At 48.8% G+C, this 141,550-nt stretch overlaps 1 protein-coding gene, 1 long non-coding RNA gene, 1 other non-coding gene and 1 pseudogene across 9 annotated transcripts; 3 read left to right on the top strand and 1 right to left on the bottom strand.

Annotated features, from left to right (window-relative positions):
- Positions 1-25,777: 25,777 nt before the first annotated feature.
- LOC128779352 (serine/threonine-protein kinase MARK2 pseudogene) lies at positions 25,778-27,172 on the bottom strand (annotated as a pseudogene).
- Positions 27,173-35,706: 8,534 nt separating this feature from the next.
- Positions 35,707-67,110, top strand: P4HA2 (prolyl 4-hydroxylase subunit alpha 2). 7 transcript variants are annotated; one of them, XM_024557097.4, is made up of 17 exons: positions 42,195-42,378; positions 42,560-42,691; positions 44,186-44,285; positions 44,792-44,888; positions 45,268-45,419; positions 47,973-48,110; positions 51,932-52,171; positions 53,319-53,512; positions 54,291-54,467; positions 57,573-57,643; positions 57,881-57,980; positions 61,825-61,878; positions 62,335-62,394; positions 62,444-62,509; positions 64,332-64,400; positions 64,783-64,879; positions 66,653-67,110. In XM_024557097.4, the coding sequence occupies exons 2-17, from the start codon at positions 42,689-42,691 to the stop codon at positions 66,721-66,723; spliced, it is 1,689 nt and encodes a 562-aa protein (XP_024412865.2). In that variant the 5' UTR covers positions 42,195-42,378; positions 42,560-42,688; the 3' UTR covers positions 66,724-67,110. The 7 variants fall into 7 exon arrangements, with proteins under 7 accessions (XP_053768422.1, XP_071075588.1, XP_053768421.1 ...); XM_053912447.1 differs by lacking the exons at positions 42,195-42,378; positions 42,560-42,691; positions 62,335-62,394 and adding exons at positions 35,707-35,787; positions 36,285-36,456; XM_071219487.1 differs by lacking the exons at positions 42,195-42,378; positions 42,560-42,691; positions 62,444-62,509 and adding exons at positions 35,707-35,787; positions 36,285-36,456.
- A 5,566-nt stretch (positions 67,111-72,676) lies between these two features.
- On the top strand, positions 72,677-72,754 carry TRNAI-GAU (transfer RNA isoleucine (anticodon GAU)). Its single transcript has one exon. It is a non-coding gene; the product is annotated as a tRNA-Ile (tRNA).
- A 4,692-nt stretch (positions 72,755-77,446) lies between these two features.
- On the top strand, positions 77,447-133,680 carry LOC139440315 (uncharacterized). The gene is made up of 3 exons (XR_011650458.1): positions 77,447-77,758; positions 97,822-97,889; positions 133,387-133,680. It is a non-coding gene; the product is annotated as an uncharacterized lncRNA (long non-coding RNA).
- The last annotated feature ends 7,870 nt before the right edge of the window (positions 133,681-141,550 follow it).

The raw sequence follows: 141,550 nt of genomic DNA, 5'->3' as shown, positions 1-141,550 counted from the left end.
GGGGACCGAGGTCTCGGCGGTCACAGTCGCTTCTCGCGGAGTTTAGGCCAGACTTTAGAGAGCGGAAGTTGCCAGGTCCAAGTTTGCCGCCAGGGGGCAGGGTGGGGCAGTTTGAACCAGGGCAAGACTCTTAACTGCCCAGGCAGGGCTCAGGCCTGAGTCCCCCGGCAGAACCCGTCGGTGGGCGTGGGTTCCGCTCGATGGGGCTGGCTCCGCCGGGCGCGAAACCTTGCCGGCCCCCGGCTCCGGCCCCAGGCGCCCCGGTCTTCTCTGGGCACTCTGCCTTGCGGGGGTGGGAGAGCTGCCGGGAAGTGTGTTCCACGGGAAAACTCGCGGTCTTCTGGGTGGCACGGAGGGCTTCCCTTTCCCCGGACAGGACTCCAGGGACCCTGTTAACCGGGCGCGCTTTGCCAAGGGTGGGGCCCGTTGCCCGGAGGGCTGCTTGTGGTTGGGGGCCTTCCTGCGCATGCGCGGCCCCACTGTCTGGGCCTGAAACTAACCAGCCGCGGCTCGGACAAAAGCCATCTCCTGGGGGCCTCCCCCCTGTTCTTCCATCCGTAAAGGGGTCCCCCTTTACGGATGGAAGAACAGGGGGATCTTCGCAGTGGTGGGGACGTGACGGAGGGGTCTCCGTGTTTTCCGCCACGTAGACAGGTTGCTCCCACCCTGGCCCCTTGTGTTTGAGCCGCTTGGAGGCAGAGGGCCGCCTATCCCGGGATGCAGGGGTCCTGCGGGGGTCAAGGGACGACGTGGACACTCTCCGGGCGAGAGAGGGCGCCTGCGCCCCGAGAGAGCCCCCGGCAAAATGCCCAGCCCTGGCCCCCATGGCTCCAGCTGCCTCCCCAGCCTCCTGCCACGCGGCCTGGTCCTGCTCACCCGGGCCCAGGTTCGCCGCAGGTGTTTGCCTTTTGCGGACACCAAGGACCGAGGGCCGCGGATGCCTTCACGGGGAGGGGGGCCGGAGCTCTGGGGGACCGAGGTCTCGGCGGTCACAGTCGCTTCTCGCGGAGTTTAGGCCAGACTTTAGAGAGCGGAAGTTGCCAGGTCCAAGTTTGCCGCCAGGGGGCAGGGTGGGGCAGTTTGAACCAGGGCAAGACTCTTAACTGCCCAGGCAGGGCTCAGGCCTGAGTCCCCCGGCAGAACCCGTCGGTGGGCGTGGGTTCCGCTCGATGGGGCTGGCTCCGCCGGGCGCGAAACCTTGCCGGCCCCCGGCTCCGGCCCCAGGCGCCCCGGTCTTCTCTGGGCACTCTGCCTTGCGGGGGTGGGAGAGCTGCCGGGAAGTGTGTTCCACGGGAAAACTCGCGGTCTTCTGGGTGGCACGGAGGGCTTCCCTTTCCCCGGACAGGACTCCAGGGACCCTGTTAACCGGGCGCGCTTTGCCAAGGGTGGGGCCCGTTGCCCGGAGGGCTGCTTGTGGTTGGGGGCCTTCCTGCGCATGCGCGGCCCCACTGTCTGGGCCTGAAACTAACCAGCCGCGGCTCGGACAAAAGCCATCTCCTGGGGGCCTCCCCCCTGTTCTTCCATCCGTAAAGGGGGACCCCTTTACGGATGGAAGAACAGGGGGATCTTCGCAGTGGTGGGGACGTGACGGAGGGGTCTCCGTGTTTTCCGCCACGTAGACAGGTTGCTCCCACCCTGGCCCCTTGTGTTTGAGCCGCTTGGAGGCAGAGGGCCGCCTATCCCGGGATGCAGGGGTCCTGCGGGGGTCAAGGGACGACGTGGACACTCTCCGGGCGAGAGAGGGCGCCTGCGCCCCGAGAGAGCCCCCGGCAAAATGCCCAGCCCTGGCCCCCATGGCTCCAGCTGCCTCCCCAGCCTCCTGCCACGCGGCCTGGTCCTGCTCACCCGGGCCCAGGTTCGCCGCAGGTGTTTGCCTTTTGCGGACACCAAGGACCGAGGGCCGCGGATGCCTTCACGGGGAGGGGGGCCGGAGCTCTGGGGGACCGAGGTCTCGGCGGTCACAGTCGCTTCTCGCGGAGTTTAGGCCAGACTTTAGAGAGCGGAAGTTGCCAGGTCCAAGTTTGCCGCCAGGGGGCAGGGTGGGGCAGTTTGAACCAGGGCAAGACTCTTAACTGCCCAGGCAGGGCTCAGGCCTGAGTCCCCCGGCAGAACCCGTCGGTGGGCGTGGGTTCCGCTCGATGGGGCTGGCTCCGCCGGGCGCGAAACCTTGCCGGCCCCCGGCTCCGGCCCCAGGCGCCCCGGTCTTCTCTGGGCACTCTGCCTTGCGGGGGTGGGAGAGCTGCCGGGAAGTGTGTTCCACGGGAAAACTCGCGGTCTTCTGGGTGGCACGGAGGGCTTCCCTTTCCCCGGACAGGACTCCAGGGACCCTGTTAACCGGGCGCGCTTTGCCAAGGGTGGGGCCCGTTGCCCGGAGGGCTGCTTGTGGTTGGGGGCCTTCCTGCGCATGCGCGGCCCCACTGTCTGGGCCTGAAACTAACCAGCCGCGGCTCGGACAAAAGCCATCTCCTGGGGGCCTCCCCCCTGTTCTTCCATCCGTAAAGGGGGACCCCTTTACGGATGGAAGAACAGGGGGATCTTCGCAGTGGTGGGGACGTGACGGAGGGGTCTCCGTGTTTTCCGCCACGTAGACAGGTTGCTCCCACCCTGGCCCCTTGTGTTTGAGCCGCTTGGAGGCAGAGGGCCGCCTATCCCGGGATGCAGGGGTCCTGCGGGGGTCAAGGGACGACGTGGACACTCTCCGGGCGAGAGAGGGCGCCTGCGCCCCGAGAGAGCCCCCGGCAAAATGCCCAGCCCTGGCCCCCATGGCTCCAGCTGCCTCCCCAGCCTCCTGCCACGCGGCCTGGTCCTGCTCACCCGGGCCCAGGTTCGCCGCAGGTGTTTGCCTTTTGCGGACACCAAGGACCGAGGGCCGCGGATGCCTTCACGGGGAGGGGGGCCGGAGCTCTGGGGGACCGAGGTCTCGGCGGTCACAGTCGCTTCTCGCGGAGTTTAGGCCAGACTTTAGAGAGCGGAAGTTGCCAGGTCCAAGTTTGCCGCCAGGGGGCAGGGTGGGGCAGTTTGAACCAGGGCAAGACTCTTAACTGCCCAGGCAGGGCTCAGGCCTGAGTCCCCCGGCAGAACCCGTCGGTGGGCGTGGGTTCCGCTCGATGGGGCTGGCTCCGCCGGGCGCGAAACCTTGCCGGCCCCCGGCTCCGGCCCCAGGCGCCCCGGTCTTCTCTGGGCACTCTGCCTTGCGGGGGTGGGAGAGCTGCCGGGAAGTGTGTTCCACGGGAAAACTCGCGGTCTTCTGGGTGGCACGGAGGGCTTCCCTTTCCCCGGACAGGACTCCAGGGACCCTGTTAACCGGGCGCGCTTTGCCAAGGGTGGGGCCCGTTGCCCGGAGGGCTGCTTGTGGTTGGGGGCCTTCCTGCGCATGCGCGGCCCCACTGTCTGGGCCTGAAACTAACCAGCCGCGGCTCGGACAAAAGCCATCTCCTGGGGGCCTCCCCCCTGTTCTTCCATCCGTAAAGGGGGACCCCTTTACGGATGGAAGAACAGGGGGATCTTCGCAGTGGTGGGGACGTGACGGAGGGGTCTCCGTGTTTTCCGCCACGTAGACAGGTTGCTCCCACCCTGGCCCCTTGTGTTTGAGCCGCTTGGAGGCAGAGGGCCGCCTATCCCGGGATGCAGGGGTCCTGCGGGGGTCAAGGGACGACGTGGACACTCTCCGGGCGAGAGAGGGCGCCTGCGCCCCGAGAGAGCCCCCGGCAAAATGCCCAGCCCTGGCCCCCATGGCTCCAGCTGCCTCCCCAGCCTCCTGCCACGCGGCCTGGTCCTGCTCACCCGGGCCCAGGTTCGCCGCAGGTGTTTGCCTTTTGCGGACACCAAGGACCGAGGGCCGCGGATGCCTTCACGGGGAGGGGGGCCGGAGCTCTGGGGGACCGAGGTCTCGGCGGTCACAGTCGCTTCTCGCGGAGTTTAGGCCAGACTTTAGAGAGCGGAAGTTGCCAGGTCCAAGTTTGCCGCCAGGGGGCAGGGTGGGGCAGTTTGAACCAGGGCAAGACTCTTAACTGCCCAGGCAGGGCTCAGGCCTGAGTCCCCCGGCAGAACCCGTCGGTGGGCGTGGGTTCCGCTCGATGGGGCTGGCTCCGCCGGGCGCGAAACCTTGCCGGCCCCCGGCTCCGGCCCCAGGCGCCCCGGTCTTCTCTGGGCACTCTGCCTTGCGGGGGTGGGAGAGCTGCCGGGAAGTGTGTTCCACGGGAAAACTCGCGGTCTTCTGGGTGGCACGGAGGGCTTCCCTTTCCCCGGACAGGACTCCAGGGACCCTGTTAACCGGGCGCGCTTTGCCAAGGGTGGGGCCCGTTGCCCGGAGGGCTGCTTGTGGTTGGGGGCCTTCCTGCGCATGCGCGGCCCCACTGTCTGGGCCTGAAACTAACCAGCCGCGGCTCGGACAAAAGCCATCTCCTGGGGGCCTCCCCCCTGTTCTTCCATCCGTAAAGGGGGACCCCTTTACGGATGGAAGAACAGGGGGATCTTCGCAGTGGTGGGGACGTGACGGAGGGGTCTCCGTGTTTTCCGCCACGTAGACAGGTTGCTCCCACCCTGGCCCCTTGTGTTTGAGCCGCTTGGAGGCAGAGGGCCGCCTATCCCGGGATGCAGGGGTCCTGCGGGGGTCAAGGGACGACGTGGACACTCTCCGGGCGAGAGAGGGCGCCTGCGCCCCGAGAGAGCCCCCGGCAAAATGCCCAGCCCTGGCCCCCATGGCTCCAGCTGCCTCCCCAGCCTCCTGCCACGCGGCCTGGTCCTGCTCACCCGGGCCCAGGTTCGCCGCAGGTGTTTGCCTTTTGCGGACACCAAGGACCGAGGGCCGCGGATGCCTTCACGGGGAGGGGGGCCGGAGCTCTGGGGGACCGAGGTCTCGGCGGTCACAGTCGCTTCTCGCGGAGTTTAGGCCAGACTTTAGAGAGCGGAAGTTGCCAGGTCCAAGTTTGCCGCCAGGGGGCAGGGTGGGGCAGTTTGAACCAGGGCAAGACTCTTAACTGCCCAGGCAGGGCTCAGGCCTGAGTCCCCCGGCAGAACCCGTCGGTGGGCGTGGGTTCCGCTCGATGGGGCTGGCTCCGCCGGGCGCGAAACCTTGCCGGCCCCCGGCTCCGGCCCCAGGCGCCCCGGTCTTCTCTGGGCACTCTGCCTTGCGGGGGTGGGAGAGCTGCCGGGAAGTGTGTTCCACGGGAAAACTCGCGGTCTTCTGGGTGGCACGGAGGGCTTCCCTTTCCCCGGACAGGACTCCAGGGACCCTGTTAACCGGGCGCGCTTTGCCAAGGGTGGGGCCCGTTGCCCGGAGGGCTGCTTGTGGTTGGGGGCCTTCCTGCGCATGCGCGGCCCCACTGTCTGGGCCTGAAACTAACCAGCCGCGGCTCGGACAAAAGCCATCTCCTGGGGGCCTCCCCCCTGTTCTTCCATCCGTAAAGGGGGACCCCTTTACGGATGGAAGAACAGGGGGATCTTCGCAGTGGTGGGGACGTGACGGAGGGGTCTCCGTGTTTTCCGCCACGTAGACAGGTTGCTCCCACCCTGGCCCCTTGTGTTTGAGCCGCTTGGAGGCAGAGGGCCGCCTATCCCGGGATGCAGGGGTCCTGCGGGGGTCAAGGGACGACGTGGACACTCTCCGGGCGAGAGAGGGCGCCTGCGCCCCGAGAGAGCCCCCGGCAAAATGCCCAGCCCTGGCCCCCATGGCTCCAGCTGCCTCCCCAGCCTCCTGCCACGCGGCCTGGTCCTGCTCACCCGGGCCCAGGTTCGCCGCAGGTGTTTGCCTTTTGCGGACACCAAGGACCGAGGGCCGCGGATGCCTTCACGGGGAGGGGGGCCGGAGCTCTGGGGGACCGAGGTCTCGGCGGTCACAGTCGCTTCTCGCGGAGTTTAGGCCAGACTTTAGAGAGCGGAAGTTGCCAGGTCCAAGTTTGCCGCCAGGGGGCAGGGTGGGGCAGTTTGAACCAGGGCAAGACTCTTAACTGCCCAGGCAGGGCTCAGGCCTGAGTCCCCCGGCAGAACCCGTCGGTGGGCGTGGGTTCCGCTCGATGGGGCTGGCTCCGCCGGGCGCGAAACCTTGCCGGCCCCCGGCTCCGGCCCCAGGCGCCCCGGTCTTCTCTGGGCACTCTGCCTTGCGGGGGTGGGAGAGCTGCCGGGAAGTGTGTTCCACGGGAAAACTCGCGGTCTTCTGGGTGGCACGGAGGGCTTCCCTTTCCCCGGACAGGACTCCAGGGACCCTGTTAACCGGGCGCGCTTTGCCAAGGGTGGGGCCCGTTGCCCGGAGGGCTGCTTGTGGTTGGGGGCCTTCCTGCGCATGCGCGGCCCCACTGTCTGGGCCTGAAACTAACCAGCCGCGGCTCGGACAAAAGCCATCTCCTGGGGGCCTCCCCCCTGTTCTTCCATCCGTAAAGGGGCACCCCTTTACGGATGGAAGAACAGGGGGATCTTCGCAGTGGTGGGGACGTGACGGAGGGGTCTCCGTGTTTTCCGCCACGTAGACAGGTTGCTCCCACCCTGGCCCCTTGTGTTTGAGCCGCTTGGAGGCAGAGGGCCGCCTATCCCGGGATGCAGGGGTCCTGCGGGGGTCAAGGGACGACGTGGACACTCTCCGGGCGAGAGAGGGCGCCTGCGCCCCGAGAGAGCCCCCGGCAAAATGCCCAGCCCTGGCCCCCATGGCTCCAGCTGCCTCCCCAGCCTCCTGCCACGCGGCCTGGTCCTGCTCACCCGGGCCCAGGTTCGCCGCAGGTGTTTGCCTTTTGCGGACACCAAGGACCGAGGGCCGCGGATGCCTTCACGGGGAGGGGGGCCGGAGCTCTGGGGGACCGAGGTCTCGGCGGTCACAGTCGCTTCTCGCGGAGTTTAGGCCAGACTTTAGAGAGCGGAAGTTGCCAGGTCCAAGTTTGCCGCCAGGGGGCAGGGTGGGGCAGTTTGAACCAGGGCAAGACTCTTAACTGCCCAGGCAGGGCTCAGGCCTGAGTCCCCCGGCAGAACCCGTCGGTGGGCGTGGGTTCCGCTCGATGGGGCTGGCTCCGCCGGGCGCGAAACCTTGCCGGCCCCCGGCTCCGGCCCCAGGCGCCCCGGTCTTCTCTGGGCACTCTGCCTTGCGGGGGTGGGAGAGCTGCCGGGAAGTGTGTTCCACGGGAAAACTCGCGGTCTTCTGGGTGGCACGGAGGGCTTCCCTTTCCCCGGACAGGACTCCAGGGACCCTGTTAACCGGGCGCGCTTTGCCAAGGGTGGGGCCCGTTGCCCGGAGGGCTGCTTGTGGTTGGGGGCCTTCCTGCGCATGCGCGGCCCCACTGTCTGGGCCTGAAACTAACCAGCCGCGGCTCGGACAAAAGCCATCTCCTGGGGGCCTCCCCCCTGTTCTTCCATCCGTAAAGGGGGACCCCTTTACGGATGGAAGAACAGGGGGATCTTCGCAGTGGTGGGGACGTGACGGAGGGGTCTCCGTGTTTTCCGCCACGTAGACAGGTTGCTCCCACCCTGGCCCCTTGTGTTTGAGCCGCTTGGAGGCAGAGGGCCGCCTATCCCGGGATGCAGGGGTCCTGCGGGGGTCAAGGGACGACGTGGACACTCTCCGGGCGAGAGAGGGCGCCTGCGCCCCGAGAGAGCCCCCGGCAAAATGCCCAGCCCTGGCCCCCATGGCTCCAGCTGCCTCCCCAGCCTCCTGCCACGCGGCCTGGTCCTGCTCACCCGGGCCCAGGTTCGCCGCAGGTGTTTGCCTTTTGCGGACACCAAGGACCGAGGGCCGCGGATGCCTTCACGGGGAGGGGGGCCGGAGCTCTGGGGGACCGAGGTCTCGGCGGTCACAGTCGCTTCTCGCGGAGTTTAGGCCAGACTTTAGAGAGCGGAAGTTGCCAGGTCCAAGTTTGCCGCCAGGGGGCAGGGTGGGGCAGTTTGAACCAGGGCAAGACTCTTAACTGCCCAGGCAGGGCTCAGGCCTGAGTCCCCCGGCAGAACCCGTCGGTGGGCGTGGGTTCCGCTCGATGGGGCTGGCTCCGCCGGGCGCGAAACCTTGCCGGCCCCCGGCTCCGGCCCCAGGCGCCCCGGTCTTCTCTGGGCACTCTGCCTTGCGGGGGTGGGAGAGCTGCCGGGAAGTGTGTTCCACGGGAAAACTCGCGGTCTTCTGGGTGGCACGGAGGGCTTCCCTTTCCCCGGACAGGACTCCAGGGACCCTGTTAACCGGGCGCGCTTTGCCAAGGGTGGGGCCCGTTGCCCGGAGGGCTGCTTGTGGTTGGGGGCCTTCCTGCGCATGCGCGGCCCCACTGTCTGGGCCTGAAACTAACCAGCCGCGGCTCGGACAAAAGCCATCTCCTGGGGGCCTCCCCCCTGTTCTTCCATCCGTAAAGGGGCACCCCTTTACGGATGGAAGAACAGGGGGATCTTCGCAGTGGTGGGGACGTGACGGAGGGGTCTCCGTGTTTTCCGCCACGTAGACAGGTTGCTCCCACCCTGGCCCCTTGTGTTTGAGCCGCTTGGAGGCAGAGGGCCGCCTATCCCGGGATGCAGGGGTCCTGCGGGGGTCAAGGGACGACGTGGACACTCTCCGGGCGAGAGAGGGCGCCTGCGCCCCGAGAGAGCCCCCGGCAAAATGCCCAGCCCTGGCCCCCATGGCTCCAGCTGCCTCCCCAGCCTCCTGCCACGCGGCCTGGTCCTGCTCACCCGGGCCCAGGTTCGCCGCAGGTGTTTGCCTTTTGCGGACACCAAGGACCGAGGGCCGCGGATGCCTTCACGGGGAGGGGGGCCGGAGCTCTGGGGGACCGAGGTCTCGGCGGTCACAGTCGCTTCTCGCGGAGTTTAGGCCAGACTTTAGAGAGCGGAAGTTGCCAGGTCCAAGTTTGCCGCCAGGGGGCAGGGTGGGGCAGTTTGAACCAGGGCAAGACTCTTAACTGCCCAGGCAGGGCTCAGGCCTGAGTCCCCCGGCAGAACCCGTCGGTGGGCGTGGGTTCCGCTCGATGGGGCTGGCTCCACCGGGCGCGAAACCTTGCCGGCCCCCGGCTCCGGCCCCAGGCGCCCCGGTCTTCTCTGGGCACTCTGCCTTGCGGGGGTGGGAGAGCTGCCGGGAAGTGTGTTCCACGGGAAAACTCGCGGTCTTCTGGGTGGCACGGAGGTCTTCCCTTTCCCCGGACAGGACTCCAGGGACCCTGTTAACCGGGCGCGCTTTGCCAAGGGTGGGGCCCGTTGCCCGGAGGGCTGCTTGTGGTTGGGGGCCTTCCTGCGCATGCGCGGCCCCACTGTCTGGGCCTGAAACTAACCAGCCGCGGCTCGGACAAAAGCCATCTCCTGGGGGCCTCCCCCCTGTTCTTCCATCCGTAAAGGGGGACCCCTTTACGGATGGAAGAACAGGGGGATCTTCGCAGTGGTGGGGACGTGACGGAGGGGTCTCCGTGTTTTCCGCCACGTAGACAGGTTGCTCCCACCCTGGCCCCTTGTGTTTGAGCCGCTTGGAGGCAGAGGGCCGCCTATCCCGGGATGCAGGGGTCCTGCGGGGGTCAAGGGACGACGTGGACACTCTCCGGGCGAGAGAGGGCGCCTGCGCCCCGAGAGAGCCCCCGGCAAAATGCCCAGCCCTGGCCCCCATGGCTCCAGCTGCCTCCCCAGCCTCCTGCCACGCGGCCTGGTCCTGCTCACCCGGGCCCAGGTTCGCCGCAGGTGTTTGCCTTTTGCGGACACCAAGGACCGAGGGCCGCGGATGCCTTCACGGGGAGTGGGGCTGGAGCTCTGGGGGACCGAGGTCTCGGCGGTCACAGTCGCTTCTCGCGGAGTTTAGGCCAGACTTTAGAGAGCGGAAGTTGCCAGGTCCAAGTTTGCCGCCAGGGGGCAGGGTGGGGCAGTTTGAACCAGGGCAGGACTCTTAACTGCCCAGGCAGGGCTCAGGCCTGAGTCCCCCGGCAGAACCCGTCGGTGGGCGTGGGTTCCGCTCGATGGGGCTGGCTCCGCCGGGCGCGAAACCTTGCCGGCCCCCGGCTCCGGCCCCAGGCGCCCCGGTCTTCTCTGGGCACTCTGCCTTGCGGGGGTGGGAGAGCTGCCGGGAAGTGTGTTCCACGGGAAAACTCGCGGTCTTCTGGGTGGCACGGAGGGCTTCCCTTTCCCCGGACAGGACTCCAGGGACCCTGTTAACCGGGCGCGCTTTGCCAAGGGTGGGGCCCGTTGCCCGGAGGGCTGCTTGTGGTTGGGGGCCTTCCTGCGCATGCGCGGCCCCACTGTCTGGGCCTGAAACTAACCAGCCGCGGCTCGGACAAAAGCCATCTCCTGGGGGCCTCCCCCCTGTTCTTCCATCCGTAAAGGGGCACCCCTTTACGGATGGAAGAACAGGGGGATCTTCGCAGTGGTGGGGACGTGACGGAGGGGTCTCCGTGTTTTCCGCCACGTAGACAGGTTGCTCCCACCCTGGCCCCTTGTGTTTGAGCCGCTTGGAGGCAGAGGGCCGCCTATCCCGGGATGCAGGGGTCCTGCGGGGGTCAAGGGACGACGTGGACACTCTCCGGGCGAGAGAGGGCGCCTGCGCCCCGAGAGAGCCCCCGGCAAAATGCCCAGCCCTGGCCCCCATGGCTCCAGCTGCCTCCCCAGCCTCCTGCCACGCGGCCTGGTCCTGCTCACCCGGGCCCAGGTTCGCCGCAGGTGTTTGCCTTTTGCGGACACCAAGGACCGAGGGCCGCGGATGCCTTCACGGGGAGGGGGGCTGGAGCTCTGGGGGACCGAGGTCTCGGCGGTCACAGTCGCTTCTCGCGGAGTTTAGGCCAGACTTTAGAGAGCGGAAGTTGCCAGGTCCAAGTTTGCCGCCAGGGGGCAGGGTGGGGCAGTTTGAACCAGGGCAGGACTCTTAACTGCCCAGGCAGGGCTCAGGCCTGAGTCCCCCGGCAGAACCCGTCGGTGGGCGTGGGTTCCGCTCGATGGGGCTGGCTCCACCGGGCGCGAAACCTTGCCGGCCCCCGGCTCCGGCCCCAGGCGCCCCGGTCTTCTCTGGGCACTCTGCCTTGCGGGGGTGGGAGAGCTGCCGGGAAGTGTGTTCCACGGGAAAACTCGCGGTCTTCTGGGTGGCACGGAGGGCTTCCCTTTCCCCGGACAGGACTCCAGGGACCCTGTTAACCGGGCGCGCTTTGCCAAGGGTGGGGCCCGTTGCCCGGAGGGCTGCTTGTGGTTGGGGGCCTTCCTGCGCATGCGCGGCCCCACTGTCTGGGCCTGAAACTAACCAGCCGCGGCTCGGACAAAAGCCATCTCCTGGGGGCCTCCCCCCTGTTCTTCCATCCGTAAAGGGGGACCCCTTTACGGATGGAAGAACAGGGGGATCTTCGCAGTGGTGGGGACGTGACGGAGGGGTCTCCGTGTTTTCCGCCACGTAGACAGGTTGCTCCCACCCTGGCCCCTTGTGTTTGAGCCGCTTGGAGGCAGAGGGCCGCCTATCCCGGGATGCAGGGGTCCTGCGGGGGTCAAGGGACGACGTGGACACTCTCCGGGCGAGAGAGGGCGCCTGCGCCCCGAGAGAGCCCCCGGCAAAATGCCCAGCCCTGGCCCCCATGGCTCCAGCTGCCTCCCCAGCCTCCTGCCACGCGGCCTGGTCCTGCTCACCCGGGCCCAGGTTCGCCGCAGGTGTTTGCCTTTTGCGGACACCAAGGACCGAGGGCCGCGGATGCCTTCACGGGGAGGGGGGCCGGAGCTCTGGGGGACCGAGGTCTCGGCGGTCACAGTCGCTTCTCGCGGAGTTTAGGCCAGACTTTAGAGAGCGGAAGTTGCCAGGTCCAAGTTTGCCGCCAGGGGGCAGGGTGGGGCAGTTTGAACCAGGGCAGGACTCTTAACTGCCCAGGCAGGGCTCAGGCCTGAGTCCCCCGGCAGAACCCGTCGGTGGGCGTGGGTTCCGCTCGATGGGGCTGGCTCCACCGGGCGCGAAACCTTGCCGGCCCCCGGCTCCGGCCCCAGGCGCCCCGGTCTTCTCTGGGCACTCTGCCTTGCGGGGGTGGGAGAGCTGCCGGGAAGTGTGTTCCACGGGAAAACTCGCGGTCTTCTGGGTGGCACGGAGGGCTTCCCTTTCCCCGGACAGGACTCCAGGGACCCTGTTAACCGGGCGCGCTTTGCCAAGGGTGGGGCCCGTTGCCCGGAGGGCTGCTTGTGGTTGGGGGCCTTCCTGCGCATGCGCGGCCCCACTGTCTGGGCCTGAAACTAACCAGCCGCGGCTCGGACAAAAGCCATCTCCTGGGGGCCTCCCCCCTGTTCTTCCATCCGTAAAGGGGGACCCCTTTACGGATGGAAGAACAGGGGGATCTTCGCAGTGGTGGGGACGTGACGGAGGGGTCTCCGTGTTTTCCGCCACGTAGACAGGTTGCTCCCACCCTGGCCCCTTGTGTTTGAGCCGCTTGGAGGCAGAGGGCCGCCTATCCCGGGATGCAGGGGTCCTGCGGGGGTCAAGGGACGACGTGGACACTCTCCGGGCGAGAGAGGGCGCCTGCGCCCCGAGAGAGCCCCCGGCAAAATGCCCAGCCCTGGCCCCCATGGCTCCAGCTGCCTCCCCAGCCTCCTGCCACGCGGCCTGGTCCTGCTCACCCGGGCCCAGGTTCGCCGCAGGTGTTTGCCTTTTGCGGACACCAAGGACCGAGGGCCGCGGATGCCTTCACGGGGAGGGGGGCTGGAGCTCTGGGGGACCGAGGTCTCGGCGGTCACAGTCGCTTCTCGCGGAGTTTAGGCCAGACTTTAGAGAGCGGAAGTTGCCAGGTCCAAGTTTGCCGCCAGGGGGCAGGGTGGGGCAGTTTGAACCAGGGCAGGACTCTTAACTGCCCAGGCAGGGCTCAGGCCTGAGTCCCCCGGCAGAACCCGTCGGTGGGCGTGGGTTCCGCTCGATGGGGCTGGCTCCACCGGGCGCGAAACCTTGCCGGCCCCCGGCTCCGGCCCCAGGCGCCCCGGTCTTCTCTGGGCACTCTGCCTTGCGGGGGTGGGAGAGCTGCCGGGAAGTGTGTTCCACGGGAAAACTCGCGGTCTTCTGGGTGGCACGGAGGGCTTCCCTTTCCCCGGACAGGACTCCAGGGACCCTGTTAACCGGGCGCGCTTTGCCAAGGGTGGGGCCCGTTGCCCGGAGGGCTGCTTGTGGTTGGGGGCCTTCCTGCGCATGCGCGGCCCCACTGTCTGGGCCTGAAACTAACCAGCCGCGGCTCGACAAAAGCCATCTCCTGGGGGCCTCCCCCCTGTTCTTCCATCCGTAAAGGGGGACCCCTTTACGGATGGAAGAACAGGGGGATCTTCGCAGTGGTGGGGACGTGACGGAGGGGTCTCCGTGTTTTCCGCCACGTAGACAGGTTGCTCCCTCCCTGGCCCCTTGTGTTTGAACCCCTTGGTGGCAGAGGGCCGCCTATCCCTGGATGCCAGGGTCCTGCGGGGGTCAAGGGACGACGTGGACACTCTCCGGGCGAGAGAGGGCGCCTGGGCCCCGAGAGAGCCCCGGGGAAAATGCCCAGCCCTGGCCCAGTGGCTCCAGCGGCCTCCCCAGCTTCCTTCCATGGGGCCTGGTCCTGCTCACCGGGACCCAGGTTCGCCGCAGGTGTATGCCTTTTGCGGATTGCAAGGACTTAGGGCCGCGGATGCCTTCACAGGGATGGGGGTTCGAGCTTTGGGAGACTAAGTTCGTAGCGATCACAGTCCTTTCTCTCATAGTGTAGGCCCGCCTTTAGACAGTGGAAGCTGTTGTTTGCAAGTTTGCTGCCTCGTTCCAGGTTGATGCAGTTGCATCCAAACAAGACTCTTAGCCGAGCAGGCGGGTCGCAGGTCTGAGTCCCCTCGGGAGCACCCTTCCGTGGGGGTGCGTCCCGCCCACCCGGGCCCTCTCCACCTGGTGAGGGATGGTGGCCGGCCCCCGCCGGAGCCCCAGGTTCCCAGGTCTTCCCTGGGCACTCTGCCTCTGGCGGGGTGGGAGAGCTGCTGGGCAGTGTGGTCCTGGGGAAAAAGCATGGTCCTCTGGGTGGCAGGGAGGGCTTCTGTTTCCCCAGACACGAGCCCAGGGACCCTGTGAACCTGCCTGATATCTCAAGGGTGGGGCACGTTGCCCTGAAGGAGGCTTCTGGTAGGGGGGGCCTACGGTGGGCCTGCCCGGCCCCGCGTCTTTGCTGGAAACAAGCCATCCGTGGCTCGGACAAAAGCCGTCTCCTGGGGGCCTCTCCCAGGAGAGATCCCCTTTACGGATGGAAGAAAAGGGGGATCGTCGCAGTGTGGGCTCAGGACAGAGGGGTCTGTGGGTTTGCCGCAACTTAGGCAGTTGCTCACACCCAGGTCCCAGGGGTCAGAGCCTCATGGAGGCATAGGTCTGCTTATCGTGGGATGCAGGTGTCCTGTGGGGGTCAAGGGAGGCACGGGCACTCTCTGGGTGAGAGGCGGGGCCTGTACCCCAGGAGAGCCCCCCAGAGAGCCCCAGCCCTGGCTGCAGAGACTCCTGTTGCCTCCCTGGTCTCTTACCTTGGGGCTTGGTCCTGCTCTGTTTCATTTTTCCTTGCAAGGTGTCTTGTTCCTTCTCTAACCTTAGCTCTGTCTAGTCTTACAGCTACTCTCTGATTCTTTTAATGACATTAAATGTGTGTGCGGACCTTGAAAATTTGTGAGTGTTTCTCTGAGAGCTACTGGTCATTAGATTCCAGTAGCCGCAGATGATAGTGCCACCAAAGGTTCTCACTGAAGGATGTGAAGAGGCATCGCTGCAGCTTCGGATGCCTCTCTGTCCCTTTCCACCTCTTGTCTGCTAAGCCAATGTCATGCAGTGGTGGAATTTCAAGACACCACGTCTGGGTTAGGCAGGGCAGGTAGGCTACACTGTTGCAATAAATACCCCGCAGACTGTCAGTTATTTACTGTAAAGGAATAAAGTTCTTCCTCATGGAACGTCTGAGGAAGGGCCGATGTGTCTGGGGGCGGCTCTTTCCCAAGCAGTAACCTGGGGCTTCAAGCTCTTTGTCCTCGTAGCTCTGCGACACCATAAAAGGGAAGTGAGGAAAAGTGAGCCAGAAATCTTGTGGGAGAGTTCAAGAGTCAGGCTTGGAAGTGGTCTCTGTGATTTTGGCCCCAGTTTAAATTCAAGGCGGCCAGGGAAAGGCAGCCACCGTGTGTGCTCGGGAAGAGAAAACAAAACTGGTGTGTAGTTAACCAGCCGCCGCATTGCCCAACTCTCATTGCCTTCCATTTGTCTGCTTTTACACTTACTCTCATCCTTTCTGAGTCCTTGTATGTGAGGTATTTCTCTTGTAAACATTACGTAATTGAATGTGCTGTTTACACTGACCCGACAATCTCTGTCATTTAAATGGAGGGTTTAGGCTGTTTACATTTAATGTGATTGTTTCTAAATATTTTTTCTATTTTCCTGAGGTTCTGTCCCCGTATATTCTTTGTTTTATTTTTCTTGTCTTGTTTTCAACTTTCTCTTTTTTATATTGCTCTACTGAGTTAAGCAATACATGTGTTAGTAATATCTCTAAGAAATGATCTCTTAGTGCCCTCATCAAGAAATATCTGTTAAATTTGTTACTGTTCAGTGTTTTAGTTGTCTCTTATTTTTAAAATCGCATATTAATGATGACTATTATTTCTATTTTACCATAAAATCAGTGCTTGCTTAGATTTGTATATATATTTATCTGTTTTCTCTTTTTTCCTCTTTGGTTTCTTGCTCAGCATTCTTTTTTGCAACTTAATTTTTCCTTCTACTATCAATATTATTCTGCCTGATAGATTTTTTAGAGATTCCTTCTTTGTTGGCCTATTAATGATATATCTCAGTTTTTGCTTATCTAAATACATCTCCTATTTTATTCTATTTACTGGTATAAATAATAAAATATATAAAGAATAAATGGATTAAATAATGGTTATTGCCAGAAAGCCTAGGTAAGCTTTGAAGTATTACTTTTCTTACATACACCTTTAAAACATAAACTATTTCAGGGTCCATATGACTGAAATAATGGTATTATTATTGAATTTTCCTTTGATAAATACAATGTATCTAAAACGTGGATGAAGGGTTGTAATCAATTACATGTCTTTCTTTCTTAGGCTATTTGAAAAATTGTATCCATTACAAATAAATCTCAACCATAATTGGCATTTTTTATCTAGCCATCAGATTCTTAATAAAGCTACTCTATTAATTTTCTCTTCACATGTCTTTCAGGCATGAAATTGTCATGCAACACAAAAATGATTGGCACCACATTAAAAGAGAAACCTCAGACTTTCAAGAATGTGATTTAGAATTAAGGGCTTGAGTGTTCTCTTTAGAATATAGCTCTGATCATTGCACTGTCTTTAGTACGTTAGTTTTGCAAGGTCCTTATACATTGTAACAGAGTGTATTACTTCTTTACCCCTGAAACTGCATTTCCCTCATTTATAGAGCTTCCTTGTTTAGGAAGCTAAAGGACTAGTCTAGCAGGCAAGAAAGCTGACAAAGCCAACTTACCAATGTCAGAAGAATTATTCCTCTCCCAAGATGATCAGAGATGCCTAGCCTTAAAGAAAAGAACTTGAGTCAGAACTATGCTAAACTGAAATGATCTGAATTTCATGTTGAATTGTGTTTCCTGAATTCAGAAATATTTTCAGGAGGTCATCCATCTTACAGAAAAATGCCACGTCAAGATGAATTATTATTTTGGCCTGGCTGGTGTAGCTCAGTGAATTGAGTGCAGGACTGTGAACCAGAGAGTCGCCAGTTTGATTCCCAGTCAGGGCACATGCCTGGGTTGCAGACCAGATCCCCAGTAGGGAGGCACACGAGAGGCAACCACACATTGATGTTTCTCTCCCTCTCTTTCTCCCCACTTCCCATCTCTCTAAAAATAAATAAGTAACATCTTTTTAAAAAAGATGATTTATTATATCACTTCAGACTTTATTATTTATTATTTATTATAAGACTTCAGAGTTACAGAACATAAATTGATTGTGAGCAGACCAACAACCTACTGAGTCACAAAAGATCTCCAAGTTGATCTCTATCTACAATGTGTACGGAGTAAGAAAATGAGGAAAACCTAAGGCCAAAGAGAATGGAAAGGTTTTATACACACTGTGTTTTTCTACTACCAGCCATATCAGAACGACACTATATGTAATATTAGTTTACAACTTAGCTTATACAAATACACGTTTAACATGACCGGCGTACCCCGGTAGATGCTGAGAGCATCGGTCTATTGATGATCAAAAATATGACTCGCAGGGGTGTCCAACCCATGGCCCTCAGGCCACATGTGGCCCAGGATGGCTGTGACTGTGCCCTAACACAAAGTAGTAAGTTTACTTAAAACATTATGAGTTTTTTGTGTGATTATGTGTCACAGTGTATTTAATGTGTGGCCCAAGACAACTCTTCTTCCAGTGTGGCCCAGAGACACGAAAAGTTTGGACACCCCTGCTAGAGGAATATGTATTGATTTTAAACCTTTTCTGTTTTGGAAGACGGAAATATGTGAAACACATTTATTTCTTTAAAAAATGCTATAAATTAATGATATTTGCTGCCAGTTTTTAAGGGTTAAACCTAAGCTTTCTGGAAATTAACTTACATGAAATTCCTCTCCCTTGATGCCCCATGATAAGTGAGGAACGACACTACCAGTTTTTCTTCTTTCTTCTCAATTATATTTGACCAATGAACAAATTTTAATTTAAAAATTTTCTACCATCATAATAGTTTTGTAGTTTCAAGGAAAAAAGCAAAGTAAGCAATCTGAGGTCAAAGTGGACACCGAAGACAGAGAGAGAGAACTGGCTCCTGCTACTGAACGAGGGACACTGGTTATCTTTGGGCGGGGAGAGGGTGTGACAGGAAGGAGCAAGAGGCATGCTGGTAATGATTTGTTCCTTGGTTAAATCTTTTTAAGATTTTATTTGTTTAGTTTTGGAGATAGGGGAATGGAGGGAGAAAGAGTGTAGGGGGCCTCTCGTACGCCCCCTACTGGGGACCTGGCCCAAAACCCAGGCATGTGCCCTGACTGGGAATCAAACCAGTGACCCTTTAGTTTGCAGGCCAGCACTCAATCCACTGAGCCATACTAGCCAGGGCTGTTCCTTGGTAGAATCTTACTTAGGTTTATTTGGTTTGTAAAAATTTATCTATCTATACATTTATCATATGTGTACTTGACCTTTTTCATATTGTGCTTCAATGAATAGATTTTAAAAATCCCAAAGTCAACATTAGAGGCATCTCATAGCCGGCTGGGCTGTAGACACACACACAGGAGTACGATGCTGAGTGAGCCCATTTCTCTGAGATATCGGAAATGGGAGTCCCTAGCGAACTGTCACGAAAGCCAAGGCATGAGTATAAAAAGCCTTTCCATCCTGACGTTGCAGGATTAATAAAGCAATGTCAAATATTATTTTCATCAGTCATGGAAGGCACAGGTAGAAATAAAATGGCGTTAAAGCTCAATGCCAATGAGCTAAAAAAAAATGGCTTTGTTCAAAATTCTTCTAGTATTTGAATTAAAGAACAGTGTTCTTGGTCCGTAGTTATAAAATAGCATTTTAATGAATGATACTAAACCAAACAAGATCACAGGCAAAGAAAGAACTCACAGGATTCTAGGTCAAACTGGATCCTAGAGTCCTTTCCTCCCTCGTTCATTGTCCTAATCTGTTGTGTTTCCGGGCAGAATCAACACATTTTCAGGTACAGTTCTTTACGTCACATTCTCTGCCATCCGTGGCCTGGTGGTAAGAGACGCCTTGTCCCTATGCCTCCTAACAGAGAGAAAAGAAGAACATTACTGCCCAGCGACTGAGGGGATTCAGCATGAAGGGTGCCCCCCCCCACCGCCCCTCTCATCAGTTCTGAAGAATAACCCACTATATGGCGACGTGAGTTTGGAGGAAGCTATGGAAGACAGGAAAAAGAATCCTTCGTGGACCACCGAGGAGTATGACAAGCGTTCCCAGCCTGTCTGGGCATCTGAAGGAACCCAAGGTGAAAACTCACTCCTTCAGGGGTGAGGGGGACTGGTGAGGCTCTCCTGAAAGGTATGGGTATTGGGGTGACGGGCATTCCTCACCAAGCACAGAATCTCCAGGTTTCAGGTCATTTCAGCCTCTGGCTTCCCTTGTTCTCTCCTCGTCATTGTGTTACAGAATGGACCTGGGGGCTACAGGGTCCCTCGGCCACTGTGGATTCTTTGCCCACAGCCAGGGAATTGGGATCATAGCTCTCAATGCCAGAGTTTGGTGAAAAGGAAAGGAACCATTTATTCAAACATTGTACAGATTTAGAGTGATGGCAGAATGCCACCACTAAATACTCAAAGTCCTTTAAAACACCCACAAACACACATAGTCCTTCAACCCCCCTTAGGCCAGTCAGGGGTACCGTATCTCAGGAAACAAAGAGTCCGTGGGTGGGCTAGCTCCCGATTCTTCCCAGTGATCTGTGCTCAGCTGGCAGGCCTCCCTCGGTTCCCAGCCACGATCTCCAGGTCTTAATCCAAACCCACATGACACCTTCTCATGGCCCACCAGGGAGAGTTCTTTCACCCCTTTCCTTCCTTGCAAGGTCTCTCATTGTCCCTGTCCCTAGTCCTGCATTGTCTCTCCTGCTTCCTAAGCCGCATGCCAGAAGGAGCCCCAAAGCTGTGTGGTTCCCCCGCAATGGCTCCCGTGCCTGGGTTTTATATCCTAGCAGGAATCTTCCTCTGCGACCCCATTTCTGACTCCTCCCCCAATTGGCTACACGTGCCAGCACTCCGGTATTTTCCAGCCTGCCAGTGGCCCTGTGATGTGGGGAGAAGCATCTCCAAGCTCTCACGCAGGAGCTGTACCCAGGAGGAGTTGCCTCCCAGTTACGTCAGGGGCCCAAGTCACTCCCATCTCCCTGGCTCGAAGCATGGCCACAGCTACTTAACATATCTGTGAAGCTAGCCAGCAGTTACAGATACGCAAAATAACCATTTTTGCATATCAGGTATGAAGCTGGCCAACTGTTGATATGCAAAATAACTGTCCAGGGCCCTGCTCCAACTGTCCCATCCCCCACTCCAGACTTGTGGGGGTGAGGATATCCCGTATTTATGTATTTCCTGGACAGCCCGAATTGTGGACCCCATTACAACTCCCTCTTTAGGGGGGCCTTGGCTGAACCATTAGAATTATTTGTGTTTTATTTATTCGTTTTGAGTTTTACAACAAGTCTGATGTGGTACAGAAACAAGGTTTACCTAGAAGGTAAAGTGTGTTTGAAAATTCATTTGCCAGATCACGTACGTTTTCCCCCAGTCGTGTGGCCGCTTGTGTTCATGGATACTTACAACTCCCTCGTTGGACATTTATTTAAAAGTATTTGTTAAATGCCTGCCTTTGGCCCTGTGCAGGGCACTTGTCATCAAAGACCGTTTCACGTCAAGCCCGCTCAGTGGTTTAGTTACAGACTTACATTCTAGACTCTTCCCTGGGCCTCAGTAACGAAACAAAACGAAAGCATTTCAACACAGGGAAGGTATGCAGGGAACTCCTTCACCAGCTCAAGCCCAGCTGAAGTCTGGTTCCTTTTTCCCTCTTTCCTTCCCCCACCCAGAGTCACCCATCACATAGAAGATCTAGAAATACCCAACATGCCAGGAGAGGGCCCCTCTGCTTTCTGATTGGACTGGACTCCTCCCCAGCCCCAGCCGGCCATGGCTGCCCCAGGGCCAGGAAGCTCGGGCATGTTCCAAGTAGCCCTTATGTGTTCATACCTGAAGCATCTAAAGACTTTTTCCTTTGCAGGGAACAGCCTTATGCCCTGTTAAAATCTTACACTTTTGAAAATCTCAGATGTGCATGCCTTGAAGTATCTGCTTGTCTGGAGTCTTTGAAGTTTCTTAACCTCCTAGCAGATTTCATGCATCTCCTCCTGAATGTGGTCTCTTTCTGGGAAGTTTCCACAGCAGGCGCTGCCCCGTAGCAACGATGATCGTGTGTTTTTCTTCCCCAGTCTGAAGGTCAGGGCCTCTAAGAAGTCACCCCCTACATGTAGGAAACTATGTGCCGACTTATTTCACAAACGTGTCTTGACCGTACGGGAGAGCCCCTTCTCTTTGTCGTTTACGTGAGTGACCAGGGGACTGTAAAGATAAATATTACCGTCCCTGCCCGCAGGAAGGTCATTTCACCGAGCAAACTAACAAACAGTCACCGTAGAAGATGCTGGAGTGACGAGATCGAGGAACGGGGTCATGCTGGTCAAGGTGGTACAAGGTGAAGTGCAGACTCAGAAGAGAGCAAAATCACATTAGATTATTTTTTAAAAGGGCTTTATAAAAATGGTAATTTACGCTGGGCTTGAAGGATGTATAGACTTCAAAAGATGGAGATAGTTTGCATGGAGTGTGGGGTGGGGTGGGCTCTTCTGTGAGGTGCAGCAAGAGAAAAGGCACAAATGCAAGAAAGTGAGCGAGTTTGTCAGCACAGTGAGCGGTCTAGTTTTGCTGGAGCCACAGCTGAAGTAGTAGAATAATGGGAAATAAAGCTAAAAAAGCAGACTAAAAGAAAATGTGTGGATGTAAGGTAAGGAAATGGGACATTATTGGCAATGAGGTGTATTTTTTATTGGACCATTTCACTGAGTTATGTTTAAGATCAAACATGAGGATGACGGCTATGCTGCTTTACTAAAGCCAGTGCTCTCCCACCTCTGCATGCAAACCACTCACCTCAAAGGTGTGGCCCCCTCAGGGCCACAGGGCCCTGTTTACAGACTTCATGGTGGTATTCTTCAGCACTATCTATTTTTAAGATTTTATTTTTTAAGGTAGAGGACAAGGGAGGGAGAAAGACAGGGAGAGAAACATCAATGTGTGGTTGCTTCTCAAGCGCCCTCTACAGAGGACCTGGCCAGCAACCCAGGCATGTGCCCTGACTGGGAATCGAACCAGTGACCCATTGGTTCACAGGCTGGTGCTCAATCCATTGAACCACACCAACCAGGGCAGCACTAACTATTCTTGAGGGATGCTTCTGGAAGTCATGACTTTTGTTTTTATTACCATTTCTTCCCATACTTCATTAATTCAACTTCTTTCATCACCTTCCCTGTCCATGTCTCTTAACTAGCTGACAGAGCTCCTAACTTACTCTCTGAAAACTTTTCACTGCTATGGTCTGTAATAGTTCTTCTGGAGCCCCTATGATTTGGATGTTGGCACGTTTGGCGATATCCCAGAATCTTTATTCTCTCCTCATTTTTCTTTTCTTTTTTTTTTTTTTTTGAATTCTTGTTTCTTCATTCTGTACTGGTTGACTGTTCATTTCTTCCTTATGTTCCAAATCACTGACTTGAACCCCAGCTTCCTTCCCTTCACTGTTGCTTCCCAGTGGATTTTTCTTTATTTCACTTAGGGTAGCCTTCATTTCTTCCCGTATGCATTTGCCGTAATGAGATCTCTAAGCATCCTTATCACCAGTGTTTTGAACTCTGCATCTGATAGACTGTCTATCTCTGTTTTGCTTAGTTCTTTTTCTGGAGTTTTAATGTGTTCTTCCACGTGGGCCATATTTCTTTGTCTTCTCAATTTGGCAGCCTCCCTGTGTTTGCCTCTGTGTATTGGGTAGAGATGCTTCGACTCCATCTTGGTGCTCCTGTTATATTTTGAGGGGCAGAGCCGTAGGTATTCACTAGGGTGGGGGAACCTGCTTTGCTACTTTGTGGCACTGTATGTGGGGCAGGGGTCTGAGAGGAACCAATGCCTCTTGCCCCATTTCCGGTATCTTCCCCCACTTCCTGTATTCGACTGGCACTTTTCTAGCTGCTGCCCTGGTGTTGAATCACAGACTGCGTAGGTTTGGTTCATTCTAGGTTGGTGCAGGTTTTTTAAACAGACTCTTCTGAGAGACTGGCATTTTCTTCCACTGCCCCAACCCCTACTTATTATTACAACCAGAACTCACGAGGCTTTATTTATTTGGTGCTAGAACTCTGGGCTGCTCGGTATGGCCTGGGGCTGGGATGCCTAGCTCGACAGGTGCCCTCCTGGCTTTCATCTGCCCCAGGGAAATGTGAGACAGTCCGTTCTGTTTGCCACTCCCGCCACTGCCTCACCACCACCGCTTCACCACGTCCTGTCTGCCCTGGCTCCCCATCTGCGCCTGGATGAATATTTCTTCTTCACATAGAGTTTGTATGTAAAGAAGACTTCCATACAGTTTGCTTTTCTGGCAGTTCTGGTTGCATTTTGTTTTGAGATTAGTTGTGATCCTTTTTATGATAGTGCGAGGGGGAAAGCGTGTCCACCTAGGCCTCCATCTTGACTGGAAGTCTATCATGTATATTTTAAATCTCATCTTTTCCTTCATAGGATTAATTGAAAGTGAAATTTTACATCACAATTCCACCTCAAAAATGGTCAAAACTTTCAAGGAGAAAGCATAGAATAAATATAATTAACATAATAATATGAAATTCCAGCCAAATATTGCTTATTCAAAGGTTCTGATGCTGAAATCTGTCTAATTTTTGTTTTAAAAGGCAGACTAGCCAGAGTTTGAGGGGGTTAAAGACAACCTAGCACCCAACTGAGAGTTTCTTTTTGTAGTAATTAAAAACGCTGAGGTAGAATTGGGAAGAGAATTACATGATGACAGTGTGAATCTATGTCAGTGTTGACGCCCTTGCTGCTCACAAACACTTCCTGTGCTAATACGTCTCCCAGGCTGTGGGGACCTTTGGTCTAAGCCAGTGCGGGCACGTGAGTGAGTGCGAGCACTTCTAAAGACTCCAGAGCCGCAGAGCTCACCATTCTGTTCACGGTGCTTCACAGGGATCACCGAGGTGACCGTACACCCCAGTCCCTCCCATCCAATGTCACACTCTTGTCCCAGCATGATCCTTATTCTCACATTCCCTTTTCCATTCCACCGTGTCCTGACTTGGGACACTCTGCTGTAGAGTCAGAGGGTTGATGGTTCACCTGTCCATCCTTTTCTGAGCCCCTGCTCTGCACCTGGCTCTGGGGAAATGGCCAGAATACAAAGGTGAGTAAGACAGTTCCCAGCCCCCACACACTCAGGAATGGAAGATCAGGGCAAGGAGGGGCAGGGGCCACTTAATGAGGACACCAAGTGATGTGCTGTTTGGATCACAGGGCAGGAGGACAGATGAATCTAAGGAACAGGGCAGGTTCCTCAGTGCAAAGGGCAAGCAGATCAGCTACTCGGTGATGTAAGAACAATGAATCAGCTCCCCAGAGGCAGGTAGGTCTTTCCCGTTTCAAACACTGTATTGACTTGCATGTCTGCCTGTTTGGGGAACTGGGGGGAAAGGATGAAAGTGAAACATCACATACACTTTCTAATTCACATTTCTTCAGTGGTTCCAAGATAACCTGCCCTGCCTGGTGAATCCTGTAACATGTAGAGACAGATAAAAGTGGTTGCAGAGGAACAGTACTCTCCACAATTGAGTAGTTTCAAACTTAAATCGGATCATATCACTTCCTTGCTTGAAACCCTTTGTGGGTTGACCATTGTTCTCAGAGTCAAACCCACACCCCTTTGGTGGCCCAGGAGCTCTGCCCTTGGTCTGCAGCCCCATCTGCTGCTGATCTCACTCCAGCTCACTAAGCTCGGGCAGACTCGGGTTTGGCTGTTCCCTCTGCCTGGAGCGCCCTTCCTCCAGAGCTTTACAAGTCTGACTTGTATGGAGGGACAGCCCCCCTGAGACTGACAGCAGCCCAGAGGGAGGCAGCAAAGCCAAGAGGTCAGGAGAGGGGTACCTGCTGATGTCACAGAGCAGCCAGCCTATGGGCTGTGTGACAAGAGAAACTCTGCCTGCTTCACCCCCGCTGTGCCCTGGTGTCTGGAACAGGCCCAGCATGCTGGGTGCAGGCCTTTTCCCTGCAAAACCACATCTGTTACTGCTGGGAGTAACCCTAATAAAGCCCAAGTCCTGCACCACTACAGGCTTCTCAGACTACAGGATGCCCCGCCCCAATTCTGTGCAGAAAGAATTGAAACAGTGTCCAGTACATCGTTTTGGATCGTCTAGTCTATTACAAAATGTAGCAAAACCAAGACCTTTAATAAGAACCACCCCAAACAAGGGAGCAAAGGAGAGCAGGGGAGGGGAGAAGGTCCGGGGAAAAGATTCCAGTCTCTGAGGTTTGATTAGATGGGGGCTGAGGGGTGGGCCCGCAGTGAGGGTTGGCCTCTCTTCCTGACCTCCAGGGGCTCCAGGCCGTCCTCCTTAAGATTCTTCTGAAGGCCACAAGAAGGCTATGAATCCCGTGCGGGAACGCTGCAGTGGTTTGCTCAAGTCCATGGTCCTCAGGACCAAGTTCTCTCACGTGCACACACAGCGTGTGTGTGTGTGTCTGGCAGCGCTCTTACCCGCAGCTGTCTTGCTGCCTCTGGCTCCTCTCCCACACCAGTGACCGGCCTCCTTGGAGCTGAGTAACTTCAGGTTCAGCTTTTGAAATGTAGGGAGTGTGGTAGGGAGTGTGGCCCCGCTGGTGTGGCTCAGTCTATGGGATGTCGTCTTGCAAGCCACCGCGTCCCTGGTGGATTCCTGGTCCCTGGTTGGGCCCAGAGTCCTCAGGTCCTTTTTAAAATGTATCTGCTGTAGGCGGTCCACAATTTTTAAACGTTACACCGGAGTAACTCTTTTCTTAGTGGACGGCCTACAGCAAATACATTTTAAAAAGAACTTGAGGACCCTGCGAGCAATGCCCTGCCGGCGATGGCGGTGGCCAGAGGGAGAGCCTGGGGTCCCACCACCCAGCTCTGAAACTTGGAAGGACCTGCTGGTGCTGCTGCTGGTGGGGGAGCCCTCAGGACCACACTGGAGGGCTGGGCTGGGAGTGGCAGTTCCAGACTATGGGCCGGGTAGGGGGGTGGAGGTCCTTGCTTCCAGGGCTGGAGAGTAAGACAAGGAACTGGATTGCAGGCTGGGTGGGGGAGCAGGCACCGTCTCTCCTGGGATGGAGGTGGACGTGGAGGAGCTGGATTGCAGGCTGGGTGGGGGAGCAGGCACCGTCTCTCCTGGGATGGAGGTGGACGTGGAGGAGCTGGAGTCCAGGCTGGGTGGGGGGGCGGACTTCCTCACTTCCACTCTGGGTGGGGGATCTCTCTTGCTGGCTTCCTTGCCACCTAGGGAAGTGCTAGAGCTTGAGTCCAGGCTGGATGCAGGGCTGGAGGAGGGAATGGAGGGCTCCACCTCTTGGCTGCAGGAAGTGCTGGTGCTGGGCTCAGAGGAGGGGCAGGGCCTTACCTTTATGGTGGAGCCCTGCATCTTGGTGGTCTTTGTCTTGAGGATCAGGTAGGTTCCCATGATCCTATCATATTTATTGTGCGTTAAAGAGTCCTGTATTTCCTGCTTTTTGAAACCCATGTCCCTCATAATTTGGGCTACCTGGGGGTCAATGTCCCCCCAGGGAGGCTCACTGTAGGGCCTCATCTCCTCGTCCTCACCCATATTCACCCACGAGTCTTTCATGAGGGCATCTAGGGTGGGTCTCTGGCTGGGGTCAACAGTAAGCATTCTGTGCAAGAGTTCCTGAATTTCCACTGAGGTGAAGTCTGGTAGATGCAGCTCTTTATTGTGGATTTGTTTTATCACTTCCCCAGCAGTGTCCCCCACAAACAGGTGCTCCCCCGTCACCATGCAGTAGAGGATGACCCCCAGACTCCAGACGTCCGCCTTGGGGCCATCGTACACTCGGCGCTCTAGAATCTCCGGGGCCATGTAGGGGAGGGTGCCACAAAATGTTGTCAGCTTGTAATTGGAAAAGTCCCTGCTGAACCCGAAGTCCGCCACTTTGATATTCAGGTGCTCATCTAGAAGGATGTTCTCAGGCTTGAGGTCACGGTGTACGATGCCTTTGTGATGGCAATAGTGGAGGGCGGAGATCATTTGTCTGAACATGGGTCGGGCTTGGGGTTCAGTTATCCGGCCGCACTCCTGCAGGTGATCGCACAGGTCGCCTCTGCCCGCGTGTTCCATGAAAAGAATATGTTTGTCTGGGGTGGTGATCACTTCAAACAATGCTATAATATTCGGATGGTGTAAGGTCTTGAGCGATTTCATCTCCTCAAACTCTGCAGTCAAGCCCCGCCGGCTAATAGTTTTGAAGGCCACCTTGGTCCCAGTGAGCCAGTGCCGGGCCAGTTTGACCTCGGCAAAGGACCCCCTGCCAATCGATTTCAGGAATATGTAATCACCGGTATGGTCCTTCTTCTTGCCAAAGGCGGCCAAAAACTCCTTAGACATGGTGACCTCAAAATAAAGACCAAATAATATAGAAAATAAAATGAAATAAAAAAATAAACAAAAATTTGAAAAAATAAAATACCAAGAAAATAAAAATAACAAAAGGATCAAAAGAATTAAAAAAATAAAAATAAAAACAGAAAGGACAAATTAAAAACTTTAAAAATAAAAAAGTGTATGAAGAAATTATAAAATAAATTATAAAAATATACAAATATATGATATATCAATATATATGATATATAAAATATATAAGTAGTATAAAATATATGAGTATTTACCTGTATATAAAAGGTATAAATAATATATAATATATAAATATATAAAAATATACCAATGAGGTATAATATACAAATGTGTATAAAAATATACAAATGATATATAATATATAAATGTATATAAAAATATACAAATGATATATAATATATAAATGTATATAAAAATATACAAATGATATATCACAAAATATAGAACTAAAAATGTAAAAAAATAAATGAAATAAAATGAGAAAAGAGAACTCAAAAAATGAGAAAAAGAGGCAAAAAAAGAAGAAGAACGAAGAGAAAAGAAAAGAATGAAAACCAAAAATGGAAACAAAGAAGAAAATAAAAGAAATGAAAGAAACAAAAAGCAAGAAAGGGAGGAAGTTCGTCCACGTCCAACAGGTCACCTGAGTCAGCTTCCTGGGCTCCAACGGACAAAGAGCTGCGCCAGCCAGGGGCTTGTTTATATAGGAGCAGTGGGTGGGGGACCCATCACAGGGGGCCTTATGAGGTCAGAGCAGGAAGTGGACCAAGGGCCGCTGGGGATAAACTACAGTGGTCTTCTCACTTTTGGTCTCATGACTGTTCTACTCTGGAAAAAAAATAAAAGGGTCCCCAAAGAGCTGTTTTTAACAATGTGGGATATCAAAGATTGGTATTTCCTTTATTAGAAATGACAATCTGTAAGATGAAAACACAAAGGAAAAAAATTCTGACTTATTCTCAGGTCTCAGTTCAAATCCCACCTGCTTGGACAGGGCTTCCCTGACCCACAGCTCCTACTGCCTCACCCAGCCCATCACGTTTGTCATCCTCACAGCCCTGACCTCAGGGCACCTGATTCCTGTCACTGTGCGTCCTTCCCGTGAAGGGAGAGGCATGACCCCAGTGGTCCCTGTGTCCAGCACAGTGAGTGGCATTGAAGTAAATGTTTAATAAGTATTTGGTCACTGGATTAATAGGAGAGTTTGGGGGAACAAACGAAAATATGGCCAACTCTTTCTTTAATCAAAGTGACTCATAGACTATCTTTAAGAATTCATGCCTGTCCTCCCTCAGCTTCTGGGGCAGATAAGACAGGAAGGAGCAAGGCTGAGACTGGGTTTCCAGGTGTGTGGGCGCTTGGTGAGCCTGAGGAAAGCCATGTGGTGGGGACCTTGCTGCAAAGATTAAAGAAGATGATTCATCTCTCCAGAGGGACTTGCCAAAGGAGACAGTGAGTTGGATCTGCAGTGAGGCTGCAAGGTACTTTTACACTTGGAACACCCGTTTGCACATTGCACACGGACCTCTCAGGGACCTGGAGTGGCCGTGTAGGTAAATGTCTGTGCATCTGGAAGGAACCATCTCTGGGGAGAGAAGTGATGATGAGGCTGGTTCATTTACATGTGTGAAAACACTGGGAAGCCTCTGGGTGAAAGGACTTCTGCAGAGGTACAGAGGGTGAGGTGACACGTTGGGTCCAAGTGTGGCCTTCTACGGCAGCACAGAGGGAGCAGGCAGGGGGAGCCTCTGGAACAATATATTCAGACTTGTCCTCAAAGAAAGCTCCCGACTTCAGAACACTGAGTGTTTTAATCACATGCATAAGTTATTATTCTAGTCATTGTTCCCCTTCCATATTGCTCTCCTAAAGTCTCAACTTTGCATACAGGGTGTCGTTAGAGGAACTTGCCTGTGAGGTTTTCCCTGTACAACACTTCAGTTATTTCCCTTTTACCTTACATCTGTGACACTCAGTCCCTGAGCATGACGGTCTCTGTGGCTGAGCTGGTTGGGACCACATGGGGTCATTTCATCCATTCTAGACACATGGTTACAAGTTACAGTCGGACATTAGAATAAGCTCAGGAAGGAGCTTTTAGCATCTATGTTCATCAGGGACATGGGCCTAAACTTTTCTTTCTTTGTAGTCCCCATCTGGTTTTGGAATTAGGATAATGCTGGCCTTGTAAAATGAATGTGGGAGCCTTCCCTCAGCCTGAATTGTATGACAAAATTTGAGGAGAGGTGTTAGTTCCTCTCGAAATGTTTGGGACCCAAATGGGGTGTTTCATCAGTTCTAGACAGATGGCACAAGTTACAGCCGGAGATTCCAATAAGCTCAGGAAGAAGGGAGAACCGAACTAAAGCTCCCAGTGTTTGAGTTTTGTATATCCATTGGTAAAAATAGTATTGATAGTTACTTCAGAAATAATATCAAGAGAACAGCACATTTTCTCAGGATAATGATCTTCGTCAGCAATGTCAGTAGAGACTCAGTGATTAGGTTTTTCACATAAAACTGTCAAGGCAAAAGCCAAGCTTAAGAAAAGAAAGAAACGGGCAATGGTCTTTTCAATGTGCTGGGTCAATTACGTACTTTTATACACCCACTGATATGCCCACGGGCATGTAGCGTGTTTATGTTTTTCTCGACCTTGTAATTTTCTCACTTTGGGAGGGAGGTGGGCAGTGAAGAATTTTATTACTTGTTCTCGGAGGAGGAAAGGCTTGTTTGCTTTGCTGAGCCTGGCCCTTCCTGAGGGGGAACAGAGCGCCCGGACCCCTTCCGTGGATGCAGATGTGTCCTGGGAATGGCTCCTTCAGATCTGACACCCTTTCTCTGTTCCTCACGTCTCTTTGGGATTTTCTTCAACTGCTTCACCTCTGAAGCCTCTTCTTCCTCAGGGGATAGCAGGGCCTGCTCGAGACTCAGTGGCCATTCCCAGATCCAGGCCTGCACGCTGTCCACAGCAGACACCTGCTCGTTCCGGGGGCGTCCCAGACCATCACCAAGGTTCTGGTTGGATGGACGCTGCACACGGAGCCCCAGGAGAGGGCGCCCACGCCGGCCTGGGGCTTAGGACTTCTGGTCTCTTCACACACGAGCTGTGTGAGCCCAGCGGGCCAGGCCCACTCACTGCCCACTGAGTGCCCTCGCTCACAGTTCCCCTTCCTGTGCCAAAGGTATCTTAAAGAGGTGCCTGTCACTTCACACTGGCTGGAAAGATAAAATGCAAAGTCCCTAGCAACCTATTTGTAAACCCCTGTCCCTTCCATGTATCACCTTGACAACACAGTATTGAACATTGTAACATAATAGAAGACAGTTGAACTGTTACTGGACGGGGGCCTGGCCCTGAGTGGGTCTGCCGAGGGCCAGTGGTGTGCGTGAGCTCTTGACTTTGTGTAGGAAAGATTTCACCACATAAGTCCAGGTGAGTCTGAGGATACATTTCTTAAAGTTGTGGACAGTGAAACAAGGAAGGGCTTAGCACAGAAGAACAACAGAGAGCCCAGGCTGGTGTGGAGAGCAGGACCAATGAAATGGCATTGGTCTGGTCAAGACAGCTTAAAGTACAGAGAACAAAGTGGAGTCACTCATGTCAACCGAGATGGCTACCAGTCAGCCATGGCACTTTGGTTCGAGAGTGAAGCCACCTAAGTCAGAGCAGACACATGTGGCAAGGAGCCGTACCTGAGATATCTGCATGTGTGATCAGAACAGCCCCGTCTGGAGAGTGGGAGCAGCCACACATAGGCTGCTGCCCAAATTCGTCACTTGCCAGCAGGGGCGCCAGGACACTGATCAAGAGACCGAGAAGGGCGGAGTCCACCACTGTCAAGGGGTAAGGGAGGCAGGCCTCAGACCACTGCTGACACAGCTGAGCTCCACAGGCCAGAGTGCTGCTCCACGCCACACTGCTGTCCCCTGGCACGGGCCGCTGGAGGCTCTGCCCTGCCCTGCCCTGCTGGACCGAGGACGTCGTCTGCTCTGCTGCCCACCTGGCTCCCGAGATCCTTCCTTGCAAGACGCGGACAACTCCCTCGCCCACCGTGCTGACTCCCAGGACCTGGGAGGGACCTGGATAGGAGGGTTGGTCCCATAGTCCAGTGAACAGCCATGCACTGAGTGTGCTGCTGATGGGTGTAGAGAGTGTCAACAAACACAGCTCCCTCTGAGCGGCATTGGTTAATCCTGGGACTCTGCCCTGCGGAGCTCCATGGAGGTGCCCGGTACTCATGTAGCCTGGCCAGGCCTCTGGCTTCTGTGATGGTGGCCAGGGCCCAAGAAGCATTCCCCATCTGGCCAGGCTCAGTGCCGAGCAGTAGAGTTTGCCCACTCGTCCTCCTGCCCCAGGGAGGGGTCCCAGGTGAGTGGGGAGGACAGAAGCAGGGCAGGCTGAGGGGTCTCTGTGCAGAGGGAAGGCCTGCAGCCCACCGGCCCTCCCATTCCCTCAGTGACCTGTCTGCCCAGCACAGATATTTCTTTACCATCCCCTCTGAAGAGACACCTGGCCCTTCTCTGCCCGTACAAAGGTGCTGCAGGGCCTCTGTTCTCCTGCTAGTGTCCCCACTACATGGAACTTCTCTGACATTCCTGGCCCCTGAACCCCCAGCAGGGCCTCAGCTGCCCCCAACAAATGCTTGCAGAGCGCGTGCAGAATGGACACAGTGGTGTCGTGACCAGAAGGGAGGTGTGGCTTTGCTTCCACGATGGATTTAGGGAAAGGACTGTGACCTGGCTGTTCAAGGTGGCTGTTTGTCCATGAAGTGACACACAGCGCAGTGTGCTTGGTGAGGTGTGCTGGGGGCCACAGTGGTGCCGGGTGTGCGCCCCCCCCCCCCCCCGCCTCCCTGCCTCCCTCCCTGCCTCCCCGCAGTTTTGTTTCCAACCCCCTGTCCGGTCCTGGGTGCCAGGCCCAGTGCTAGAGCTGGAAGCACAGTGAGCAACAGGACCGAGGCAGCTCCCCTCTGTGAGCAGGCAGCACGGGGGAGGGAGCAGACATGGACGAGGTCAGGCTGCACACCTGAAGTTCACCCGCGAGGAGTGAGGAGCAGTGGGGTCTGTGTGGGAACCTGGCTCAGGCTGGACCCCGGGCTTCTGGAGGAGCCCTTTTTGGGAGAGGAGGGTTGTAGACAGGAAGAATGACACAGTCAAAGGCCAGGGGACTGCAAGATGCCTGGGGTGCTGGAGCCTCGAGTGTGAGGTTGCACATGGTGAGCGAGGCCTTCTGGGCTGGGTGAGGGGACTGGTAGCTTCCGGAGACCTGTGTCTATCCTGGGGGCAGGGACACCTTTGAGGGGCCCCTAAATGGGAACGACAGGGACAGAATCACACTGTTAAAATGCCACTGTGCCTGTGGAGTGCAGAACGGGCAGAGGGAGCTGAGTAGGAGCTGGGGACCAGGATGGGTGGTCTGCATGAGCCACAGTGGTGCCCTGGACTGAGATCCTCCAGGTGAGGCCTTCCGTAGGGTCACCTTGGGGGGGGAACATGAGCCTGCCTGGGAGGGGCTGGATTCACTTCCTGAGGGGCAGGACATGCCGGAGGGAAGCAGTGCGGGTGGTGTAGGGTAGGGTGCGGGCAGATACTGAGCTCACCTATGGAGCGGCTGCAAAGAAAAGGCTATGAATGTCTGCAGTGGGCTGGGCCGGGCCGGCCGGCCGTTCAGAACCAGGAGTCATAGATTTATGGGGACCCAGTAGCCCATGCAGGGCATGAAGGAATGTCAAGTGTGATGTGTTGAATGACACCCCTGAAAAGCTATGTCCATGTCCTAATTCCTGGGCCCTGTGAATGTGACCTTATTTGAAAAAAGGGACTTCACCTATACATCAAAGTTAAGGATCATGAAATGACATTATTCTCATTACCCCCGTGGGCCTAAATCAGATGAAAAATACCTTTATAAGAGAAGAGAAGATGCAGACACAGGAGTGAGTGGGGTCCCGGACCCGGAGGCCCCGTGGGGGGCATAGTCGGGCCTTTGACAACCTCTGTGTGGAATGAGGCATGAAGGAGACAACCATCCTTTCATGGGGGGCAGCAAGCACCTGTTTGTGGCAGGGGTGAGGAGCTGATGACGGACAAAACTGCATATAACTTACATACTCTGGGACTCCCAGGCCAGTGGGGGGGGGGGGGCGGGGGGTAGCTATTAATCAAACATTCAACGACATCAACTGTGGCAAATCTTACAAAGCATACCGGGCCTAAGAGACTGTTCTAGGAGGTTCTGACTTGGGCAGGGAAGTGAGGAAAATCCCTCTGAGGGGATCAGAAGGATTTAATTGGGGATTAAAATCCTCCCTCTAGAAGGATTTTTCTAGACAGGAGAACGGCATGGGGAGGCCTGGGAGTAGTGTTGCTGCAGTGTGGCAGGGAGGTGGGAGGAAGCAAGAGTGGAGGGAACAGCCAGCTAGGAAACCCTTGCAGTCATTCAGGGAAAGAGGAGGGGCGGGAATGGATGGATTTGAGAGAGAGTCAGGAGGTAGGGTTCACTGGCTGTGGGGTATGGAAGGACAGGGTCTGGGGGTGAGGCAGAACGCATGACTCCTAGACTTCTAGTCAGGGAACCTTGGGGGAGGGGGAGTGGCTCCTTCAGGGTAGCAGGGAAAACGAGAGGTGTGGAGGAGGGGAGGGGAGAGAGCATGAACTCCGGGCCTGCGGACACTCAGGTGGAGACGCAGACTCTGCAGTCCGTTCTCTGAGTCTGCATCTCAGGAGTCAGGGCGAGCACAGAGAGAAATGTGTGAGTCATCTGTGCAGAGGAAGAAATGATAGAGGAGGAAAAGAGAACCCCTAGGTCTGAGCTTTGAGGAGCCCCCACCTTCACTGACTAATGGGGAGAAGGGGAGAGGAGAATGTGCTTGGGGGCAGGGTGGGGAGAAGCCTGGGCAGAGGTGGCCAGAGGGGATGGTGGAAACCAAGGGACTTGAGTGTTCCAGGGAGGCAGTGGCCGGACGCTGCTGACCTGTCAGACACCACTGGCAGCTTCCGCAGATGAGGACTGAAGCGTGACTTGAATTTAGGAACTTGGAGGTTACAGAAAATTTATTGAGACCTGGTTTGCCGTAGAGAGGGGGCTGAGGAATGGGAGGGAAGTGAGGACGAGGAGACAGAGGGCTCTTTCAGGGGAATTTGCTGTGATAGGGAAGGAGAGTGACGCTGCGGTAGCTGGTGGGGTTGAATGAGGGTTTTTTCTATAGCTACTGGCTTGGACATGTTTGCAGGTCAAGGGAAGGACCCAGTTGAGAGGGGCAGGGTGACCGTTCAGGAGACCACAAGGCAAGCTCCCGGGAAGGAAGAGAGGATGGGAGGGTTTGGGCCGACAGAGGGTGGCATAACAGGATGTCTTGGATGCAGGAAGGTTTCTGTGCGGTGTGAGCTCTGACTAGTGGCTGATGCAGGCCAGAACTGCAGCTCTTTCTGTATTTTACGTGTTGTGTGTACTTCTGTGTGTGTGCTCGTGCCTTCCCAGCTCTGGGCTGCCAGCTTGGACAGTGTGTTGTGGGGAACGTCCTGGGCAGTGCCTGGGCAGAGGCTGGGAACCTCCCACTCCGGGCATGCTCCCTGATGAGATTCTCAGATGAATTTCTCCTCATTCATGTCCAGGAAGGTTCATAGAACAGGCGTGGGAACCTGCTTGGCCACCAGGGCCTTGTCCGGCTCAGGCTGAGGTTTGCTGCATCGGTGCCTTCATGCCCGTCCAGACTGGAGCAGCTGAAGGAGGCATCCACTGTTTTGGGCCCGTATAGTATGGAAGGGTCTGGGCAAACCAAGGGTTGGTCCTAGTGTGCCAACACCCTCTTCCCTCCCCCACTAGCCTGTCGCTTACACTTCCATGTGGAGCAGTGCGTGGCCCAGGAGCTGGGGACAGTTTGAATCCCTTTGGGCGCTTGGCCCTGGGGGTGGCCACCAGGTCTCTAGTCCTCTGAAGGGCCTTCTCCACTGCCCTGTACTCTCCTCTGACAGCTGGGCTCCTGCCCCAGGTGATATTCCCCTCCCCACCTCAACCCCTACACACACCCCACCCGCTGGTGGTGGTGATGTGGAGGGGGCAGTAGTTGAGCTCGTCCCCAACAAGACCACCAAGGAAACGGGCGCGAGCTGAGGCCAGGGGAGTCAGCAAGCACCCAAGGCCGCTCCCCGCACAGCACGAGGGCCGGGGTCAGGTCGGGGGCCGGTCCGGAGCCTTTCTGCAGCCGCCGCGGGGCTGGGACGGAGGGCGGGAGGCATCCCACAAGTGGGAGCCCGGCGGAGGGTGGCGGGCGCGGCGTACGTGCGGCCGGCGGCGGGCGGCATGAAGGGCGCGCGGCGGGCTCCCTCCCGGCCCGGGGCCCGCGCCCCGTTCCCGCGCGAGCCTGCCCGCGGGGCCGCGGGCGGCGGCGACCCCGGGCTGAGGCTCTCCCGGCGCGGAGCGAGGGCCGGGCCGGCTTGGGGGCGGGAGGTGGGGACGTGGCGGCGGCTCAAGCGGGCGGGGCCGGGCCGCGCGGGAGGCGGAGCCGCGGGCGGAGGAGGCGCCGGGCGGGCCGGGCGCCGCCGCGGGAGGTTCTGGAAACGCCGGGAGCGGCGTGTGTGTCCGGGTGAGCGCCGTGCCTGCTCGGCCGCCGGGTCCGCTGCGGGGCTCGGGCGCGGGCCGGGGGCGCCGGGCCGTGCGTCCTGCCCCTGCGGGGCCGGGGGTCCCGTCGCCGCAGCCCCGCGCCCTCCGCCCTGGTCGTACACCCGCCTGGGTTCCTGTCCCGCCGTCCGCGTCCCCTCCCCGGGCTCAGGGTGGTGAGGTCAGCGGCGCCCTTCCTGCCGGTGTCCTCGGCGGCCGCGCCAGGCGGGGAACTTGGCCGCCCGGCCCTGTCAGGCTCCGGGAGGGGGCGGCCTTGCCCCGAGGCTGCCCAAAGTTGGGGACGGGTGGGGCGGGGGCGTCTGCGGACCTTGGGGGTCCGCTTCTTGTCTGTGAGGTCCACCTTCCTCCCTCCAAAGGGCGAAGGACTGGCAGTCTGTGTCGTGACCCACCGAGGTCCACCTGGGTGCTCATTAAAAGACTGGCTTTTTTATTAGAAAGTTTTTTTTTTTCTCCCCTCTTCAGACATCTCTTTGGAATCTTCGTTGCTTTTCCTCAACGTCTGTGAGGACTGTGACAACTAGTTAACTAATTCAACAAACGGACCCTTCTGTTCGCCAGAAACGAAGGAGTTGCTAGCCGGTGGGGCAGACCCACTGCACTGGAAGACGGGAAAGTCCAGGCCCAGAGTGGTGTGGTGAGTGCTGTGCTGGGAGGGAGCCCCAGGCTGCGGGTAGTTGGTAGAGGACAGGATGCTTCAGGCCAGAGGGCTCCCTGGAGGAGGTGACTCATTGGCTGGAGCGGTCAGATGAAGTCTGAATAAAGGCTCACCTGGACAGAGGAACAGCCTGTGTGAGAAGGAGCAGACCTGGGCACTCCAGTGGAAGCATGGTGATGGGGAAGGGACACTTTATGGGGTAGCTGCCCATGGACCCTGTCCACAAGAGCTTCAGGTGAGAGGACAGTGCCTCGTCCTGCACCCTGCATGGAGATGGTGCTCAGCGAGCCCTTGCAGCTTGAGAGTAATCAGCACTGCAGAGGTTGGCCCCTGGCCTCTACATTGACACCTTTAAGATGGCGCAGAAGAACGTGAGAGTCCCTTTCAAGACTGACTCGTGTCCTCTGCTGTGTAGTGACCCCCAACGCTTGTGCTCCCTGATGGAAACCTGGCAGCAGCCGCCGTCCTGCAGGAGGTCCGGGCCCCGAGCACAAGGGATGAATGTCGCTTTGTAGCATAGGGCATACTCAGATGTTTCAGGTTTTGCAGAGATCCACTCTCCACCTAAAAGTTATAGAACGTTTTTGCAAGCTGCTGCTGCTGCTTCTCAGCACATGTCCCATCTGGGGCAATACATTCTACGGTTTAGTTCTCTGTGAAATGAACTAAGATTTCCTTTGGCTCGTGCTTAAACTACTCCTGAAGTGTCTAGGGTGCAGTTCTCTCACTGGGTGGTTCTGGGCCTCAGGGCTCAGCCTCTTTGTTCACTTCTACTCACGAGATCTTTGGGCTGTGAATCCTTTGCTTCTAGTGCCTTCTTATTTGCAGATGGCCAAGTGTGTCCAGTGTGCGTCCCTGCCAAGGAAGCCACGTAGCAAGGATGGAGAGAGTTGGCTGGGGGCCTCACCCCAGAGATGCTGTCATACTGGGCTACTGTAGTTCTCTGAGAGCTCAGCAGGCAGCCGTGGTGACGGCTAGTCTGGAGCGCGAGATAGGCCCTTCTGCCCTGCTGCATGCTCTGAAACGGGCTGCCCAGGAGAGTACTTACTTTGCTGGTTTCCTCTGGTCACAGCTGATCTCTGTTTATTCCTTGAGTACCCCCTGTGTGCCTGGATTCTGCAAAGAATAACAAGCCTGAGGTCGGAATGAGGAAGGAGGAGGAGGTATCAGCACTGTTCTTGCCTCTGGGTAGCTCATAATCTCTCTGTGATTGCTGCTTCATGCTGGCAGCTGGCTGTGTTCTGGGGGAGGAGCCCAGAATGTGAGTGTTTATCAGGAGGAGAGACTGAGCGTGCAGCCCTGCGGAATGAGTGGGGTGAGGGAATCTGGGATCCACTCGTTTCCTGAGAGAGCCTCACTTTTTGCCTGCCCGATTTGTGGCCATGCTGGCTGATAGTGTGCACTGGGCTGGTGGCCGTGTCCCTGACTGCTGGTATCTGTCAGAGTTTAATTTTATGCAGATGGCGTTGGCAGGAAGTGCTGTGATGCAGGCACGTGCAGGCCCAGTGTGCTGGAGCAAGACTTACCCTGAACATGTTGCTCAAATCTAGTAATTTAGGCTTTTGAAGTATCTCGGTGCGTCAACCTGTCCTAGAGCAGAGAGGTCTGGTGGCTCCTGGAGCTTGGATTGTGCTGGGGATGTGGAATGGGGGATAGAGTTTTTATCTCAGAAAGAGCAGAGGGGAATGAAAAGTATGGACTGGACCTCGTGAAGTGTTGGGGCAGTGAGTATTCCCGCTGAGATAGGATCTGTCTGAGCCTGTTCACAGACCAGCGTCTGCTCTCCACCTTTCACGATGTACCTACTACCATATAGCCTGTGTTGGACCTGGAGCTCCTGAGGGCCAGGGTGTGGCCAGGATCCTGAGGCCTTGTACTTGTAGGAGGCAGAGAAATAGCTGAGCTTGTGGAGGACTGGCCTAGTGCCTCGCCTTTTACCAGAGATGTCCCTCGTTTGGTGAGAGTTCGAGCCAGTGACCGACCACTTCCAGGTCTGTTCCTGAATGGCCGGTGTGCTGCCGCACCCCTGATGCTGCTCTCTCATGAATTAACGTTGCATCCCTTCGAGCGCTCCTGAGACTGGAGATGGCCCATTTCCTGCCTTGTTTTCATCTTCACTGTCCCCTGGACTGGACCTTCTTCCTCTCCAGGGGTCAGCTGGGCAGCCAGCCACCTCGGGTCTACTGATGTGCCTGCAGCACCCTTGGTGCAGCTGACTGGTATCAGTTGTGCCTGGTGCTGCTGGGCTGCCCACTGACATCTGTCGTCTCATTCAGTCCTCACAGCAGCCCCGTGGGATGCAGGTCCTAATGTTAGCAGCGTTGGGCAGATGGGAAAACTGAGGTGCAGGAGACCTGTAACTTTGCTAAGGTCACAAGGCCAGGCAATGATGGTGGAGCTGAGATTTAACTCTGGGGCTGTCTGACGCCAGGGTGGGCGTGCCCTGCCGACTGGACTGTTCTGCCCTGAGCTGGGCTGCTTGGTCATTTGTGAGGGCTGTGATGGATGTCTGGGCAGGGGCATCTGTCACCTGAACTCGGGGCACCATGTACCCATCTTTTGGCTTCATGTTGCTGACTGCCTTCTGGTAGGATCCAGCCAGTCGTGCAGTTGCTTTGTGAACCACAGTAAAGTCCTTGACCCAGGCAGGCCTGCTGTGCCAGGGCAAAGTGGGGCTCCCCCTTGTTGGGAGGCCCTGGTACTGTAAGCCAGCAGATGTTGCTGAGAAGGATTGAACGACAGAAGTATCTGGTGGAAAGTAAGTTTGGGGTTTGAATCTCAGCTCTGCCAGTGATTTGCTGGAGCATGTCAGGTGTGCAGGGAAACTCCCTCAGCCTCAGTTATGTGTCTGTAGCTGAAATGGACATGATAATCTATCTCATTTACAAGATTGGGGTGAGGATTAGAAGGTAGAAATGAAAGATTTTTGGAATCATAAATAGTGGTTATCTCAGCTGAGTTCCCAGAAAACAGAGCCTGAGGCGGAGCTTAAGTGCCGATTGCTTCATGGGAAGGTACACTTGCAGGGCTGGTGAGTGAGGGAAGGGGTGGTGAGGTGGAGGAGGATGGAAAGCAAATGCAGGGTGCTGCTTAGAAAGCTGGCTGGTCTGCACACAGCAGCGCCCGTTGTTCAGCCATGTGGGCCACCTCTGGGCAAGCTCAACAGAAAGTCCATGTCACAGGAGTTTCTCCGTGGACCTCCTCTTGTCCTCTGCCCTTCACTGGTCAGAGCTGCCTTGTGGGGTGTTAACTCCCCCTGCTCCTGCGGTGCACTACCAGGGCCCTCCAGCAGCCCCTGGGGAGGTGGCTGAGGCATGTCCTTGGAACCCCCAAGAAGTGGGAGGATCCAGAGGTTTGGGGCCTGACAGGCTCCTCCACTGGGTCTGAGGTGGGCCAGCTGCCCAGGAGACAGGCGAGGCCAAGAGACGTCGAGGCGGTGAGTCCGATGCATCGGAAACAACGGGCATGTGGATTTTGTCCTCGTGTGGATTTTGTCCTCGTGTAGGTTTCCTTCTTGTGAGTTACTCTAGCCTAGACTGCTAAGTCTCTGTCAAGACAGTGACTGAATACCCAACTGGGCTTTTGCAGGTCGATTTTCACGGCCTTCTCTGCTGCTTCATTGCTTATTTACTAGAGCAGGAAACTGTGGTTTTGATGGTGTCCAAGTGGGAAGTAAAAATCTAAATGTTTGTGGCCCAGAGAGAGAAAGCTTAAGGATAGCTAGTGGTGAACACCTCGGCTTCCTTAGGTTCTCAGTGCAGAATATCTTTCCTGTGAGGTGGTAGTTGAAGGTAGGAAACCTGGAGTCATAAGATGGGGCCGGAGAGGGCAGCAGGGCCAAGTCACAAGATTCCACAAGCCCCTGAGGGCTAGGGAGTTTGGACTTGATCCTGAGGGCAGTGGAGAGCCTTTGGAAGATTCTTAGGGAGAGAGAGACCAAGGGAGGGGCTGTAGCAAGCCTCGCTGGCTTCTTGGCAGAGTGGAGGTGGGTGGGAGGCCAGGCAAGATGAGAGAGCTGTGTGGGCGGCCAGCGTGGCTGCCGCAGGGGTGGGGGACTCAGACCAGTGTGATGATGCAGTGTGACATCGGGTGAGGGGAGCAGGGTGTCTCCCCTCCTTCCATGGGGTGCCAGTGACAGCGGGTCATGGGCCTCAGGGGACATCCACATGCTCAGGTGGTGGTGCCTGCGGGAGCCTCCGCACAGCTCCTAGGTTTGAGCATGCCTGTCCTCTTGGCTTTGCCGTCCCAGAGTGGGCCACGCCGCTGGGAGGCAGGGGCACTGCGGGGAGCCCTGTTCAGGCAGGTTCGGCCCCTACACAGAAGGCAGGCAGCCTCTTGTTCAGTGCCAAGCAAGACCTGCGCTCAGCAAACCCATGTTCTGTCTCTAGGCTGTTAAATACATTGTTAAAAGGCAAGCTGTTGCATTTGGGTTGCAGCTGGGAGCTTGGCAGAGGTTCCTGCTTGATGGATGAGGTAAGGGGAGAAGCTAAGGACGCTGCTGGTTTGCAGCTGGAAACATCTTTTCATGCCTAGTTGGCCAGGTTGTAAATGTCCTTTCCAAAGAGAAGGCTTGTTGGGGACTCTGATTATATGTCTTGGAATTGCCCTGTGCTTAGAAACAGTGCCAGTTGCCTGGTGGGTGAATCACTGTCACTGGGGTGTTGGCAGGGTTTGGAGGGCCTGCCTGGGGTGGGGGGGGGGTCCCAACTCAGACTGCCGGCTCTGCTTTGGAGTCCATTTGAGAGGTCTACTTGGTTTTTTTTCACTTTAAGTATATTAGAAAATCTATTTCCAATTCCCCATGGAGCCCTTGTGGAAAGTTTAGGAAATACAAATAAACATGAAGAGGAAAATAAACTTATCTCCCCGAGATACAGCCTAGATTTATGATTCTCTTCGTGCATCGTGTGTGTGTATGTATATATAAATTTGTGTATATGCACGGACATCTATATATACGCTTTTTCTTGTAAAAATGAAATCATAGGGTGCATATTGTTTGGGAGCCTGCTCTTGTCACTGGCCAGTATGCTTGGACCTTCACTCCATGGTGTCTGCACGTGGCATCCATTCTCACCCAGTCCACAGCAATCCTTTGTAGGGAAGAAATGTGCAGTCTTCCGTTGTGGTGGTTCCCTAACTCGAACAGGTCTGTGGTGAAGTGTTCTTTGTTGGGCGCGCCCTGTGGGCCGGGCGCGGCTGTCCACTCAGGAGCAGCTCACACAAAGCTCATGCTGGTTTTCTGCCTGGGCTCTGGGCCACGTCGTTTTCCATAAAAAGAGGTTTGACATTGCCCATTTCCAGGACCATTTAGCATGGATTTCTGAGGGTTCCTGAAGGGCGTCAGCAGCCCTAGATGCTTTGTGGGGGCACGGGGCATGCACAGAGACACCCACCTGCCCCGCCCCCAGGAGGCTCTGAGTACAGGTATGAGATGGGATGCTGCCCGCTCCCAACCTGCCCCTTTTTGTATGAAGCCTTTGGTGTTCAGGGGCCCAAGATCAGGAGAAATGGGTGGGGGCTCCAGGGCACCCCTGCCTGTGGTGGAGGTGTTGATGGTAGCAGTCTGGGGCTCCTTGGGGGTGTCTGGCTCTCTGGATCAGCGGAGTCATCCCCTCCTCCATCAGAGCAGGGATTTGCAGGCTCTTGGGAGGCAGTTTCCCAGAACGCCATCTGAGGTTCTCTGGAGCTCTTCCTCCAGGCCAGGGCTCGTGGATGGGCTGGGTCTACGCCAGACGACCCATTCCAGAGAAATAGCCGCTGGTGTTCACGTACTGAAGGAACCTGGGTGCTCTCTCCTGTGTCCTGTAAGGCACGGACCATGGACTGTATCACCACGGTGATTTGAAAGCAATGAAGAGGCTTCTCCCGCCCTTGAATTTGTCACTGTTCTCTGAAAAGGTATGCCACTGCAGCCAGTGACACACGGGAGGAACTCTGGGGCCCCTCACTTCCGACCATGTCTGGTCTGGTCTCCTGCCTGTGGCCCCCTCTCCCACCAGCCTGTGCCCGGTCCGCTGGTCCCTCACTGTCCATAGATTCAGTCTTCTGGCTTGGGTTTTTAACTGTCCTTTCCCTACAGATACACAGCACTTGCTCTCCTGAGCTAGTCTAGCCTCTTGGGAGATAAGGAACAGATACCAAGGCTTGTGAAAGGGGTTTGTGTAAACAACAAGAAAGGCCTTCTGGAACCCTGGGGCAGAGATGCAGTATGGTGAGCCTGGGAGCAGACCTGGGGCTGCATCAGGGGAACCTGGACGCCCCCTTGGAGCTAGCCAGCCCTACTTCCCTTCTTCCTGTGACTTGCTTTCCCCTGCTGCCCTCACTCCAGGATGCACCCCTTAGCATGATACTCCCTGCGCTGCAGCAGATTCTGGCTGAAAGACCTTGTCCCTTGAGTCTCTGGGCCTCCAACACCTAGGGCAGACACTGGGCAGGGGCATGGACAAATGAGGCCATTCACCTACTCCCCTCTCTTCCTGAATCAAGAACCCATTTGGGGGTGGGGGTTGTGGTTGGGCTCCTCTGAGCCTAACTTGGAACTGCAGTGGATTGGAATTTCTTCTGAGAAGGCTAGGCGAGGAACAGTGTGCGTGACTCTGTCTAATGGACCGCGGCAGGCAAAAACCCCCCTGGTATTAGTCAACTTGGACTTAGAGATGTTAGATAAGGCTTATATTTTGGGGGGAAGCATTTGTATTTCCTTTCTTTTCCTTGTTTTCTCTTAGTAAACTTCCTGTGGGGCTTGGCTGGAGTAGAGCAGGAAGAGGAAGGACTGACAGAGCTGAGCTCAGACGGGTGCCCGTGCCCCAGCATGCCCCGAGCTGCATGGATGAGCTTCTGCTGTGTACTTAGGTCCAGTACCAGTGGGGCTTGTCGCAGGTTGTGCCTGCTGCCTTCAGGGCTGGTTCTAGGCTCGTGAGAAGGTAGCAGCTGGCCTCTCACCCCTGTCAGCAGCGCGGCTGGGCCCAGCCCGGGGCTTTGGCCCTGTGTGGCTGGTTCGTTTCTGTTTCTGGAGTGCCTAGCTCAGTGCCTGGCATATGTGAGTCTGCAGTAAACATTTGTGAGTGGGGACGCGCCAGTGAGGTGGGCGCGTCCTGTGGGGCCTCACTGCAGGAAGAGTGGTGTCTGCCCTGCGTGCCTGCTGTGGCCTGGTGCAGACTGGCAGGGGCCGTTTTTACTCCCTGTCTGGCTGACCAGCTGCTGTGCACTTTGTTGTGGGTGTGGGTCCCCTGGAACATCTTGTGTCCGTTTCTCTTTCTGTCATTGTCTCTCCTCCAATGTCAGTCTCCTTATGGGCAGGGCTGCGTGTGACATCTGGGTCCCCAGCACCTGGCTCTGTCCTGGCCCGTGTGGGAGGAAAGGCAGAAACAGACAAACGATCTGTGAAACAAGGGGTGGCCCAGAATCTCGGGGTACAGACTGTCAGAACCAGTGGTGACCAAGTCCCGTGCAGTCCAGCCTTCCCTTGTTGCCGGTGGTTACCAGGAGCCAAGAGGGCAGTGTCTCCCGAGGGCCTGTGGCCTCCTAGAGCAGGGGCCGGAATTGAGCCCACATCCCTGTTTACCCCCTGCTGCTCCTGAACCTCCTTAGCCTCTGTGTGCTAGGTCAGGGTTTTGGCATGTTTGAGAGTGTGTATACAAGTGTGCGTGGGTATGTGTCTCCTCCCCCACTGTTCACCCAGTGACTGTTGCTGAATACCTTGCAGACGCTGCCTTCTGCAACCATGAAGCTCCGGGTGTCCACGTTGCTGGTGGCCTGGTTTGGTGTCCTGGGCTGCGTGCAGGCTGAATTCTTCACTTCTATCGGTATGTGCCTGCGGGGCTGTCCCCTACCGAGCAGTCTTTGGTTCAAGTGCCTCGATGTCCCTGCCTGAGGCCTGTTCTCATTCAGAGAGCGGTGGCCTCACCCACTGGTTTTGACCAGTTCTAGGGAGACTGGGACTTGTAGAGTTGCCCTTTCCCCCTCCGAGGCCCTGATGACCTGGCTGTCCCAGGAGCCAGCTGTCTCAGCTGGGCCCCTGTCCCTGGGAAGTGCAGGCTGCTGCTGGGCTGCCTGGCCTTCCTGACTCCCTTTCTCCCAGATGGGGGAGTGGTTCTGAGCAGAGAGCATTCTGCCTCTCTCTTCCTGAAGCAGGGGGCCAGGACCGTGTGAGCGCCTAGTCTGCTTCAACTCCAAGTCCCCAGTATGCTGAGAGAGACAACATGCCCGTGGCCCAGGGGACTGGCCTCTGTGCTGGTGTTCTGTGCCCCGAGGAAGGGGGCGGGACATCTCTCATCCACTTCTCTCAGGCCCTTTCTCCCGTCCCCTGTAGGGCACATGACGGACCTGATTTATGCAGAGAAGGACCTGGTGCAGTCTCTGAAGGAGTACATCCTTGTGGAGGAATCCAAGCTCTCCAAGATTAAGAGGTGCCCAGTGTCCAAAGTCTCCACGTCCACCCTGAGTCAGGCCTCCTGCCCCCTGGGAACCCATCTGGGGCACCTGAAGAGGAAGCCATTGAGAGAGCACTGTGCCGCTGGCCAGGAGTTACCTTGTGACCGTCCCTAGAGTGGCTCCACGTGGGCTGATGACTCACTGCCTTTTCCTTTCTGTTTAAGAGCCTTTTTGTGTATAGTGGGCTCCCCTACTCTTGTCCAGATTAAGGGGCTGCACAGGTCCATGGGGCCTTACTGTATTCATTCTTGGTTGTCTCTTGATGACGAGTATCCTAAGTCCCACCAGGGAACTTACCACAGGTCAAGGCCCTTGTGGGTGGGTGTGTTAGTCTCCCTTCCTCTGGCTCCACAGCTGGGCCGACAAAATGGAAGCTTTGACCAGCAAATCGGCTGCTGACCCCGAGGGCTACCTGTCCCACCCTGTGAATGCCTACAAACTGGTGAAGCGGCTGAACACAGAGTGGCCCGCACTGGAGGACCTTGTCCTGCAGGACTCGGCCGCAGGTGAGGAATGGCGAGCAGATGCTTGGGAGAGCCTGGGATGTGTGTGGCTGAGCCTGTCCTGGGTCTGGGTCAGGAGGGCGTGCGCCATGTGTGAACAGGGACCCTGTCATCTCACGTCTTTCCCCTTCTCTGTAGGGACCAGCCAGTGGCTGGCTTTGTTGCGTAATACATGTTGGTAATCAGTTCTTGCCTTTTCCTAGTGTTTTCACTTCCCTTTTTTGGTAGTGATTTTTTCTAATTATACTTTATTAACACACTTTTATAGAAAAGTTAGAAAATACAAAAACATTCACATAAGGAAATGACAATTCTTAATCTAATCACCTAGTGATAATAAGTACGACTCAAATTCCAGGTTTTTTATACGTACACATACATTAAAAAAAAAAAGGAACCATACATACATACCAGGGGTGCAGACTCACTTGCTCTGAGGGGCCAAATGAACTGACAGAAGTGAGTTAGGTGGGCTGGGTGGTGGGGCCCACACAAGCTGGGGTGCAGGGGCCTCATCTAAATTCATTCCCACTCATGTCTTTTAAAAAAATTGTTTTTTCCCATTCATGTCTTTTAAAAATAAAATAAATCTACTGGCAGATTTGTGGCATGAGAATATTCTGTTTTCCTAAATTTTGCAGCTTCTCTGTGCGCCCATTAAATGCTCTTCTGAAACACCATTTTAATGGCTGGACAGTCATCTGTCGTACAGATGTCGTGTAAACTTGGTCAAGCCAGTGGGTGTGGCCTTGTTTCCAAATCATCAGCAATCTTGCACAGACATCTTTGCTTGTTTTCTTAGGGTACATTCCTAGAAGTGGTATTTGCAGGTCAGTGCAGGGACTTTTTTAAAGCTTTGACTGTGCTTGGTGCTTTCACTCTGATAGAACTTTCTAGGCTCTAACATTTTCCTCTCAGCAGGAGATGGTGGGGTGGGCCTTCCTGCCTCTGAGCCCTGGGCCCAGCCTCCAGGACTCCCTGCCTCATGTCCCTGAGTTGGGAGTGCTGATTAACTTCAGACTCGTTGTTTCTCTGGCCGAGGCATTTCAGCCCATGTGGCCAGACTGGGCTGGGCTTGGCTGGGGCCAGGGTAGCCTCTGGGGAGGGATTGGTGAGCTCAGCTGGGCTGGAGCTGTGCCCAGTGAGCTCACTGCCTGCAGAAGCCGAGGCTGCCTTTCCCAGGCCCCTGCCTCCCAGCCTGGGCCCGCAGCTCAGAACTGAGTGTTCGGCCTGCGCTGCTGGAGAACAGGCCTGCTTGGGGGACCATCCACTCTCCACTCTTGTTGTCCATGCCCCTCTCTACCATCCACATCTCGTTTTTTTCTTTGGGGAAAAATTACCTGGAGGAGACAGGATAGGCCCACAGAGCGATAGGTTCTTTTCACCTCTAATTTTTAGAGTTCTTGCCCCGGAAATGAGGGGACATGCTGATAGTGTGGCTTTTTCTGGGGTGCATTTTCTTTTCCTGGATAATAAACTCTTTAGGGTCCCTGGCCATATAGTCAGGAGGAAAATAGCATTGCAGTATCTTGGCCCCCGGGTCCCCAGGTGTGGCTAGGAGTGGGTATGTGAGCTGGGGTTGTGAGAGTAGGTGGCTATGGGTGCTGCCGCTCTGGGAAGGGAGGCTCTGGAGCTTCCCTCCCAGATCCCAACTCATGGGCAGAATTACAGCCCCTGAATCAGCATGGAGGGGTCTGGCCCCCTCCTGGAGTCCTGAGACTGCTGGAGGTGCATATCTTGCTTTACAGAGAGGGCTTAGAGTCCCAGAACAGCTTTCTTGGGGTTCTCTAAGGTCAGGGGTTCTCCCACCCTCCAGGCTGTGGTCTTGAACACCACAGTTGGGGAGCTCCTACCCTGAGGTCATAGCAGGTTTGAGTGTTGGGGGGTACGTAGAGAGCAGAGCAAGACCCAGTGTGGTCTCTCAGGGGACTGTGCTGGTGCAGCCCCACCTGCTGGGCCTGGCCACATGGAGTCCTGGCCCCTAATCGAGGGGGTGCAGACAGTGCCAGATGCCTCCAGGACTGTCATTGTCACTGTTCTGGATTATAAGGGCCAGTGGTCAGTAACGAGTGGCCAGCTGGGCTCTATAAGTTAACTACCTCTGTCCCTTGGGCTCCTCAGCCTGAGATGTGGGCTGGAAGTCCGTGTTTACCTGGTCAACCCAATAATCCTGGGTCAAGGTTGTCCATGTAAATCATTTTCCACTGAGTGGTCAGCAAGTCCTCCTGAGTCCTCTCTGTGCCCCTTGCAATTACGCTCTCTGTCCTCTATCCCTTTTATCTCCACTGGTCCAGCTGAGTGCTTTGGAGCCAAGACTTCCACATGCTAACCAATGTGTGGGGCCATTTCTGTCGAGTCCCCAGTGAGCAGCACTGGCAGTTGGTACAGTGAGGGGTAAGAAGGGAGAGGTCTCCATGGGGGAGCCATCAGGACAGCTTCCTGGTGGCAGGGAACCTGCACTAGCCAAAGACCGTCCAGTGAGGGCCTCTCTGGTCCCAGGCGAATTCCTCCCCTGGGTCAAGGGTAACCTCTTGCTCTCCCTCTCTCATTTGGAAGGTTTTATTGCCAACCTCTCAGTTCAGCGACAGTTCTTCCCCACCGACGAGGACGAGATGGGAGCCGCCAAGGCCCTGATGAGGCTTCAGGACACATACAAGCTGGATCCAGCCATGATTTCCAAAGGGGAACTTCCAGGTAACTCGCCACTCTGGGCTTCGCCTGTCCAGCCTGTGATTCTACTGCAGTGTCTGGGCAGGGTTGGAGCCACTGCCTCCAGGTGCCCTCTGGTCACCTCTGGCAGTGACAATCTCTGTGGTTTCCAGTTGATGTGCCAGTCCCCCTTCCCATGACAGCTGCCTCCCCAGAGCCTTGTCCCTGCAGCCTCCCTCCCTGTATGTGCCGAGTTCCTCCCCTCGTCTGCGACTCAGGGAAAGCCGAGGCTGCTGCTCAGGACCCCCTTGGCTTTTCCTCCAGCGCACCACTCAGACCCCCAGCCCTCCCACCCGCTTTGGGTTCTTCTTGTCCAGGGCTGATCTCTTGACTCACAGTCGTGCCCCGTCTGCCCTCGGTTGCAGTCCCTGCCATACTCCTTCTGCGAGAACCTCTCTGGGCTCTACCCCTGAGCTGACACGCAGGCTCTGTTCTCGCTCATCTTACAAACTTGACCTCAGGGTCAAAGGCGCTTTTGAGTGTCTACTGCTCATAGAGCTCTTCCTCCCCCTGGTGAGGCTGCCAAACAGTCATCTACAGTCTTCCTCCACTTCCTTGATTCCCAGGCCCTCCTGAATGCACAAAGTCTGCCCCTCCCTGCTGTCTCCCATCCGCCAAGCCTGCCACCGGAAGGTCACCAGGGGCCAGGCAGCTGCTAAATCCAAGGGCAGGTTCAGACATAATGTTCTTTAACTTTCTGCAGCATTTGGCACACTGGTAGCCCCTTTCTTCCTGATATTCTCCCTCCTCTGAATTCCAGGACACTGATCCTGGCTGTTTCTTTTTTGGCATCTGTGGTTATATTCTCTCAATTTAAATCTCTCCCCCTCTCTGTCTCTCTCTCATTTTTTTTCCCCCATAAGCCCCTTTCCCACTGACTGCTCCAGTATATTTATAAGAAGATATCTGGGGTTTGGGGAGGGCTGTTAGAGGCCAAAACCCCAGGGATTCAGTTGGACCCCATTAAATCTTGGATACCACCTCCCCCAGGGAGACCCTGGAGGAGGTACAGGCAAAGAAATCATGGTGTGTGGCAGAAGGAGGCTCTCTGTCATTGGCCGGTCAAGGCCTAGAGCCCTGGTACTGAGGAGCCTGTGAACCAGCACTATAGGCATAGACTTCTCCTTATTCCTGCCTCAGTCAGGCCTTAGACCACAGGCCACGAGGCCAGAGGTGGAAGGCAGCTCAGGGCACCTGCTAGATCAGCTTGCCCTGTAGCTGTGAGACGATTGGTGGAAGAGCCACCAATCGTCTCACACCAGTCTGGAGCCACAACCAGGCATTGGTGTTTTACTGCAGTTAACAGTCCTGTGTGCATCCTGGAGGAGCCAGAGGTGGAAGGGAGATACTTCCTAGGATTCCACCCCTACCTCATGGTCTCCCTGCACACCTTCCCCAGGTGAGCCCAGCCCCCTTTCTATCACTCGAGGTATCACCTGTACGTGGATGGCATCAGATCTCAATTCCCTGTCAAGGCTTGTCCCCTGAGCTTCCAGCCAGTGCAGACAAAGGCCTATGGGACCGCTCTGCTTGGATGTTCCATTGGGCTCTTCAGAATTCACATGTCCCAAACTGAAATCTTTGTTTCTGAGCTCTCTACCCATCTCCTTTACCCCTTATCTCAGGAAAAAGCACCTCCATTCCTTGGCTGCCCATGCCAGGATCCTAAGGCCTGGAGATTCTACCTCCCTCATGTCTTCTGTGCTTGGAGGCCCTGATCTGAGAGGGTATAGCTCAGAGTACAGGAGGCCCTGACTGCAGCTCCGTGATCACTCCTTTCTCAGTTGGGTCATTGAAATACCACTGTGACTTGTGTATCTTCAGCTCACCCCTAGAAATCATCTACCACGTGGTCTTTTTTTAGTCCTCAACCTGAGAATATGTTTATTGATTTGGGGGAGAGAGGGAGAGGGATAGAGGGAGGAGGAGAGAGAGAAAAAAAGGAAGAGAAAGAAACATTGATTGGTTGCCTCCTGTATGTGCCCTGACCGAGAATCGAACCCACAACCTTTTGGTATATGGGACGATGCTACTGAGCCGCCCTAGTAGGGCCCTCCACGTGGTCTGAGGCACTCGTCTCTATGTGAGTTCCGGATCACAGCACTTAACTTTCAGGGCTTCATCTAAACTCCTCTTACGTAGACTTTGACCTCATCTCACTGGCCTCTTTGCCCACTGGTTGTATAAGGCTTCCTCACCACTCAGCTCCTTTGTTCACCCTGTGCCCTCTGCAGGAATCCTTTACCTGTGCCAGCAGGCCTCCTGTCTGGTTGCCCTCCAGCTCTCAGCCAGCTCAGCTGGCACTCTCCAGGGAGCACTCTCCAGGGGGTAGATATTTGAGTTGGCTTCTGGGGAGGATGCTGAGTGTCTGGGAGCCATTCGTGACATTCTTGCATCTGTGAGACATGTTGATAATAGCTGTGGATTATTAGCATCCTGGGGACCATAAGAGATATGTTCATACATCATCTCTTCAAATTATTGCCACCAGCCCTCTAAAATTGATGGTATTATCTCTATTTAGAGATAAGGGGACTAAGACTCAGAGAGGCTAAGCAACTTGTCCGTAGTCACAGTGCTGATGGGTGCCATAGTGAAAGCCACCCAGACCCAGAGCTCCAGCTTGCTCGGCTGTGTTATACTGCCTCTGTCAGTGCGGGTTCCTGGGCCCACAGAGCCAGAGGAGCCCTGTGGGGGCCCATGGAGTGTGGACAGGGGCTCAAGGAACCCCTTAGTCTTTGGTCTGCCTGCTAACTCATCTTGTCCTCAACTCTCTATTCCATGTTGTTCCTGAGCCTCCAGGGCGAGCAGACTCCAGTCTGTGAAGAGGCCAGCCCACCGCAGCAGGAGTTCTGTTCCATGCAGAGTCCCATCTTGGACATCGGTTAGGAAGAGCCCCCTCAGAAGCAGCTCCTCCCTGTCAGCCAGGCCCAGTTACTGGTAGCAGGGCCATAGGGAGGTGCCCTTGTTTTCCAGGGCAGGGGTCACAGCTTCTTGCTCTCCATAGGACCTGCTTCCAGGGTTCTCTGAGGAACACAGTCACGGCCCCATCTTGCCACCACTTTAAACCCCACATGTCCCTATAGGTGACATACCACATCTTCTTGACTTGAAACTCTTCATGGTCACTTTCCAGGGCTCAGCCTGCAGCAAGATGATGCTCAGCAAGGCCCCTGCCACCTAACGGCCAAAGCTGGCACTGCAGCCTTGGCTCTTGGCCTCCCTTGGTGTCTGTCTCATGGCTCCTGCTCCTCCTGTTTCTTTTACCTCTGAGTCCTCTCAGTGTCATTCTTCCTCTGTTCTTTCTGTACAGGTGCCTCCTGGGGCCCTGGTCTCAGACACCTTGTCTACTCTTTCCTCAGACTTCTCCCGGAAGCACTTATCCTCATCCATGGCTTTAGATGCCAGCTAAGTTCTGTTTTTTATATTCAACTAATTTTTTTACCCTCCAGCCTCACACGTCCAGCTGCCCACAGACATCTGCTGTGTGACTCACTGGACCTTCATATTCTTCTGAAAACTACTTCTTGTTGGGCTTCCTGGGCTCCTCTGTATCAAAGGCCCCTTCCCTCTTGGGAAAGGGACATCTGAGGCTCAGAGGTTGGCTGTGAGCCACAGCCTGGGGTAGGGCCAGCCTGGCTGTGCTCGCGGTACCAATGACTCTTTGAGGTGTGTGGTCTGAAGTCCTGGGAAGGCTCTGCTGGGAGGATGCCCCCTGCCAGTGGCCCAGGCCTCCTCGATGTGGGGGTCTCTTCCCCCATTGCAGAGGCTCCTCGGAGCCTGACTGTTTGCCTCGCCTGCTGCAGGAACCAAGTACCAGGCAGTGATGAGTGCAGATGACTGCTTTGGGATGGGTCGCTCGGCTTACAATGAAGGGGACTATTACCACACGGTGCTGTGGATGGAGCAGGTGCTGAAGCAGCTCGATGCTGGGGAAGAGGCGGTCAGCACCAAGGCCCAGGTGCTGGACTACCTGAGCTATGCCGTCTTCCAGTTGGGTGACCTGCACCGCGCCCTGGAGCTCACCCGCCGCCTGCTGTCTCTTGGTAAGGAGGTTCTAGGGGAGGTCAGATGGGGATCGGCAGCTGGCAGGAGAACTAGCCACTCTGCTGGCCACCACCTGGTCATTCTCTTGGGACTGAGCCAGTCTGACCTGTTCCCTGGTCAGTGACCAATGCCTTACTGCTTTCAGACCCAGTCCAGCTGCCAGCTAGCTCCTTAACCAACTCAAGTCTGGCCTGTCATTAACACTGCACACTGAGTGAGGCCTGTGACCCCTCTAGCTGTTGTTGCACCTGCTATTCTGCAGGATGGAGGCCCCCCCCAAAGCCAGCTCAGAGCAAGCTGTGCGTCAGGGTTGCCATGGTGACAGTAACCTGACCCTTGACTACAGGCCTGCCGTCTGTCTACCTGGTGGACTTGCCCTGGCTCTGGTGGTTAATGTGTTTCATGCTGTGGGACTAATGCGGTCAAAAGCACTGTTTTTAAAACCATCTGTTCTGCCTTTTAGTAACAGATGGAGCATCATAGTCTGGAAATGCTTTTCGTGAGTTTGATGACCACTAGCATATGTGTCCCAGCAAGACCCAGGTGGGAAGAGAGATTGTTAGATTCTGTCATGTTAGTAAGCGCCTTGGACAGGGAGTCAGGAAACCTTTGGGCCTGTTTTTCCATCCGAGGAGGGACACAGTAATCCTGGCTCCTTCGTGTTGTGAGGCCCGCATGGTGAGGCTGGGACAGTGTCACACTGCTGTTTTTGCGGCCACTATTTCAGCCTGCCTTCTAGCTGGAGTCAGCTTGTGATGGGGTCACCAGAGATGGATGTACCCTAGGGGACAAATGTAACTGTTACATGGCCAAGTCGGGGGCAGGAGGTAGGACTCTGGAACTGTGTCCTTGGGACCTCCAGGGAGGCCTGAGAGGACAGCCCCCTCAGTGACCAGCTAAGTGTCCCTCCCCAGCTTGCCTCGCCCCCCATGTGCCTTCGTTGCTTCTTGCTCATCAACGACCAGAATGGGAGAACGTCTGTTGTCTTTTTAGCTCTGACTCGTGAACCTGGTTAGGTGCTGTGGAAGGCAGATGCTGCGTGTGAGTGAGCTGCTGGGAGGGAAAACCGCTTATAGAATAATTTCTCTAAATGACCTAACAGATGTTTGTGGTTTCCTTTTCCTTCTTGTTCTTTGCTTTTTCTAGACCCGAGCCATGAACGAGCTGGAGGGAATCTGCGATACTTTGAACAGTTGTTGGAGGAAGAAAGAGAAAAAATGGTATCAAATCAGACCAGAGCTGAGCAGGCGACCCAGGACAGCATCTATGAGAGGCCCGTGGACTACCTGCCCGAGAGGGATGTCTATGAGAGCCTCTGTCGTGGGGAGGGTGTCAAACTGGTGAGACCTGTGGGCGGGTCAGGAGCCCAGGCTGTGCACCTAGGCTGCGACTCTGGACAGGCAGATTTTGGGGGGATGTTCTGCCCCCAAATGCTGGAAAGTAGGTTACTTTCCATCATCTTCCCTAGTTCTTTGTAGTGCCTGCAGAGGCTGACTTGTGGGCCTTCTTTGAGGTATAGGACGGGAGGCTGTCTCCCCTCATGTCCCAGGTAGATTTTCAATTCTCTAAGTTAGTCCTGAGCCCCCTCCCTACCCTAGCATGCCCAGCTTCTGCCCAGTCACTCTTGGGAAGAAAACCATGGGTGTGGCCATTCCGCAGACCCCAAGGGAAGTCGTGGGCTCTGTAGGACAGTTGAGTGTCAGGTATCACTGGCCTTTGAGAGCTTTGGGGTCCCAGGGCTCCCACAAGGAGGCTCAGGTGTGAGGCAGTCTCGCCTCCAGCCTCCAGGCTGACTGCTTGGCTCTCACTGGCCCCTCCTCCTTGAAAGCCCCCGCCCCAGCCCTTTTTGTTCACATCTCTGTGAGAAAGGTCAGGGGTTACCCTCTACCACAGGACCTGTGGTACTCTGGGGAAAGAGAAACATCACCTGATGTGTGGGGTGTCATTTTATGCCAGGCAAGCTGAGGGGCTTTTGATTTCTTCCGGGTGGGGCTGGGAGGAGCAGCTACTGGACACAGGGTGTGAGTCCAGTGTCTGCAGCCAGCCAGCCAGCCAGCCAACCTGGGGTGGAGGGTTGGGGCCCGCTCAGCTTGGGGCCTGTTGCTCTGTGCTCTGCAGACACCCCAGAGGCAGAAGAGGCTTTTCTGTAGGTACCACCACGGCAACAGGACGCCCCAGCTGCTCATCGCCCCCTTCAAAGAGGAGGACGAGTGGGACAGCCCTCACATCGTCAGGTACTACGACGTCATGTCTGACGAGGAGATCCAGAGGATCAAGGAGCTCGCAAAACCCAAAGTAGGTGTCCCTGCAGGTCCTTCTTGGGTCACTCATCCCTAGTACTGTGGGGCAGTTTGTCCTTACCCAGCTGGCTGTGGCCGGTGTCTAGCATGAGTCCGCTGGGCGGGTACTGAGGAGCTGCAGACTCAGTTTGACCTAGTGGGCCAGTGGGGAAGAGAGCCAAGGAACTGACGAGGACAGCCGGGGCACACTGGGGCAGGGCAGGCCCACAGGGAGAAGTGTTGCCCCTCTGTGGGGGCCGGGGTGTGGGGGCGAGTTTTTAGGAGGTATGCCATAGGGTGCCACCTGGCTGGGTCCTGGGGAGCTCCTGATCAGGCCTGCAAATGGGGAGAAAGAACATCTTTACAATGTTGAGTCTTCTCCTCCCCCTTGGGTGTCGTCATTGATTCATATCACTTAACATTGTCTTCCCCTGCACGCGCCTCGTGGCATTTGCCCCTAGGCGGGTGTGTTGTTACTGTAACTTCACTTTGTTTCTCCATCACTATACTTTTACTGGTTATGTTATTATATGCTAAACTGTTGATTGTAGAAGTATATTTCCTAGTCATAGCTAACATTTACAGAGTTCCTAAGTGCGGCAGGCCCTGTTCTAAATGCTTAACATATATTAATGACATTAAGCAAGCTGTGTTGTCGCGTTCATCCTCCCCATGAGGAAACAGACTTGTGCCTGTCACAGCTTGTTGCTGAACTTATTCCTCTTTCGGTTTTAGCTGATTCTCTTGGGTTGTTCAGATAGTAGCATCACCTGCAAATCAGAAAAAACTCGGCTTCTCCCTCTTAATAGTTACAGTTCTCTTGTTTTTAGTGTCGTATTGGACTGCCCCGAACTTCTGGAGCACCGATACAGGAGGCACCCCTGTCTTGCCCCTGAATTAGCTGAAAATTCCTCTGGTGTTTCACTGCTGCATATGTGGTTGGCTGTTGGTTTATTGCAGATATGTCATCATGTTATAAAGTTGTTCTTCTATTTCATGAGTTGCATCAGAGATTTGAAAGAGTTGACATCTTTCAGAGATAACTGCTTGCTGCCATCTCCCCTCCCCTCTCTGTCACTGGTGATGGGCAGGGAGGATTCTGCCCCTCATAGAACTGTAGCGTCCAGGAGGCCCCGCACTCACAGGGAGACCTAAGCCAGGTTCCTGCCCTGGCCCCCGTGTCTCACCTTGGAACGACCTTGGCTTGAGGTGCCAGAGTCAGTTGTGTCCCTGATGTGGCCAAGGGAGGGTCTAGCCAGTGTGTGTGGAGAATGGGGACCAGGACCTACTCCTCCGCACCCCCTGGATCAGCTCCAAAGCCTCCAGGGGAGAAAACCACATTCCTGGTTGCCAGGTGAGGGAGGCATTGTGTAACAGAATCTCCTGAGAAATTCCTCACAAGTCCCTTAGACCCAGGCAGTGAAGCATTTCTCTGTGTGTGTGTATGTGTATGTGTATGTAAGGGGTGGGAGTGGTGCACGCATGCACGTGTGTGGCAAGGGTGGTGGGGGTGATGCTGGGAAAACTTGTCTTTGAACAGAAGCCATGCGAAGAGCCAAACATGCTGACCTCTCCTTTTCCGGAACCTCTGAGGGACAGATGCTATGCTGGCTTTGAAGTGGGGCCGATGAGCTTAACTTGGCCTGTGGGGAGTTCTTGGCAGCTGCCTTTGAGTCCCCAGTCTGTTTTCAGAATAGCTCTGTCTGTCTCCCGGAGCAGAGCACAGCTGCCCAGAGCCTCCTGGGGGTGTCCGGCCAGCAGCGAGGCCCCGGTGCTCGGATGGGGTCTCGCTGTGGCTATGGCTGCCATCAGGGAAGGGCCCTCTGTCCTGAGCATGCTGGCCATCCCACCAGAACATGCTAGAGCAGCATGGTGTCCAAGCTGGTCTCACCTCCTGACCAGCCTCTGGTCCGCCTTTTCCTCACCATCCCTCTACCAGCCCCACCTGAGCTACCATCACCCCTTGCCCTGACTGCTGCCTCTACCTCCTCACTGGCCCCTTGTTCCCACTCTGGCCCGCCTTAGTCAGCTTTCCACAAGGACCCTTCTTACATTCAGTTGTGAGTGTCCCTCCCCTGTGTAAAGTCTTCCCTGTTTCTCCTTGGCTACAAGGTCACATCCAAATCCATGCTGTATGGCAGTCACCCCACTGGTTCTAGGGCCTCCTCACTGGACTGAGTTGTATGAGGGCCAGTGCCACGCCTTGGTCACCCAGTGCAGTGCCAGGCATGTAGTAGGCACTCATTAAGTGTTTACTGAAGTTCAGGGCAGGTGCTGTGGAGGTGGGGGTGTCCTGGTCTGTGGTCCCAGCCATATGAGTTCTTTAGGACGGTCCACAGCTGAAGCACTGGGGGCCAGCTCGGGCAGCAGGTCCCCCCAGGAGTACATCACTGCACCTGCCTGGGAAGCCTGGGGGAGACGAGGTAGGCAAGGGGCACCGGTGTGTGTGACGAGGTGGGTAAGGTGGCTGGCTTCCTGGCAGCAGTTCATTTAGTTCCACTTGTAGAATTTCCTTTCCTTCTATTGTCTGACCTTGGAGACTTTGCCTAGGCATGTGGACGCTGTGCCTCCTGTCTTTGCTCCTGTGCAGCGGGAGCCCAGTGCCAGCTGGGGCAGCAGGGGAGCCTTTGGACAGGTGTCTTGGCAGAGAAGGCCCCGGAGATTGAGAAGGGCTGTGTACTTGACCAGGTTGAGAGGAGTGTGCAGAGCTGAGACTTGGGGATGGTGGCACTGTTTGAAGAGCAGGTGGGAGAGGGGATTGGGTTGGGCAGCCAAGTGCAGGCGTGCTGGAGGGGAGGGTGGTAGCGTGTGGGCCTGGTGAGGAAGGCGGCCATCTGGGCAGATGGGTGGATGGACAAGCAGACTCTGTAGGCACACTCCTGCAGATGGCATGGACCTGGGTGATGAGCAGGTCAGTGGCCAGGGCCTGACTGCGGAGCAGGAATGGGGAACCCTCAGATGACTGCGCTGGCCTGGCTTCGGGATCATGGGGCCGTGGCTGGAGCCCCTGCCTGCAAAGCTTCGTCCCACACTGGACTGACTGGCAAATCTGCTCCCAGTCTCTCCAGGAAAACACTCGAGGCAAAGAAGGATAAGTCTGCCCTCTCTTCCTGCCTTCCAGCTTGCACGAGCCACTGTTCGTGATCCCAAGACAGGCGTCCTCACCGTTGCCAGCTACAGGGTTTCCAAAAGGTCAGCGAAGGTGATAGTGGTGGGGCAACTGCTCAAGCCCAACTCCAAGGCCTCCCAGTCCCCACCAGGGACTCCCAGCGGAGGGTGGCTCGCCCTGCCCTCCCCGCTGGCACCTCCCCCACTTAGAGCAGTCCCCATGCTGCCTGTTAGCTGGCCCTGACTCAGGGGAGAGAGTACAGGACCTCACTTCAGCCTGTCCTCCCTTCCTCTCTTTCTCTCCCTCTTCCTTTTGCTTAGCTCCTGGCTGGAGGAGGGCGATGATCCCGTGGTGGCGCGAGTGAACCGTCGGATGCAGCACATCACAGGGCTAACAGTAAAGACCGCAGAATTGCTGCAGGTATGGCTGGTCCCTGGGACCCTGGGTTAGGAGCAGGTGTTTCTGGCTAGATGGTCTCCCATGGTGCCCAGGGACAGGCTTAGGGAGGCTTGTCCAATAAACAGAATGACTGTATAATGCTGTGACTATGGAGTGACCTCACTTCGGGAAGCCAGAATTAAGGATGCCTGATGGCATTCAACAGTTAAAATTGAGCAACTATCGATTACCCTCTGTGTGCCAAGTATCATGCCAGGAGCCGGGTGTGGCAGGCCTGTTGGTATGTTCTTGACTACAGACTCAGAAATCCTGAGCTGTTCCAGGGGCACCTCTGCGAGAACTGTAAACGTCTTCAGAGGGCAGGTGCTGAGTCCCGGTCAAGTGTACGTGGAGGGAAAGTGTTCTGGGGTGTGTGGCTAGAAGTGAGAGCCTGGACCAATTGGCTAGTGAAGGCGGAGTGCTCTTCCCAAAGTGTCCGTGTGGACCCTTGGCTTCCTGTGTGTTTCAAAGGTGATTATGAAGACGTGGCTGCACTGCCGACAGGTTTGGGGTGCGGCTCCTGATGCTGATCCTCAGCCTGTTGAGTTCAAGTCAGCACTGGCCACCTTCTGAACGTCGGAGCCTCTGGTTCCATTGTAAAGCGATGGCCTGAGACACTGCTGGAGAAGCTTCCCTAGCATTTTTGTAGTCTCCTGGGTCTGTCCAGCCAGAGTTTCTATGTGTTTGAGGATTTCACTCTTCACCTTGAGGCTTGGCCTTTGGGTCTGATTAACCACAGCTCTCATTAAAACATTTCACTGAAGGCCACTTGGAAAAGAGTCTCTGAACTTGTGCCTGGACACACCCAAGCAAATTGGTGTGCTCGTGTGTGCGCGCGCTCTCTCTCTCTCTCTCTCTCTCTCTATCTCTTTCTGTCTCCCCCCCACGCCCCCCCCCCCCCCCCCGCTTTAGTCTATAGCTGTGTCAGCAATCAGAAAACCAAATTTGAAGGTCATCTTTATGGATTTGTGTGAAGTCAACCACAGGTTTTAAAAAACATGCTGATTACCTTACAAACAGTCTTGCAAAAACTTTATGTAATCTTTTCAGTTCAGCTCAACTTAGTTCTCTATTGATTTTTAAGTTCTGCAGACAGGCTCCTAGATGGAGGGATTTGCCGCATTTCCCACTTCCTTCTTCTGTGTGAGAACCCCACCCTTGCAAGAGAAAGAAGGGCTCTCGATGTACTAGGTGCATCCCCGTTGGCTTTGTTGTGATTCCTATCACCCGGAGCAGGGTTTTTGTTGTCGTTAAGGTACCTGCCACTGCTTCTCGCACATCAGAGCTGATGTTAGGACTCTTGTGGTCCTGGCCAAGTAGCTGTACTTTTTTGCTTGATTGGCTGATTCCATACCCTGGGCTGAGGTTGCTGAGAAGAGTGGACAGGCCCTGTGCCCCTGTTGCCCTCCTGGCTGGCCTCCCAACTCTGCCCTCTGTACTCAGTCTCACACACAGCCCCAGGAGGCTGCGTGTTAGCGCTTGGACTGGCTTCACCTTGCCTGGCCTCTCTTCGTGCTGTAGCTCAGTGGATGATGGGGCCTGAGTCCCGGTTGTAGTCAAGGCCCTTCTGGAGGATCCAGACCGCCGCGGGGGGCTGAGACACCAGTTTTGTTTGCTTCCAGGCGCTGTCTTGGCATTTCCACTGCCGGCCAGCAGTGTTGAGGCTTTGGTCCCATGTTGTTTGGGGGCCAGGGACCTGGGCTTCGGCACCCGTCTCTAAGTGCTCGTTCTACATGGACAACTTGCAGTGTGATAAGCGCACGCCAGGAGCCCTGTGTGGGCGCTGCAGGCTTCTGGAAAGGAACCGGTTCTTCTGCCGCCTGTTCATGCTCCTTCAGTCGATGGGTTTGCTCTAGATTATTTAGAAGAAAAAGGGGCAGTTGAGGTTTTCTTGTGAATTGGATGAGGGCCAGATAGAGGTTACACTGCTAGAATTCTCTAAGATGGAAGACATTTCTGACTCAATGTCTCAGTCTCACCAGAAAAGTGATTTCTAACTATTTTTGGCCTTCACTCTTATCTCAGCATCATAAAAACCCTTATCTCTCTAATGATTGGCTCTTCTACTTCTGCAACAACAAATCTAAAGGTTCAAATGAATACCCCCTCACAGGAATCAGTTTCAACGTGCAGTTGCTTGTTGTTATAGGTGTGAGCCTGGGGACTGGAGCTCGCCCAGACAGTGAGTCAGATGGCTGCAAATCCGGCAGTTCCCATGGCACTGGCACGGTTTGGAGACGGTGTCAGAGAGTGTGGGTCCGAGGGCTTCAGCTCCATGACCGCGTGTGGTTCTCCAAGTGTGAAAAGACAGACCAGCTGGAGCAGGGTGGCTTCTTTCACTGCTGGGGTTTGAATGTGTGAGCACTCCCCTCAACACATGGCAGTGTTGGGGGTACAGCTGTACCCCGCAGCCCCAGCAGCGAGCAGAGCGGCGTGTGGCACTGGCACTTTCCCCAGCGCGGTGGCGCAGCAAGCACGGCTATGTGTAAAATTGCTTTCAGTTCTCGACCTGAGTGGAGCCCCAGAAAAAGCCTTGGTGCAGTCATTTCAGCAACCGCTCTAGCATGTCTCTCTGCAGAGGCGCCTCCAGCCTGCGTGCGGGCCAGCTGCCGAACCGGGCCTCCTGCTCCATTGACAGGGTGCCTGGGGGGTTTGGTGTGGGCATCTTGAAGGCCGAAGCTGTGGGTGACTGCATTTGTTCGTCCCCTGATTCTCCACGTCAGGATTCTTGTTTTGGGGAAGACCGAAAGCCATGCTGCCCAGTGTCTGCACTTTGAACTGTAGAACTGCTGCATTAGACAAATTCCGCTTGGGCCCCCGCAGGAGGGTTCTCTCTGGTGAAGTCCGCCCCCCTTGCCCTCCCTCATGGCTTCCCTTGTTGCCAGTTTAAAGCATTTCTCACCTGATGGTTGGAATTGCTCGGAAGGATACACTAAAAGTACCCATTTTCTGAGGACTAATAGCTGAGCCCCACACGTTTTTAGGGTTTCAGGAAGTGTTCCTAGGTGGACTTTGGTGGTGCCACTTGATCAACCAGCTTTCATGTCAGATTCTGAACTTCATCTTGAAGCTAAAATAACCATTGCAATTTGGGACTTACCTTGTGCTGATAAACTGTTCACAAAGGCACTTACAGTTTCTAATCCAATTACTGACACTGAGGTGGTTCAGGTCCTGTTCAGGGCCAGGCTTCTGCTGGAGGCATTGAGGTAGGGTAGCAGCTCTAGCCACGCTGCAGCCGCCGCCCAGGTCCTGCTGCTCCACTCAGAGACAGATGTCCTGCAAGCGGGCCACTGCGGGGTGGAGGCTCTGTCAGCCCGCCCAGGAGCAGGTCCTGTAGCACGCTGGCAGATGTGGCAGGGGCAGTGCCAGGCGCTGAGAAACTCCCAAACTAGCATTAGAAAAAAATCCCAGTCATGAGTTTGTTGTTGGCTTTCCTCTGGATTACCTTCTCCTTATCTCCCAAACAAATAGGGCTGAGACCACGGTCTGTCTCAAGGGCTCCCTCTGCTGCCATCTGAGTGTCCCTGAAGGGCTGGAGCTCCTCCACAGTGGCCACATGCAGATGGCCCATCTTGCTCTGGGAAACCACATTTGTGCTGCAGCCTTACTCTTCCCCCGCTGTAGACATGTCGGCAGCGTTTGCTCTGCCAGTGCTGGCCGGGCATAGTTATCTTCCACCTTAGAGAGGCTGGTCTTGGGGCTTCTGGTTGTTTGGAGGTTCAGGTGTTCTAGTTGTTACCTGGGAAGGTAGCACCCCTGGGAGAGGGGCTGCTTCAGGGCTGTTCATGCTGCTGACAAGGTCAATGCTGTTGTTTGCCCCCAGGTTGCTAATTACGGAATGGGAGGACAGTACGAGCCGCATTTTGACTTCTCCCGGGTAAGGCCCAAATCACCCAAATCAACTGTGCTTGCAAAGGGCCCTGTCCCAGCTGCTTTGAGAAGGCTGGAGTTCCTAGAAGCACTTCAGCCTCCACAGCAGGCTCCCCTCACCTCACCAGGGCTGCTCTTTGTTATTGGAAAAGCCCCAGTCTGGAACCACGGGCCGCGAGCCCAGGGCGGCCTGGCTGTGTCCCCTGTGATGTGGGGCACGCTCCTCCCGCCGGACCTATTGTCCTTTCCATTGACTCCATAGCAGAGGACCCACTGGGTCTCTTGTGAAAGCTGTTCCCGCCCTCTCCCCGTGTCCTGCCTGGGTTTACTTGGTCCATGGTCCAGGCTGACGGATGAAACACACACTTACTACAATCCCCAACCCTTTTCGCCCTGCTCTGGGGGTGGGGGATGGTGGGTGAAGTCAGTTGCAAACTTGGGTGAAAGTTGTTGTTTGTTGCAGCGACCTTTTGACAGCGGCCTCAAAACAGAGGGGAATAGGTTAGCGACGTTTCTTAACTATGTAAGTATCGGGTCCAGGCCCCCCTGTTCACTCTCACTTAATTTTATAGAACGATGAGCAAGATGTTTTCAAGCATTTAGGGACGGGGAACCGTGTGGCCACATTCTTAAACTACGTGAGTATGATGTGTGAGGTGTGTGGGCCTTAAGGGGAGACTGGGTCCAGCAAGCTCTCTTCTCTCCCTCCTGCCCTATCACTGGGCTGATACCAGCAGCAGTGCTCACAGGCTGGGCCCTTCTGGCCCTCAGCACCCTTCTTGGCCCCCCCAGACCTTCACATCTTCCTTATTGATGGGCCTGGTGCTGGTCTGGAATTTTTAGGTGGGTGCCCTGGAAGCTTCCGTCCTTTGCAGCAGAGTGAAGAGGTAGCCTCTCAGATGGAAGCTGCCTTTTCTCCCAGACTTGGTGTCCTGCCTCCCATCCGCTACGTGCGCCCCAGCCGCAGGCTGTTGGGTTTTTCTGTCATGTGAGCGACAGTTTTCTCTCCCCTCTGCTGAGGGAGCCAGCCCCAGGGAGACTGAGAAGCTGTCAGGAAACTTAGAGACAGATGCCTGTGTCCATTTTTTCCTCTAGTTTCTTTTAATCCTTACCTGAGGGTATGTTTAATGGTTTGAGAGAGAGAAACAACGATCTATTGCCTCCCGTACACACCCTGACTGGGGATCAATCCCACAACCTTTGGGTGTAGGGGACGACGCTCCAACCCAGTGAGCCACCTGGCCAGGGCTCATTTACGTTTTTTTATTACATGGCTTTTATGTGCTGGGGACCACCATCAACACACTGGTGAGCAGGCCATGTGTGGTCTGTCTTGTGAGGCGGATGGTCTAAGATGAGAGGCCCACATTAAACACAGGAGAGGCCATTGTTTCGTTACCATGGTGACAAGTGCTTCGAAGCCAGCAGCTCAGGGTCGGTGGTCAGAGGAGGCCTCCCTTGGGAAGAACATGTCAATATCGAGACTTGAAGGTGGAGTGGAAATTAGTTGGTGGAACTTGGTTTCTGGCAGAGGAGAGTGTGTGGAGACTTGGAAGAGGGAACAAGTGTGGGATGTTGGAAAAACAGCAGCAGGCTGGTGGCTCGGACAGTGGCTGGAGGGAGCGGCCGGTGAGCCTGGCGGGGCCTCCAGGTCCTAGAGGAGAGTCTGGATTTGACTCCTAGGGCTGCGGCCATTGGGGGTTTTCATCTTACTCATTTTCCATGTCTGTCAAGGACCTGTCAGTCTGTCTGGTATGTGTCCTGTGGAAATATCTATTAGCTGCAAACGCCATTGCATTGTAGGAAAAAGCGGAGAGCCAGACGAGGGAGCAGTGGCGCTGTGGGCACGATTCGAGGCACACTCTGGGCGCGAGGGCCGCCTCCCTGCCAGGGAACCTGTGTTCTGTTTAGTTTGAGGCCTCGCCATGGCAGGAAGCGGGGCCTCTGCAGAGACGGTGCCCTGCCTGTCCACCCAGACAGCCCTGGCCAAGGCGCTGTTCTGGGGAGGCGAGGAACTAACTAAAGCACCAGGTTTTTAGAGCCAGAGAAACAGAGCCCACAGTGGGGCCACAGGTGGTGTTGGCAGCATCAGGGCAGCTCCTGGGGTGTCGCAGCTTAGGTGGAACGGGGACAAGGGCTGGAGGCTCAGCAGGCATTTTCCGAGTACAGACTTGGATTGTTCCCATCCGAGGACTGCCGGGGTGTGGGTCTCCTGCAGGCCTGCAGGTCTGGAGCGCCCATGCGTGGAGACTGTCCTGCTGAACCACACAGATTCAGCAGGGTTGAGGGAGTGGCAGGGTGTGGGAAGAGCCTTTCTTCCCGGAAGGGCTGGCGGAGGAGCAGAGTCCCCTGGCCATGCTGTTCCTGCTCTGGGGAGGCTCATCTGCTCACCTCATCCTGTCCTCTGTGGCTCTGTTGTCCTGAACGCCTCGGGTAAAGCTCTGTGCCTTGTATTCCCAGATGAGCGACGTAGAAGCTGGGGGTGCCACCGTCTTCCCTGATCTGGGGGCTGCAATTTGGCCCAAGAAGGTAAGTTGTCATTTGTATGGCTCAGACGTTGAAGTAGGGCATGATATCCCCCAGTCCCATTCGCTGGCCTACTCGACTCTCATGGGAGGGGCCTTAGCCCCTTCCTGCCTAACCTCTGACCTTGTGGCCTCAGCTTTCATCTGAGGGGAGAAGGGGCGGGGAGGGAGGCCCCTGAGGGGCAGGTGGGTTTTCAGAAACACACCCTCATGGGAAGGGTAGGTGCTTTCTGGGGAACTTGTCTGTGGCTGGGGTCCCAGAGCCCAGTCTCCCTGTGCCTGGGAAAGTGGGGGCGTTTCTGCTCGGGGTGGGGCTCTGGTGCCCCAGGTTAGGTCCTGGGCCAGCCTCTGACGGTGTGGTCCACCGGGCTGTCTCCTTTTCCCAGGGCACGGCAGTTTTCTGGTACAACCTCTTGCGGAGTGGGGAAGGCGACTACCGAACGAGGCACGCTGCCTGCCCCGTGCTTGTGGGCTGCAAGTGGGGTGAGTGGCTGAAGGAGTGGTGCTGGGCCTCGGAGGCCTCGGCCTGAGCATTCGTACTCGTCCCGAGACCCCGAACTGGAGACGACTGCTGCCAGATTTTCACAAAGCCAAGACTGTCTCTCTTATTGAAATGTTTGGGTTTCTTTTTTTAGTTTTTAAATTTTTACTCCTGCTAACTGGTAGTCCCATCCAGCCATGCAGCAGTCCACTGAGCTGGGTATATTGTCAGGACAAGCACTTGAGGTCACTCTCAGAGATGCCAAGAAAGCCCAGAAAGAATAGCTGGACGAGCATTGGAGGTCCAGGATGGTACTCCGGAGTGGTGGACTCTGGCAAGGGTTCTGAGGGAGCCCTGGGGAGCACAGGAGTCAGAGAGGGGCAGGGGTGTTCCAGGCCAGCAAGGCCCATGTGGAACAAGGCACACACAGGCTGAAACCAGCCCCACAGTGGTGGGGACTGGCTGCCTTTGTCACTTGGCTAAGAGCAGGCCTGTGGGCCAAGAGATGAGGCTGAGTTCAAACCGCAGAGGCTGAAGCTTCAGCTGCATCTGGAGGCAGCTGGGGTGCACCTTGGAGAGGCCTGGACCAGCATGTGACAGGAAGTGATCACAGAGAGATGAGTTTATAGCCCTCCTACAGAGTTCCAGGGATAGATAATGATAGGGTCTCAGACAATTGAACAAATGAGAAAGAAAATGAGGCAGTTGCTGACCAGGGAAAAGAAAAGACAGGGAATAAAAGTATAATCTATTAGGTGGCTTATGTGTGAGCAATATTTATATGTAAATATGTAAACACTAAATATTAATTTAACTAAAACCTGTGATTTAACTGTATCAGAAAGATAGGAGGTAATAAGTATGTTTTAGGGGTAGTATAAAAGAATTCCAAAATTAAAAGTCAAGAAATAGCCCTATAAGCAAGTTATTTATAAAAATGCAGATCAATATCAGAAAAACCAACTAAAGAAGTTGAATGTCCTCTGAAAGCAGTGATGGGTGGTGGGAAGGGGTAGGTAGGAGATGGCTGTTTATCATATAAGGCTTGTAAATATTTTGATTTTTTTCCACTAAATACCTGCATTACTACAAGTTGACTTACATTTAAAAAGATCTATGCCCCCTGTAGTACATTGGAATAAATTTGTTTTACTCATTGTGGAAGTCTGTGTTGAGGAATGAAATGTAGTTCATGGGAATTTGAGGCACAGTTTTAGGGGACCACTTGGCCACCCACGGCACAGAGGTCGGATCTGCTGGCCCGCAGCTCCTGAGGCGACATCCAGGCCCTCCACTGTCTTGACAGGCCTCCTCGTCCTCATCTCCTGCCTCTCACTTCCCACCTGCCACTTTCTGGTAATAGCAGCTTGGCCAGGGTTCTTAGCACACACCAGGGAGTTCATGCCTGGATGTCATTCTCACCCTGTTCCCACTTCCTGGACCCCCTTGGTTACAGAAACCATGATGGTCTGTCCATCTTCTTCCCTGGACAACTCCTATTCAAACTTCCTGTCCAGCCTGGGGTCTCCTCTTCCTCCATATGGTTAGATGCTCTTTGGCTCTGTTTCTATGGCAGCCTCACACACATCTCTTTATACATACTGTTTATACACATGTCTTCCACACTAAGCTTCCTCCTGAGCTTGAGGCCTGAGACCATTTCGTACTCTCATCTGAATCCGAGGGCCCAGTGAAGGATTTCTCTTGAAGGAGTCATTAATTTGGGGAGCTGACCTAACCAGCAGGATGGTAACACACTTTTTGTCTGTTCACAGTCTCTAATAAGTGGTTCCATGAACGAGGACAGGAGTTCTTGAGGCCGTGTGGATCTACAGAAGTTGACTGACATCCTTTCCCGCCCTCCTCCTTCCTGGCCCTACAGCCCTTTGTCTGCAAGCTCAGCGTGACACACACCTTTGTATTCCAGCCCCTGGCAGGAGGGTCTCTGGAGTAGTGAAGGTTTGTCTGGAGCGGACCAAGCGGACAGGGGAGGGTCCTGGGTGGCCTCGGTCCCAGGCTTTCTAGTCAGCCTGCGCCACCTTGGGTCAGAGCGGCTGCCACAGAGTCAGGTTGTCCAGCACCTATCCAGGTGCCTTTGTACCTCAGATGCTCTGGGTGTGAGGTGTCTCAGTGAACCAGAGTTCTGATACCTTGTTTACATGTTTGTTTTTATGGTGTTTCTGTTAATGTGGCTTTAACCAAAAAATAAAATGTCCTTGCCAGAAGCCTTAAAGAGCCGCCTTTGGAGTATTTTTTAAGATGGGAGCTTTTACCAACTTCACCATTTCCCATGCATCTCCTCTGAGGAGGCAGAATCTGGGTAGTGAGTACTTCAGGGACAAGACGCTGACCGTGGGTACTACATCCGGTTTCAGCACCTACATCTCCTCCAAGCTTCCGTGTCCTTTCTGGAGAGCGAGGCAGGTAGTCTCTCCTTGTCTCCCAGAGAGCATAGAGATCGTTTATGCTCACGACTGTGATGTTGTTCAAATTGAAACTTATTTTTAAATTTTGAGATACACAGAATTGTTCGTGATACACAGATGTGCAGTTGAAGGAATATGAAGGTAAGCACGAGCACCCACGTCACCACGACCCAGATGATTTTCAAATCTACAGCTCAGGAGCCCCTGGGAGCCCCTCCTGGATCATCTGGACCATGCCCCACCCCTCCCCTGCCCGGTACCTTGGTGGTAACCGTTGTCTAATGGCTCGTGGTAGTTTGCTTTTCTTTATAGTTTCTCTATCTGTGTCTGCATCCCTAAATAAGTGGTCATTCTGTTTTCCCAGGTTTTGAACTTTTTGTGAATGGAATGAGAGAGAGAGAGAGAGAGAGAGAGAGAGAGAGAGAGTGTGTGTGTGTGTGTGTGTGTGTGTTGGTGTTTGGCTTCCTTCATTCAATGATTGTTTTTAAGATTCATCTATGTTGCTCTGTAGCTGTAGTTTGCTTGAATTTGCATAGCTCATTCAGTTTTGTTAATGTGTACTCGAGGACAGCACCATAGTATTGCCAACATACTGTTCATAGTCGTTTGAGTTGGTTTCAGTCCTTGTACATTATATATAATGCTGCCATTTTTGCAGTTTTATGCATGATTCCTGGTGTACATAGACACATATTTCTGTAGTGTATGCATGTCTAGAAGTGGTAATGCTGACTCTTGTAGGTGAGTCTTCAACTTTACCATATAATGTGTTCCAGGTGGCCATGCACGTTCACACCAGGAGTAAATGAGAGTTCTTGTTATCCCAACCTTCTCCAGTATCTGGTATTGTCATACTTCTGAATTTTAACTAGCTTGTTACATGTATAGTAATAATTTTAACATGATTGTTAATGACATTGAACACTTTTGATTGGTCTTCAGGTTTTTTAAAAGTGCCTATTCAAGTCTTTTTCTTACTGATTCATAGGAATTTTTAATATATTATGGACACAGCTCTTTGTTGGTTATATATTTTACAAATTATATCTTTTTTCTAGTTGTCTTTTCATTCTTAGTTCTGTCTTTTGATGAACAGTTTGTAAGTTTCGTGTGAAATTACCAAGTTTTTCCTTTTTGATTTATGTTTTTTATGCCTTAAGAAAATCTTCTGCCTTGGCTGGTGTGGCTCAGTGGGTTGAGCACTGGACTGTGAACAGAAATTCTTACCCCAAGACCATGAAAATATTTCCTGTATTATTTTCTAAAAGCATTATAATCTTATCTGTTTCATTTATGTCTGTGGCTTAATAGTATATAAAACTGTGTTTCATGTAAAAAAAAATCAGTGGGTCTAGAGCAATTGCCATCTACCCAGTGCCATCGGATTTTCCTGTAGAGCCTTCCACTGGCAGAACCTAAACGGAAGCAGCTGGTGAGGGAATCTCGGAAATACAGTTTCTGTAGTCACGAGTCCAGTACGATAGCCGAGTATAGAAGGATGAGCTTGGAGCTGGGAAACAGCAGAGAAATTCCTGGCATGTTGGGTGTTTTTTTTTTCTTTTTTCTTGTTTGAGATTCTTTGGGATTCTTGAATCTGTATAATAATATCTTTAATAAGTTTTAGAAAATCATTTGCTCTTTCAATATTTTCTGTGTTCCTTCTGAAAATCTTTAAATGTAAATTAGACTATATCATACTGTTCTTACTATTTTTTAACCTGTGTCATATTTTTTATATCTCTGCTGTATTTTTGGTTGTATCTCTGTTGTAATATTTACAACTATCTTTTAGTTTACTAATTTTTCTTCTATTAACTACACCTAGGAGTTTTTATTTAAACACTTTAAAGATGTAATTCCATTATTTTCTTACACTATTTTTTTTGAAAAATCAACTATCTTGTCCTTTTGTTGTTCCTTTGAAACTAACTTCCCCCACCCATTCTCTACTGTCTGCTTTTTAAAATTTTTTCTTTATTTTTGTTTTCAGTGGTTTTACTATAACACCTAAGGTGGGTTTCTTTCTCTTATTTTTCAGCGTAGGGGTCATAGAGCTTCTTTAATTTGTGAGTTTGTGTCTTTGATCAGTTTTGGAAATTTCTCAGATGTTATTTAAATATTGTTTCTGTCCCATTTTCTGTCTCTCCTCTCTTTCTAGGACTCCAATAATCTGGATATGAGAAATTTTCATTGTATCTCGTATGTCCCCTTTCTTTTCTGTCTCCCATCCTTTTTCTCCCTTCCACTTCAGACTAGATATTTTTTATTGATCTGCCTTCTGATTTATCTCTTCTGCTGCTAAACCCATCTATTGAGTTCTTAATTTCAGTTCTAGAAGTTTTTTAAAAAAGATTTTATTTATTTATTTTTAGAGAGAGGGGAAGGGTGAGAGAGAGGGAGAGAAACAGCGACGTGAGAGAGAAGCATAAATTGGTTGCCTTCCACTTGCCCCCAACCAGGACCTGGCCCGCAACCCAGGCATGTGCCCTGACCAGGAATCAAACCCGCAACCCTTCCTCTCACAGGCTGGTGCCCAATCCACTGAGCCACACCAGTCAGGGCTCATTCAGTTATTTTTATTAGGTTCTAATTCTCCGGGGAATTTATCTCTCACTTTCTCCAAGTTTTCTTGAACTAATGAATCAGTTATTTAAAAGTTCTTGTCTGAAAACTATGATTTAGATTATCTGTGGATCTTTTTCTGTTCCTTTTACCCCCCTTGGTTTCTGGTCATTTGGTCTACTCTGTTGCTACGCCTGGGATTTTTTGACTGAATGCTGGACACAGTGTATGACAAACCGTAGAAACTCTGGATGTTGATAACCTTACACAAAGGATTCACCATTTCCTCTACTCGGTGGAGTGGGGGTTGATCACTTGAATCCAAGTCAGAGCCTGAGTCAACTTAAAGAAGGGTGGATTGCAGTTTTCTTAAGACTCTAACTCTGGTTTACCCTCATTTATCCCTTACAGGATACAGTTCCCCAGGGGTTTTCCAGTTGAGAGCCTAAATTGTTAACTGATCTTTTCCCCACCCCACCCCACATCCCTGGGCAGTTACACAGCTCTAATCCTTGTATCCTCAGTAACTAGACACTGCCCCCCCCATTTTTTTTTTTTTTAAGTTCTGACGTTTTCTGCCTAGCTTCTTGACCTTCCATTCTGCAGAGCTTCAGAATTCAGAAACTATTTGAGTGAGTAAACAGACTGAGTGGTTGACTAAGCTCTTTATCCCTCCCTCCTATTTAACTTTCTAACAAGCTACAGTCTACTTTTTGTCTTTCAGTGCCCCTTGGGACTGCCGAGGTTTCTCCGCCTTTTGGCAGTTGCACATTGCTTCCGTCCTCCTGGGTCCTCCTCAGTCTCACCCCGGGCCTAGACTCAGCAAATGACCTAAGGATAAAAGAGGGCCCAGACTTTCGGCTCACCAACCTGAGATTCATCTTCCCCAGGATCTTGATGCACAAGCCCTCTTTGCTTCAGACAGATTTATAGGAGATTTTATCCAGCTTTCGTGGTGGTTTTGATATGAAAGTTGGTCTACCATAAGCAATTCCATTTTAGCTGGGAATCTTGTTCATTTTAGTTTTTAAAATTCATTTTCATGTGAAAAATAGATACAGAAAACCTGTGTTTGACATCTTGCTCAGTTATCTGGTATAACATGCTCCTCATTCGTCTTGGACATTTCCTGCATTCAGCATGGAATCAACCATTAAGCAATCTGTTATGTGTTGGTGCCGGTCTGCCAATCCAGTGTGGTCCTGGAAACAAACACAGGGTAACCTTAGAGACAGCACTGTTTTCACTAATGTTGATTAACCTACTTAGCATTCACATGTTCCCCGTGGCACCAAAGAAGTGAGCACTTCAGTATGCTTTTGGTAGTGTGCTGGGGATGTTACAGTCTGTTTCAAATTCACAGCAACCCTTTAGAATAGGTAATGAAGAAACTGAAAGTCAGGAAGGTTAGGTAATGTACCCGAGGTCACATAAGGTCCCACTGCTGTTTAGTGAAAGGCCTAGGAATCAAACCCTGATCTGGAAGTTTCCCAAAGCCTTTGCTCTAGAAAAGTAATTTACATTTTCATTCAATAGTTATTAAAGATCAGATGTAGACACAATGATATTTAAATAATTCAGAATGATGGAAGAGATTCATAAGTGATGTGTGACATGTGAGAGGTCCTGATCCTGGAGGACCTAGTGCTCAGGCAGGAGAGCAAGGGTCTGGAATTGTACACTACAGTAGGCAACACTAGATCTGGGTCTTGAAGCCTAAGTAGAAATTCGCTTCCTCTGCTACCCAGTTGAAAATACATGCACATAGCTTAAAAAATAAGGGAGAGTTTACCATAAATAATTCTTCCTTCCCCTAGTCCCCCTTCCTAGAGGAACCTCCTTCAATTCTTTGTTTTCAATTTGTCTGACCATAAATCATATACTTATAATGCTGTCTCTTGATTTTTTCACTTTAGAAATTTGAGAAATGATCATCCAGCTATATTCACTACCCTTCAATACACTTCCCCCTCCCTTTGCCACTTTTTGGTAGTTATATTAATTATAGTCCTCCCTTGGTTGCCTGGGGTATTTGTAAGGATGAGGTAGCCTCTCTGACATCTAATATGTGAGATGAAGATCTAGACTCATGTTGGACCAAACAACTGGTCGCCATGATCTAGCGGAGTTGACATACAAGATTAGCACATGGCTTTTACCTCCCAACCTCTGTCAGTTACACTTTGGACAGGATAAATTGATTCTAAAACTTGAAAAACCAGATTGTATGTTTCTTAAGTTAATGTTGATGTAGCTATCACAAAGAGGAATCTGTGCCTCATTTGTCTAATAAAATTCAAAGCAAATTTACAATCTGTTAGTTTGCTAAAGCTGCCAATAACAAAGTATCACAGAGTGCATGGCTTAAACAGCAGAAATTTATTTTCTCAGCTCTGGAGGCTAGAAGTTCAAGGTCAAGGTGTCAGAAGTTTGCTTCTTCTGATGACTCTCTGTTTGGTTTGTAGAGGGTGACTTTCTTACTTTGTCCTCACATGATGACCCCTGGATCTGTGTGTTATCTGTGTCCTAATCTGCTCCTATGAGGCCACCAGTCATATTGGATTAGGGCCTACCCATATGACCTCATTTTACCTTAATTACCTCTTTAAGGCCCTAACTCCAAATCCAATGTTCTGGTAGTTAGGACTTCAACATGAGAATTTGGGGGAAACACAATGCTACTAGGAAATCACGTTAGATCTGAAACACTACGGGGAATAAAAGCAGCAAGAGAACTTTCCTTGGACTTTGTACACCAGACATAGACCATCAATGACAAGTGTGTTTGCATTAAGAATGTTGTAACAATAGGCCCTGGCCAGGTAGCTCAGTTGGTTAGAGCATTGTCCTGATATGCCAAGGTTATGGGTTCAATCCCCAGTCAGGGCACATACAAGAAGCACCCAATGAATGCATAAATAAGTGGAACAACAAGTCAATATTTCTCTCCCTCCCTCCTTCCCTCTCTTCCTCTCTCTTTAGAAATCAATAAATAAACATTTAAAAAAAGAAAGTCATAACATTAGAAGAAAGTTTTGTTTACTGACAAGATAAAGGGATATGGGCGGTCCTATGAATTTCTCAATCGATTGGAAAAAGATAATATTGACATAAAAATCTTTGAAGCCAGCATTATAATAATGAAACAAATATAGCAGGTATGTATATAAGGATGTATAAGCCATTACTCCCCCTCAAAGTGATTATGCCAAATTTGTGACTTGCTCAATTCCTATTCTTTAATGTGCAGAAATGCTACTTTCAATGAATTTAAATATAACTATTTTAGTACTGTCCAAAGGATACATTTTTTGTTAATTCAATGAGCAGATAGAATATTAATCCTGTTCTAAAAATGACATTAAAACATATAAACAAATCCTTAGGCATATCAAGATCAAATGCAATCAAGGAACTTCAGACAAAGATGCTTGTCAAAAATTAAAAGGTAAAACATCAAACGACAAAATACAATATGCTGAAATAGCAAAAATAGAGCACAAATTTTTTATGCAACTTACCTGTATGGGATGTTGTTTTGAAATAGGTAGAAAAAAATTAAAGGTTTACAGTTAAAAATCCATGATTATACAAAACTGTGCTTAACAAGACCTCTCTCTGCTCATAACAAATGAGAGCATTATGTTTAAGGTAAAGTATGAAAGTATGTTTGATTAAGGTAAAACTTCAGCAAAGATATGAATATATCAATATTCCCTGAATTAGAAAATGTGAAGAAATTGGAAATATAAAAATCACTGGACACATAGATCAATTACAATAAGAAAAGTATCAAATATAAGGAGATAATAAATGTCCTAGAAATAGAGATGTGAAAAATCAAGTGAGCGTCCTCAGTTATTTTTGCCTGGAGTTCTTTTTTTTTTTTTCTTTTTTTTAAGATTTTACTTGTTTATTTTTAGAGAGAGGGTAAGTGAGGGAGAAAGAGATGGAGAGAAACATCGATTGGTTGCCTCTCCCAGGCCTCCAACTAGGGACCTGGCTCGAAACCCAGATTTGCAGGACCAACGCCCAAACCACTGTGCCACACCAGTCAGGGCTCGAGAAGTTATTTTCTCTGGACACAACTGATTACAAAAAGCAATCTCTTCATAAGTCTGATTTAAATCCTGTGGGTATTTCATTTGAAGTAGTTTTAAGCAGCATACAGTACCAATAATTTATAATATAAAATCAGCATTGTGTTGGGATCCCCTAAAACTGATTCACAAATTTTCCTTAGTACAATCTTACCCAAATTTGGAATTGTTAGATAGTATAAGGGTCACAAGAGCTGGGTGATTCTTACTAAGTCCTATTCTTGCTAAATGCTAAAATGTAGCACAGTATTTTGCCAATGAGCTTGACATTGACCCTAACCACAGCTAGTAAGTTTAGCCAACATTTGCCAACTGCAAAGAAGAAACCAACATATTTGGTAACAGCAGTAGTGTAGGGAACTTTTTAAAAAACAATACCAGTCACAATGGCATCCTGCAAAAGCAGTTTCGGTAAACTGAAGTTAATTTAAAAATGTTTAAAATCTCGCTTGGCTGAGAGAAGTAAATTTTAAAAAATTTGGTGAGTTTGCTTCCATTAGAGCCAGGAAAATAAAATTCATAGTAATTTTTTGGTATATTTAAACTTAAAAATACTGTGTATTTGAGTATGCCAATTCTTCAATTTTAAAACATTTTCAACTAATTTATTTTAGAAACATTAACTATTAAAAAATGTGTATATAAGGGGCACATGTTTCTTTTTGCCTCAGGCCGCGATGTGGCTTGGCACAGCATTGTTTTTAAATTTCCAAACTTGGCATCTAAACTCTAACATTAGCGTTGCCAGATCTAGCAAATAAAAATACAGGACACCTAGTTAAATCTGAATTTCAGATACACAGTGAATAATTTCGCGTGAGATATACCAAAAAAATCTTTCACTGCTTATCCCACTGCAAATTTAACTGGGCATCCCATGTTATTACCTAGCAACCCTAAACATCATTATCCTCCGTAGTAGCGAAAGCTGCCTGCCTCTCGGCCCAATTTCACTGCTCCGCCAACGCAGTTGGGTCACTCGGGCAGCCAGGCGCGCAGTGGCTTCTACTCCGACGCACGCTGGGCGGCGTGAGCACGTCCCATCTGCCCCAGGTCTGGGGGACTCCACCCCTGCGCACCCTCACGGAGCAAGGGGGGTGGTCAGGGAGAATGCCCGCCCTCTCACCGCGCTCGCCTCTCCAGGACCTCTTTGCTTGCTGGTTCCTCTACCTGGAAGATTCTGTCCTCAGGTAGTCCCAGAGTTCCAGCCCTCGAGCCCGTCAGACTGACCCCCGCGAAGGATCGGGTCCTCGTTACTCTCTCCCTAACCCTGCTTTATTTTTCTTTGTGGGGCTTACTGTCACCTGTCAAATGATATATTTGTGACTTAGTTTATGATATGTTTCCCCTGCTGGGATGGAAATTCCTCGAGGGGAGGAGCTTTGTTTTCCCACATCAATATCCCCAGCGCCCAAAATGGCGGGGGCACGCTGCGCGTGGCTTCTGGCCTTCCGGGAAGGGCGGGGCCGGAGGTTTCTGGAAAGGCGCTGGGCTTGTGGCACGTGCTCCTGGGGGTGAGCGTGAGGCTGGTGCTACGGGTTGCACCCGTGCCACCGTCGCAGTGGCTGGCTCCTCTTTGCAGGCCAGTCCGGTGGGAGCAGACCCGGAGGGCCCACTGAACCAGATGGCGTGGGCCCTGTGGGTTCTGCCCCCAGAGGGGGTGCAGGAAAGGTAGAGTAGAGGATGCCCCCACCCCAGGCAGGGTGGGCGGTGCCCAGGGATGTCTTGGATGTCATTTTCAAGGCTACTTTTAAGAGGTTTTTTTTTTTTTTTAACTTTTGTGAAGATTCTTTATTCTGTTCCTCAGGGAAAATACAATTTTTTTTTTTTTAAATAAAACATTTGGAGATTAAGAGAAGTGGTAGGAAAAGGCCACGAGTATGTGGACTTCTATTTTAAAGAACTGGTCGGCTGCTGGCTTCGGCAGCACGTATACTAAAGGAACTGTTTGGTGTCTTTCTGAAAGTGTTTTATAATGTGGAGGACCAGCCAGCCCGCAGAACGTCTGTCTGTCTGCCCAGATAGAAAAGTCAGCCTCTGAGTGTGAAGCCAACAAAATCTCAGTGAAGTTGTAAACAAAACCCCTCTTGTACCCTATGGGCTCTTCTTGATTTCTTTGGCAAGCTACTTAAAGCCACATGCTCTGGCCCTGGCTGGTGTGGCTCAGTGGATTGAGTGCCGGCCTGCGCACCAAAGGGTCACGGGTTTGATTCCCAGTCAGGGCACGTGCCTGGGTTGCAGGCCAGGTCCCCAGTAGGGGTATGTGAGAGGCATCCACATTTTGATGTTTCTCTCCCTCTGTTTCTCCCTCCATTCCCCTCTCTAAATCTTTTTTTTATTATTTTTATTTTATTTATTTATTTTAAAAAATCTATTTATTGATTATGCTATTACAGTTGTCCCATTCCCCCCCCTCACTCCACTCCATCCTGCCCACCCCCTCCCTCCCACATTCCCCCCCTATAGTTCATGTCCATGGGTCATACTTATAAGTTCTTTGGCTTCTACATTTCCTACACTATTCTTACCCTCCCCCTGTCTATCTTCCACCTATCATCTATGCTACTTATTCTCTGTACCTTCCCCCCCCTCTCCCCCACCCACTCCCCTATTGACAACCCTCCATGTGATCTCCGTCTCTATGGTTCTGTTTCTGTTCTAGTTGTTTGCCTAGTTTACTCGTGTTTTTGTTTTATGTGTGGTCGTTAATAACTGTGAGTTTGCTGTCATTTTTACTGTTCCTATTTTTGATCTTCTTTTTCTTAGGTAAGTCCCTTTAACATTTCATATACTAAGGGCTTGGTGATGATGAACTTCTTTAACTTGACCTTATCTGAGAAGCACTTCATCTTCCCTTCCATTCTAAATGATAGGTTTGCTGGATACAGTAATCTTGGATGTAGGTCCTTGCATTTAATTTTGGGTAATGTAATTGTGATGTGCCTTGGCGTGTTCCTCCTTGGGTCCAGCTTCTTTGGGATTCTCTGAGCTTCCTGGACTTCCTGGAAGTCTATTTCCTTTGCCAGATTAGGGAAGTTCTCCTTCATTATTTGTTCAAAGAAGTTTTCAATTTTTTGTTCTTCCTCTCCTCCTTCACCCCTATAATTCAGATGTTGGAACGTTTCGAGATGTCCTGGAGGTTCCTAAGCCTCTCCTTATTTTTCCGAATTCTTGTTTCTTCATTCTTTTCTGGTTGGATGTTTCTTTCTTCCCTCTGGTCCACACCGTTGATTTGAGTCCCAGTTTCCTTCGCATCACTATTGGTTCCCTGTACATTTTCCTTTGTTTCTCTTAGCATAGGCTTCATTTTTTCATCTGGTTTTCGAATAGATTCAACCAATTCTGTGACCGTCTTGATAACCAGTGTTTTGAACTGTGCATCTGATAGGTTGGCTATCTCTTCATTGCTTAGTTGTATTTTTTCTGGAGCTTTGAAGTGTTCTGTCATTTGGGCCATTTTTTTTTTTTTCTGTTTTTTGTCTTGGCACATCTGTTACTTTAAGGGGTGGAGCCTTAGGTGTTCCCTGGGGCGGGGTAACGCTGGTTGCTGAGCTGTGACGCTGTACCTGGGGGAGGGGCCGAGAGGGAGCAATGGCGCCTGCTCCCCTCTCCACCAGATTTCAGTCTTTCACTCCACTACCAACAATCAAACTCGGCCCCTCTGGTGCTGGTTCCCGAGTGGTTGGGCTTGTGCACACTCCAGGCCCCTGTGGGTCTCTCCAACGACCTCTCCCGTGAGGCTGGGACTCTCTCCTGCTGCCGCCCCACCCCCCACGGGTGTTTTCAATCAGAGGTTTGAGGCTTTATTTCCCCTGCGCTGGAGCCCTGGGTTATGCGGTCTGCTTTGCTCCCCGCCGTTTGTCCGGTTTATCTGCGCGCGAATGTGGGGTCGCAGGGTCTGCTAGTGTTTGGACTGCCTACCCCGTTCGTTCCACACTCCACCAGTCTCGGTCCCGCCACGGCCCTGGTACCCGTCTCCACCCCTCCTACTGGTCTGGATGAATGTTTATTTTTTATTTCCTTGGTGTCGGACTTCCTTGCCGTTCGATTTTCTGTCAGTTCTGGTTGTGCGAGGAGGCGCAGTGTGTCTACCTACGCTGCCATCTTGGTTCTCCCCCTCTCTAAATCTTAAAAAAAAAAAGCCCAACTATACTGTGTTCACTGTCCTCTCACCTCCCCTTCTTCATCTTTGACACTGTAAGTTTAAAGTAAATGCGGTGATGGTCTAGGATTTTCTGATAAAGGGTTCAGGTTCCCCCTAGTGGCCAAACTCAGTAGACACTTGTCTTTCCTTCAGTGAAGCACTTCTTGGTTCTTCCCTGGCCTCCCTTGCTGGTTCCTCTTCATTGACCCACCTTTCTCCTGTATAGGGTCCTTAGTCTAGTTCCTGTTTCCTTTTCATGATACTGTACTGTTGGAGGGAGGCTCTTGTCCATTCCCACTGCTTTAACCACCATTTATATGCTTATGATTTATTCAACTGTCTTATTGCACCAAAATCTTTCTCTTTGGTCCTAAACTAGACCCTTAACCTAGCTTCCTAATGAGTATATCTACCTGGACTTCACACGCAAGTCTAGAATGGATGTTGCAAATTATTCAACGAGTTATCATAACTAGGGACTCAGGTAGAAAAAAATAGTCACAGTGAATGTTAACCTTTAGGGTGACAAACCCTCTTGAGAATCATGAAAATCAAGGACTTCTTCTTTAAAAAGGTGCACACTAATTTTTTTGCCTATAGTTTAAGAGCTTCCCAGATCTGATACAGTTCAATATAGAACTCGGATCTTGGGTTAAGGCTTTCTGAAATGAAGTGAAAAAGTGTATTTTTACAGATATTCATCAGATTTAGAACCTTAACATGAGAATATGGTGTATTCCAGCCTCCATGAGCCATTAACCTAAATTAATCTACCAGACTTATTTATGGAAACTTGGTCTTTAGAAATAGCATCAAGAATGAAGTCTGGAGGCCAGGGAAGAGTTTCTGATTAACTGTGTGGATTATGTGTTTGGCAGTCCAAGTGGGACCTACCCTAGTCTGGTCAGAAACCAAGGTCTATCGCAGACCTTTCAGAAAGTGCTGCCAGTGAGAGTGTAGTCTGCTCCTGTCCTGAGGACCAGGGCACTGCTGAGGTTCCGAGGCCGGGGGCCTGGTTGAGCTGGCAAGAATGATGGAGGCGCATGAGATTTCAGGGGTTTTCTTCTAGCAGAACCTTCTTTGATGATTTGTAGGTCCAGTGATTTCTCAGTTCCAGAGTTATTCCCTTGATGGTCAGTGAGTGCTACTTTGAGATTGGTCACACTCTCTCCTGAATTAAATCTGTTTCTTTTGTTCGTAAGCCAATAGTGTACTTCATATTTCTTTTTTTGTAGAGATGAGAATTAAGGAAACATTAGCTGCTCTCTTGGCTTCCATGACTTGCCCTTCTGGTGTTTCTTGTCTCTCTCTGACTAACGCTGCTCACCTCTTCCCCTAGCCCTCCTGTTTTAGTGCTTGGTTATGGCTTGCAGTGTCTTCGCAGCCATTTTGCTTTCTCTGAAGGCTCATGATTTCCAAATACTACCTATGTATTGATAACTCTTGAATCTTTAATTCTCGCTTTTGTCACTTTCCAGCTTTACTTACACTGCCCACACGTTCTTCCACTTTCATATGTCCACACCAGGCTCATTAAACTTCAGTTAAATGGTTCATATTTCTGTTTTACCTGTGTTCATGCATGGCGAAAGTGACTGATCCTTTCTCCCAGCTACAAACTGAGTGTCAGAGAGTTCACTGCCTATGTTTCTTTGAGGAATTTTATAGTTTCAAGTCTTAACATTTAAGTCTTTAATCCATTTATATATGGTGTAAGAAGGTGGTCTAGTTTTATTTTTTGCATGTGTCTGTCCAATTTTCCCAACACTAGACTGTCTTTACCTTATTGTATGTTCTTGCCTCTATTGTCATATTTTAATTGACTGCAGGGACAGGTTTATTTCTGGGCTCTCTATCCTATTCCATCAATCCATGTGTCTGCTTTTATGCAAGTACTATGCTTCTTCGATTACTATAGCCTTGTAGTATAGTTTGATATTAGGTAGCATGATACCACCAACTTTTTTCTTATTTAAGATTGCTGTGCCTATTTGGGATCTTTAATGGTTCCATGTAAATTTTTGGATTATTTGTTCTAGTTCTATGGAAAGTGCCATTAGCATTTTAATAGGAATGGCATTGAACCTATTGATTGCTTTGGTAATATGGACATTTTAATTATGTAAATTTTTCCTATCCAAGAGCACAGTATATGCTTCCATTCAGTTGCATCCTCTTCAGTTTCTTTCCTCAGGGTCTTATAACTTTCTGAGTACAGTCTTTTAGCTTCTAGGTTAAATTTATTCCTAGGTATTTTTTTAAATGAAATTGTACATAGGATTGCTTTCTTAGCTTCACTTTCTGATAGTTTGTTTTTGTTATGTAAAAATGCAACTGATTTCTGAGTGTTTATTTTGTATCCTACTAAAGTCATTTATCAGTTCTAGTAGTTTGGTGGAATCTTCTGGATTTTCTATATACAGTGTCATGTCATCTGCAAATAATGACAGTTTTACTTCTTTGATTTCAGTTTGAATGCCTTTTATTTCTTCCTCCTGTTTGATTTCTGTGGCTAGGGCTTCCAGTATAGTGTTGAATTAGAGTGGTGAAAATAGACATTCTTGTCTTGCTCCTGATCTTAAGGAAAACACATTTAGTTTTTTCCCATTGAGCATGATATTAGCTGTGGGTTAGTCATATATGGCCTTTATTATGTTGAGGTACATTTCCTCTATTACCACTCTGCTGAGAACTTTTATTATAAATGGGTATTGGATTTGTCAAATGCGTTTCTGCATTTGTTGATATGATTATATGGTTTTTACCCTTTATTTTCTTTATGTGGTGTATCATGTTATTTGTTTGTTGTATTGAACCAACCTTGCCTCCTAGAAATAAATCACACTTGATCATGTATATGATCTTTTTAATGTATTGTTGGATTTGCTTGCTAACATTTTGTTGAGGATTTTTGCATCTATATTCACTGGGGATATTGGCCTATAATTTTCTTTCTTTACAAAATATATTTGCTTTTAGAATCAGGATACTCCTGATCTCATAAAATGAGCTCAGGAGTCTTCCCTCTTCTCGAATTTTTTGGAATAGTTTGAGAAGGATAGGTGTTAGTTCTTCTTTAAATGTTTGGTAAAATTCACCTGTGAAGCTATCCATTCCAGGACTTTTGTTTGCTGAGAGTTTTTTTCATTACTGCTTCAGTTTCATTAGTTGTAATAGATCTACTCAAGGTTTCTGAAATTTCCTGATTCAGATTTGGAAGATTATGTGTAGGAATTTGTCTATTTCACCCAGGTTGCCCAATTTGTTGGCATATAATTGTTCATAGTATTTTTTATAATCGTTTGTGTTTCTGTGATGTCAGTTGTTACTCCTTTTTCATTTTTAAAAATATTTTTAAATTTATTTTTAGAGAGAGGGCAAGAGAGGGAGAAAGAGAGGGAGAGAAACATTGATATACAAATTGCCACTTGCAGTCCCCAAACTAGGGACCTGGCCCGCAACCCAGGCATGTGCCCTGACTGGGAACCAAACCAGAGACCTTTCAGTTCATAGGCTGTCGCTCAATCCACTGAGCCACACCTGCCAGGGCTCCATTTTCATTTCTGATTTTATTTATTTGAGTCTTCTCTCTTTTTTTCTTGATGAGTCTGGTTAAAGGTTCATCAATCTTGTTTATATTTTCAAAGAACCAACTCTTGGTTTCATTAATGATTTGTATTGGTTTTTTAGTCTCTGATATTTATTTCTGTTTTGATCTTTATTATTTCCTTCCTTCTACTTAGTCTGGGTTTTGTTAACTGTTGGCTATTGTTTTTCTAGTTCTTTTAAGATTTTATTTATTTACTTGTAGAGAGAGGAGAAGGGAGAGAGAAAGAAAGGGAGAGAAACATCAATGTTTGAGAGATAGATCAGTTGGTTCCTTCTTAAGATACCCCAACTGGGGACCTGGTCCACAACCCAGACATGTGCCCTGACTCAAACAAGTGACCTTTCAGTTCTCAGGCCAGCACTCAGTCCACTGAGCCACACCAGCTAGGGCTCTAGTTCTTTTAGATGCAGGGTTAGATTGTTTATTTAAGATTTTTCTTGCTTCTTGTGGTAGGCCTGTAATACTATGACCTCCTCTCTCAGGACTGCTTTTGCTGTGTCCCATAGATTTTGAGTAGTGTGTGTTCATTTTCATTTGTTTCCAGGTAATTTTTTATTTCTTCCTTGATCTCATTGATAGCCCATTTATTGTTTAATAATATGCTATTTAGCCTCAATTTTTTTTAATGTTTTTGAGGGATTTTTTCATTATAGTTGATTTCTAGTTTCATGCCATTGTGGTCTGAGAAGATCCTTGATAATATTCAGTGTTCTTGAATTTGTTGAGACTTATTTTGTGTTCTAACATGTGGTCTATCTTTGAGAATGTTCCAAGTGACTGGAGAAGAATGTTTATTCTGCTGCTCAGGGGTGAAATGTTCTGTAAATATGAATTAAATCCATCCAACCTAACGAGTCGCTTAAGGTCTCTGTTTCCTTGTTGATTTTCTCTCTCTCTCTCTCTCTCTCTCTCTCTCTCTCTCTCTCTCTCTCTTTAATGAAAGCATCATTGATGAGAGAAAAAGAGCTTGATTTGGACAGCAGTTTTCTTTTAGGATTTTTTTTTTGAGCATGACTTGTTATATTTGTTACAATGCATAATTATAATTTGGAAAATTGACATGAGTGATCTACTTTAGTACAATTACTAATATCACAATGTGTAAATTTGCTGTTTTCTCCAAGGTAAATTAGGAAAAAAACCTGTATGACATTTTAGGCCTCTTGAAGTATTCTGCTTCTAGAACACTATTGTTCTAGGTAGAGATTATTCACAGCAAAACCCCACTTCTTTTCTCTAGCATGGACATTGGAGCACTGTCTTCATGGTACCTCAAGAAGAATTTAGAGGAGTAATAGTGATACAAAAATATAGTTTGGACACGGAAAACAGAGTGGTGATTATGGCAGGGGTTGGAGGTGGAAGAGGGTGTAAGGGGGATAAATGGTAATGGAAGAAATACAATAAAAATGTAAAATAAATAACAATAAAAAATGAAAATGTCAGGTAAAAAAATAATATAGTTTGGGTTATTTTGTGAATCGAAGGTTCCTAACTCTCCCAGTCTTTGCTGTTGTCATGGATATTCAAGAGTTGTTCTGTTGTCTTCTCTTGAATTACAAAGACAAGAGGTGGTAGGTATGAGGTCTGTCCAGAAAGTATCCAGCCGTGTACTATGAAAAATAGAGACATTTATTGAAGAAGATACAAGATACGAGAAACACTGCACCTAGGACAATGACACCTCAGTCCCCTTCAAAGTAGGCCTCACACAGTTCTCCCAATCGCCATCAGCTGCCCTGTCATATTTTCCTGAATCTCATCGATGGTCTGAAATCTCTTTGCTTTCAAAGATGATTTTAGTTTTGGGAAAAGCCAGAAGTCACAGGGTGCCAAATCTGGGCTGTAGGGGATTTGAATCACCTTGGTGATTTGATGTTTCATCAGAAAACTGCACAAGACCTGATGCATGAGCAGACATGTTGTTGTGATGAGGCTGCCAGTCACCAGTTGCCCATAGCTACAGTCTTCTGAATCATCTGAAACTTGCCCTGGAGGAATGTTCAAGCTTAGCACAAAATTTGATGCAGATTTGTTGCTGTACTCAGTCATTTTGAGTGTGACAGCCACACAGCACACATGCGTAGGCCAGCGTCTACCACCCGTACCAAGCAGCACCCTGTTGCCATCCTTGTTCTCACATGTGCATTCCAGTACACTCTCCTTGGCTGCCACATTACACTGATGTCACGCAAACCTTTCTCTTTCTATTAACAATGGTTGGATTTTTCTGGACAGACCACATATAGTAATTAAAGTTGACACTAATTATAGTTTACTTTCTTTGCTTGCTGCATGTGACTTCAGTGCTGCTCGTCACATTCTTAGAATAGTTGCAATATCTGTCATTTACTTTTCTATCAGTGATTCAGTGGAAAGATCGGGGTGTTTAGTAGCCTCAAGCCATGATTCTGATGTTGAATCTGCTAGAAACTAGCTACATGTTTTTGGCATGTTATTTTCTTGAGGGTTTTTTTTTTTTTTTGTCCCCACTGACTTATTGGTCAGTTGAATGCACTGAAATAACCTGTCCTTAACTTCGACTCTAGTTTTGTTACCCTCTGTGACAGTTATTCAGTGGATATTTACCTGGCACCTCCAAAGTGCCAGATGTTGTTCTAGATGCCGAGGCTATTGCAATGCATAGAACCAGTTCCTGCCCTTGTGAGGTTTAAATTCCAGAAGTGGAATTGAACAGTAAATTAGAAAAATTAAAAACTAGTAAGTATATCAGCATGTTTTAGAAGTCTGTTGAAAGAATTCATTAGATGTAAAGGAATTAATGATGTAAAGAAATATATCTGTGCCCTGACCCGTGTGGCTCAGTTGGTTGGGTGTCATCCACAGAGCAAAAAGTTGCCAGTTTGACTCCTGGTTGGGGCACATGCCTGGGTTGTGAGTTCGGTCCCCCATCAGGGTGTGTACAAGGGAAGGGAGGGCAACCAATTGGAGTCTGTCTCACATCGATGTTTTCTCCCTCTTTCCTCCTCTCTACCCGCCTCTCTAAAAACAAATACAATCTTTAAAAAAAAAGAAATATATCTATGATGGAAGAGGTTGTTGATCACGGAGAACCTCTTTTAAAGATATGACATTAGAATGATAATGAGCCAGCTGTGTGAAAGCTCTGAGAGTTGAGTATTCTAGGTAAAAAGAATAGCAAATGCAAAGGCTCTGAGACAGGGGGAAATTTGGCAAAAAATATTTTGTAAATAGTCCTTTCTGTTTTAGCTACTATTTTTCTTTTTTTAAAATAAGATTTTATTTATTTACTTTTAGAGAGAGGGAAGGGAGGGAGAGAGAGGGAGAGAAACATTGATCGATTGCCTCTTGCATGCCCCCCAACCAGGGACCTGGCCCACAGCACAGGCATGTGCCCTGACTGGGAATCTGACTGGTGACCTTGCAGTTTGCAGGACGATGTTCAACCCACGGAGCCCCGCCAGTCAGTGGCTACAACTAAAAAGATAGTTTTAGTGACTCTTTTTCCACAGGTGGAGGAATCCAATCTCACACAGTCCCGGTCTCCCAGCCCTTAGATATGGCAGTTGTTTCAGTGCTGCAGAGAGACTTGCAGTTACAAAGCCTTGGGACATACTCATTTGGACCTTGAATCATTGTCATGTTGCCACACAGGAAATTGCTAAGGTGTCCCTCATTCATGTGCCAGCCTTGCCCTTTTGCTAGAGTAAGTGGCATACCTGTTAGCCTAACCCAGACCCTCATCCTTGGGGAGTATGGCCCCTACCTGCCATTATCTTTTGAGGCTATGGTGATTTACTTGTCCATTTACCATTAACATTTAAAAGGAGAGTTCTAACAAATCCTCCAGTGGGTCACCTGAGTGCAATATTCTTCCCTTTCTCTGATATATGTAACAGCAACACCACTTCATCGTGATGACCAGGGCCGATGACCCTTGCCAGTTAAGTGACTCTTTCCATGGCCTTGTGGTCTCTTGGCATGAAGTGTTCAAAGTGACATTGCAGCAGCCATAGCTTAAATTTCAGTAGGACTAGTATCCCCTAGTAAAAGCGGTCCATTCTGGGAACCAAGTCCTGCAGAAGAGTACTGTCCAATAGAACATTTTGCAATAATGGAAGTGTACTGCATTTGTGCTGTTTATTGTGGTAGCCACTTTATCATGTGGCTATTGAGTACTTGAAGTGTGACTGGTGTGACTGGTGTGACTGAGGAACTGAGATTTTAATTTAATTTAATTACATTTAAATATAAATAGCCACATGTGGCCAGTGGCTACCTTATTGGACAGTGTAGCTTTAGACCCACAGAGCCTAAAAATGTAGAGTTAGGAAACAAATTCTCCTAGTGGGTCAGTCTGAGTGGCAGTAAGTGGAGCCATTTCTCTTTCCATCCCTAGGCTCCCAGACTCATGTATTCTACATAGCACAGTTGTTGATTTGGGGTGTACTGTGCACCCTGCAAGATGGCCTTCTCTATGCAGAGTATATTTAAGCTGACGCCTTACCTGAATCTTCAAGAGACCATTGCTCTACTATGTCAGGCTACCAGTTTATGGGTGTAGACTGTGTGATGCAACCAGTGGAATCATAGCTGGACTAGTCTTGGTAAGTCATGATCTTCAAAGGGTGAGTACTGAGCCCTGCGAGAATTCAGGGTCCTGTTAGGAATCCAGTAGTTGGTCCATAGTAGCATATGCCATCATTCAGAATACTGCTCCTACCTGTTTAACAGCTAAAACAGAGTTGGCCAGCTCTAAAATGGGTCCTCTAGAAGGAAGGGGCTTCACAGTAGTTTGAGGAAGTAGTTCTTCCACACAACCAGGAACACCCCATGGCACTAGAGGTACGTGTGGTGGCAGACAGAGCTGTGTGGGGTATAGGGCAAACTAAAAAAGAAGAACCATCCCTTGAGCTCGGAGCTAGGGTCATGTCCTTTGCAGCAGCCTCATTCGAAGACATATATACCATTCAGAATCAGCTCTTTGTATGCTACTGGACCCTGGCAGAAGTGGAGTGTTTAACCATGGGACATCAAGTGATTATGCAACAGAGCTGCCCATCTTGAGTTCAAGTCTGTCATAACTACCAAGTCATGAGATGGGGCAGGCCCAGCGGTAGTCCTGATGAAATAAAAGTGGAAAATTCCTAAGATTGATTCATGGATTAGTTAGCTCAAAATATGGATGCAAACTAAAAATGTATTGCTATTGCTGTTAGAAGTGGACCTAAAAAGCAATGTTTTTGGAAATCCTCCTACTGGTCAGAGCTCTGAGTGGTTCACATTGTATGAAAGAGATGTGGCCCAAGGTAAGAATAAACACAGATTCATGCCAATTTTATATGTCAGAAGGAAACCTCCCCCTCCCCAACCCTGCTTCCTTGAACCAGCATCCTTAGGATCCAGACCCAATAATTAGATCTTGATGGAACATTTTGACTAAGTCCTATAGCTTCTTCAGTGTAGCGTCTCTTTTTTTCCTTTACCACCTTTTCAGCTGGGTATTGTAACTCAGCGTAGGTATTGGTGTAGTGACCAGAAGGGAGGTAGAAGTGGATACTGAGGGCTGTGCACGTGGTTCTGCAAGACAGACTTCTCCATCATCTTCAAAAATGGGGCAGGCCTACCTTTTAAAATTTTTGTTTAGTTTTTATTTTTTAAAAATTTTTATTGTTATTCAATTATTGTCTGCCTTTTCTCCCCATCCCTCCACCCCACCCCAGCTGAACCCACCTCCCTCCCCCACCTCCACCCTCCGCCTTGGTTTTGTCCATGTGTCCTTTATAGTAGTTCCTGTAATCCCCCTCTTCCCACTGTCCGCCCCCTCCCCCGCCCTGGCTATTGTTAGATTGTTCTTAACTTCAATGTCTCTGGTTATATTTTGTTTGCTTTTTTCTTCTATTGATTATGTTCCAGTTAAAGGTGAGATCATATGGTATTTGTCCCTCACCACCTGCCTTATTTCACTTAGCATAATGCTCTCCAGTTCCATCCATGCTGTTGCAAAGGGTATAAGCTCCTTCTTTCTCTCTGCTGCGTAGAATTCCATTGTGTAAATATACCATAGTTTTTGGATCCACTCGTTTGCTGATAGGCACTTAGGTTGCTTCCAGTACTTGGCTATTGCAAATTGTGCTGCTATGAACATTGGGGTGTACAGGTTCTTTTGGATTGGTGTTTCAGGGTTCTTAGGGTATAATCCCAGCAGCGGAATTGCTGGGTCAAAGGGCAGTTCCATTTTTAGTTTTCTGAGGAAATTCCATATTGTTTTCCACAGTGGCCTCACCAGTCTGCATTCCCACCAACAGTGCACCAGGGTTCCCTTTTCTCCGCATCCTCTCCAACATTTATTTGTGGATTTGTTTATGTTGGCCACTCTGACTGGTGTGAGATGGTACCTCATTGTGGTTTTAATTTGCATCTCTCTGATGGCTAGTGATGCTGAGCATCTTTTCATATGTCTCTGGGCCCTCTGTATGTCTTCCTTGGAGAAGTGTCTGTTCAAGTCCTTTGCCCATTTTTTAATTGGGTTGTTTGTCTTCCTGGAGTGGAGTCATGTGAGTTCTTTATATATTTTGGAGATCAGGCCCTTATCTGAGGTATCATTGGCAAATATGTTTTCCCATACTGTTGGTTCTCTTTGTAATTTGGTGCTGTTTTCTTTAGCCATGCAGAAGCTTTTTATTTTGATGAGGTCCCATTTGTTTATTCTTTCCTTTATGTCCCTTGCTTTAGGGGACATGTCTGTGAGGATGTTGCTGCGTGGAATGTCTGAGATTTTCCTGCCTATGTTTTCCTCGAGGACTTTTATGGTGTTACAACTTATATTTAAGTCTTTTATCCATCTTGAGTTTATTTTTGTGTATGGCGTAAGTTGGTGATCGAGTTTCATTTTTTTTCCACGTAGCTGTCCAGATCTCCCAACACCATCTGTAGAAGAGGCTGTTTTTGCTCCATTTTATGCTCCTGCCTCCTTTGTCAAATATTAATTGACTGTAAAGACTTGAGTTTATTTCTGGGCTCTCTGTTCTGTTCCATTGGTCTATGTGCCTGTTTTTATGCCAGTACCAGGCTGTTTTGATTACAGTGGCCCTGTAATACAGTTTGATATCAGGTATTGTGATCCCTCCTGCTTTGTTCTTCTTTCTCAAAATTGCTGCAGCTATTCGGGGTCGTTTATGGTTCCATATAAATTTCTGAAATGTTTGTTCTATATCTGTGAAATATGTCATGGGTACTCTAATAGGGATTGCATTGAATCTATAAATTGCTTTGGGTAGTATGGCCATTTTGATGATGTTAATTCTTCCAATCCATGAGCATGGTACATGCTTCCATTTCTTTGTGTCTTCCTTAATTTCTTTCTTCAATGTTGTCTAGTTTTCTGAGTACAGGTCTTTTACCTCCTTGGTTAGGTTTATTCCTAGGTACTTTATTTTTCTTGTTGCTCTATCAAATGGGATTTTTTCCCTGATTTCTGTTTCTGCAGTTTCATTGTTGGTATACAGGAATGCCTTTGATTTCTGAGTATTGACTTTGTATCCAGATGTTTTGCCAAATTCATTTATTAGGTCGAGTAGTTTTTTGGTGGAGTGTATAGGATTTTCCATGTACACTATCATGTCATCTGCAAACAGTGACAGTTTCATTTCCTCCTTTCCAATTTGGATGCCTTTTATTTCTTTTTCTTGTCTGATTGCTGTGGCTAGGACTTCCAATACTATGTTGAATAGTTGTGGTGAGAGAGGGCATCCTTGTCTTGTTCCTGATCTTAGTGGGAAAGCTCTAAGTTTTTGTCCATTGAGTATGATGTTGGCTGTAGGTCTCTCATATATGGCCTTTATTATGTTGAGGAATGCTCCCTCTATTCCCACTTTGCTGAGTGTTTTTATCAGAAATGGGTGCTGTACCTTATTAAATGCTTTTTCTTCATCTATTGATATGATCGTGTGATTTTTGTCTTTGCTGTTGATGTGATGTATTATGTTTATTGATTTACGAATATTGTACCATCCTTGCATCCCTGGGATGAATCCCACTTGGTCATGGTGTATGATCTTTTTAATGTATTGCTGGATGCGGTTTGCCAATATTTTGTTGAGAATTTTAGCGTCTATGTTCATCAGCGATATTGGCCTGAAGTTTTCTTTCTTCATTGTGTCTTTATCTGGTTTTGGGATTAGGATGATTCTGGCTTCATAAAAAGAGTTTGGGAGTCTTCCATCAGTTTGGATTTTTTCGAATAGTCTGTGAAGGATAGGGGTTAGCTCTTCCTTAAATGCTTTGTAGAATTCTTCTGTGAAACCATCTGGTCCAGGGCTTTTGTGTGTTGGGAGTTTTTTGATGACTGCTTCAATTTCCTCTGCTGTTATTGGTCTGTTCAGGTTTTCTGCTTCTTCTTCATTCAGTTTTGGAAGATTATATTTTTCTAGAAATGTGTCCATTTCACCTAGGTTTTCAAATTTCTTGGCAAACAGTTCTTCGTAGTAATTTCTTACAATCCTTTGTATTTCTGTGGTATGAGTTGTAATCTCTCCTCTTTCATTTCTAATTGTGTTTATTTGGATCCTCTCTCTTTTTTTCTTGATGAGCCTACTTAAAGGCTTGTCGATTTTGTTTATCTTTTCAAAGAACCAGCTCCTGGATTCATTGATCCTTAGAATTGTGCTTTTAGTCTCTATGTCATTTAGTTCTGCTCTGATCTTTGTTATTTCCTTCCTTCTGCTTGCTCTGGGCTGTCTTTGTTGTTGTTCCTCGAGTTCTTGTAGGCGTAGGGTTAGGTTGTTTGTTTGAAATGTTTCTATCTTTTTAAGGTAGGCCTGTATTGCTATGAACTTCCCTCTCAGGACTGCCTTTGCTGTGTCCCATAGGTTTTGGGTTGTTGTGAGTTCATTTTCATTTGTTTCCAGAAAGTTTTTGATTTCTTCCCTAATCTCGTTCTTGACCCATTCATTGTTTAATAGCATGCTATTCAGTCTCCATGATTTTGAGTGTTTTGGGTTTTTTCCTTTGGGGTTGGTTTCTAGTTTCAGCCCCTTGTGGTCAGAGAAAATGCTTGATATGATTTCAATTTTCTTGAATTTGTTGAGGCTTGCTTTGTGTCCTATCATGTGGTCTATCTTTGAAAAAGTTCCATGGACACTTGAAAAGAATGTGTATTTTGCTTCTTTGGGATGAAAAGCTCTATATATATCAGTTAAGTCCATTTCCTCTAGGGTATTGTTAAGTGACACAATATCCTTGTTGACATTTTGTTTGGAAGACCTGTCCATTTTTGATAGTGGGGTATTAAAGTCCCCTACTATAATTGTGTTGCTGTCAATATCTTTCTTGAAGTCCTCCAAGATTTTCTTAATGTATTTGGGTGCTCCTATGTTGGGTGCATATATATTTACAATGTTTATGTCTTCTTGCTGGATTCTTCCTTTGAGTATTATGAAGGGACCTTCTCGGTCTCTCTTTATGGCCCTTCTTTGGAAGTCTATTTTGTCTGATATGAGTATTGCTACCCCTGCTTTTTTTTCCTGTCCGTTTGCTTGGAAAATTTGTTTCCAGCCCTTCACTTTCAGTCTGTGTAAGTCTTTTGTCCTGAGATGGGTCTCTTGTAGGCAGCATATGTGTGGGTCATGTTTTCTTATCCGTTCAGCTATTCTATGTCTTTTGATTGGAGCATTTAATCCATTTACGTTTAAGGTTATTATCGATAGGTAGTTATTCATTGCCTTTATTCCTACCTGTGTTCCTCTCTCTTTCTCTTTTCCTTCCTTTCCCTAAAGCAGTCCCTTTAGCATCTCTTGCAGAGCTGGTTTAGTGGAAGCGTATTCTTTTAGACTTGTCTGGGAAACTCTTTATTTGGCCTTCTATCTTGATTGAGAGCCTTGCTGGGTAAAGTAGCCTTGGTTGCAGGCCTCTGTTTCTCATTACTTGGAATATTTTTTGCCATTCTCTTCTGGCTTGGAGCGTTTCCATTGAGAAGTCAGTTGCTAACCTTATTGGGGCTCCCTTGTATGTTACTTCCTGTTTCTCCCTTGCTGCCTTTAAGATCCTCTCTTTGTCTTGGAAATTTGCCATTTTAATTATGATGTGTCTTGCAGTCGGTCTCTTTGGTTTCCTCTTGCTTGGGACTCTTTGTGTTTCCTGGATTTGGGTGACTTTTTCTCTCCTCAGATTAGGGAAAATTTCCAACATTACTTTTTCAAACAGGTTTTCTATCCCTTGCTCTTCTTCGTCTCCTTCTGGTATTCCTATTATACGGATATTGTTATGTTTCATGTTGTCCTGCATTTCCCTTATTGCCTCTTCATTCTTTCTGAGCCTCTTTTCCTTTTCTTGCTCTTTCTGGGTGTTTTTTTCTACTTTGTCCTCCAGCTCGCTGATCCGATCCTCTGCTTCATCAAGTCTGCTTTTCATTCCTTCTACTGTGTTCTTCAATTCAGAAATTGTATTCTTCATTTCCTCTTGGCTCTTGTTGATAGTTTCTATTTCCTTTTTCATGTTGATATCGTTTGCAGTGGGTTCATTGTAGTTTCCCTGTAGTTTCTGGTAGTTCTCTTTGAGCTCAGAGAGCTCAGTGAGCTTCCTGATGACCATTGCTTTGAACTCAGTATCTGATAGTTGACTTGCCTGTTTTTCAGTTAGCATTCTTTCTGAGGCTTCCTCCTTTCCTTTCCTTTGGGAATTGTTTCTGTGTCTTCCCATTGTTTGTGAGACTCTTCTTGTTAGCCTCTGCTTCTTAAATTGATCTATTCTGACTCCCTGGGTTTATGGTATGAACTTCTATGGTAGAATGCCAATGGGATTCAGTGGTGCTGTCTCCTTAATCTCCTGTGCTCACTGGTCTTGAGCTGACGTTTATGGGTGTAACACGGTCTAACTCTGGTCTTTTCAGCACTCCAGGTTTTGTTGTCTCACCTGTGGGAAAAATAGAAAGCGGGGAAGAAAAAAAAAGAAGGGAAGGAGGGAAAAAGGAAATAGAAAAGGAAAGGAAGGAAGGAAGAAGGAATAAAGAAAGATTGGAGGCAAGATAAGAAAGAATTTTAACAAGAATTAAAACATAGGAATAAATAAAAGAAGGCAGGAAGAAGGCATAAAAAAGGTAAAGGATGGGAGGAAGAAGGAATGAAAAAAAAAAGAAAGGAAGAAGGAATTCAGGGGGAAAGGAGGAAAGGGAAAAAAAAAAAAGTCTTCTGCTGGCTTTAAACCGGTCAGGTTAGTTCTGCTGGTCGTCCTGTCTGTGGAACGGGAGGGGATGGTTGGAAGGATTGGTTTCACTTTTCTCCCTTCCTGGGCCACACTCTTCGCTGTTGTTCAGCCTGCAGTCCAGTTCCTTATGGTCCTTTTGCTCCCCAGTAGGCCTTTAGTTCACCAGTTGTGCTGTCCTTGAGTTGCACCAATTAGGGGCAGCTCACACTCTACCTTCTTGCTCTTTGCTGTCTTAGATGCTAGGGGCTCTGGGTGCTGCTATGGGGTAGTTCAGCCCCCTACTGGGTTGAGTATTTCCGGGGAATGCAGTCTCCCCTAGACCTGCAGCTCCCCTCTGCTGAGTGTTCTGCCTTTGTCCTAGAGAGCCAGTAGGCCCTGCAGGGCTCTATGCGCAGGTGTTAGGTAGGCGTTGTAGGTGTGGTCCCTGGCAGGCAGCCAGGCCATTGATCAGCCAATCCAGCGGCTTTGGGCTTGAGTCTCTCCGGCGGGTGGGGCCGCTTTGGGACTGAGTCACGCGGCACTCGGGTCCACTTTTTTGGGCTTGTGGGTGGAGAGCAGCTAGCCTCTGCTCCAGATGCTCACCCACCTGAGGTTTCAGGTGTGGGCCCCCAGTCCGCTAATCTGCGTGCGCGCAACCGGGCTTCAGGTGAGCGCCGGGGCTGCTTATCCCACGTTCACAGTCCAGGGGCAGAGCGGGGAGGGGCGCCAGGGGCCGTGGCTGCTGCCCAGAGTTCTCTAACTAGCCCCTGAGTGCCTCTATTTTCTTTTTCTTTTTGAGAAATTCTTCCTATTCAAGCCCCCCTGGTCCAAACAAGCACCTGGCTGCTCACAGCTCAGCCTGGCTCTCTCCCAAGAATCCTGCAGCAGCCCCTGCACCCGGGCTGGGGCTTCTGCCGCCCTTGTCCCCGCGTGGGTCCCCGGTCCCGGGGACCTTATTGTCCTTAAGCACTCTTCTTACCGTCAGATCTTTCAATGTCCTCTCTCTTTGGTCTCTGATCTTCATATATGCTGGAATACTGTTGGCTGTTCGCTCTGCTCCTCAGATCAGCTAGGTATTTCACTGGCGTTGAGGGGAAGTGGACTCCGCTCCCACCTATGTTGCCGCCATCTTCCCTCCACCATGTCCGGTGTACTTTCAATTCAACCTGGATGATTCCCTTTAATATTTCTTGTATAGCAGATTTGCTAGTGACAAATTGTACCTTTTTGTTTATCTGGGAATATTTTGTATTTCTTCCTCATTTCTGAAGGATAGTTTTTATGAATATAGAATTTTTGGTAAATAGATTTTTCTTTTTTTAAAAAAAGATTTTATTCATTTATTTTTAGAGAGAAGAAAGGAGAGAAACATCAGTGTGTGGTTGCCTCTCATGCACTCCCTACTGGGGACCTGGCCTGCAACCCAGGCATGTGCCCTGACTGGGAATGGAACCAGCAACCCTTTCGTTTGCAGGCCAGCACTCAATCCACTGAGCCACACCAGCCAGCACAGATTTTTTTTTCTTAATTAGATATTTTGAGCACTTTGAATATATCATCTCACTGCCTTATGGCTTCCAAGTTTTCTGATGAGAAATTATGTTAATGTTATTGAATATTCCTTGTACATGAAGAGTCACTTCTCTCTGGTTGCTTGGACAAGATTCTCTCTTTGTCCTTGGACAGTTTTATTATGATGTGTCTAGATGTGGATCTCTTTGAGTTTATCCTATTTGGAATTTGTTGAGTTTCTTGGAAGTATAGAATTATGTTCTTTCATAAAACTTTATAAGTTTTTGGCTATTATTTCTTCAAATATTCTTTCTGTCCCTTTCTCTCTCACCCTCATTCTAATATTCCCATTATGTATCTGTTGATATGCTGGAAGGTTTCACACAAGTGTCTAAGGCACTCTTAATTTTTTTTTTAAAGATTCTATTTATTTATTTTTAGAGAGGGGGAAGGAAGGGAGAAAGAGAGGGAGAGAACCATTGATGCAAGAGAGAAACATAGTTTTGTTGCCTCTTTACATGCCCCAATTGGGGACTGAACCTGCAACCCAGGCATGTGCCCTGACCAGGAATTGAACTGGTTACCTTTTGCTTCACAGGACGACACCCAATCAACTGAGCCACATTGGTCAGGGCAGGCACTTCTAATTTTTTTAAATTATTTTTCTTCCTGTTTCTCAGACAGGATAATCTCAACTGATCTGTCTTCATGTTTGGTAATTATTTTTTCTGAAAGTTCAACTCTATTGTAGCGACCTTCTAATTTTATTTTAATTTCAGTCATTGCACTTAACTCCCAAGATTTCTATTTGGTCCTTTTAATATAATTTCCATCTCTTTATTGATATTCTGTCTTTGGTGAGACATCATTGTCATACTTACAGTTCTTTAGATATGGTTTTCTGTAGTTCTCTGAGCATGTTTGAAGTAGCTAATTTAAAGTCTTTTCCTAGTGCTCAGAGACAGTTTTCATTGATTGCTATTCTGCCTGTCTACGGGCCAACCTCATGTTTCTTTGCATGTCTAGTAATGTTTTTTAAACTTGGCGTTTTAAATAATGTGACTGCTTTGCAAATCAGACTTTCCCTGGGTTTGTTGTTATTGTTATTTATTCTAGATATTGTTTTCTTGTTCAGTGACTTTTCTAAATTAAATCTGTGAAGTCTGTATTCTTTGTGCCTCTGGAAGCTTCATTTCTTACCTTTTAAAAAATTGTGGTTAAATACATATAACATAAAATTTACTGTCTTAACCATTTTAAGAGTGCAGTTCAGTAGTACTGAGTACATTCGCATGGTTGTGCACTATTTTCCTTACTTTTAACAGCTTCTGGAGTCTGCCAGCATGCCTTAGCTTATAGATTCCTTCTTTATTTTCAAAACCAGCCATATAGTAATATCACATATCTCTGATTCTTAGCTTTTGCCTCCCTCTTCTACATTAAAAGAATCATTGTGATTATACTGGACACACTTGAATAACCCAGGATAATCCCTTTAATTTATAAGGTCATCTTATCAGCAACATTAATTCTACCTAAAACTTTAACTCCCCTTTTCCCTGTAATATGACATATATATGGATTCCAGGGATTAGGACAAGGACATCTTTGGGAAGACATTAATTTACCTACCGCACCCTTGTAATTCTCTCAATCACCTGAGACATTGCACTAGCCAGTCCATTCTTTTCCACTAGTATCCCATCCCAGTTCACCATTAGTGAAAGTTTGAACATATGTACAATTACACCATAACGAGAACTATAAACATTCTACCTACCACCAGTGCAGTGGTAGTCCTCATGCCAGTCACCAGGCGGATGATCCAGTGCCAAAATCCTCCTTTAGAATCTATGTCTTAGGATCACTCAGGTAGGTTTTCCTAGATACAGACTCTGAATTGGATATTTGCATTCAGGAGCATCACCTGCAAGGCATTGGGGGAAATAGGGTTGGGCAGTGCAATAAGGTGAACTATGATGTAGTTACAACACGGACATCAGTCATTTCCATGGGGAGCTTTTACAGTTGCCCTAAATTGAGGCAAGATGCCTAGGCCTTCATACTCTGGCACGAGCCAAATACTGAATGCAGGCTGTCCCCAGGGTAGCTGGATAACTGTAGATGAGGCTGTTCTCTTCAGATGAGGGCAGTATCTGGAGAAGAGCACAACTGGGAGCCATTAACACCTAACACTCGCAGCAGCTTCAGGAATGAGTACCTCAATCCAAAAAACAGAAGCACCTGGGTGGCTCACCACACTTTAACTACCTCATAGGCTTTACGTGTCACATAGGCTGTGATGCCTGGGCTGGTGGGCTGAAAAGAGGCTGAGAAAGGGAGATGTACTAGATTGCAAGGGACAGAAGAACATGGGTTAATATATGTCAGAATACTACTTCTTTTCGAGTGGCCCTGGCAAAGCAAGGTTGGATCAGTTCCTGGGACAATTGCAGACAGAGCCTGGCCCAGTGACTCCCCTGGTTCTGTTTCCTGCTGCTAAGCCTCAGGGAAGGAGGAAGTGTCCATGGAGCATTTCTCATGGATCTCAAGGAAGAGGAGGTTGGAAGAAAGCTAAGGGCCTATTTTTGAGGCCTACAGAGATGAGTTGTAGAGCAGAGATACCAGCACAAGAAAGGGAAAACAGCAGGGCTTTACTAGCTGGGGGCCAGATAATACTGAAGCCTATAGGTATTATGTGAATTTTGAGAATGATAGGTTCATGGGGACTGTGTAGGGTCAGTCCAGACAGATGTCCCTTTAAAGGGATGGTTTAGCTGGTTGAGAAGTGTGGAATAATCTCTAGCTTAAATATCCTGCACTTGGACTTTGCAGTGACTCCTTTAGAGATCAGACTCCAGTAAAGATCTCTGGAGGCCTCATGACCCCTTCTCATCTTCCCCTGGAGGTCTCATGAGTCCTTCTATGCATATGGCTGCCGTGGTTAGCTTTTCTGACCAATGGGGTATATCAGGGCAGAGACAAAGTTGAGAACCACAGTGCATACCTGAGAGCTCCAAGTATGAGGCAGGGAAGGCATGTACCTGTCATTTGTCACTGTGTCCTAGGGTTGGGAACTGTTGCACTACAAAGCAGGTGCTCATGAATCCTTGTGGAGTTTAGGATGAGCACCTCTGCCAGGTTGAGGAGTGCAGGAGATAAGGAAGGCAGAGCTGAGGGGAAGGACTCACAGGGAAAGTGATAATAGAAACCAATATCTTCTAGGAAACAGTTCTCCCTTCTTGGGAGAGAAAGGCCAGAGTTAATGACCAGAAATCTCTTGCCCAACTTGATCTTCAGTGAGGCCTGGCCATGTATGGTGGGGAGAAAGCAGCTTGGTGCACACCATCCCTCCCTGGATCAAGCAGGATGTAGAGTCTGACTGCCTCGAATGACAAGGGTCAACAGCTATGCTTTGTTTTCCCAGATGAGTGATGCAGAAGCCAGTGTGTCACTGTCTTCCCAGGCCTGGGGACTGGGATCTCGCCCAGGAAGGTAAGTTCTGTTCTTTGTAGGGCACTGGTTGCTTCAGGGATCTGGCCTTGCCCGTTTCCCTGCCCTGTTCCTCAGCTTGCTTGACCATGACTGTGATGGCCTCCCGAGCTGCTTCCCTAACTCCAATCTTAGAGGCCCTACTTTGGGAGAAGGAGCAGGAACTTCCTTCAGGGACAGGTGGGTTTCCAGGTGTTCACCACATAGTGAGGGGTAGATACTTCCTGGGGACTGTCCCTGGAGTTTCAGAGTTCTGTCCCCTTGTACACAAAGAAGTGAGAATGTTTCTTTTCAAGTTGCAGTTTCAGAAGTACTCCATGGAGCTGGGGCTGTGGGTATTTACAATAGGTAGGTAAAGACTTTTCCGTGAACAAAACAAATCCTATTTTCATTACGCACGGCCTCTTTTTTGGAGTGCAGAAATTGTGTCTTCCTGTGACCCTCTCTGATTTGTTCCCTCAGAACAACCCCAAGAGGTGTTTTGATAGGCCATCTCTTTTCAGGGGACTGCTTGTTCTGGTATAACTTTTTGCAGAGTGGCAAAAGTGACCCCCTAGTGAGACACACTGCCTACGCTGTGCTTGTGGGCTGCAAGTGGGGTGAGTGGTCTTAGATGTGGGATTAGCCACGTGGCCTCAGACTGAGCTCTAGTGGTCAGTCCTAGATTCCAAGTTGGGAGTGAACTGTAGCCAAATTCTTAAAAATCCAAGACAGTTTTCTTGTACACAAGGATTTTTCTACACTAAGCATTTAGAACCCTCTTTCAGCCGTTCGGCTCTCTACCTATTCAGTGGGTTGAGAGTACCAAGACCACTGATTGAGTGCCCCTTGAGCATTCTGAGAATACTGTGGGAGGCTTATTGAATATGACCATCAAGAGCGGTGGACTCTGGCAAGGGTTCTGAGGGAGCCCTTAGGGAGGACCGGAGTCAGAGAGGGGCAGGGGTGTCCCAGGCCAGCAAGGCCCATGTGGAACAAGGCACACACAGGCTGAAACCAGTGCCACAGCTGTGTGGACTGGCTGCCTTTGTCACTTGGCTACAAGGAGGCCTGTGGACCAGGAGATGAGGCTGGGTCCAAACCTCAGAGGCTGAAGCTTGAGCTGCATCTGGAGGCAGTTGGGGTGCACCTTGGAGAGGCCTGGACCAGCATGTGACAGGAAGTGATCACAGAGAGATGAGTTTATAGCCCTCCTATGGAGTTCTGGGGATAGTGATAGGGTCTTAGAAAATTGAGTAAATGAAAAAGAAAATGAGGCAGTTGCTGACCAGGGAAAAGAAAAAGTGGTACAAGACAGGAAATAAAAGTATAATCTATTAGGTGGCTTATGTGAGCAATATTTACATGATATAATATGTAAACACTAAATATTAATTTAATTAAAACTTGCAATTTAATTATAGTGGTGGATGAGAGGGAGGAAATGTATTTTAGGAGTCATGTAAAAAGTTCCACATCTCCGTCTTCCATGATAGACCATCATGTAAGATCTAAAATTGAAAGTCAGTAAACAGCGTTAAAAGGATTTTACTTAGAAAAATGAAGATAAATGTCAGAAGAAACAATTAAAGAAGTGGTCCTCTTGGGATTGACGGTGGGAAGCTATTTATCATATAAGCCTTGTAGCAACTTGATTTTTTTCCAACTAAGTACAGATACTCCTTTTTTAAAAAAAAAACCTCACCTGAGGATATGTTTGTTTATTTTAGAGAGAGGAAGAGAGAGGGAGGGAGAAACATCAATGTGAGAGGGTGGCACTGATTTGTTGCCTGCTGTACATGCCCCAACCAGGGATCAAACCTGCAACTTTTTTGGTGTACGGGATGATGCTCCAACCAACTGAAGTACCTAGCCAAAGCAGTATAGGTATTACTTTTAAAAATTGTGTTAAATTTTATTTTTGAAGTACTGTGACTTTATTAGTGCATTGCATCAGTTTATTTTTTTATTGGTTGTGGAGGAGTCGTGGTGAGGAGCGCAGTAGTGGTTCCTGTGCATTTGGGACACAGCTCTAGGTGACTGCACTAGCACCAGCTGTGCTGCCTTGCCATCCACAGCACGCAGGTCGGTTCTGCCAGCCCACGCCTCCACCATCTCAACAGGCTTCTACATCCTTACCTTAGTTACCACCCGCCACTTTTCAGTGATGTCAAGCTTCTTAGAGTCCATAACACATGTGAGGGTGGTTCTTACCTTTATGTCTTTCTCATGCTGTTCCCACTGCCCAGACCTCCTTAGTGTAGGAACCATCATGGTCTGTCCATCTTCCCTGGACAACTACTCAGCTTCATATTCCAGCTCTGGGGTCTCCTTTTCCTCCCTTACCTTGTTAGATGCCCCTTGATTCTGCTCCCATGGCAACATAGGCTTACCTGTCATGTGTTACTGGCAGAATTATGTGCACTTACCTGTCTTCCTCACCAGCTCATGAACAACTTGAGTCCTGAGGCTGTCTTAACTCAGCACAGGACATGGGTCATTGATTTTGGCTACTGAACAAAGGGACAGGACTATAACACATTTTGTTCCTGTTCAGTTTCCAATAGGTGATAGAGTTCCTAAAGCCATGTGGGTCAATAGAAGTTGACTGACATCCTTTCCCCCTTCCCCATCCTCTTCCTGGCTGTAAGCCTACATCTCTCAGTACGGTGTGATAGACACCCTTCTGTGTCCTAGCCCTCATGAGGTGAGAACTGGAAGAAGTAAACATCTGGAGCAGAGGGAACGCAGAGCAGGGCAGGTCCCAGGCAAGCTAGATTCATGCTGATCTGACAGCTCTCTGGTTAGTCTGGGCCATCTCCACACCCAGAGGGCCGTGTCCGAATGGCTGCAGTAGAATCAAGCTGTCTTGTGCCTAATGCTGTCTTTGTAATTTTTTTAGTGAATCCAAGTTTTGATACCTTGTTTACACATTTATTTGTATGGCATTTCCATTGGTTGCAGCTTTTTAAAAAAATATATTTATTGATTATGCTATTACAGTTGTCCCATTCCCCCCCCTCACTCCACTCCATGCTGCCCACCCCCTCTCTCCTACATTCCCCCCCTATAGTTCATGTCCATGGGTCATACTTATAAGTTCTTTGGCTTCTACATTTCCTACACTATTCTTACCCTCCCCTTGTCTATTTTCCACCTATCATCCATGCTACTTATTCTCTGTACCTTCCCCCCCCTCCCCCTCCCACTCCCCTATTGACAACCCTTTATGTGATCTCCATCTCTATGGTTCTGTTCCTGTTCTAGTTGTTTGCCTAGTTTGCTCTTGTTTTTGTTTTAGGTGTGGTCGTTAATAACTGTGAGTTTGCTGTCATTTTTACTGTTCATATGTTTTATCTTCTTTTTCTTAAATAAATCCCTTTGACATTTCATATAATAAGGGCTTGGTGATGATGAACTCCTTTAACTTGACCTTATCTGAGAAGCACTTTATCTGCCCTTCCATTCTAAATGATAGCTTTGCTGGATACAGTAATCTTGGATGTAGGTCCTTGCCTTTCATGACTTGGAATACTTCTTGCCAGCCCCTTCTTGCCTGTAAGGTCTCTTTTGAGAAATCAGCTGACAGTCTTATGGGAAGTCCTTTGTAGGTAACTGTCTCCTTTTCTCTTGCTGCTTCTAAGATTCTCTCCTGTTTAATCTTACGTAATGTAATTATGATGTGCCTTGGTGTGTTCCTCCTTGGTCCAGCTTCCTTGGGGCTCTCTGAGCTTCCTGGACTTCCTGGAAGTCTATTTCCTTTGCCATATTAGGGAAGTTCTCCATTATTTGTTCAAAGAAGTTTTCAATTTTTTGTTCTTCCTCTTCTCCTTCTGGCACCCCTATAATTCGGATGTTGGAACGTTTCAAGATGTCCTGGAGGTTCCTAAGCCTCTCCTCATTTTTCTGAATTCTTGTTTCTTCATTCTTTTCTGATTGGATGTTTCTTTCTTCCTTCTGGTCCACACTGTTGATTTGAGTCCCAGTTTCCTTCGCATCACTATTGGTTCCCTGTACATTTTCCTTTGTTTCTCTTAGCATAGGCTTCATTTTTTCATCTGGTTTTCGAACAGATTCAACCAATTCTGTGAGCGTCTTGATAACCAGTGTTTTGAACTGTGCATCTGATAGGTTGGCTATATCTTCCTCGCTTAGTTGTATTTTTTCTGGAGCTTTGAAGTGTTCTGTCATTTGGGCCATTTTTTTTTTTTCCTGTTTTTTGTCTTGGCACATCTGTTACTTTAAGGGGTGGAGCCTTAGGTGTTCCCTGGGGCGGGGTAACGCTGGTTGCTGAGCCGTGACGCTGTACCTGGGGGAGGGGCCGAGAGGGAGCAATGGCGCCTGCTCCCCTCTCCACCAGATTTCAATCTTTTACTCCACTACCCACAATCAAACTCGGCCCCTCTGGTGCTGGTTCCCGAGTGGTTGGGCTTGTGCACACTCCAGGCCCCTGTGGGTCTCTCCAACGACCTCTCCTGCGAGGCTGGGAGTCTCTCCTGCTGCTGCCCCACCCCCCATGGGTGTTTTCAATCAGAGGTTTGAGGCTTTATTTCCCCTGAGCTGGAGCCCTGCGTTGCGAGGTCTGCTTTGATCCCCGCCGTTTGTCTGGTTTATCTGTGCGCGAATGTGGGGCTGCCGGGTGCTACCCGCCCCTGTGCCTGCCCCGTTCTCTGCCACTCCGAGTCTGGCCCTCTCGGTTTGTCTGCGTGAATGTGGGGCCATAGGGTCTGCCAGTGGTCAGACTGCCTGCCCCGTTCGTCCCACACTCCGCCAGTCTCGGTCCCGCCATGGCCACACAAGCCCTCTCCGCCCTGGTGCCCGTCTCCGCCCCTCCTACTGGTCTGGATGAATGTTTATTTTTTATTTCCTTGGTGTCGGACTTCCTTGCCGTTCGATTTTCTGTCAGTTCTGGTTGTGCGAGGAGGCCCAGTGTGTCTACCTACACTGCCATCTTGGTTCTCTCCCATTGGTTGCAGCTTTAACCAAAAAAAAAAAAAAATAAATAAATAACGCAGCCAAAAGCCTCGAAGAACCTTATTTTGAGTTTAAGAATGGAGAAATTTTACAAAATGCATCATTTCTTAAGCATCATCTTTGTGGAGGACAAACTAAGGCATTTAAATAGTGAATACATTAGTGGAAAGAGCTCTGGACTTGGGTCATGGCCCAGGCCTAATATTCTCTTAGGTTTTCCAAGCTTAAGTGTCCCTGCTGCAGAATGGAAGAGATGTTCCCTCTTGCCTCATAGAGAGTTATGAGAACTGTGATGCTGTTAGAATTTACAGTGATGCTTATTTTTAAACTATGAAATGATACACAGATGTATGCATAAATCATACAGTTTAAAGACTAGTAAGGTGAGCACCTATGTAACCACCACCAAAGTTAAGAAAAGAGGACAATGCATCAGCACCTTAAAAGCCACTTGTGAGAGACTTCTGCTTTTGGAAAGATGGAGTAAAAGTACTTTTTTCCTGTTCCTCTCACTAAATACATTTATAATTCCTGGACATTACATTTAAAACAAACATAAGAATACTCTGAAGAGCAGAAAGAAGACAGGCCAGCTAGGAGCCTTGGGACACAAGGAATGACACAGCAGTGAATTCCCTGGGTTTTCATTTTGCCTCATACATCTCAGACTTGGTACTAGAGAAGTCCGCAACCTGGGAATGCCCACAGGTGCCAACACAAAAGACCCAAAGAAAAGCCTGCTTCCTTTCAAAAGAGGACTGGAAAGGAGGCACGCCCCCCTCAAATAGAAAATTTTGTGACAGTAACACCCAAACTAATTAATACATTTGCCTCTAATTAATATATTGTTTTAACTGCATCCCACAATTTTAATGTGATATTGTTATGGCTACTCAGTCCAAGATACTTATTTTCCATGTGTTTTGTTCTTTAACCCATAAATTTATTATAGAAGCATAGTTCTTAATTTCCAAATTTGTGAGAGTTTTTAATCTTTTGTTATTAATTTCTCATTTAATTGTATTGTGACCAGAAAATATAGTCTGTCTTGTTTAATGATCCAGAAATGGTTAAATTTTGAAAATATTCAAAGTGAACTTAGAAAGAATGCATAGGGTGGGGCAAAAGTAGGCTTACAGTTGTTCATATGGAAAATAATATAGTAATTAATAAATAATAATACAAAACTAAACTCTGTGTTTCATATACTCACAATTGTAAACCTACTTTTGTTCCATCCTGTATGTTGTAAAGTATGGGGAGTAATGTTCTAATATGTCAATTAGATTATATTTATTAATCATGTTGTTCAAATATTCTGTATCCTGAGGTAACTGTAATATGGCAGCATAGGTAAACACCGCTTGCCTTGTCACACAACCACATCAAAATTACAACTCAACTATAGAACAACCATCACTCATAACCAGCAGAAATCAGATTGAATGGAGGTCCTGCAACCATGGAATTAAAAAAGAAACCACATCCATCCAGACTGGTAGGAGGTGTGGAGACACGGAGACACAGAATGGGCTGGTCCCATATCCACGTGTGGTGGATAAAAAAACAGGAGGACTATCTCAGGAACGAGGGGTTCCAGCCCCACACCAGTCCCCCTAGCCTAGGGTTCCAGTGCTGGGAAGATAAGTGCCTGTGGCTTCTGCTTGTAAAAACCAGTGGAGATTGAGTTGGTGGAAGAAACTTCTGGAGTCCTAGGCAGTTCCTCTTACAGGGTCTGCATACAGACCATACTCAGACTCAACTCCTGCTGAGCTCAGGCACTGGGGCAGCAGCTTGAAAGGCTCCAGTGGCATACTGGGAGAAACTGAAGTGCCTGGCATCAAGGTGAGAGCCAGGGAACAACTTTTTCCCCAGACAGAACTGCTGGCAAAGGCTATTGCTCCTCTTCTGAGTCCTCCCCGAACAGAACCACATAGCATGTCAGGCACCGTACATGAGACTCCATCAACCTGGCACACACTGTTTGCCCTGCCCTGATGATTCCCCCAGACCCTGCCCCACCCAACTAATGGGCAGACCCAAGCAGTTAACACTGGCTTTTCCAGATGAATGACTTGTCTTGGGACATGCTTCTGATTTACCTAAACCCTTTCAAACAAGCAGCAGCTGGCCTCAGCAAGCCCCAATACCTTGCTGAGTGGCCCCAGGCCCAGCACTAGCAGCAGCTGGCCTTGGTTCACAGCCTGGCCTTGCTAGGGTACCTCCAAGCCCAGCACAAGAAGCAGCCAGCTTCAGATCACTTTATAGCTTATGCCAAGTGGCCCCAGACAGAACACAAGCAGGCACCAGAGCCCTGCTGAAGTAAGCCCTGCTCTGTGGAGGGTGCCCCTGCAGCTGATCTACCACAGAGGGCAGAGTTGGTGCATATTGGTTACATCTAGTCCTTGAAGCTGACTGGCCTGGTAAATCCCTCCCATTGACTTGCCAACAAGAGTCATGCTCAACAACAGGAAGGTGTACTCAGCACATATGGAAGGTGCATCTTGTGTACCCAGCTTGGGAGATAGGGGAGGTTGTGCCACTGGACCCCACAGGACACCTACTGCATTAGGCCATGCTACCAAGACAGGGAGTCATAGCAGCTCTACCTCATACATAGAAACAAACACAGGAAGGCTGCCAAAACAAGGAGACAAAGAAACATGGCCCAAATGAAAGAACAGAACAAGACTCCAGAAAAAGAACTAAAAATGGAGATAAGCAATCATTCAGAATCAGAGTTCAAAACACTGGTAATAAGGATGCTCAACGAACTCAGTGAGGATCCCAACAATGTAAAAAAGATCCCATCAGACATGAAGGATACAGTAATTGAAATAAAGAACAATTTACAGGGAATCAACAGTAGAATAAATGAAGCCGAGAATCAAATCAATGACTTGGAACATAAGGAAGCTAAAAATAAGCAACCAGAACAGCAAGAAGGAAAAAGAATCTTTAAAAAAATGAGGATAGTATAAGGAGCCTCTGGGACAACTTCAAGTGTACCAACATTCACATCATATAGGGGTGCCAGAAGGAGAAGAGAAAGAGCAAACTTTGGAAGTATATTTGAAAAAATAATGAAAGAAAACTTCTCTAATTTGATGAAGGAAATAGACATACACATCCAGGAAGCACAGAGAGTCTCAAACAAGAATGCAAAGAGGCCCACCCCAAGATACATCATAATCAAAATACCAGAGGTTAAAGATAAAGAGAGAATCTTAAAAGTAGCAAGAGCAAAGAAGTCAGTTAGCTACAGGGCAGTTCCCCTAAGACTGTCAACTGGTATCTCAAAAGAAACTTTGCAGGCTAGAAGGGATTGGCAAAAAGTATTCAAAGTCATGAAAAGCGGGGATCTACAGCCAAGATTGCTCTACCTAGCAAAGCTATCATTTAGAATCGAAGAGCAGATAAAGAGCTTCCCAGACAAGGAGAAGCTAAAGGAGTTCATCACATTTCATTGTTATATGAAATGTTAAAGGCACTTATTTAAAAAAAGATCAAAACTATGAACAATAAATGGCAGAAATATGTATCTATCAACAATTTAAAGAACAAACTAAGCAAACAAGCAGAACAGAAACAGAATCATAGATACGGAGAATTAGTTGATGGCAACCAGATGGGAGGGGAGACTGGGGAAATAGGTGAAAAGGTGAAGGGATTAAAAAGCACAAATAGGTAGTTACAGAATAGTCATGGAGATGTAAAGTACAGTAGAGGAAATGGACTAGCCAAAGAATTTATATGCATGACCCATGGGCATAAACAGTGGTGTGGGGATTGCCTGAATAGGTGGGGGGTGACTGGTAGAGGGGGCAGAGGGGGAAAAATTGGGACAACTGTAGTAGCATAATCAATAACATATATTTAAAAAAACAAATATTCTGTATCCTTACTGATTTTTTATCTGCATTTTTAGTAAGTTACTGAGAGGTTTGTTAAGCTCTCCCACTATGATTGTGTTTTTCTCTAGTTATCTAGTTATTTTTGGATATATAATGTGGTATGGTATTAGGTACATACAAATTTAGAATTGTTAAATCTTCCACATGAATTTAACTTGTGTTATTATGATACATTTATCATTTTCATCTTTAGTAGTAATTTTTCTCTCAAAGTTTATTTGATATTTGTGTGGTTTCATTAGATTTCTTTAGGCTAGTGTTTGCATGGTAGACATGGTGTTTGCATTATACATTCTTTTACTTTAAAAACTTTTGTTCTTGTCTTTTATATATGTCTTACTAAAGAGTATATAATTGGCTATTTTAATGCGGTCTCAAATTTTTTGTTTTGCATTAATCCACCTTAAATTAATTATTCATATATACATATACGGATTTTAATGACCATATTTTGCCATGTATAATGCACTCCCATGTATAATGCACACCTATGTTTTTATCCCAAACTTTAAGGAAAAAATCTGTTTTAATTTTTAATTTAATTATTTATTTATATTTAAATACTTGTTATTTGTATTATAAAGGAATTTTAGCATGTATTTTGAACACATTTTTGTAGAAGAAATTTTATGTAACAAATAATTACAAAACATAAGAACAGATACAAGGTATTTCAGGTACTACCCATGTATAATGCACATCCTAATTTTTCCCTCAAATATTTGGGTAAAAAGTATGCATTATACATGGCACACTTTTTTCCTAAGTGCTTTCTGTTTTTTTCTATCTCTTCATATTTTTTTCTTTCTTACCCTCTTTTAACTTTCATTTTATTATTCCATATTCTCATTTTAGTAACTTGGAAATTGTATACTCTTACGGGACTTTGAGTGGTTACTCTAAAAAAGTGTGACATGCATTTTTGATCTATCATCATCTAATATTACTTGATATTACTGCCTCTTCCTAGATCATGCAAGGGTTATAGAATGCTTTTCATTTAAGCATTCCCTTTCAATGTATATTCCATTAACCTTAGTTTTTACTAAATATTTGAGGAAGATACTTTCAGATGATGCAAATATTCTGTTTTTGTTTAAACTTTTTGTAGTGACCTTTATTTTATTTTACTTTATTTTATTTTATTCTTGTTTATTTTATTACAGTTGCCCCAGTTTTCCCCCTTTGCCCTTGTCCATCAAGCCTACTCCCTGCTCCCACAGTCCATCCCCAAACCTGTTGTCCATGTCCATGGGTCATTCATACATGTTCTTGGACTAATCCCTTCCCATTCTTTCCGTCATTCCTCCCTCCCACCCTTTCCTCTGGCAGCTGTCATTCTGTTCCCTGTTTCCTCTGGTTCTGTTTTGCTTGTTAGTTTAAACTTTCATTCACTAATTTAAGCATCCATTGGTAGGTCTTCCCTACAAGGGTAATTACTGTAGTGGTCTATTGGTGATTTTCTATTTCCCTCATTTCTAATACATTTATTTTTTAAAGTATATTTTACTGATTATTGCTAGTACAGTTGTCCCAATTTTTCCCATTTGCCCCCCTCCATCCAGCACCCAAACTCCCTCAGGTAACCCCCACATCCTTGTTAATGTCCATGGGTCATTCATATATAAGTTCCTTGGCTACCCCATTTCCTTTGCTGTACTTTACATCCCCATGGCTATTCTGTGCCTACCAATTTTTACTTCTTAATCCCCTCACCTGTTCACCCATTCCCCCCACATGCCTCCCATCTAGCAACCCTCAAGATGCTCTCTGTATCCATGGTTCTGTCTCTGTTCTCCTTGTTTGTTTAAGTTCAATTGTTGATAGATACATATTTTTGCCATTTTATTGGTTGTGTCTGTCTATGCCCGTGTCTGTCTATGCCACCATCTTGACCAGAATACATTTATTGAGTTGTTAAAAAATTTTTAAATTATAGTTTACATACATTATTATTCTGTGTTAGTTTCAGGTGTACAGCATAGTGGTTAGACACTCAATGTACTTTACAGAGTTTTCTCCTGGTATTTCCAGTACCCAACTGGCACCATACATGGTTATTGCAATATTATTGACTATATTCCCTGTGCTGCACTTTGTCTCTCCATGACTACCTTGCAACTAGCAATATGCACTACTCAGTCCCTTCACCTTTTTCACCCAGTCCCCCAACCCCTCCTGCCAACCGTCAGGCTGTTCTCTGTATCTGTGAACTTTGTTTTGTTTACATTGTTCTTTAGATTTCACATGAGTGAAATCATATAATCATATGGTATTTGTCTTTCTCTGACTGACTTATTTCACTTAGTATAATATATTCTAGTCCTATCCATGCTGTCACAAATGGAAGACTTTGTTCTTTTTTTTAATTTTTCAGTTATAGTTGGCATGCATTATTGTATTAGTTTCACCCAGTGCTTGGACGTTATGTAACTAAGTAGTCATTCTGCGATATCTCATACCCATGTGACACCATACATAGTTATTAGAATATTACCAACCATATTCCCTACCCTGTACTTTATATCCCCATGACTGTTCTGTAGCCACCAACTTGTACTTTTTAAAAAATCCTCACCCAAGGTTATGCTCGTTGACTTTAGAGAGAGGTGGGGTGGGGGAGAGAGAGAGAAACATTGATGTAAGATAGACACATTGATCGGTTGCCTCCCATATGCACCCCTACCAGTAATTGAACCTTCAACCTAGGTATGTGCCCTGACTAGGAAACAAACCCACGACCTTTTGGTTGCTCTCTCTCCTCCCCCTCTGGCACCCCTGTGATACAGATGTTGATACACTTGAAGTTGTCTCAGAGGATCCTTATACTACCTTTATTTTTGGATTCTCTTTTTCTTTTTTTCTTTTTTTTTTTAATCCTCACTGAAGGACATGCTTATTGATTTTTAGACAGAAGGGAAACAGAGGGAGAGAACCATCGATGTGAGGAAGAACTATCAATAGGCTACCCCTCATACATGCCCTGACTGGGACTGAACCCGCAACCTAGGCATGTGCCCTGACCTGCAGTCAAACCCGTGACCTTTCAGTATATAGGATGATGCTCTAACCAACTGAGCCACACTGGCCAGGGTATCTTTCTGCTATTTTCATTGTGTGTTTTCTGCTTTCTTATATTCCAAACTGCTGATTTGATTCTCTGCTTCATCTATTCCACTGTTGATTCCCTGTAATTTATTCTTCATTTCAGTTAGTGTATTCTTCATTTCTGGCTGGTTCTTTGTTACAGTTTTCATGTCCTTTTTCTTGCTGTTGAATTTTTCATTAAGTTCATTGAGCATTCTTTTAACCATTTTTTGAACTCTCTATGTGGTAGTTTGCTTGCCTCCATTTACTTCTTTTTCTAGAGATTTCTCCTGTTCTATCATTTGGGCTATGTTTCTTTGTCTCTATTTTGGCTGCTTCCCCGTGTTAGTTTGTGTATTAGGTAGAGGTGATCTGTCTCCCTGACTTGATTGAGTGGCCTTATGTAGTAGTGGTCCTCTGTGTGGGCTGTCGGCACTGTCCTGTTGTAGTTGAGCCTTGGTGGCTCTTGGCACTTCACTGGGAGGGATGGAACCCCAGGCTAATCAGCTATGAGGACTGGTTGCAACTACAGCAGAGGAGTTGCTGTGCAGGGGCCAACCTATGGAGCTGAGTCTGCCCCTTGAGTGTGTCACTCATGGAGGTCTGAGGGTTGTAATCCAGTGAGGTCTGAAGCTGTCCATTGGGTGCACTGCTGTGGGGCCTCCCTGGAGGTCAGCCTCTACCTGTGCCCTGCCTGGGGCCACCTGGCATGAGCTATAAAGCTATCTTCATATATTGCTACTTGTGCTGGGCTTCAAAGCACCTAGGAGAGGCCAAGCTTTGAACCAAGGCCAGCTGCTGCTAGTGCTGGGCCTGGGACCACTGAGCTATCAGTTTGTGACATGCAGAGGCCAGATGCTGCTTGAAAAGTTTTTAGAGAAGTCTGAAGCATGAAGCAAGAGAGGCCATTTGTATGGAAAAGCCACTGGAAATCGCCTGGGTGGGCCTACAAGTTGCGTGGGGCGGGGGTCTCAGGGAATCACCAGGATGGGCCAGTAGTGTTAGCCAGGTTGATGGAGACTCAGATGTGGCACCCACCACACATGGGTGTGGGACCACTCCTCCTACAGGTCTCAGTGTTAACTTCTGTATATTATTAGTTGTAGGACTTCTGTTTACTAGATTTCATGTGGTTGTGAATGATGCCCTCTCTGTAATTTAGTTGTAATTTTGATGTTTTTGTGGGGGATTCCAAATACTGTATCCACCTACACTGCCATTTTGACTGGAACCTCACTTTGAGTTTTTAATGCTGAGCTCACCTTACATTGCTGGGATAAACCCCACTTAGGCATGATGTTATTTATTTGATATATCAATGCATTCGATTTGCTAATATTTTATTGTAGATTTTCATGTCTATTGTAAATTTTTGTGTCTGCATTCATAGAGAATGGTAGTCTGTAATTTTATTTTCCTCTAATGTTTCTCTCTGTTTTTGTTATCAGGGCAATGCTGACCTCATAAAATGTGTTGGAAAGTGTTCTGTCTCTTCTGTTCTCCAGAAAAGTTTGTGTAGAATTGCTTGTATTTCTTTCTTAAATTTTGATAGAATCCACCAATGAACCCAGTGTGCCATGAGTTTTCTTTGTTGATATATACTTTAATAAGTAGGATTACTTAAGTTACTTACTTCTTGAATGTACTTTTGATAGTTTGTATCTTTTAAGGATTTTTTCCCTTTTTTTTTTTCAAGTTGAATTTATTAATTTCAGAGTGGTCTGTAGTGATAACCCTTCTTTCGTCCTTGATAATAGGTAATTATTGTCTAACTAAAAATTTGTATTTTATTGATCTTTTCTAATAATTAACTTTTGCTTTTATGGATTTTTCTGTATTGTTTCTCTGTGTTCAGTTTCATTGATTTCTGCCTATACCAAAAATTTCCTCTCCTTGCTTTGCATTTAATTTGGTATTCTTTTTCTATACTCTTATGGTGGAAGGTTAATTTATTAACTGGACACTTTTCTTCTAATATAAGCATTTAATGGCATACATTTCCTTACTAGCACCACTTTGGCTGTATCATGCAAAAATTTTAACAAGACTTTCTACATTGGGATCATTTTAGATTTATATAACAGTTGCAAAGATAGTACAGAGTTTCCACACATATATCTCACCCACCTTCTGCTAATGGTAACAACTTATACAACCATGCTATATTTTTTATAACTAAGAAATTAACATTGATATATTATTATCTTAAGACCCAGACCTTATTCAGATTTCAGCAACCGTTCTACTAATGTCCTTTCTCTGTTCCAGAATCCAACCCAGGATACACAATGCATTTAGTCATCATGTCTTTTTCATTTATTCTTTCCTGTTTTCAGTGGTGTTAACAATCTTTATTAAAGAGTACTGGTCGTATATTTTATGTAGGAGCCACCAACTTAGGTTTGTCTGATGTTTCCCTGTGGTAAGACTAAAGTTACTGGTTTTAGAAAGGAATGTGCCCTTCTCGTTGCATAATTTTAGAGGCACATGGCATCAACATGACTTGTTGCTGTTGGTATAAACCTTGATGAATTGGTCAAGGTCATCATAACTTTGGATATGTTACATGTTCATCTAAATTCAATTCAAAATATTTTCTGATTTCCTTTATGACTTCCACATTGACGCATGAGTTATTTAGGAACATGTTGCTTAATTACCAAATGTTTGGGGGGTTTCCAGATATCTTTCCTTTTTTTTTTTTTTTTTTTTACTTCTAATTTTATTCTGTGTGGTCAGAGAACATAGTACTTATGATTTTGGTTTTAAATTTGCTTGATGTTGCTTTATGGCAAAGAATATAGTATACTGGTAAATGTTTCATATACATTTGAAAAGAACCTGTATTTTTTTGTTGTGTTGAGTGTACTATAAATGTTAACCAGGTCAATTGTTTAGATTTTCTATATCCTTATTTTCTGTATGTTTTATCAATTATTGAGGAATGTTGAAGTCTAACTATAATTGTGGATCTTTCTGTTTCTACTCTGTTCTGTCAATTTTGCTTCATGTGTTTCAAAACTTTTGTTAGGTGGATATACAATTAGGATTGTTATGTATTCCTGGTTAACCTACCTCTTTATTGTCATGTAATGTCCCTCTTACACTTGGTAATATTTCTTGTTCTGAATTCTATTGTGTCTGATACTAATGTAGCCACTCCAGCTTTCTTTTGGTTTATGTTTTAATGGTATGTCATTTTCTATTATTTTACTTTTTAAAAATTAGTATACTTTTTTTAAAGAGAGTTTTAGATTTACAGAAAATCTGAGCAGGAAATACAGCATTTTACCATTTGCCTCCCGCCCCCACCCCCAACACACAGTTTCTGCTATTAACATTTGTGTTAGTGTGATACTTTTGTTGCAGTTCATGAACAAACATTGATACATAATTAATATCCATAGTTTACAATAAGGTTCACCCTTTGACTTATACAGTTCTGTGGGTTCTGACAAATATATAATGACATGTATCCACTGTTACTTTGCCATACTGAATAGTAGAAATTCTCTGTGCTCCACCTCTCCACTCCTTGAACTCCTGGCCACTGTTGATCTTTTTACAGTCTCCACAGTTGTGCCTTTCCCAGCATGTCATGTAGTTGGGAGTCATACATTATGTAGTCTTTTCACATTGACTTCTTCCACTGAGCGATATGCATCTATGATTTATTCCACTGTGTATTCTCATGGTTTGATAGCTCATTTCCTTATATCAGTGAACAGTATTTAGTTATATGGATATGTTACAGTTTGCTTTCCCATTTACCTACTGAAGGACATATTGGTTGCTTTCAAGTTTTGGCAATTATGAATAAAGCTGCTATCAACACCTGCATGCAGAGTTTTGTGTAGACAGAAGTTTTCAGTTCATTTGGGTGTTACCGAGAAGTATAATATCTGGATCATATGGTAAAGCTATGTTTAGCTTTGTAAGAAACTGCCAAACAATTTCCCAAAGTAATTGTCCCATTTTTTTATTTCCACCACTGATGAATGGGAGTTTCTGTTTCATTAGGTTCTCACTAACGTTTGGTGGTGTTGGTGTTTTTGTTTTTCAGCATTCTAAGAGAGGTGTACTGTATCTCATTGTTTAGATTTATGATTCCCTAATGACATATGATGTTGAGCATCTTTTTATATGCTTACTTGCCTTCTATACATCTTTAATAAGGTGTCTGTTCAAACACATTGCCCATTTTTAAACTGAGCTGTTTGTGTATCTTGGATAATAGCCTTTTATCAGACTTGTATTTTGAAATATTTTTTCCCAGCCTGTGGCTTGTCTTCCCTTCTCTTGACACCATTCTACTTTTAACCTCCCTTTACATTTAAAGTGGGTTTCTTGTAGACAGCGTATTATTGCCTTCCTTCTTCATCTGATTTGACAATCTCTGTCTTTTAATTAGTGTGTTTAGACAATTTATATTTAATATAATTATTATTTAGTTGGTTTAAAATCTACCATTTTTTTTTAGTTGATCCTATTTGTTCCATCTGTTCCTTTTTTTTTTTCTTTTTCTGCCTGCTGTGGATTGGCAATTTTTTATTATTCCATTTTACCTCCATTATTGGCTTATTATTTCTGCCACTTTTAAACAAATTTTAGTGGTTGTCCTAGAGGTTTCAATATACTCCTTTAATTAATCACTATCATTCTTCAAATAAAACTGTACTGCTACTTGATGTGTAGCTTAAGAACCTTATAGTAATACTCTGTTTCTTCCTCCCAATGTTGTGCTATAGTTATGAATTTTACTTTATCATATGCTGCAAATTTATAATACTTGGCTACTATGTTTGCTTTAGACAGTTAATTATCTTTTAGGTGATTAAAATATGAAAAAATCTTTTATATTTATTTTAATTTATCCTTTTCCAGACACCTTTATTTCTTTATGTAGGTCCAAGTTTTTGTGGGGCAGAAACTTTTCTGTGTATGGTGAGTGATCAGCTTTTATTTGTATGAAAACGTATTTCATACTTTTGGTTTCCAGTTGAACATATAAGGGACTTAGAAGTTGTCATTCCATCTAAACAAGAAGCTAAAAAAAAGCTGAACAGACTGAAAAATCAACAAATCTTCTTTTATCCATCAGAGAAGTGAGGTCACAGGGCAAGACTCTTCCCCATAAACTGGAGAGGCAGAGTCACAACTTACTGGAGCAGAAACCCACCTCCGTGGAAATGATAAACTGCAACTATCAAGTTGCTGGAGACTCAGGGAGAATAAGCTTGAGAGATAAAATCTCCAGGGGATGATCCCCCACTCATCAGAAGGCTCCCACACTTTTGTGAGTTTTACCTTCAGGAACTCTACCAATTTCCACAGTGAGGATCACAGAAGAATCCTCTCATGCATCCAGCAGGTGTAGAGGAAAAGAAACCATTTTGAATTAGGCCAGAGGATTCTGTCCTTAACAAGGCCTGCCTTTAGCATGTTCTGCTCTGATAAAAATAGTTTTTCCTAACCTATCTGTGGGCAGAGAGATACCAGACTCCAGCCCCCAAACCTCTTCCACCGCAGGGGTGGAGGGAACTGAGACCCTTGGTGAAGTTGACAGTCCAGGGGCACAGGCTCACCAGAAGAGCTGAGACCACTCATGGGACTATAAGTGCTTCCTCTGTCTCCATGCCTTGCTGCTACATTACTAAGTGCCTACTCACCACAGTTCCTTTTACTCAGTTCATTATGTCCTCCTTTCAACAGGCTTACTAAAAGGAAAAACAATTTGAATAGACACAGCAAGCGTCAGAATTAGACTCCCGATATGGCAGGGATGTTAGAATTACCAGAACATAAATTTAAAACAACTATGATCAATATGCTAAGGGGCCCTGATGGAAAAAGTAGACAACATGGAAGAATAAGTGGGTAATTTAAGCAGAGAGATGGAAACTCCAAGAATCAAAAGAAAATGCTGGAAATTAAAAATGCTATGACACAAATGAATACCTTTGATAGGTTTATCAGAATACTGGACACAGTCAAGGAAAGAAACAGAGAGCTTGAAAATATTTCAGTAGAAACTAACCAAAGTGAAAGGCAAAGAGAAAAAAAACTTAAAACTATCCCAGAATTTCCAAGAATTATGGGACAATTGCAAAAGGTACAAAATACACAAAATCAGAGTTCTAGGACAAAAAAGAGAGAAAGGAGCAAAAGATACATATTAAGGATTGATGACTGAGAATTTCCTCAAATTAATGTCAAACACCAAACCACAAATCCAGGAAGCTCAGAGAATGACAAACAGGGTAAATAATGAAAACTAGGACTAGTCATATACTCAAACACAGCAAATCAAAGATAAAGAAAAAATCTTGAAAGAAACCAGAGGGGAAAAAGTACCTTACTGTGACGTGGCATAGTGTTATTTGAAAGTCGACTTTATTAGTTATAAACATATTTTGCAAACTCTAGGGCAACTACTAAAAAAGTGTTTTATAAAGGTAATAGATCAATCATACCTCAGTACAGCTGTAAACAAAAGTATAATTAGTGCTAAGAAAGGAGAGAAAATGTAATTATATAAAATTCTTAAAATCTCAAAAGCAGAAAAAAGAGTGGAAGACAAAAATAGGAACAAAGGACACAAGCAAAACTTGGAAAATAGTAACAAATATAGTAGATATTGATCAAACTGTATTAATAATGACTTTACAGCCACCTTGGAAGATAGTTCCACAATTTCTTATAAAACTAAACATAGTCTTACCATATTATCCAGCAATCACACTCTGGTATTTTCCCAAATGAGTTGAAACAAATCCACATAAAAACCTGCACACAAATGTTTATAGCAACTTTATTCATAATTGCTGAAACTTGAAAGCAATTGAGATGTCTTTCAGTAGGTAAATCAGATAACCTGTGGTACATCCAGACCATGGACTATGATTCAGCACTAAGAAGAAATGAGCTATCAGGCCATGAAAAGACATGGAGGAGTGAACCTTAAAAGCATATTTGTAAGTGAAAGAAGTCAATCTTTTTTTAAAAGGTTTTATTGTTATTCAGTTACAGTTGTCTGCCTTTTCTCCCCATCCCTCCCCCACTCCAAGCCGAACCAGCCTCCCTCCCCTGCCTCCACCCTCCCCCTTGATTTTGTCCATGTGTCCTTTATAGTAGTTCCTGTAAACCTCTCTCCCCACTGTCCCCTCCCCACTCCCCTCTGGCTATTGTTAGATTGTTCTTAACTTCAATGTCTCTGGTTATATTTTGTTTGCTTTTTTCTTCTATTGATTATGTTCCAGTTAAAGGTGAGATCATATGGTATTTGTCCCTCACCGCCTGGCTTATTTCACTTAGCATAATGCTCTCCAGTTCCATCCATGCTGTTGCAAAGGGTATAAGCTCCTTCTTTCTCTTTGCTGTGTAGAATTCCATTGTGTAAATGTACCATAGTTTTTTGATCCACTCATTTGCTGATGGGCACTTAGGCTGCTTCCACTACTTGGCTATTGTAAATTGTGCTGCTATGAACATTGGGGTGCATAGGTTCTTTAAAGAGAAGTTGAGGGCTCCCTCCACCCATCACTCTGCCTCCTTTTCTAGTCTATTCCTTTAAGAGCCTGATGACATGCTCACCTTCTCTTGCCTATGGAAGACAGGGAAGCCCAATCCTAACACTGTGTCCAAGCTGGTGCTTCTTTTGACCACTTGGCCAAAGTGGGGCTTCTCAGTAGTGGGGATGGAGATAAAAGTTTCACCCAGATGTCATCAGGATTACATTGACTGTTCTACTATTATGACTTTGCAATACCTGTTCTGCATCACTCCGTTTCACTAGTATACCCCTTTCCTTGAACTTCCATGAAAACATCACTTGTACAAAGTTTTAGTGGGTGCAGCAGATGCTTGAGAAGATTTGAGGTGCTGAAGGTGTTTTATGCTGTCATGGAGCTTGCCCCTAGCTTTATCTGTCATGCGGTCTCCTGCGCATGTATTTGGTCATGTGTTCTGCTAACTACCTCTCCATACGCATCTCCTCCTACTCTTTGGCACACTCTGACCCAAACAAACAGGACAGATTGAACCTAGAACTAAGCTGTCCAATGCAATAACCGCTGACAATATATGGCAATTTAATTAAATGTGGCTAATTAAATAAAATTTAAAAATTTAATTGCCTTAATATTTCAAGTTTTCAATAGCAACATGTGGCCTGTGTTTCCTGCAGTGGACAGTATAGATATTGAACATTCTCATCATCACAGAAGGTTGCATTTGAAATGCTGGTCTAGAATAATTCCAGCAGGACTGTCCAGGTGTATATATGTAAGTACTTCAAGGCAAGTACAAGTTCTTCATTGCCATTGTATGAAGAATATATACCTCTTTATTATTCCAATAGTGTCCATCTGGTAACGATTAGACAAACACACAACATACTATTATGCAAAGAAGTCTCCTTCTTTCCAATTGTGCCCCTTTGGGCCTGTCATAAATAAGAATGTAAACCCATGTCTGACCATCTCTCATTTAATGGCAGCTCACTTACTCTGAAAGGATACAATAGAAGCTTTTCATATCTATTCCTTTTTAGAGCCTGATGAAGTGCTCACCTCCCCAGTCTCTGCAGAGGCTCTGGAGGTAGAGGCAGGAAGTCTCAGGGTTGGGAAGGCCTTCTTAGATGCTGTAGTCTTTGTCATTTCACACCTTAACCTCAAAGGAAGTCCTTCTTTTTCCTTGGATGGAGCACTTTGGTTCCCACAATTCTAAAGTCATGGTAGAGTGGGTGGAGGGAGGTGAGGGTGATACTTTAGTTTGAACTTTCTGGGTAACCTTAGGAGTGGATCTATTAAAACCAGAGGGTTTTTTTTACTTTACCACACCACCCCCAGGATTCCATTTCCTGCAGATGTGGCATCAGCACCTCTAGCCATCTCAGCCTAGGCCTTCGGACCATGCCTTGGGAGGGCCCTGCCCTCTGCCTTGAACTCCTTTTGTACCTCGCCAGTGGAAACAGTGACTTTCTTTGCCCTGGCCTGGTGGGCAGGCTCTTTCCTCTCTTACTTGGTTAACTGAAGCAGGAATTAGGATTATTAACCCTGTGGGTAAAAGACATTTTGCTCTAGGGGGTGGGGAATAAGTGGAGGGGAGCAGAGTTGGGGAAAATTGAGGACATCTGTAATAGTGTCAAGAATAAATAAATAAACAAATGCATACATGCATACATGCAAAATGGATGTATGCATACATCCATTTTGCTCCATGTTGGAGACGGAGGTAGGTAATGGTTTCATCTGTGTCTACTACCCACAGATGTAAATAGAACCTCTGCTCCTGATGCAGACCTCTCCCTCTCACCCTGGTCCTTCTCCAACTCCTATTCTGTTTTGATTTCCACTCACCCCTTTTTCTAGTCACTGTCCCAGAATCAAGGTTTTCTGAGGGAGTCAGTTTTTCAAAGTCTGGACACAGCACCCTGGGGGCGGAGGTACTGCTGAGCAGCAAGGTGAGGACATGGGGAGAAGCACACATATTATCTGAATGCAGGTACCTGCCTGCCAGGACTCGGTCTTCCATGCACGGCCTTCCTGCCTGCCTGCCTGCCTTCCTTCCTTCCTTCCTTTTGTTCATTTTTGAACTTCTTTCAATAGAATATCCTTCATCATTTGGCTCCCTGGCTATCCAGTACCTTCTGCCTGCCCTCCATCCCCTGTTTGTGGGCATTCAGCTGTGCTGCAGGAGAGAGATGGCCCATGCACCCACCATCAGGGGCCAGAGAGGTCCATGAGTATGGCAACAAGATCTAGGCAGGGACATGGCAGGTGAGCAGGTCAAGTCAAGTCACCGCTGGTGCCCAGGGCTCCTTGCAGAGGGAGCAGGCTCTAAACTCTAGCCTTTGCTTAGCCAACTCCTAATGATTTTATTTTAAAAAAATTTTTAATTACCCAAATGATACGTGAATACATTCTCTTCTCGTAACATCTTACATTTTCTCCTGGTAACATCTTTCAAGAATATGCTCTTCCCATAAGAAAAAAAAGTTATTTAGTCTTAAGATTATAAAATTAAAAGCTAAATAAAGTGCCCTTTGACTGCCTTGCCTGATCCCAGTTCCCTCTCCCAGTTCCAATTGTAGTTCTCAACTAGGTGTATTATCTTCCAGATCTTTTTCTATACATTTACTTAGTGACCCTGTCTTTCTTTTTCATACAGATATTCTAATCACATTGCAGCTATCAACCACTGACACCTCTTAGAGATTGCTCCATACTTGTTCAAAAGGATCATGTACATTTTGAAATTGCTACATGACATTCTGTAGCACAAATACATATCAGTTTATTTATTCATCTCTGGTTGATGAACATTTTATTTCCGAAATTTCATTATTGCAAATAGGCTGCAATGAATATTCTGGCACATCCTTCATTAAGCACACGAGCAAGGATCTTTCTTGGGTAGATACAACATAAGAAATTAAAGATTCATAGAGTATATATAGTTACATTTATTGGAGTCTGTCAGCTTGATCTGTAGAGGGAAGTTGGACTCACAAACAGCTACTAACATTATTATACACCCACAATCAGCCTGTTAAAACCATTGTCTTGATGTTATCAAATGTTGCATAAAGAATTTTTGACTGTTACATTTCTCAAGTTCCTTAGTGATGCTAAACATTTTTTACAGTCACTGGGCACTTTTGTTTTCTTCCGTTAATTACATCTTCATGTCCTTTTCTTTAAGTTGTTGAGATTTTACTTAACTTTTTGATATTCCTTATATTCTAAGTAGTAATTGTTTGTCTATTACAAATGTTACAGATGTTTTTCCCAGTGTCTCACTTGTCTTTTATAGTATCTTTTATTGTACCAAAGTGTTTTATTTTGATGGAATAAAATGATTGATTTTTAAGTGACTTAATTTTTTAAATCTTTATTTATAAAGACTTCCAATCTCCCCCAAGGCCAGGAACATATTACTCTATATTTTCTAGTATATTTACTTTTCATATTTAGGGTTTTAATACCTGATTTTATTTTTTATGAATGATGTAAGGAGGGACCTAGCTTTATTTTTCCTTTGTTGATTGTCTCCCCAGTACTTATTTTTTGCTCCTCCTTTTCTAACAGTATTCTGAATTTCCCAGTTGTGTGGTTTGTATGGGATTGCTCTCACTCTCACCTCTTAAAGTGGATCCTACTTGGCTTAAGACAGTCAATTCATCCCATCTCCTGGCTATAGGGCATGAATGGTTCAGATTGGTAAATGACCCTTTGAGGCCAATGCTGCATGATGTAATGTTTGCTGGGAGCTTCTGAGAAAGAGGTGTGGTTTTTTGTTGTTTTTTAATATTGGCTCAGTTGCCACTGACAATCATCTTACTCCCATGGGGGAACCTAGTCTTAGCATGAACTAGTGCAGAGAGAGCAGAAGACATCAGGTCCTTGCTGACATCACTGGTCTGGGTATCGATCCTATTCTGAAATCCAACCTACATGTCTTTTATATTTACTGTATTGTTGAGTTTTCTTTTACTTAAAACTAAAAGTATTCCTAGCCAATTTAATAACAATTGTTTCAGTACTGTTTACTTAAAGAGTCATCTGTTTCGTGCTGATATGAAACACCACTTGTGGTGGGCTCAGGCCTACTCACTGAAAGACCCGAAGTGAACGTGAACAGAAAACTCTAAGACACTAAAGCCAGGGAAGGACAGGTTGCCCAGAATACTGGCAACAGAAAATTTCAAGGGCTAGAGTATACGTATTAGGCATGTGTGACGCAGCCTACTGAAGAGCAGGATTAGGGTTTTATTTGGTAGTATTAGCTGTTCCGGTGCTGACATGGGTGGGGTGTAGAAGGCTGTGAGTGCTTTTCTGGGCTCTTCTGACCTGGTGGACATCTCATTCTGTGCAAAACACCAAGATCATTGAACTTGGGGGTGCCCTTGTGAAAAAGCAAGAAAGGCAGTGGGAAGTCACAACACCCATGTGCATTCTCATCTCACAAATATCCTTTGTATCCTAATTATTAACTATTTTAGGAGTAAACCAAAATAAAAGCAACCCTGAAGAGAGTCCAAGTCAGCATTATCATCCATCTCTGAATCTAGACTTTATTTCACTCCATAAATCCATAAATACATGGTTCTGTTTCTGGACTATTTGTCTGGCTTATTGGTTTATTTGCTTATTCATGCACTAGTACCACACTGTTTTAATTCCTGTTGCTTTATAACACGTTTTGATATCATATAGGGCAGATCTTTTACCATAGTTCTTTTTCAAAATATTCTTGAATAATCTTCTGTATGGATTTTAGAATCATTCTTTCAGGATCTTATAGGGATTTTGATTTTGATAGAATTGGGATAGAATTTATTGACTAATTGGAGGAGAATTGACTTTTGTGTATGGGGGAAAGCTGCTGATATTTTTGTTCGTTGATCTTACATCCAGCCACGTCATTCATCTCCTGGGTTTTCTGTGTAGGGTCCCATATCACCAAGAGGTGACAGAGTGTTGTGACTAAAGCCTAGAGTCTGAAGTCAGTGCCTGGATATAAAGTCTGGCTCTGCCATTTACTAGTCAAGTACCTTAACATCGCTATTACTTAGTTCCCTCATCTGTAAACATGGGTTTGAAACTGATATCTACCTTAAAAGGTAGAATAGATGACTTAAGGTAGATAAAGCATTTCATAAATCAAGCAGTAATAACAATCATTATCATCATCAATCTACAAATTTCAAGTTTATCTTTTTTTTCTATCCACATAGCTATTAGGACTTCAGTACAGTATTGAATAGGAACATAGTTAACAGGTATTGTTGTCTTGTTTCTGACTTTAATGGAGTTTCTTCTAATCTTTAATTATTAAAGTATATTTGCTGTAGATTTTTGGCATAATCCTTGATTTTATTAAGGATGCTTCCTTGTAGTCCTAGTATACAAAGAGCTCTCTGAAACAATGAGTGAAGGCTAAGTGCTAAGCACTAGGACAGCCTTGCTCAGAGTTTGTTAGGCATAAAGTAGAAGGACCACAGAGAGCAGAGACAGGACTGCAGGACTCCAAGCAGGCCAGACACTCTCCTCCTCTCTGGTGAGCCACATGTTTGGAGGGGCATGGAGAGATGTGCTTGGGCTGTGCGTGTGGTAGTCTCTGCAGCAGTGGGGACGTCTCTGGCTTGCCTGCACAAGCGCATGTGTATATGAGTGTGTGCATGCTCCAGCTGGTCCCTGTCTCTGTAGCAGTGGCCTTATGGGGCCCTGCTTAACTGTACTTTCTGCATTTGGGAGAGAAGAGTCCCCGAATGCTGTGCCTCTTTTGGAGTGTCATAGTTTTCTGTGTGCAGCACCCCTGTATCACCTGCTCCCACCATCTAGAGGCACTCTAGGTGATGATGCATCAGACCTGCGGTTTCCTTAACAGGAAGTGATTTAGATGCTGAAAGCTAATTTTAGATGAGTTGATATGGGGTTTTCAAAGAATGTTTCAGGGGTGGTTTCAGGCTCAAGGCTCAGCCCCCTGCTCCTCTCACTACAAGAGACTGGCAATTTCCCATTGTCATTGTCACTGTCTAGCTGGGTGAGCTCATGCTGAGCAGGGCAGGGTTCTCGGGTGGAAAGCCAGGACTGGTTTTCCCTGGATTCCAGGCTGCCTAAGTCACTGTTTTTGGCCTTGAGTTCCAGGCAGACTCTTGTGACTCAGTACAGGCTGGCTGTAGACCAGGTTGACACAGAGCCTATTATCCCTGGTGAGGACTGCCTAGAGGCTCCAGGGGTCATCAGGACAGAGCCATCTTCCCGAACTCAGGCTGATGCCTGGGCCAGAGAGGAGATGAGGCTTCTGGGCGGAGAGAAGTGTTGTCTTAGATGGCAGGCACTTAGCAGGGGTGTCTTCTCCAGGTCAGCCCCTTCCCAAGCGTCTTAAAAGGGAAAACACTCAGACCCTCTGTGAGTGCCAGAGATCCCATCACTGCTTCAGGCCTAGATGTTGGGTCTCCTGCTGGTAGCAGCAGGCACAAAAGAAGCAGAGGAATAGGCACAGAACTTTTAGAGAGTCCTGTCCTCCTAAACCTGAAGGTTGGCACCCTCAAAGCTGAATGGTTTCTCTCTCTGCCAAGTCCTGAACACAGGAAACAGAAGACTGGGGCTCCCTGCCCACCTCCACAAGGGTCTACAAAGCCCATTGTCATCTGCTGTCCTGTTCCCTAGGGCTTCCAAAGCAACCCTTGCAACTGAGAATGCCACCCCTGTTCTCAGAGAGGAAGCTGGGCATCGCCCCAGTAAGAAAGATGGCCCAGGGTTACAGTTAGTACAGGCAGTGTCAGAGCCTGGTGAGGTGCTGGACTCTGCAGCATACTACTCATGGATGCTGAACATTCAAGGATAGAGCTCTGTATGTCCGACCCAGGCAACAGCCAGCCATGAACCCCTGCTGTATATATAGGGCCTTTGAAAAGCTGGGGAAAACATAATTGAGGTCTCTGTCAGTGCCTTGTCTACCTCTTGCCCTGCTTCAGGGTGAGGTATAGCCTGGGAGATGAGGCCAGGGCTCTTGGTCTTGGTTGGTACTTAAGAGGAGACAGTGCCCCAGAGAGGCTGTAGACAGACATTTTCAGGGGTGAACAGCAGGCAGCTTTCTCTTTGACCAGTCAGTGCCCTGAGGAGGACCAAGCAGGGCAAGACTGGTGGTCAGCCGGGAGCCAAGGCTGGACTCATACCCGAGAGGAGGAAAGCATTCTCGCAAAATCTCCAGTGTGTGCAGCCTGATGGCAGAGGGTTAGAGGGTGTGAGCTAAGTCCTGCTCTGAGAGTTCCAGAGAAGGTGTCTTTGACCTATTTTCAAGGGCTGTGGTGGCAGGAGGAATTTTTGGCCACATCATAAAGAGTTTTGTGGCCACCACTGATAGACCCAGCTCAGGAAGTTGTAATTTTCCACAATTAGGTTATTAGTCACCATGATGATCCCTGCCCCCAGCTCCTGGGTCCTGTGCTGCAGCAGGCTGACATGTTGTCAGTGCGGCAGCCCGGCCTCCTCAGGTCAGGCCTCAGCAGCCGGACCTCAATGCAGAGGCTGGGCCCTTTGTGCGCCGGCCGTGTCTGTGGAGCCTCAGAGCCCCATTCCAAGATTTTAGCACTTTGTCCTCCCCAGATTTAATTTGGGCAAGAAATTGCTTAAGACTTCAATGAAGGGATATGGGTAGAGAGTAGCTCCCCCCAAAATCCACTCAAACTAGACACCTGTACTCTATGGTATCAATAACTCTGAGGGCCCAGTGTATGGCCTTTCTGGGTCATTTTTATTTTAAGATAAGAGAGACTCTTACATCAATAGAGGTATTTCATAAAGCACTTTCAGGGAGCCGTGCAAGATCCAGAGCTCCGCACTCATTAGAAAGATGGGGCTATGTGGTGTTCATACCTGGAGCCCCACGGTAGACTTCATTCAGGGAGGCAGAATGAGGTGCAGCCTACCCTCTGTGGGGATTTTGCCTTGTTAGCCCTTCTTCCAAACTCCTGAGTTGTCTCATCCTGGCTCCTGGGCTAAATAGGGTGCCTCTGGGGAGCATTCTTATTCCTGGAGTTGGTAGAGCCCTGTCTCCAAAGCCACAGAAGCAGTCATGCATCTCAGTCGCCAGCTGGTGGCATTTACTTAAGTGGAAAGGGCCAGAGTGGGGGTCCCCTCTGGCCTCTAAGCAGGCCTCTCTTCCAGAGCCTACAGGTGTCTCCGGCTTAGCCTCTGTGATGATCTCTCAGCTGGGCATGTGTAGTGGACAAGAACACAGGGAAGCAGGAGCTACAGCCTTTGAGGCATGCAAGAGAGGATGGGCCTGGTCTTATTTTGGACTTTTTTGGACTTTTTGTGGTCTTATTCCTATCGGAATCAGTCTCAATGTGGCCACAGGGGTGGGTGGGTGGGTGAGTTGGTTGGTGGTTTGAAAGTAACCCTTCTTTTTCTGAAGTCCTGGACACTGCCTTGATTCTGGAGGGGCCCAGAATTGGTCCAGTGTCCCTCTCTAAGGGCCCTTTCCATGCTTCTGAAGTAACACAAGCCACCCATCCACCCTACTCAGGACCCTGGTGCTGAGTGTGGGTTAGAGAAGGGATTCTAGAAGTAACTTAGCCTCCAAGCTTTGGACTGTCTTCGCAGGGCATGCAGTCTTCTTGGGGCAGGAGACAGGAATGTGCCTTGCTGCACGTGGGGAAGTTGGGGTAGCAAATGAGCAGGCACTGTACCTGGGGCAGGTTTAGACAGAGGCTTGTCAGGTGAATGATGGATCACGGTCAAACTACAGAGAAGAAATTGAGAGGACACCTAGGTAGGAATGAGGTGGCCACTGTGCCCTTCAAGTTCACAGGGAAGTGGCTCTTTTAAATAACACAGGTGGGCCAGCCCCAGGTGTCACTTGTAACCTTTCACAGATTCCTTTTCACTGTTTCTCATACTTCCCTTCCCCCTCCTTAAGTAATGGTGCTGACCACAGTCAATGCCTTCGGAGGTGACTCAGGGCTACTGCTCAGTTTGGCAATTGTGCACTGAATCTAGGTAAGGATGCAGGTGCAGCTGGAGGTGGGACCAGCCTTGAATGGGTGCCAGATTGTCATTTAGGCAAAAGTCCCACAAGTCAATCTGCTTTCAGATCCTTTGCCTCATTCTTTCTGAGAAGCATTTGGTAGAAATAGACTGATCTTTGGAGTCCAAGAGTCCTGGCTCCAATTCCTAACTCTGCCACCTACTAGTTGTGACCTTAGACAGTGTCCTAACTCGTCGTTTTGCCCCTTTATTTGTTCATTAGTTCATTCATTCATTCATTTATTCATTCACTGAACATATATTGCTTATGTTCTATGTGACAAATACTAGTTTAGTACTTGGGAGTCATCAGTAGAGGAAACAGAGAAGTATTCCTGCCTTCAGAAATGTGTTTGTATCATAGTATGGGAGGCACAAAATAAACAACTATCCTGGTGAAATGTTAGAAGGTGATCAGTGCTGTAGAAAAAAAATAGAGCAAGATCAGGGGGACTTGGGGGCTGGGAGTGTTGGTAGAAGGGACTGTAGTCTTAAATAGGATGAACAGGGAAGATCTGTATGCAAAAATGACATCCGAGCAGAGACTTGAAAGTGGTGAAGGAGTTAGGCTGTTCTAGGTAGAGAGAAGAGCCAGTGCAAAGTCCCTGAGGCTGGTGTGTTCAGGGTACGGCCAGGGGGTTGGCATGGTTGGAGCGGCGTGAGTCGGGGCACAGAGGAAGAAGTCAGAGAGGTGAGGAAAGATGAAGGGCAGATGATGTTGAGCCCTGTGGGCCATCATAGTCCATCTTGCTCTGGTAAAATGCAGAGCCACTGGAGAGTTGAACAGAGTTGCATGACCTAATGTAGATTATAACAGGATCACTTTGGCTGCTGAGTTGGGAACAGGCCATAGAGCAAGGCACAGGTAGAAACAGGGAAATTGGCTAGATGTCCACTGACACATACTCGAGGCAGCAGATCAGAGCAGCCTGACTCACCGTGAGTGCAGTGGAGGTGGTGAGAAACGTTGGATTCTGGATACCTTTCGAAAGGAGAGCCATCGGGATTTGCTGGTGGATTAGATGTGGAGTGTGAGGGAGAGAGCAGTGTCCATGATGACTCCAAGGTTTTGCTCTGGGCAGCTGGAATGAAGGACTTAACACATCTTGAGACAAGGAAGGTTACAGAAGGGGCAGGTTTGAAGGGGCTGATCAGGGGTTCACTTTGGAACCTGTAAAATGAGATAATAATATCCATTTGCAGGGCTGAGGTGAGAATTGAATAAGAGATATATGGAAGTGCTTTGCACTAACACATAGCTAGCGCTCGACGTGTCACCTTCCCTTTTCCTGTCTCGTACAGGTTGGTGAAGCATGAGCAATTGGGAGCAATTGGGAGTCGTCCAAGCCAATTTGACTAATTGCCTTTCTGTAGAAATTTTAAGCCAATCAGATGCCCAAACAGCCTCCTCTCAAGAGGTTTTCTCACCCTTCAGAAAACTTTCACTGTTGCTAAAAGGGTCTTTCGATTTGTCAAAGGCTTCTCTGTGATGTTGACACACTGGCGTGCTGATGAGTTCCTGCATCAGTGGCACCTCAGGGCCCGGGCAGCCTCTCCTCTGTGCATTGCCCTTTCATGTAAGGCACTCTGCGGGTGTCAGGAGCACCAGGCAAGACCTTCCGGTAACAGTGAACAGAGATTTAGGGAAGGAGTTTCTCCCAGAGTTACAGTGTTTATTATCAAACCATAGTTAGCTGATCCCTCAACAATGCACATTTATGGTCATTGTAGAGGGGTCTAATGAACTGGACTAGTCATAAAATTCTAGGGAGCTCCAGCCCTGGCTCCACACCACTCTCTAGCTATGACACATTAGGTAAGTCACTTAACCTTTCTGATTCCCACACTGAATGGAGCTTATAACAGGATGTATATCATAGCATTACTTGAGGATTAAAAGGAATAATTCGTGGGAATCCGCATGAGGTCACCTCCATGAGGATGTAAGCTGTGGTGGGGAAGCTGTATTCCCAGTGCCTATAGCAGCACCTAGTACACAGGAAGAGCTTGATAACTATTTGTTAAGGAAATTAAAAAAAAAATAGTTACCTGGTATAACAAAGATCACAACTTCCTCTTAACTCCTTGACTCATTTGACCCAATAAAATTGCTGGCATGTGGCACATTACAATTACTGAATGAACAAAACAAAAAGGTTATAACAGGTATAGTAAGAACATTTTCCACAAAGGATATAAATGTATGCTTGACTCTGGATGGAGAAAGAGAGGTGCCTGAAGGATGCAAACCTAAGTGTCATCTCTGTATAAAGGGTGCTTTGTACTTGTTTAGATTTTTTTTTATTCTCGCCCAAGGACATGCTCATTGATTTTAGAGAGAGGGGAAGGGAGGGAGAGAGAGGGAGAGAAACATCAATGTGAGAGAGAAACATTGATCGGTTGCCTCTTGTACAGGGTACAACCTAGGCATATGCCCTGACGAGGAATCAAACACGTGAACTTTCAGTTTACAGGAGGATGTTACAACCAACTGTGCCACACCAGCATGGGCTTGTTTGGATTTTTAACAGTCAACAAGCAGACTCTGAAATTTTGGAGTAAGATTTGTGTGGAGCTCATATGATGGATCGGCTTTCTCATGAGGTTTTCAGGGGTTACATTGTTTCATCTGAGGGACAGCCTGGCCCTCCTGTAACCACAGCCAGAGCGTGACAGCTTAGGAAAATAGAAAACATTCCTCAGAAGTGCCCAAACTTCCCTCTCCCATTGAAGCTGCTGACCGCCCTGACCCAGAGCAGTGCTCATTCTCACCTGCTGTAGGAGTGCTCACTCTCAGAGAGTGCCTTTGGTCCAGGGAGAAGTGTAGGAGAAACTTTTTTTATTATGCATCTATATATTGGTGGATGGTGTGAGGGCCTAGGGTAAGTATGGGACATCTTTGACAGCTCCAAGGTAACAAAACTCTTCATGTCCAGAAGTTCCACTTCAGGGCCACCTATGGGGGTAGCCTGTGTCAGAACAGTGATCTCATCCTTAGTCTGTTTCAGTTCTAGAGATTTGGCTCTTGGGCACTTGCCAGTGTGGGCATTAGCAAATAAATCCCAAATGCACAGGCTTCATTGGCCTGTGAAATAGTTCAAGAAACCAGCTTAAATTTCCACATGGTCTCTCAAGAAAGCTATCAAATTATGCAGAAGCATTTGAGCTTTGGGGTCCTGTAGATTAGAAGCCCTAATATTGTCCTGATCCAACAATGTTTCTTTGCGCTCATTCTTAAGAGCCCATAACACTCCAATTCTTGAAAAATGACACAATTCTCATACTGTCTGACCCTTGGAGTCCCACTGCAGGGTGCTAAGCTGGTCAGGGGGAGTATCACTAGATGGGTCACAGAGCACCCCCCTCTGCCACCTATAGTCACCGAGGTGTGCTGATGGGAGTGAGTTTTGACAATGGACCATTTTTGCCCCAACACTGAATTCCCCCACAGTGCTGGATATTGCCATTTATGCTGCACCTGTCCTTGCCTCTGTTTATGTCCCCTTCAGCTTGACACCTCAGCCCTCCTGCTTTGGTATCTTGGGATCTTGCATGCTGAGTGGAGAGGAGAGCTCTCCTTGGTGGTGAGCAGCAATGGCATGAGTAGATGGTGAGCAGGGAGCCTCTGCTTACCACTGACTATTCCTCTTCCTGGCAGCCATCCCCCCCCCAACCCCAGCCCTGTGTTGCTAACCTCTATCTAACTCAACTCTCTGGCCTCCCCTGGCTAGGAGCTCAGAAGCTACTCCTGACAGAGAGGATGCTAGTTTGGGCACCTGATGACTGACATGCTACAGCCTCAGTGCTACAGCATTACCCTCTGGGTGTCGGCATGGATCACAGTCAGGTCAAGGTGCTAAGTGGCAGGCATTCGATGGGCAAGCAGCTATGGCATTCAGCCCTCAAAGTTTCGGCACTTCAAGTACAGGAGCATCAGGAAAAGGGTACTTGCTATGTCTAATTCCTCATGTGATCAGAATCAGGGGAACCTCAGAATGGCTCGGACAGAGCTCAGGTGAACCAAGCCCCAGGGCTCCCTCTCTGTCCCCACTTTCTTCTGGATGCTTCCAACTCTCTTCAAGGGCATTTGGCAGAAGCTCCCAAGAACCCAGTCAGCGAGGAGCTGAGCGTGGGAAGGTTGAGGCAAGGAGCCTTCACCTGCCAGGGCCTTGAACACTGCATCCTGCCTCTCTCCTGTGCTCCATCCTCTGTCCTCTGTTCCCTGTGATCCACCGCCTAGTTCAGGGATCATCCTGGCAGGACAAATATAACAACCTTCTCACGGAAGCCCCTGCTGATACTTTTATCTGGCACAGTAGCCTAAGTGATCCTTTAAAAATGTAAATCCAGCTCCTTATGGGTCGGGTCTCAGTTGAACACCGTCTCCTCAGAAAGGCTCCCACTGGTCACTCCGAAGTCTCCCAGCCATCCTCCGTTTCATTATCCCCATTGCTGTCATCGCTGAGGTTGTCTGGGGAATCCTCTTGGGCACTGCTTTGCTCTCTCCCTCACTAGAACATAAGCACCGAGTAGGCAGGGAATCTATCTTGAATCAGGCCATTCATCCATCCATCCACCCTTCACAAGAGCTCACTGGGCTGCTTGGCAGTCCTCGGAGTCACCTGGGTGCTGAGTGGAGAAGAGAGAGCCTCTCTTTGGTGGTGAGCAAGGCATGAGCACTGTGACCAGGGGAGACAGGTCAAAGGCCTCTTGGCAGGGTGGCAGCCAGTAGCAGGCCATGTCTCTTTAAGGGCAGCAGGAAGCTGGGCTCTGAGATAAGCATGACTGCCAGTGTTATATGGGTGGGGAGAGGGCCAGAGGGTAAGGCTGCTCCATGGGGATGCCCAGGCCCCTGTGGCTGGCCAGGCAGCACCGCATGCTTCCTGTGGGGAGGAAGGAGAGGAGATCCCCTCTGTGAAGACCCAGGGACTGGGGCTGCCCCAGGTGCCTCACCCTTGTCCTCACCATGGTGGCTGCTCTTTCTGCCATTCATGGACACTTGGGCTCTGTCCTAGGGCAGGTATTGGACCCATGTGCTCTCTGCCCTGGTTTCCTGTGCTTCTCTGTATTTTAGTCTCTCTGTTGGTAAAATGGCTCCATCGCACTGGTGGTTGTGAAGAGTCTGGGACGTCCGGGAGGAGGGGCTCAGTGGAAACTGGGGACTGGAGGCTCGAGGAGGAGTGAGGCTCTGGAAGGCTGAGATAAGAGCTATGAGAGGCAGCTGGCCGTGGGAGATGGGCCAGGCAAGACTTAAGCTGAGGGTCAAGAGACAGGCATGGGACAGACACTTAGGGGCCCCACCCAGGCCCAGCTAGCCTCCTGATTCTGAATAACAAAGACCTGGCATCCCTCTCAGTATCTTATCCTGACTGGTTCATACCAAGTGCAGGGAGGGTTCTTCAGTGGAAGAACACCTGTCAAGGAGTCTCCAAGATGAGGGTTCAGATCTCATCTCTGCCACTCTGGCTGTGTGACTATGGACAAGCAGTTACACCATCTGTGAAAGAGAGGGTCATGGTCTTTGTCTCACATGATTGTGGTGAGGACGAAAGAAATGTAGCCATTCCACTGACTCTGTGGGTGTCACCTCCCTACTCCTACCAGGGCCATCTTCTGGGGTGGGGATGGTAGAGGATCAGTGCACACAAACTAAGGAAGAAAACTGTTGTCCTGACTCAGGGGCTTGCCCCACCCTGGCTTCTGGCCCAGATTCTGGAGGCCTTAGTCAAGGGGTTGGGGTCAAAGCTGGGGTTTCCCTGTAGGTCCCATGGGACAGAAGCATTAGAGCTCTCTGTAAAGCCTTGGAAACAGCTTGATGCAGCCCAGCTGGAGAAGAGCTTGGAATTCCAGGAGCTGAGGACCCACCCCCTGGGGAAACCCAGGCATGAGCTGGCACCTGGACCTGACCACAGTTTCTATCCATCCTGCCCCAGCAAGGCTCTGAGGAGAGCTTGGAAAGGGAGGCTGTGGTGATCTGCAGGCTAAGGGCAACTCTCTCTCACCTGAGTCTTGTTCAACATCCAGCCTGTCCAGAGATACCAGGCCTCTTCCACACACATCATCTCCTCATTCCCTATTGCCCCTCACCTACCTGCCCCAAGGACCCTGCCAGCAGATGCCAACTCACATTGCCCTGACTTCTCTCTCCAGGATCAGAGGTGTTTTCTGACCTCTTGGTTTTCCTGGCCTCCTCCTCTGTGACCCATCCTTACTGGCTCTTCTGCATTGCAAGTTTCTTAGCGCTTGGTTCTTTTTCTCCTTGGCTACCCTAAATGTCTTAAATTTGATCTGAGGGCAAACCCAGGGACCACCACCAAGCATGCTATCCCATAGACAGCACTTTAGATTCATGGTATTCCCAACATGCTTCTGCATGCCCTTCTTTGGGGAGAAATTCCAGCATTATGGAGACACCCTAACTGTGAGCTATGCTATTGGGTCCAGTGTTTTCCAATCTGTCTTTAGCCTCCACCCCAGTGTCCCTGCTGTACCTCTCACCAGGCCTTCTGCCATGAATGAAGGGCTCTTTGTAAGGCATCCTGGCGCAGGCATGTTCTTCCCTGCCCCTTTGCCACCTGGCAAATGACTCCCCCTCTCTTCAAAGACTTCCCTGGAACTACCTGCTCAAAGAGTTGTACCTGACTCCCCAACCTCCTGATTGAGATGGAGCTGAATCTATTCCTTGCCTCATGGGTATCCCTCATACCTGGTGACTGAGGCACAGTGAGTACTCAGTATTAGGGAGGGTAGGGGGACCCTGAAGCTCTCTATCTTGAGGAGCTGGGTACTTGAGAATAGTAGAGTGAGACCCTTTCCTGGTCTAATATGTCTTGATAGGAAAGAGGCTTAGCTAAAGCATTAAAATCTTAATGGGAGATTTCTAAGCATCAGGCTTATGACCCATGTGCCCAGGAGCCAGTGTTGCACATGGCATTTTGAAGTTAGTGTTGTGGATGCTATGATATGTAGCCCAGGCCCCATTTATGAATGGAGGATTTATTCCACCAGCTGCTGGGAGGGCTACCGGAAGACAGCCTCAGCTCTCATCATTCTTTGGGACTTGCCTCTGCTAAATAATACTGCCACGTGTAAGGTCACACCTGCTTCTACCTCGGGAGTTCACATCTAGTGACTGATAAGTGTGAGGGCGTATAAGGCACCGCTCCCTTCTCCATGGTGAAACTCTGAAGACTATCTCAGGACAGTTCCTTGGGCTCAGCAGGAACCTTTTCTGGAACCTTTGTTGGCAACTCAACCTCCCTCTACTCCTGTGTCCAGCCTCTCTTTTCCACTGGTACTGATTCCAAGAGCTATCCCTAATAAAGGTTCTGCATAATAATCTTTGACTCAGAGTCTGCTTCTCATGGCACCTAACTTACGGAGTTTGGTTCCAGGAGTGACTTTTTTTAAAAAAACAGAGATGCTAAGATAAGATTTTGGAGCTGGATTACCCATCTGGCTGCCAGTGAGGACCCAGCCCTTCCCAGTTGACAGGTGAAGCACAGAGAGCCACAAGGTAGTAGTGCAGTTAAAACTTGCACTCTTGTTGGGGGAAAAAATGCATTAGCTGGTACAGTTTTTCAGATGTTTAAGAAATATGGGGGAATTAGTACTCTAAGGACAGTGGAATTGGGTAATTATTGCTAAGCTTGACTGACTCTCAGAAAAAGATAATGAAAGGTTGGAGTGATTAATTGTCAATTAAAAGCTAAGTATGAAAGCTCAAGGCCTCCTTAGTTCATATAAAAGAGCTCTCATCTCTTGCAGTGGAAAAGAAGGAAAGAGCTGAGAACCAGAACTTATTTGTCAAAGTAGTGAAGCTCCAAAGAAGGTTAAACTCCCAACCAAGACAGATCTTTTATGCCAAGGTCAGAGCCCTTGCTGGGAAAAAACGAGACCTTGACACATAGGGTCTCTGTTACACCTGAAAATCTTGAGTCTTCAGATTCCCCTGAACCCTCTGAGTCTACATAAGTGGCCCATTTACCCCTATTAAGAGTTAGGAACTCTAACTTTTGCCTAAGTAAAGATGATGCAAAGTCCTCTCCTGCAAAACATAATGACTCTTCCTTCCAGGATCTGCTCCCACCTCCACTCTTGGCAACTAGGCCAGTGATTAAAGTTAAGTCAACATAACCTGGCCACAGGTTGTACTGAACTTGCTAAGGGAGAAGAAGATCTATACCTCGAAATGAAGGCAGGAGCTACCCAGCAAGTATGAGCAGGAGTTGGGGGGATATATATGGGACTAGATTCTGGATCAAGAGAGTAGAACAGAAATTTGGATGAAAGAATTAATGGCTATGGGATCATTCTCCGAGGAATTAGTGTTTCAAACTATGGCAAGAAACCCAGGAGATGGTGAAAATGCACCACTAGAATGGTTCCTAGAAGCACGGAACAATAAGTGAGATGTGCTGGCATTGCTGCGGCACACTGTAGAGGAAGCGAGTGTACAAAAGTGGATATATTAAGCAAGGCTGGAAAACCCACCCAAGGGCCAAGAAAGTGCCCAAATAAGGAATGTGCAGGGAAGAAGGGCGTCAGCATCACCAAGAAGTAAAGTCGTGGCTGTCATTTGTAGGTCAGGCTGTGGAACAGGTAGCCCTGCCATTTGAGCTTACACGAATTGTCAGACCCTGTGTTTTTTAAAGGTATCACTAGTAGGAAAGTACGTTGTGTCCCTGGGCTCTGGAGCAAGGCCGTAGCATCTGTGTGGGGGAATTATGCATACCTTTTGAAAAACAGCTGCTGTTATACTACTGAATGCTAGTAGAGATGGAGGACTTGGCTGAGTGACCATGCTGTGATGGGTTGGTTTCTGTCAGACCTACTAAGCCACTTGGTCAGTTGGGCTTAGCGACAACCTGTACAAGTTGGAAGGTGTACATTTGGAATCAAGTATGAGCAGGATTGGAGGGCACAAGCAAGCTGCACAAACACATAATTCAGAACCTATGTCATCACTCCCATGGCACCAGAGCCTCTCCCCTATCTCATACCTATGGTTATGTGGGTAGTCTCTGAGGACCAGTTGATGCAGGAGGTGAAAGCCCAGACTTGGTTCACTAAGAGGTCAGATCAGTATGTGGGTCAGGCCAAAAATGGTTAGTAACTATACTACAGCTCCACTCAGGAGTGACCTAGAAAGAAGAAAAATCCAGTAGGCTAGAGCTTCAAGTGATACACCTGGCCATTAACTCTATATGGAGAGGTAGTCTGAAGTTAAAATATGTATGGACTCCTGGGCTGGGGCAAATGGCTTGGCTGGTCAGGAGCTGGAAGGAGAAAGACTAGAAGACCTGGGACAAGGAAGTCTAGGATGGAGGCATATGATGGAAAAATGTTAGTGTCATGAAGGTTGAAAAGCTTTATATTGCATGTTAATGCCCACCAAGAAGCATGCCTCAGGGGAAGAGGTACAATAATTGGGTAGACATAATGACTCCTCCAGCTGATACTATCCAGCTTCTGTCGTTGTGCCCCAGTGCCGGCTCAGTGGGTACGTGAGTGTAGTAGCTGTGAGGCCAGTGATGGAGGCTACGCATGAACCCAGTACTGTGGACTCTTACCACAGTTGATTTGGCTACTGCCACTCACCTGTCTAGACTTCCAGCAACAGAGGCCAACCCTGAGCTCCAGAAGCAATACTGTGCCTCAAGGAGCTCAATGGCCCCTTAGTTGCCAGTTGACTACACTGGCCCCTCTTACACTCTGTAAGGGCCGGTGATTCCTTTTGACAAAAGTAAATACACATTCCAGGTATGGGGTTGCCTTTCATATCTGCAGATCTTTAGCCAAACCACTGCCTAAGGGCTTTCAGAGGTTTTGGTTTACCAGCCTGAGAGCTCATAGAATATCTTGTCAAACCAAAGGATGTAGAGGAGCAGGTCCGTGACTGGTCATACTACATACTGCACCAGCCAGCAGCTGCCAGCCTTCCCACAGCTTGTTGAAGGCAGAGTTGAAGTGTCATCTTGGGAATGGTACTTTACAAGGATAATGAGCCATCACCCAGAACCCAATTCTCACTATAAGTCAAAGACCCTTATATGGAACCGTGTTCCAATATGTGTAATACAAAGGTCTGAGAATCAAGGGATAGAAGCAGAAATAGCCTCCTTTACCATCTTCCCCAGTGACCCATGTGGGGAATTTGTGCTTCCCATCTCTGTGATTCTGGATTCTGTGGTTCCCCAGGAGGGAACACCTCCACCGGGACCACAGCCAGAGTTCTGTTAAACTACAAACAAGGCCGCTGCCTAGGCGCTCTGATGTACTCATGGCCAGGGATCAGGATAAAAGAAGGGCAGTCACCTTCTTAGCAGGGGCACCTGAGGCTGACCATCAGGAGGAGGTAAGACTACTGCTACACAGCCCTGCACAGTGAGATCCACCTGGGTGCCCATTTAGTACTCCTTCCCCCAATTGTGACAGTAAAGGGACAAGTGCGGCAACCCCAGGCTAAAATGAAATCAGACCAGAAAACAGACCCTTCAGGAAAGCCTCTTGGATGAACGTATGTCTAACCGAGGGAAGGAAAAATCTGGGTAGATAGTGGAGGAGAAGGTGAGTACCAGTTTTGGTCCTGAGATCTGCCCTAACAAGCAGGGAATACAGCCCAGCTCACTGACTGTTGTCTTTGAAGTTTCCTCTGGGAGGGGAAGCCCCAGTCAAGTGCCTCTCCTCCCTGCCTAGGAGGGCTGCTGGGAGACAGGTCTCAGGGGTATCCCTCCCTCTGGGGATTTTCCTGGCTGAAAATATTTTCCACACTGACAATATTTGCCTTGGCTCCTTCCAGGGACAGCCTACATCCAATTACTGATCAACAGGAAGGAATAGAGGCTTGTCCTCCTCCTTGCCCTGATGAGGAAGACTCTGAAGGACCATCTCCTCTCTAAAAGTCTCCTTTGGGTCAGCTGAGATTTTATTGTGACTTCATTAAATCCAGCTTTTCATTTGGTCAATACTGCTGCCTTTCCTTCCTTTCCACAAGCAGCCCTGCTTACTAATCTCCATCTTGGAGTCTCCATCCCAGGAGCCCAATCTGAGGAAAGCATTCTAGTCATGATTTCAGCACAAAGGTCCCTTCAATGTAGGAAAATCTCACCTCTTCCCAGGGGGTTCTTGGACTCAGAGCTGCATGTGTATGTCCAGGTCGGCCTCAGTCTCCCTACCTATGGAAAGGGCTAATCGCCCATTCTCACCCTGGCCTAGAACCTCTCCCCTTGGCCAGGACCTTGTAGACCCTCAGGTCTCTGGGCCCTGGAGGTCATGGGGGTTATGAGAAAAGCTGGCCAGTTGGACCTAAGGATCCCCTGATAACCACAGGAGCACAGGACTGCAGTCCCTACCTGGCACTGTTCACACTGTGCCCAGAGTCTGCATTCACAGTGGCCCCTAAGACGACCTCTGCTAGGACAAGCAGGTCCACCATGCTGTGAATAGGAGGCCCCAGGAGGGATATGGGGCAGGCTTTCCCTGCCCCACAGGGCTGAGAAGGGGACTTAAGGACTGGGCAGTAGATTGATTCTTGAGTCTGGCTTTAGGGACAGTGAGGAGCTTCTCCCTTCCTGGACACCATGGGGTAGGGAGACTTGTTACCCTAGAAAGACTACCTCTCAAGTCTCTGGTCACAGTGCAAAAAGGGAGAAACTGTAGAAGCCACTGGGGCTGAGCTCTGAATGGAACTGCCACCTTTCACCGTGACCTCAGCAGCAGCTGTGTCTTGGTCCCTGCCAGGGACTCCAAGTTTGTCCATCTACCTCTGTGTCTCTCAGTCTGTCACGGCCACTCTCCTCAGCTGGTCCCTCCATCTGTCCCTTCAAAGCTCTGGCTGAATCTGTCTGTGCCAGGGACTGTCATTGTCTGTCTTTCTGTTATGATTAGGAGCCCCGAGCTGTGTCTGTCTGTCACTGTCATGGGCCAACTCTGTCTGCCTGTGACTTGTGGACCTTTGGATTGGCTGACTCTAAAGAAAGATGGTCCTTCCTACTGTGGGGGTTCATGATAACTAGGGGACCCAGGCCCATGGCCATGCCTGGTGTTTTTATTTGGTTATGAAGCCCAAGGTTGTGTCTCTCTGTCCCTGAGCTTCATGTGCACAGGAGCCTTTGGTGTGGCTGTGGCTCAGAGGAATGGCCTGAGGCTCTTGCACCTTCCTCTGATTTCTGCTTGGGTTCTGACACTGGTTGGTGTGCATTTCCAGGGGCTGGATTGGTGAGAGAGGATATTAGGGCCCATCTGAGTCACAGCCCTTCTGTGACCCTGGGCTGGGTATAACCCTGTCCCCATCTCTGAGGAAGGCTGGAGCTTCTGTTTCAGTTGGTAATGGTAGGAGATGCCCTCAGCAACTGCCTCAGAGAGATCCTGGTGGGAGAAGGGGCCCAAGGACTGGGGATTGGGTGGGTTCAGTCAAGGAGAGCCTCCTGGAGTATGGGGGGAGAGGGGAGACTGAATTATTGAGGGGTTTCTGATTTGAAGCTGTAGCTTCAGCAGTGGTTGCTGTTACCTAGCACATGAACTGGCCCTACCCTTGTCTAGCCCTTCTGGCAGAAGAGGGCTGGGCAGGAGCCAGGGCCTCTACCAGGAGAGCATGGGGCTGCCCCAGGCTGTGGCCTGGAGGAAGTATGACACATTGCCAGGAGCTGGACTTCCTTCCCTTCTGCTTCCCTTGAGAAAGAATTAGTTAAGTGGGAAAGGCGACAGGCAGCTGTGCTGGTATTGGGTCCCTGCTGCCCTGGCTCCTGGACGTCCCAAGGTTATCTTCTTGGCTTGCCTCTCTGGTGCTGGTGTCGAGAAGAATAATGATCACCTTTTTGACTATGTAGTGATTACCTTATAGCCTGGTGCTTGTCAAAGGTTCCATAGAACATTTTCTAAACTTTGGGAAATTCATGCTGCCTTTCCATCCTGACTTCCATAAGATCTCTGTGCTTTTCTTTTAATCAGAGGTAAGAAGAGGCTCACTTTCATCAGACCCTGAACCTAGCCACTGCTGGCACCTATGCACTGAGGGGTCTTCCCTGGGCCTGGGGGATGGAGCAGTAGTTCAGAGCAGACACCTCACAGTTTCCTGATGGGCAGATGAGAGTGCACCCCTGAGACCCAGGCCATGGGCAGGCCAACCCCAGAAGAAGTGCTGAGGAGGAGGGTGCCCCTGCAGAAGACAGTTCCACCTCCCACTGGACTAGTCCATGCCATTGGGGTCAAATACCAGCAATGTGGCTGGGATGCCTTCCAGGCACGGGCCAGGGGCTATCAGGAGAGCTGTGCTGGTTTGTGGTGCTGGGCCCAGAGCTGCTGTGAAGGAGATGGGGCTGTGAGCAATGAAGCTGGGGTGTCTGCAGGGGCCATGGGGGCCAGAATGGCAGGGCAGGGTCTTAGGTGAGACCAAAGGGCTTGGAGTTCACATGGAGCCAGCAGGTAGCCCATATGGGACATAGCCAGACTAGTCCCCTAAAATGTAAGCACCTCAAAGGTGGGGTTCCCTGCTGAGCCTGGCACTGTTGCTGCTACTTCACAGGCACTCAGTAAATATTTGTTGAATGGATTAATGGGTGTGTGAATCCATGTGGCTGCCATGGGAGAGAAGCAGGGGGCTCTGTGTAGGGGTAAGTACCTGGGGGGCATTTGAGGTGGTCATCTGCACGGGAGAGGTGGGCTGGGCCAGGGCAAGGTGGTAGGATGGAGAGAAGTGGGCAGATTTGATAGGGACCGGGAAGATGAACGCACCAGCATATGGCAGGGCACTGACTAGGGGACTGAAACCCCAAGAGGAACCCAAGTCACCACCCGGGGCTGAACCCGTCAGCCTGTCTCTCCCAAGGATGGTGGCACAGCACAGTTTCCCTAGGGCGTCCAAGACACTCAGGGGCCAGAGCATTGTGGACAAGGGCTGCACCCCACAGTGTGTTTGCAAGACACCACCCCTACCCATGTCAGACTGGGCCCTTCTTGAGCTAACTCGCCCAAAAGGGAGATGCTGGAAGTGAGGCAGCAGCTCCACAGCCTCAGCAGCTGGCTAATTTATCGGTGAGCAGACTTCACTGAACAGTGAAGACACTCTTTATCCATCAGACACTAGGTCTCTCCTCTCCCTTCACATGATCTGAAGCTGTGTCCCGAATATCCTCATCATAGTTGGAAATTCTTCTCTACATTGTTTAGTTTTTCCCAACTGTCCATATCCTGATATGCCACAGGCCAGGAAACAAAACCCAAAGCTTACTAAGCCTGGGTGGAGGTCAGACCTTGCTCACAGGGCAGGGGAGCCAACCCTTGCAGAGCTTGGCTAAACTGTCTACAAAAGGAAGGAAAACCGATAGCAATGTTGTTTATAAAAGACTTTTCAAAATGTTTGGCAGCACTTACTAAAGCTAAAATATGTATATTCTATGAGCCAGTAATTCCACACCATTCCCAGCGTTTTCAACAGAAATGCATACATATACTCACAGAATATGAGTACAAGAATGTTTATAACCCAGGCTGGTGGTTCAGTTGGTTGGGGCATCATCCCATGCACCAAAAGGTTACAGGTTTGGTTCCCAGTCAGGGTACATACCTGGGTTGTAGGTTCGATTCCCAGTTGGAGCATGTGCCGTAGATAACTGATTGATGTTTTTCACACTGATGTTTTTCTCTCTCTCCCCCCTTTTCTCTTTCTCTAAACATCAATAAACATATGCTCAGGTGAGGATTAAAAAAACTGAAGAGTTCTTTAAAAAAAATAAGAATGTTTATAGTAACTTTATTATCTCAGCCAAAAATTAGAAGCAGCCAAAATATTGGCCTCAGAGTGGGGCAATGCATTGTGGGACACATGGAATAGTCATAGCTCCATGGGGCAGCTGGAAAGAGTTGCACAGACATGATATGGAACAAAGGGGTCAAACGTGAAAGATAGCACAGTGTGATTCCACTGAAATGAAGCCCAAGGAAGGGTGAACGAAATTACAGAATGGTGGCTGCCCTGAGGGGTGATTACTGCCTGGGAGGGAGGGAGCACGGGGAGCCTTTGGGGTGCTGGAATATGTTCTGTATCTTGCTCTGGGTACTGGTTACATCAGTTTAAACATATGTAAAAATTCACTGAACTATACACTTAAGATTTGCATACTGTATTGGATTATAGTGATAATTATAATACTATTAAAAGTAACAGTTTTTT

Source organism: Desmodus rotundus, chromosome 10 (genome assembly GCF_022682495.2).
Source record: "Desmodus rotundus isolate HL8 chromosome 10, HLdesRot8A.1, whole genome shotgun sequence".
Lineage (NCBI taxonomy): Eukaryota > Metazoa > Chordata > Mammalia > Chiroptera > Phyllostomidae > Desmodus > Desmodus rotundus.
Note: the sequence above shows the minus strand (reverse complement) of the source record. Positions and strands in the feature narration are given on the sequence as shown.

Excerpts from the sequence above, each read along its gene's own strand:
- P4HA2 (XM_024557097.4), top strand. Across the intron at positions 44,889-45,267 it reads AAGCTCTCCAAGATTAAGAG|CTGGGCCGACAAAATGGAAG; the intron begins GTGCCCAGTGTC and ends CTGGCTCCACAG. Across the intron at positions 64,880-66,652 it reads GCTTGTGGGCTGCAAGTGGG|TCTCTAATAAGTGGTTCCAT; the intron begins GTGAGTGGCTGA and ends GTCTGTTCACAG.